Raw genomic sequence first — 142753 nt, 5'->3', positions numbered from 1 at the left:
TCATAATCACATCATCATGGTAATATCCAACAATTAACACAGAAGTCTCATTAGCATATTATCCATGTGGTGAGGTAGCCTACTGTGTGTAGTTGTCTCAGTCATTCTGCTATATAATTATGAATATAAGAACTTAAATCGTGGCTGCCATGGCCGGCTCAAACCACTTTGGTGCCCTTAGATAACAAATGATCACTCAAAATAAGTGTGCCGTATGAGTCCATCTTTTTTTTTTAATTACATGAATTATAATTTTCGACAACATGAACAAGTCAGCTTGAATGTTTAAAAATGAAATAATATGTGGCTACATAAAAATAGTGAATTGTTGGGTCCAAAAGGGGAGAGTGGGTCTTAAATTGACATCATTTAGATAAAAATGATCAAAAACAGCTTAACTCAACTTACTCGGTCTGGTCTGAAGAACAAGTCTAATGCTATGTCTAGCTCTCTGGCTGGTTTACTGAACATTGTGTCTGAAGAAGACAGATGACATAACTGACCATATTAGTAAACTCGTTCATTCTTATGGTGTGTTCAAGTCAACTCAGAAAAACAAGGTCTGTGCTCAGACGTGTTCAAAGTTAACAGATGAACGGTAAATGATAGGGGGCACCTCTGAAAAAAACCCTCCTGCGGAACCCCCCTGACATTCTGCGCCCTATCGCCTAACCCTAGAGCCGTCCCTGGTGGCTGCAGTGTCTTTATCATAGAAAAATAGTTCATTACCACGTTCTTATAAAGTAGCCATTATGAATGGTTTATATGCTGTATCAAGGAAAGCCTTAATTAAAGGTTAATGGATTACATACTCATGCTTAATCGATAATACATTGACGTGATGTGAATGTATGACGCAGCTTTGGGTTGCTGCCATTTAGACACTGAGAGGTTTGTGAGTATTTTTAAGGCTCCTGTTAAAAATAGGTCACGGTATGATAACTGCGACACACAGTCTGCTGAGAGCTGCCACAACACATTGTAAAATGAACTATACAGATTTATTGAGATATCAGATATAAGGTCATTATTAATATGATTAGTGCATCAGCAAGTTTTGGTTTGGCTGCCTTATTAGAATGGAGAAACCAATTGGCATTTATTAATAAATATTTATAATTACACGCTATGTCTTATCTTCTCAACTGATGAAAACTCATTTGGTAGGAGGGTCTTTCAAAGATGGTGTGTAATATTAAGACTGTTCTTGGGGTGACTCGCAGTATACATCACAGCTGCCAAAACATGTTAAAGGCTTATAACTGGGCTGTTAAGCTTTAGCAAGTCATTCATTAACTATGAGTTAAACAATTACATTATAATGAATAAACCCTTTATAAAATGTGCCTTGTTAGAAGCTGGTACCAAAGGTTCTTTTTAAAACTGCCCTGTGGAAATGTGAGTTTTCCTGTTTGTTATATAAATAACCAGTTATTGTGTTGTGACCTCTCGTCTCTGGGGCTTTTAATCTCCTACAGCCTGTTATCATTATTCTATTACCACAATATATAAAGATACCCTGTGGGGTTTTTGACCATAATGGTGCACTAATAGGGCTGTGGAGGAACGTCTCTACGAGTGGGTCTCCGCTGTGTTTGTGTGGTGCGCACACATACACACACACACTCGTACACACACACACACACACACACACATATATATATACACATATACACACAAGCACAGTAGCAGAACTGCACAGACAAGGATGCAAAAAAAAAACATATATTTTTTTAATTCCACATGGCACAATTAACATTCTTTTGGGAGACAAAAGGACCACTTATGTTGTAGCCCGGTTACTGTGTAGCGGCCTCTAAAAAATGTCCCCTTTAGAATCACTGCGGATCTTTCTCAACAGGGGCATCACCGCTACCATCATCATCATTAACCACCTCATTATCAACGCCCAGCCATCACCTGATTACAGGCCAACCATAACATTATGTTCATGTTAATCAGACCATATTCATCATGGTCGTGGTCCTATTTCAAAAAGCTATTACCTTTGTCCTTATCGCTTAAGAACAAATTACACCTCGCCATCTTCACACACATACCCGCACACGTGCCCCACTCAAACACACACACACACACACACACACACACAAACACACATTTCATTAGGCTGATATATACTGCTCGGTCATTACACTTGCTGTAAGTCCCCTATCTTTGGTCTACAGTGTACTAGAGTAGACTGACTCCACCAGAGGCCCCTTTGAAGAACAGAGAGTGAGAAGGGAAGAGGAAGATGTATGTGTGACTATTGGAATAGTAAAAGAGAGGGACTGCTCCTTCTCTATTATGGAAACACAGCAGAACAGGGCCAGGCAGACGACAGAGCATGAAAGGACTGATTTATCTAGCAGAGAGTCTGTAGTGTGTGTGTGTGTGTGTGTGTGTGTGTGTGTGTGTGTGTGTGTGTGTGTGTGTGTGTGTGTGTGTGTGTGGGAGAGAGAGAGAGAGAGAGTAAGAAACAATAGCGATTTTTACTTGCTTGTTTTGTTTTCTCTATTATTGAATGATAGATCCTGCGTGTAGATTATTAATCGGAACATATGCTATATATGTGTGTGTGTGTGTGTGTGTGTGTGTGTTTACTTTGTGTCTTCTTCTCCTTCTTCCTCTCTACCCGGGGCCAGGGAGCACATCTGCCTGGATGTGCCACACTTTACTGCAGCCTGGAGAATCAGTTTTTGCCATACATGTGTTTGGCAGGCAAAGTCAGTTGGCCAGGCAAGAGAACCAGCCTGGATGTATTGCACACAGCAGCACCCGGAAACACGCTTTTAGGATTTTAGGGGGCATTTTAAAGCACTGTGTAAAACACACAACTTGTGCCACAACAAGCTGGAGGGTACACTGTGTGGTTCAAATCCAGCTTGTGTGTCGGGCCAAGTCATTCTTTAGCTGTAGGCGGCCCACTGTGATCTAGTCATCCGTGTGTTATTGTAGTTAAAAGGATCATTTCAACCAAATAACCAAAAACATGTTTTGAGATACCCTTGCCTGGGATTCCACAAACACAATGGACCGGACGTAAATTGAATTTAGTTTTGCTGTGCTCACAGCCATGAAAAATTACATTTCAAAACGCAAACATCTTTTCACAGAAACAGTACATGCTCTGGATAATCCGAAGACCTCATTGTGAACGGTTATTTATAGCCACTTCAGCGGTGCGGCCCTGGGGATGGCAATGTCAGCCTACTGGTCCAACATTCTGGTCCGGATATCTCAACAACCTTTGGATGAATTTGCTTGACATTTTGAAGGAACATTCATGTTCCCCAGAGGTTGATTCCCAATTGCTTTGGTGGTCCCGTGACTTGTCCTCTAGAGCCATGATCAAGACAACGCTTACACTTTTAATACAGTGAATTAGCATTGCCTTTTAATAGATGTACTGTATTGTCAAAACATGTTGTACAGGTATTTGTGTATCCTAGTGATTTTTTTCGACCTACAACTTTCATCTAGCGGCATTATGGGGCGACTGTGGCTCAGTTGAGCGGGTCGGCCGATGATCAAAGGGTTGGAGGTTTGATCCCCGCCCTGCCACCTGTGTCATAGTTGTTGTGTCCTTGGGCAAGACACTTCACCCACCTTGCCTCGTGTGAATGTCGATAGTTAGCCTGCTATCGGTGTATGAATGTGTGTGTGAATGGTAACGTGTAAATGGGAACAGGTGTCCCTTGCAAAAGAGTCTTCGGACTCAATGGGAAATACCTGTATAAATAAAGGTTAAAAAAAAATTATCGGGGTCGAAATCTTTAAATAGTCCGATTTTTTTCATGAGCAAAAAACAAGTAATTCAAGTTCAAGTTCTCTATTGTCATATGCACAACAATAAAAGTCAAGCCGTCGATGCAAATCAATTTAGATTGTGGATAACATCTTTTTTTACGAACATTTAAGGCCTTAAAAGTGCAAAGTTCAAATATGATAATATACTATGATAATTATTATTATATAAAACATTAAAAAAATTTAATTAAATTACAATCCCACAAGTCTTTGCTGTTCTTTGTGTTTAGAGCTATAAGATAATCTTACCATGCTAACAGGCTAAACTATTGAGGTCATGGTAAACACTATACCTGCAAAACAGCTGATGTTAGCAAAGCTTTAGATCAATGCACATGAAAAACCTGCCACCGCCTCAATTAAGGTAACTGAATGTACACGATCAGTTTGGTCAAAGATATCTTTATTTTTCAAAGAAGTTTTCAGTTGCAAAGATTTCAGTGACTGTGTACATACATTTTTTTTCATCCTATCTAAAGCCACAGAGGCTGTCTCTGATCATAGTACTGTATTAATAAACTCCTCTTATGTTTATTTGAAAAAATAGTTTGCTTGAAGTTCATCACTACCTGTGTGCCAAAGCCGTTTACAACAGAAAAGCTCTACCAGCTTTCATGAACCAGGAGTGGGATGAATCATTTTATTTTGGCACGCTAATCAGTGGAGTAACCAAACTGAAATTTATATTTAAATGGCAGGACGACAGATAAATATGAAGTCACTCTGCAAAGCTATCAGAAGAAGCTGGCGTGATGCTAAAATCTCAAGTGCTCTATTTTCTTTTGTCAGTGTGCCTGCTAAGCTACTCCTTAATCCCACGGGGAGCTAAAACAACCATGAAAAAATCAAACAAACCTCCACGGACACATTCATGTTCACACACACACACATGCACACTTGATTTATCCATTGCCCTCTCGATCCCATGACTGCTTCCAGACACTTTAGTTTTGTGCGCGCCAGCCAGTGTGGACTTTGCAGTGTGTGTGTGTGTGTGTACGCGTGTGGGTGTGTGTATTTTTTCTTGAAGGCCACTGCCATGTGCCTTGAAATGGGGGAGCAGCTTTGATCCCAACATATCTTCCAGTCATCTCTGAGGATATGGGATCCACGGGGGAGCAGAGAGACAGGCCTATGCTGGCATATACACACAGCAAGGCAGCACACGCACACAAACACACACAGACACACACACACACACACACACACACACACACACACACACACACACAAACACATACCGTAAGCCAGTGACGGCATGAGGAGTGACAGGAGGGATGCATCAGATAGACAAGCAGGTGGGCAGATGGACAGAAAATATACTCGCTGCAATGGGGGACATCCAGTTCCCGCTACAGAGACGGACAGACAAGCAAGACCGACAAGCAGAGTGACGGAGAGCATGACCATAGCAGACTGCTGGACAGATGCATGATGGTAGTGCAGATCTACGGCAAGACACTGGCCAGGTATACCCTGCGTTCCAAACAGCATACTATTTCTTTGTCCTGTTCTGCATACTACAGCTGATCATAAAATGGTATTTATTTAGCATTCAGTATAGGCATACAATTACAATTGCGACATACTTTGACTCATTTATTTCATCATTTCATATATCATATATCAGTCACAGCGCTGGTTGTTCATAGACACCCCGTCGAATGTGACGTCACTGCCTGTGCGCACTGGATTGTGGGTCAGATTCGCCCAGAAAAGGGTGGTGATTTCCACACTAAAATCCTGACCAGATGTTGTTGGCCTTCTAGATACCACCATACTAAATAGCAGGAGAAGAGTTCTCACATCCAGCCTCATTCCTTTTTTTTCTTTACTGGTGGCTTTGAAACAAACAGTAGCATGCTGTACTGAACGCAGGGATAATCTGAGTGGAGCAGAGATGGGCAGATGCCTTTCTCTCAAAAAGAAAGATGTCTCCCCTCACACACACACACACACACACACACTGCTCGGCTCCACCTGTCTGCTCCTTGCTGTCAGAGAGCCAGACAGAAGGTGATGTTGGTTCCCTCAGGCACTGTCATCTTCTCTCTCTTTCTTTTCCTTTCCCCCTTTTCCCTCCATCCCTTTCATTTCCATGTTTGTGTGGCATTTACCAGTGACTGTGCTGCTGCGGCCGCCCCTCAAAATAACACCATGGACGGACAGCGGCGGGCGGATCGTAGCCCACGTTTGCTTGTCTGTTGGTGGCAGGAGTCCAGGTAGAAATATGACAAGGGCTGTGAGCCAGGGAGGGTGTCTGAGAGACTGTGTGAATGCAAATTGTTATTTAGCTTTTCATTCCGCCTCAGTTGTTTCCATCTCTCTGTCACCGAGTAACAAAGAGTCTTTGAGCAAATGATATCAGCCTTTAGACGGCTGTTGACAATCAGTGAATGAGAGAAAGATGTGGACGGAGAAAAGAGGGGGATGAGATATGGGGGTGGGGTGGGGTGCAGGGGAAAAAGGCACACTGCTATAAGATAAATCTGAACATCGTCCTTCACACGGCAGGCCTATTGGAAAATATTCAGAGAATCTCTCTCCAGTGTGACTAATATAGCCGGTTTTTACCAGTCCAGCTGGCACAAGTGTATGTACTGTATGAGTCCAGTTGGCCATTGCATTTTTTCTGAACGAAGCCAAAAAATCCCCACACCTCAATGTATTTGCCAGCCTTCTTTAAAAAAGTTAAAACTGTATAAGGGAGAGCTAATCTCTTACCAGCAACATTGTCAGTGTCATTTAAACCAGTGATAGCTACTTTCCGCACCGACAAGAAATGAGAGGCCTCGAACTTTGTATATTACTCTTTAGTTAAGAAAACGAATCAAGAAAAGATAAATGATTCAATGAAGAGTTTGTCAGCTCACGACACCAGCGCCTAAGCCCGTGCCTCTTCTAGGAAGCGAGTGAAAGAGACCACTGGATGAACGGTGATTAGGTAATGTATTTATACGTATGTCGCTATGTAAGATTAATAATGTTAACGAGGATGGTACAGCAAAGTAAACTTTGATTTAGTACTTTAGTACTGGAAACACATGATGTTCCTGTCTGCCTCCCGTAAATCGTTTTATCTAAGTTTGAAGGGATTTAGATCCGTGCAAAGGCATCAATAATAAGTGCATAAAAATGCTCATGTCAAATCTAAAGTTGCCGGCTTTAAAACCAAAACAATGAGCTGAAAGACACTAAGATTCTATGCAGAGTATACAGGGATATCAGAATCCATCGGTTTTTGATCATTGTGATGATTCCCAGTTAGGTCCCAGAGTGACCCCTTTCACGCCACGTAGTTATTTCTGCTGTTAGTCTTAAAAATACTGATTTGTGGGGCTTTCAATACTGTGGGTATTTATTATCCACCTGGAACTACATCCAAATGGGCATCCTCTGCCAAATGGAAAATATACTCTGCCAAAAAGCCAAAAGGTAACATTAGATTAGATGCCTAGTTATTGTGTTCTCTGCAGTCTGTACCCAGCCAATGATAGTTAATAGCTAGAGATAGCAGCGGCAGCATTCTGTGTCTTCTTGCAGTTCATCAAGAGTACAAAGCGGTGAGTCAGCTGCAACTATAAAGAAGACTTTCTGCCTGGTTATTTCAGGTTTCATGTGAATATTTCAAAATTTGAGTTATTTGGTGTCTTACAGAATTTAAAAAGCAAAACTTGATAGGAGATTCAGATTCAATAAGCACATTCGGGGCTAGATACGGATATTTTAAGATGCTGTTGAACCCCGACCCTATCACCCAACAATTCATGTCATCTTGTATCAGGAGATAAATCATAGAGTTGTTTTTATTCTGGGTTGCTCCTAACTACAGTATTCAGTGAGATTTGGCTCCCTTTTTCACAACATCTGAATCATCCAACGAATGCCAAGTGCAGTCATGCAAAGTGGTTCAGGGTCACCTCAGAATTATTCATATCGGCTAAATGGAAAATAACAGATTCACAGGAGCAAAATGACACAAAAATGTGTTAGATTTGCACGTTCAATTAACGTACTTAGACTTCTGACACTTATATGCTGTAATTTGAGTCAAATGAATGAATACTGTTAGGTAATTAACGTAATTACCTAATTAACGTTTAATCTTCTGTGCTGTCATTTATTTCCAGACTGTTCAAAAGGTGATCCTAATGAGTTTTGAATTTGTATTGTTTGGTATTCCTCTACTACTCATAAATAACCTTCATACCCTGACATCCAGTATCAGGAAGAACTGGGGAATTGTGCAGTGTCAATTAAATCAAGACCTTGATGGGATTTATGCTAACTCGCACCTCGTAAATTGAAGGCCTCATAAACTTCAAGTACACAGCACATTTATAAGTAGTCTAGGAATGCTTGCTCAGGATCATTTAAGTGAGATAGCGAACATCTGTTTGGACCAAACTTAAATGAGCACTTTTTTTAGTCGGAGCTGTAAGACGCACAGATGCAATTTCAGGTCTTTTTTTTAGCTCACACCCAAAAACTGCACAAAAGCACATCTCTCTGATTATCAAACAAAAAGGCCAACCCTATCCATATCTGTGTATATCATTTTACATTAGCTTTAATAACACCTTGCACCTTGCAGTAATATAGTTTGCCCAGTAGAACATTATGCCCTTCATCAAAGGACAGAACACACAAATCTGAATCAGACGGCAGAAAGTCAGCAGTGACAGGAAGTTGATGTTAAAGCAGGATAACAATCACTTATTCTGTCATAAATGACATGGATCATTACTTGATGATTATAAGCAGTGTCAGTGAGCATATTAAATTGCAGTGTGCATGCCCGTGCACCCAGATGCTTGCTGCCAACCAGCTGGATCCCAAATGCAAAACAACCAAACAAAAGTCAAACGGAGCCTACAAGCACAAGATGTTGTGAGCATCAGCAGCAGCTAGAGCTGAGCACACAAAAAGCCACGTAAAATAGCTGGGCGGACGCTGGCCAAATTGGCCTAAATTAAGCCACCACAGCAAGCTTAACATTTTCCAACACCTTGAGGGCCACAGAGAGCTCCCTTAACTCGGCCTGTAAGTTGATTTTTATGGCAGGTAAAACACCCTCTTTTCATCGATCGCGCTTGGAATTAATGTAATCCATCAAAGTTCTTTTCTTGAAGATTAATCCCGTGACTGGATTTAAATTGATTGAAGAAAAGTACCCATTCACTCCAGGGCTGATGTATCAGAGATGCTAGCTAGCTCATGTTTTGTGTTGTTTTTGTTGTTGTTTCTATTAATGTCTAATTATTCCCTCTGATACATTTCAGATGAGCCGCGCTTCAAGGTTGTTTTAATTTTCAAGTGAAACAAACTGAGTTGATGTAATTATTATGTTACGCGGTAGGTAGCGTGACACACATACAACTACTGGTGTCAAGTACGCAGCGCTCCTGAGTCCTGTGAACATCACAGCGGCATAATGCTTCATTAAGTGTCAAACTCAAACACATTTATCTAGACGTTGTTCCACTGTGAAACCTTGAGGTGTTGATAACGACTTGAATTTTCATTCAAACCTGCAGCTCGACCAAGAAGTACACATATCAGTGATTCTTGAGAAGTGGGACAAAACAGGGTGCAATGTTGAAAAAATACAAACCCTATGTTTCGGCAAATTAATTTACATGTATGTATCCAACATATACTAAGCTACTGAGCTAAGCTTTGACACAACCTCCCACCTTTTTTATTTTTTACCGTCATTGGCCTATCACCTCCATCAGATTCCCTGTCTGACGGTGTTGACATACTTAACATTTCTTAAACATAACAAATGGAATTTATCTAGTAGCCATTTGGTTTTTCTGTTGATGTCAGGTGCAGGTATGAACTGCTTCAGGAAAATAAAATTGTCAAAAAATTTCAAATGACTTCTTCAGAAATTGTAAGTCGGTGTTGACATATCATGGTTGTGACACAGGACTTTCAAGATTCGGAATGTAAAATATTCTAAAACTACAACACTTAACAGAGCCTGTCTGACTCTAATGTACTCTGCAGAGGTAGAATTTGACAAGAGGTCCTTCAAAGTGACAGCTGCCCCTTATTTTGCCTGGTTTTAATACATTTTACATAATGAATTGTCTGGCGGTGTTGACTTTCAGTAAAGTGGTCCCACCACTTAGAATCCTTAATCATTAAAGTACATTTTTAATAGGTTTAATTGCATATGAAAGATTGAAACCTTCTCTGAGGACACACTGTTTTGGACGTCGTGAGAAGATAACAAGTGTCATATATTTGACATAATAATGATAAAATTAAATTTAAAGGGATAATTGTGCTCCAGACATTCTATTCTTAATCCCTAATAACATCTACAATTTTAAATATTTTTAGTTTTAAACATAACAGCAGTTACATATGATATGGAAGACGGCCTTTTGTCCCGGTTCTCAAGAATCACTGATATACTGACAGAGCGGCTCAGTCTAAAAGGAAGCATCTTCACTCCAAGGCAACGGCTCTAAATTCATCAGTCTGAGCTCCATATCTGATACTTACTTTGCTGTTTTGTAAAGCAGCGGGTTTTACAAGGTCGTTGGGAAAAGAGCCTGGTGTTCTAAGCATACCCATTACACAATGCCTCTATTGATAAATAAGATGTTATCACAGATAGTTGGATATTCCAGAAAGCTCATATTTAAACTGACCTTGTGCATTTTCATTACAATAAAAAAAAAACACTCTTCCATACTGTGCAACAACAATCTCTGCCGTCAAATATGTGCTAAGGCCTGGCATTGCTTTTCACGTTGCCGGGCTCCTTGGAAGGCCAACCTGTCCTGCATCTTCCAGACAGCTCCAGGCCAGCAGCTGTGGTTTACTGTTGCCTTCTCTTCCCCGGGGCCAGCTCCAGAAAGCAGCTCCAGTGGGGAGGAACGCTTCACAGCCCGGACCCTCCAGGACCACTGCCCAGCAAAGCAGGAGAGCTTCCCGGTCCAATGAGCTCTGAGCCTGTGGAGAAGCAGCTGCAGATTTTGTGTTCTGGTGGAGCTGAAAGAGGGAAGATGATCAACTTTGTCCCTTGTTTCACTTCATTTAAAGGCCCAATACGTAGCCTATCGATTTTGCTTTAGAACTTTGACTAAATGACACAACCAATGTTATATGTATTGTTGAGTGTGATGTACTAAAAACAAAACAAATGTTTCCACCAATTATAAAAATAAGATAAGTTATTATTATTTTTAATAAAGTGATGCACCATTTAAATTGGTCACCGGTCAATGACGACATCGGACTTCTTCCCCCACTACTTCCTGATAATTCAGGTGAAACATGGGGAGGACTGGATATGTCAAAGGAAGTTACTCCACAACATCAGCTTTATAGCATTGTATTGTTGTATTGTATTGCTTTGTATGCGCCATCGTAATGGACCATGATTTGCCCTCCGCTGCGTATTCTCTCGCTGATGCAATTTCCCATGATCCCGTGCAACTTCATGTGGTCATCAAACTCCATCTTTTGTTTTAGTATCAATCGTGAGCCTCCTAACAGCAGAACAATACAGATTGTGTGTTTAAAGGTGAAACGTGCAACACATTTCAGACTTTAATATAGAACAATGTGTGTAATGAGGAGAAGCCTAATAAAGAAGCTTCCATCTAACTTGAAATCCTGCACAAATCAAGCCAGGCTACAAAAGTAAGATGTTATATAGAAGCCTAAACTTTTTTAAATCATCATTTTAATTGCTATTATGACATGAAGTGGAATGAGTAAATAAAATAGCTGTCGGGTCATTTGGCCTTAATGCTGGATGGATAGCATTGTTGTGTGTATTTCGCAATTCCTTGTTATCTAGAATTTACATCATCAAAAACATCTAAAACGTCGATTTAGATTAGGGAGCAGCGCATGAGGCTCTGGTAATTACATTACAAAGAAAAACAAGGACAGTGAATACCTTTAGAAAAAGACTCTTTCATCTGCCATAAATAAATGAACAGTTCCACGGAATATCAAACTGAATTTGGTAGAATTGTCTCTCTATACATTGTTAATGTGTGAAATGTCTGGGAAAATGTATCAGGGTTTTGAAAATGTGTGATTGGAATACCATTGGAATGTGTGTGTGTGTGTGTGTGTGTGTGTGTGTGTGTGTGTGTGTGTGTGTGTGTGTGTGTGTGTGTGTGTGTGTGTGGTGTCATCTTTCATCTTTAAAAAAGTACAGGCTCAGTGTCAAGCTGCCAGATGATAGAAAAGGCTTTTGGTGGCGTTTCCCTCCTTTCTAGTCATCGTTCCCCAAGTAAAGAATCGGCGTTGGTGTGTCCCTAGAGGTAAAACGGCCGCCGTGGAAAAACAAGAAAACAAAGACAAGACACCGCCGCATCAATATCACAGGAGTCATAATATGATAGAGAAAAAAGAAGAAAAAAAGCCGGAATACATCTGCACTGCATCACTCGGGGCGGGCGGGCGAGCGAGCAAAGACATGCTTGTGAACAACAAACACAAACAAGAGGCTAGTGAGTGATAATCACAGTAATGATGATAATCATCGACCATCCAAGCAGAGAGAAAATAAAGTTTGAACAAATTATATGCTGGTTAATTTTCCCCCCTTCCCGGCCCAGAATCCAGTTGGCAGTGGCTGAGCGGCTAACAATGATAAATTAGCCATACCTGCAATCATATTAACAATAATTATTGCATTAGTGTATTGCACACGGTGATAGAAGGGGACTCCGTGAGCCGGGTACAAAGTTGGTACCTCGCCGAAGGTGCAGCGCGACAGTGGGGATCTTTGTCATTCCTCCATGTAAAGTCATTTCCCATCATGTTGACTTTCTCTTTCATCAGAGGCCCGGGATCGTTTCGGCACTGCCCCGACTGACAAGAGTGTAATTTACAGGTGGAGCCAGGCTTCCTGCCATCCACAATAAATTGGTCTCCGTTTTCTGACACTGAGGCTTTTGGAAGTGTGATTTCTTTGATCTTTTCAGCCCAGCCCGATGCTTTCTAGTATTCCATTTTACATCATCACCCTCTCTCTCTGACTCCCTCTCTTTCTTCTCTCTGTCTTCTGTGTCTCATCAAGCTATATCTGCCTCCCCCTGTATCGGTTCTTCAATCCTGTCATTTATCTTCTCTTTATCGCTTGTCTTTCTTATCTCCCAGTTTCTTCTTCTTTTACTTTTTCTCTCCTGCTGTTCCGCTGTCATTAACTGTAACATATCATGTCATGGCTTTGCATCATAGCAACCAGCACACGCTTTGTGTACTTTCTTTTAACTCAATGTGTACATGTACTTCAGTGTGTGTTTCAAGGTGCAAACTACAAGGGAGCAGATGGAGGCTCCCCTTCATTAGACAAGACATATCGACACTATACTTTTTTTCCTTTTTGTTTATGTCTTTGTATCTTTATCATATATCATTTGTTCAAATCATCAATTATTCATGCACGAGGGTGATACATCACTAATTAACCTTAATGAATATAATGGCATCGGCATGGATGCAATTCTTGCTATTACCATCGAAGTATGGAGGCGCTATTACAAAGTCCACTCAGTGGAATGCAAAGATCAAAAAAAGAGAAGAAAAAAACCTTAACCTGGGGCCTCTACGAATAGTCCAATCTCCTAACCTATAAGCCTCCTTTCCTATACCTTAACCCCTAAACGTCATCGGGGTTAAGGAGAGATGAAAGGTGCTTCCTATCGAACATAGGAAAAGACAGCACTGTTTCAAATGAATTCAACTCCACTTTTCCTAACCGACGTCATTGCGCGACGGCGAGTATTGCTGACGTGAGTCACTAGCGTGAAACTGCTATTCTCCGAAAATGGACTACAACAAGCGCTCGTTTGATCCATGCGTTCTTTTCATATTGATTTTACTCAGGTTGTCGCCAACAGAGTGAGAATCACTTAGATCGGACTTGGCCAAGAATATGTAAGGCCACTTGAAGCCCAATTCACATGTGGAAAAAAAGAGGCTACACTTATGTTGTTGTTGAAATGAACTGCCCCCAGTAGCCTAGTCTTCATTAAATGTGAAGTTGGCATTTTATTTTCTTATGGTGTAAATGATGTGCTACGAAAATAACTATTATGATGTTGGTCTTTTTGAGTTCTTTATTATCTTTATGGGGGTTGGGGGGGGGTATTTTGTTTTAGCCAAGTTAAATCTTCCTCTGTTCTCTTCTCCTCTCTTCTGTTTTACCTCTCATTAATATTCGTGTAGAGTCGGTAAACTCCGTCGGTGGCCTGGGGCCTGTTTCAGGTAGCTGGTTTTACATACTCTGGGTTTAATCATACGCTCTGAGTTGGTTAACTCAGAGCGCAGGGTTGATAAGCAACTCTGGGTTTTCGGTTTCAGAACAGTGGATCAGCGTTGGGTTTATCAACTCTGAGCGTGTTCACTCTGGGTGGAGCGTGTGCATAAAAGCCATCGTCAATGGATCGCTGATAACATGATTCACCATGGAAACAGAAGAAACAAATGATTGATCCTCCCACTTCTCCACTTCTCAAAAAAGAAAAAAAGAAATCTCCGCTCCTCCCACTAGAGTTAGAAATATTAACGAATGAGCTTATGGTAGCCTATGGAGAAGAATTAACGGGATATTGTCTCATAACTCTGATCTAATCTCCTCGGCAATTCAGAAAAAAAACAGAGTAAACATTTTTTGTCAAGATAATCATTTCGCTTCCGTATGAGAAGCCATAGTCTATTTTAAAAAGTTACGCATATCAGCTGTAAAGTAATAAAGCTGGCGCGGCACAGCATTGCTTACAGTGCCTAAAGCCTACTGTGCAGTAAACAGAACAGACTGTCGCTTCTTTTAAATGGGGAGTGAAATACATTAACGTCAAGACACATTAGGTGACAGTTTCCATTGAAGAGCCTGATTGATTTATTACCAGATCCATTTTCCTCAAGTGATCACAGTTTAAATTATTATATCATTTTTATATTCATATTAGGCTATTTAACGAGGCTTGTCTGTGACTTTAGGATCGCACAAGTGAACTACAACGATCGCGTGCAGCCGCAGCGTTACATGAATCCACCTGACATAAATCTGTTCAGTGGCACAGACGTTAAAAAACATACAATAGGCTACAAATAGGTTTATTAATCTGAATGTAGAGCATGTCACGATGTGTAAGGTGGCCGCCTATGAACGGACCGAGGGCTGAGAACAAGGCTACTGATCAGATAAATGTTTTGTCAAACGTAAAATCATCAGGAAATGATAAAAACATCCCGATGGAGATTTCTATAGAGTGATTTTGCTTCAAACTGTACAGGGACGCGTGTGACAGTGACACTCTTTCTTCAGTCGGAGCTGCAGCGTAAAGTGAAAACAAACTCGGGTAGGTCTAACCACCTATCCAGCAGGTTAGACCCACGGCGTATGTTGCCGCAGTAACTGACTCTCGGTTGCATTGAACCTGCTACCTGAAACGGAAAACCCAGAGTTTCCACCAACTCAGAGCGAACAAACTCCGGGTTGCCTCAAAACCAGCTACCTGAAACAGGCCCCTGTTGCTTTAAATATTGCCGCCGTAAAGGATTATGGGATACCACTATCTCCTTTCCTTTCGCATAGGTTGGTCTGGAATAACCTATATGTCCATGGGAGTAACCTATGCTAAAGGGGGGTTAAAGGATGAATCGAGGCTCCTTTCCTATGCCTTTCCTAAGCATTTGGAGAATTCAAATCACCTATCCGCCGAGTACTTCCGGTTCATCTCGATAGGAAAGGAAATTTCCTATGCAAAAAATAGAATCCGTAGAAGCCCCAGGTCTACCATTTACTGACAAGTTTAGTTTTTTACCAAAAAAAATTATATTGTTGTAGCAATATTTTTAGGAATATGGGTGAACAGTCGATAAATTGGAGTCGTCTCCACACAAATAAAAGTATAGACACTTTAGCTTAGCATAGCATGAAGACTGAAGTATGGGGGAAATAGACTGTTCAAACCATTGAATAAATAAAACCCCTTTTCATCTAATGCTTCAAATGTTTCGCATTTGTTTACCCTGCACAAAGAAAATAAAAAATTGAAAAGAAAGAAGGTTTTTTCTTAAAACTAGCTAGCTTACTGCTTCTCTCTTCCAGCTCTGCAATGCACAGGCCTTCATGATTATGTAATCTTAATTATAATTCACATTGTTTTTCATTATTTAAATTACATTGCGGATTAATAATATTTTATTATTATTTCATTTATGCATGTTCAGGTAACATTAGTTGCTACTAGGGTTGCTGAAATTTCCCGAAATGGCCCCTTTTCAAATCCCGGGATTTCAGAGCTCCTCACGGGATTTCCCGGGATTTCCCGTTGAAACCATTATTGCCCTTTAATACTACTTTAATGGGACTAAATCAATGCCAATAGATAAATAAATGCAGCAGAACACCGCTATATTACATCACGTTTTATTTCTACTTAAATAACATGAAGAAAAGCCATTCAAATTAGGCAAAATATTTTCCAGAAGTTAAATAGGCCTATTGAAAACGGTGTTTTTATGAAGAAAATACGAAAAATGTTTCACAGAGGTTCAATATCAAAACATGGCCAAAAAACGGTGTTTGGCGAACAAATGTATTTCAAACAATCTATTTTTATTTCTATGAACGAAATCAGTTTAAATTGAATATTTTCCAAAGGATAGGCAAATAACAAAAAATGCACTACCGATTGCTCTTAACGTGTGAAATAAGACATGACAGAACTAACAGCCTATTCAAACTGACACGCTAAGCAAGATTACTTTCCAGCTTTCCTTTCTTTTACTTTCATGAAGTGTGACTTCAAGAAACACTGCTCAGCCTGTTTCTGAGCTTTGTCACGAACTGACCGCACACCGAGAACGCTCTTTCTTCCACGGACGTCGGCTGTATGGTGGAAAGTGCAAAGTAGAGCTGCTGCAGGTGTTTGGGTCGCTCTTTGGTTGCCTCGAAGAGCGCAAACTCTTTTGAAATTATTTTGTGGAGGTCATTCCCATACCCAGTGGCGGCTCCTGACAATAATCTCAGGGGGGGCAATTGTTGCCATGATGGGAAATATGACCCAAAATTAACCTAAATCAGATAGCATATGACAATGTCATATTGCATTTAACTGTTTGTTTTTCCTGTTCATCTGGCATAACCACTCTGGCAACATTAGACAAGCATTGCACTGTACAGTATTTTTGGAAATTAAGTTAGTTAATTTCTTGAATAAAATTATTTTAGCTCTAAAATGATTAATTATCCGGCTGTGGCCATCACAGATAACTTGTCATCTACCAGTGTGCTCCTCAGATAGGCTTCCTTTAAAAGTTAGGAGACAAAAATGGATGCTGGCATAGCATGTGCAACATTAACAGTGCTAATCATCACATTGGTTTGGGTTACTACTGTCTACAGCACTTGGTAGGCGGGTTTATGTCGGACGGTGAAAGCAGCTGTCAGCTAAACGACGATCAACAGCTGATCACCGTTCAATAGCCGATCAGCTGTTGAACGGCGCTGGCTCGTATATGCAGATTGATGTTTAATGTTTGTTTTACCTTTTCTGAGAGATGATGCATAGGGGTGACACCCAAAGTTATCCATGCGGTCTCTGTGCTGCCATCAGGATGGATAAAAAGCCAGTATACAGTCCATATCATCATGCAGCGGCAGCAGGACAGAGCGTTAGCGCATTAGCATCCTGCTAGCCTCGTTAGCCGTTCAAACGAGCCCCGTGAAAATCCGCGTTTATAAGATCCCCCAATCCATCTTGGTAGATACTTGCTTGATGGTTACATTTTGTCTGGGAAAGACCTAGTCCGAGTCCGATCAAGTAAGTAGCTTGCCAGCCTAGCCTGAGTTGATATAAAGTTGTGTTGGTCTTGAATATGACCGCTCTGGGCTGCATACTGGACATGTGACTGTATCAGTCACTGTAATTGGTTTATTGTTTACTGTACGTATGACGACAACACGTTAGTGCGAGCACCCCCGGAACCCATAGAGATTGCATTGCGAGGCTTGCAGTTTGAAAAAAAAAAGTTTTACATTGATGTCTATGAGAGCGCTGGGGGCGATTTTCAACCAGCCCGACATCGCCCCAGAGTGACGGTACAGAGCACAGACGCTGATTGTACAATGATATTCAGACTTAGATGCAGGTAAAAACTGTATTGAAATCATAAATTATGATTATTAATACAAAAAAAACAAAAAAAAAACATCATTATTATTCATTATTATATTTTCGTTTTTTGCTGATATGGCTCAAGGAGGGCGGCGCCCTATCGCCCTCTATGGGCGAGCCGCCACTGCCCATACCGCTGGTCTGGCTCGGGACATTGCGTGCAGTCATTAGCCTCGTTCGACTTGGAGCCGTCTTGCTCAGACCTGCGCAACTGTGAAGCCCGTCTTGCTGAGCGCACAACAAAAATGCTGTGCGCTCAGCAAGCCGAGCGTCATAATTGCGCAGGTCTGAGCAAGACGGCGACATCTCTAACGAGGCTAATGACTGCCTGCTGCAGATGTGCAGTAAGGCTCTGGGTCATCGTCTGCTCGCTTGGCTCTGGCTGATACGCATATTCTTGGGTATCATCAGACTCTTCCTCGGACACAGCACTTTCAGTATTGTAGAGGCGCTGGTATTTCGTATGCCTGCCTGTCTAAATAATATTTAAAAATATATCCCCCCTCAAAAAAAACGAAAAAAAAAAAAAACGGGAGGACGGGTCCCGCGGCCAATTTCCGGTACTCCTGGACTGACTCATTTCACGGGAATCCCGAAATCCCGGGACCCGTCCAGCAACCCTAGTTGCTACCCACCTATTGTTCAGGGGGGGGGGGACATTAACGTGTGGGATTCAGTTTATGATTGTCGAGCACATGCGAGAGTATTGTGTTGCCGTTTTGGCTGTCATTAAAGAAGATAATAACGCCGAGAGCAATTGTATCTGTTGTTTATTTGTAGCCCGAGTGTTCCCACCATTCCGAGGAGACCGGAGGACGCTGACGAGCAAAAATAAGGGTTACAATTACGTACGTGATTACTTTTTCATTGACAAGTAGTCAAGTAACATAATTCAATCCTGTAACCCAATTACAGTTACTAAACCAATAAATGCACCATAACTTTAAAATTTCGGTGGGTTAGCTTGTTAGCACCAGGAGTTGGGTGAGAGTTGATATCAGTTTTGTGTCAGTCCAGTGGAAAGACAGGTCAGCGATGCGTTAACTTGGCGCAGTATTTGGAAGTTTGACAGGTCTTGTCCAAGAGAGGAATAAATTGCCTTCAAGTAACTCGGAAGATCTTTATTTGCATGTTTTGTCTTCTCGGTTGGCTAGCTAGACTTTCGTTAGCCAGCATTCATGAATCTCTAGGGATTCACCATGAGGATCAATCTTCGATGCAGTGCTGCATGCTAAGCTAAGTTCTGATGTTGCGATAGATAGGCTACCTTCATACACACTATTTTTGAGAGATTTTCTTGAGACTACATAGGCACTAGTCTGGCACCACCCGCCTACGTACTTCAGCTCAATTGTAATTTCCCTTGAGTATCAGTCTGGGTCTGCGGTATATTTGTGGGTTTCCTCCGCCATATTTTTTGGCGGTCTAATCAGCGAACAGAGGGAGTGGCTGAGAACAATGACATTGACTTTCAGTTGTAGTCAGAAGCCGGCGCATGACATACGTCACGACCAAACGTTATGCGATTGGTTGGCAGATCCAGAGTGGCACTGGGCAGATCCAATAGTTTTAAACTTCAACAGACACCCGCCTTCAAGTGAGTTAACGTTTGTCTATTGAGCGATTCAAGATCCTCTGTACAAATGAAGTGAAGTACGATGGTCTGGTAGGACAAGGGTACATAGGCAAAGTCAAAATGTACATTGCATCTGTATTTCCCATGAAAAGCACATTTTCCTGGCAATCAAAAGGGAGTTACTGATAGAAAGCCTGAATGTTATTACACCACAAGCTGGACTTTGGCCTCTATCACTATTTTTCTCATCCTGAGAGCACCTTTGTTTTCTTCTTTGGTTAACCACAGCACTTTCCATTCAGTTTCAATTTGTAGGTGTTTTTGTCAGTGGGGGTGTGTGTATAAATGCAATATTTAATTAATTAATACAGGGGAAAATATAAAAAAAAAATTATGATCACAAAAAAGTGTCACTTCACCTGGGCACCCATGGACTCCTCACTGACAGCACTGAGCTTCTTGCTGGTTTGCCAGTCACTTGTTGTGGAGTTCTTTAACAGCAATGTTAGTAATGCCTTCAAAAAAATAGTGAGGGCATACAGGGCAATTATTCAAGTATCTCCTTATTTTGTATGCCGGCTCCTCTGTATAATCGTATTTCTGCCCTTGCTGCTTGTGGCATTTGGTCAGTGAGCCCGACATTACTCATGACTGGTGTAATGTACTAATGTACTAACTAAGACAGCTATATTAATAAATATAAAAAAGTTCTATATTTACATGTCAAGCCTTAGTTTAATATTAGAAATGCTTTGGAGAAAAATAGACTTAGGATTTTCTTTCTTACCAGGGCAAAAAAGTATAAAATTAACAAAGTTTATGAACTCATCTTTATCCATCTTGTATTATCTTTATATTATATGAGTCGCTGTCACTTATTATATTATATATTTGTGAGTATTTTGGGTCAGTTCCAGACATGGTTGTGTGATTTAGATCAAATCTGAGGGTCAAGGTTTAAGAATAATAGACACACTTTGTTAAAGGGGAAGTAAGTGATATTTTTTTGTTAAAATATGTGTTAAATCACTCTGTATTCATACAGCAATCACTTAAACAATATGCACAGTTCATATCACAGGTCTCCCAGTCATTCAGCTTTGCAGTAATTGCCACTTAAAATTTTGAGTATCCCGCTCGTTTTATCCAATCAGGAGACAGAGCACTATAAAGAGGCGGGTCTCTGTGCCCGTGAACGATGATTCGCTGCTCTCGATCAAGATACTATCTGAAGAAGACGGCTGAACATTCATGTGGTGGTGACGTAGGGACGAGGGAGGGGACTGCTAACTGCAGTCACTGACAGGAAGTTAGCTAAAAGGACCATATCACTTACTGTTCCTTTAAGGAAAGTATGTGACTTATATAATGAATAAAAATAACATTCTTATTCACAGTGCACAGTGCTACAATGTGGGTGGCTGACTACAATGTGTGGCCAAGTGTGCATTCACAATGTCTCATGAATAGAGTAAATCGTGCTTTTGTTGGGTACTCTGCCATGTATTATTACACATTGGGAGCGGTCGTGGGTATTTCTGGCAGCAGGACTGTGTATGTGGGACTGAGTCATAATCAACTACAGTCGGTGTTCATGCTAATGAAGAAACGTGTCACCCAAAGCCTCGGTGTGCTCACAGATGTGTTTTTAATTGTTTTTGGAAAACTTAGCTCTTTGGCTCAGGGAAACAATCTACAATAGGTGTACACACAGACAACAGCCGTTAGTAGGATCAATGGTTGGAAGTTGTTATTACATTCGCAAAAATGTATTGATTACTACTTTAATTTGTTATATGCATTGAAATTTGAAGGCAACAGTTCAGCATCTGTTTGTTTGTGTGTGTGTGTGTGTGTGTGTGTGTGTGTGTGTGTGTGTGTGTGTGTGTGTGTGTGTGTGTGTGTGTGTGTGTGTGTGTGTGTGTGTGTGTGTGTGTGTGTGTGTGTGTGTGTAGTGTATTCAACAGCGTGCCAGGGTAGCAGTAACAGTCCCGCGCAATCACAACACATCACTCCCACTCCATTCACAAACGCACACGCGGATATTACCCATGACCCCCCCGCCCACACACACACACACAACACACACACACACACACACACACACACACACACACACACACACACACACACACACACACACACACACACACACACCTTCTCCTCAAACACATCCAACTCTCTCTCTCTCTCCAGTGCACCCTCCCTCTTCTTTTCATCTCCCTCGCTTTTCCTCCATCCACCAGATGGCTGACCCATCTGCTCCCCCTCTTTCCCCTTGCTCTCCACCTCCGTCTCCCTCTCTCCCCAACTGCTCTGTGCTTCACGTGGTACGGATCCAAGTTCTGTGCCCACTGGACCTCCTCAGTTCCCTGCGACAATGTGCGCTTACATGGGGCGACTCGCGCCCTTCTTGAACTGAGTGTATTTCTGTGCACATCTGGTTTGTTGCCAGTTCCTGTGTTCGTATTCTTGCGTTTTGAGGCCATTTCTGGCGACAACTCCTCTTGAAACTGTGTGTGTGTGTGTGTGTGTGTGTGTGTGTGTGTGTGTGTGTGTGTGTGTGTGTGTGTGTGTGTGTGTGTGTTTGTTTACACATCTGCTTAGGTAGCCAATTATGTGTGTGTGTGTGTGTGTGTGTGTGTGTGTGTGTGTGTGTGTGTGTGTGTGTGTGTGTGTGTGTGTGTGTGTGTGTGTGTGTGTGTGCAGCACACCCGCCATCTGTTAGTGTATTTCTGCACTTGGGAGTTGTTTGTCTGATCATAGACTAGAATGTGTTTTGCTTGAGTGTAAAGTGTTCTGTGATATTTATGTCAGCTCTCCATGCAGCTTTGCCCTTTTCTTTGTTTTGCTTTTGTTCTGCTTGGCCATTTCTTAAAGGAACAGTTTGACATTTTGGAAATACCCTTAGTCCCTTCTTGCCGAATCAGAAGCTTAATATCGCTCTGATGTCTGATGTCTGTACAATGAATATGAAGCACCCACCAGCTGGTTGGCTTAAGCTAAACTAAAACTAATCCAACTCTGCCCAAAGGTAACAGGTGGAAGAGGAAGTTACTGTTTTTACTAAGGGCCTTAGTAAAATGATTTACTTTTTAACAGTAAGGATTTAATACAGATGAAACAAAGGAGATACCTTGTATTAGCTAGTTTTAGAGTTACAATCAAACTGGGATGATTGTGTGACTGCTCATGTGTTTTGCCCCATCTGATGTCCTGTTACGGATGCATCTACATTCCCAGATACAAAAAAATTAAATGTTGTTATTACCAGTTAAAGATGTAACCCGACGCATTAACAATTAGTTTATTGTCTTTTAAGTTCCTATCTATCAAATAGTGAGTTAAAACAATGGTGATTGAGCATATGACCCACTGATGAAAACGCCTGTATTTGCTGCTTTGCCCTGTTATACTACTGGAAGGAGTATGTCGCATTAACCGTGCTGCAGCGGTGCGTTCTTTTACTCAGGACATGGGAGCTTCAGACTCAGTAGTATTGAGTTCAGACCTGTTTGCATTCTAGTACATCTGTTAGTTTTTTTATTTAATTTAGATCTTTTTCTATACAGTCTATGTTTTGTATAAGACATGGTCCTGGGTCTCACATTTTCAAAATTGATGAAAAGGTCTTTCTGCACGCTGTTTGTGCTGCAGTGTCGGAAGTTCCCTATTTTCTAAATGCAATGGAAAGCAGCAGGCATGCCCGGGCAAGTGCCAACGGCTGTAGTGATGTACAGACTCTCTCTGTCTGCCCTTCTCATTAGCCTGTTTCTACCAGACCATCGTACTTCATTTCATTTGTACAGAAGGTCTGGAATCGCTCAATTGACAAACGTTAACTCACTTGAAGGCGGGTGTCTGTTGAAGTTTAAAACTATTGGATCTGCCCAGTGCCACTCTGGATCCGCCAACCAACCATGTCATGCGCCGGCTTCTGAGCCACTCCTTCTGTTCGCTGATTGGACCTGCAGAAATCTGTCCGGAGAAAACCTAAGAATATACCGCACACCCAGACTGACTACTGAAGGGACATGAAAATTGAGCAGAAGTAGTAGGTGGGCGGTGCCAGGCTACCTTCTCATAACTTCTGGGTCACAATGTTGGATCAGAACCATAGATAGTATAGGAAATGGATGTAGCATCCGGGCTGACCTCAGTTATTTCAACTGCATCCAATCGTCCTGGTCTATGCGCGTCGCCATCTTTTCAGATTTTGACTCCACCTGATTTCCTCTTAACAAAAAGTGCTTTGATGTGACGTTGGGGGGAGCGAGATACGCTCATCTAGCTGACGTAAACCTCCGAGGCAAAATGAGGGCCAGCGGCTAGCTATCACTCGAGAGGCCTCGCCCCTAATTATTCATTCATGTTAACCTCCAATAGAAACTAAAAAAACTAGCCTGGTACAAAACAATTCAGCCCCTCAGTGTTGTCATGGAGATGTGACCTAAACATACAGAATAGAATGTTTTTTTGTACCTTAAATAGATGTATCAATGCTGTGATAACGGCCTATTTAACATGGGAGTCAATGAGATATTGCTCTGTTTTGAAACCTGCCCTTGGTGGCCACTTTGTGAACTGCAGTTTTTTGTCACGCATTGGATTCTGGTAGAACTCGCTGTGGTTGGGGCTTGATCAGAATACACAGAGAAAGTACTCTGCAGGTAAGAACTGCCAATATACTGACTTCATAAAGTCAATAACGTTCAGTTTTGAAAGAAACTCTGGTCCCGAAGTGCCTGCAACTACATTTACGGCAACTAGAAACAACAGATAACGGCTTTAAGAAAAACAAAAGAAGAACCATGTTGTAATGAACACAACATTTGGTTTCAGGCTTTCTTTCTCCTTGAGCACTGTGCTGAAGCCTTTTAGACTCGGTGGTTGCTCTACCTGCATCTGCACATCTGAGTCACCGCGACCTTGCCTTCACAGATAGATAATACCCTGCCAAGAGACACTTGACTGACAGGTGGGCGCGCTGCAGCCTCTTACAAGCACCAAGATTGACGCGCAAACATGCAGGCACACATATCCTACGAAAGCCCACATGGGAATGGATAGGCACAAACACATGGAAGCACACACACAAACACACACAAACACACAACACATGAGACACATTCAGGCATGGAGGGACATAAACAACATAAGCCTTAGGTGGGGGAATGATTGCTACAGACACATGTGGCAAGAGTCAACTGGGAGAATAACAGAGGGGGACGAAATGGCAAAACAGACAGTCCGACAGGCATGTTGGACATACACACAGATTCACAGCCTGGCAAAATGACAGACAGGCACAAACAGACAGGCAGGCAGGCTGACTGATCGTTTGCTATGAGAGCCCCTGATATGAATACCTAAGCACAAGCACGGCGTAAAAATGAAATACAAACAGAATTTCTGACATTTTCAAAATCAAACCACACCTATAACCTTCACCAGCACAAGGCTGATTCCCATTCAGAGACGGTGATATTTGGTTTAGAGATCGAAGAGTAGCGCCAGAAACGTGATCGGAGTCTTCCGAGTTAGCGGGTAGGGAATAGAGTGTGCAGTGACTATCCAAAGAAGTTCAGCAAATATTCAGTAAAGGGCAGAAAACAATGAGAAGTGCGCGTGTGGGATGAGAATCCTCCACTCCTTGTTTATCTTTGCGTTGTCGTGGACGGGACAAGCACACTGAGGCTCTGTATGCATTTGTGTGTGTGTGCATGTGTGTCTCGGTTGGTATTCAGAACACAACTGGCAAATACAGTGTGCGCCTGGAGACCTCAGGTGTGGCAATACAATGCAGAGGGTGGAGAGATGGGCGGAGGGAGGAGGGAGAAACATGGAGGTCACTATGGGGTCGCTACGGGCACCAGGCCAACATGTATTCAAGTGGAAGAGCATCAGAAAGCCTGGGGTCCCCAGACGGACAAGAGGAAACCAAACGGAAAAATAGGCAAGGGCGGCCTTCATGCCCGTCCACTTCTACGCACGCAGTATGCACAGATGCTACCCCAGCACGCGCACACACTCTTCACAACACCCACCACATACAAACGGATTAGGGAAAGCACCACGGGTGAAAGACAAGTGAGGAAAAGGCATCCCACATGTTAACAAGCATCATAGTGCTCTGCAGTGTACCTCACAGTTTACCACCAACTTCTAAAGCCTTGATGTCTCGGCAGCAGAGGACACAGGAAGAAGTCGGGGAGAGAAGTGGGGTCATGCACTCAGACACACTGCCAGCCCTCTCCTGTCATATGCAGGCCCGCCCCACACAAATGGCTGAGCTCCTCAAAAGGTCCAGTTAACGGGCCCCCTTTACTCCTATCAATACTAGCATTCCTACATAACTCAAGGTCATCTGTCTGCAGAGGTCGCTGTCATAGAAAAAAGTGTTAAAACATTGTTATTGGACTCTTTTCTGGCACAGCTAATTGTGTACAGGTCCTGGCAGCGCTGACAAGTCAATTTCACGTTGCCCATGTTAGCTCGCTTATTGATACATCGCGACAGAACGCCTGTTTGGTCGACCTTTTTTCGTTGCACGCAAAGGTTACGAGGGAGAAAAAAAAAAGAAAGGACTCATACTATTTTTCTAGGTTTATAAATTACATTTTACTTAAGTCAATATAATGTTTGTTTTGTTATAATAAGTTATATTGAATAGTTAGTTTTAAAATAAATGTTGCCACTGTCTACCCCTTATTGCGCGGCCATGGTCATCTGCAGTGTTAACCCTTCATTAAACCCAAACAGTGTGTTTTAACCCCTCTTTGCACGATCCTGGCATCTCTCTCCAGATAATCCCAGCAGACGCGATCAGAACCAATTAGGCAAGATCAAAGCCTACGCCAGAGGAGAGAGGAGAGATTAGCAGGACTCAGGTGAGGGGAGAAAAAACAAGCAAACAAATTGGATTCAAGGCTGCAAATCATTGTGATATCATTTGCAGACTGAGAGCGGGGGGACAAGCAGAAGTGAGAAGTGGAGGGAGCCAGTTGTTGCTGCTGGCTGTTGTTTTCGGCTCCGTTCAACAGAGGGCTTTCATTTATTAATGGGAATGAGACAGTGTACAATAACACGCCAAAGGTTAAGATTATGAATGAGCGCATAAAAGGATTTGTATCTGTTTTGAAAAAAAGATAAATAAGGTATGGTCTATAACAAATATTTTTTATGAAAGGAAAAACAAGTATACAAAAGGAAGCGTTGCCACAGTCGTGAGGTGAGAATAACACTTGAATGTTTTATGTTCTGGGAGCGCGGCAGTGCAGCTCACCGCGCAGGAGACACTGTATAAATACACCTCAACAGTTTTACAAGGTGGTGTTGAAGAACAACAATGTGCCGCAGCAGCGAGACACTGTAGTAAATAACCACAACAAGCAGTGGTGCTGGAGGACCTTCCCAAAGCAATAAGAAACCCCACAACTGAATAGTTAGATGAAGGGTATTGTTGTTACAAGCACAAAGGGGATTACATGAGCAGAGGCTAAGCTTACTCTGATATGTTAAAAAGGGAGGAAGAACATAGCGGAGGAGGCTTTTCAGAAATAGATGAGATGTGGATGGAAACGGTGCACATACACAGCAAGAATTATTACATCTAGTGAAGACCACACTACAGTACAGTCTGAAAGGACAAATCCACCATTAGATGAAACCAAGATAAAAAGTCATACTAACAACAAGCAATGTTCAAAGTTATAATGCAACGAAGCATTGCCAGAGTGAGAGTATCTGTTTTCAAGCAACATCAACGACGTGCCCCAAAACTCAATTCACAACATGCGTACTTATTGCACTGCAGTGGAGTTATTTGTGTCCATGCGTCCTCTATGACATGTCCCTGTAAAAAAGGGTGAGTCTAGAAAAAAAGGCTCTGATTCCGAGGGGTCGAAATACACCCAAATCAGATCCATATCTGTGATGTTTCAGACAGCCGGAGAATGTTTGGTGTGTCAACAGATAACAAGAAAAATACACCGGTCGAACAAATAAATCAATGTAGGTATCAAACAACAATGCAAACAGACGTGTGTCTCCCAGCAGACGTGTTGAGACTTGTCATGGCAAGAGATGCACAGGTGAAACCAATCACATTAATGATGGCTCTCTTCCATTAAGGTGTCCTAGCAGTTGAGTGGCATGGTTATTATCAGGAGCTGTGAACGTGCACCTATTATTGATGTGATGAGTTTTACCTGGGCCTTACCTGCGCCGACATATCAGAGCATCTGCCTTCAGATTCCTCTCAGAGTGGCCATTTTAAATTGTCACACACATGCTGAATGCTGCATGCCATTCCAGTTCCAGGGCTCTGCTATTGTATAAGTTGGCCCTCTGTCATGGTATGCATGCCGGCACAGTTAAATGAATTGAAGCCATTTACCTGTGCTTCTACTGCTATGGCGATAACAACAGTGGGAAAGGTATGTATAATTGGAGACATGTTCGGGGGCAAGTCTACTTTAAAGCTGCTCTAATCAAAACGTTTACACAAGCAATCAAATGGCTTTTGCTTATGTGAAAAGGAGTCACTTGTAGTGACAATCCCACAAAGAATAATGATTCAGCAATGCAGTTCCTGTTGGAGCTTTTTAGCATCTTTTAGCTCATTGTTTTAGCTTAATGGCCGGCAACTGTTTTTTGTTCCCTCTCACCACTCTCATCAACTTCATTTCTAGCCCCAGGCAGCTATTTAACACTGAAAAGGTCTGATAAACCCACCGCACACTACTTCCCCAGCATACAATGGCTAACATAAAAGGTAAACAAGTAGCTGGCAAACATCGGAGCATTCAGCAGCTAAAGAGACAACGATTTCTCTCAGTAAGTGGAGATCAAAACTGAGCTACCAGGAGAGCGAATATTGGACATACCTGTAGGTTCATCAGGTTGCCTGACACACAACTCCAATTAAATTATAATGTTAATCCATAACTGCTTGATGTATAATAGACATGATAACATGATAGCCATAGTACCTTAGAAGGTGATTATATCAGTGCTGTGTTCAAAGCTTGTTTCTATGGCTGCCAAGTGGTCAAACATTAATGCATGATGGTTTGTCTCATGAGCTGCATCCTAATTATTTTTAATTACATTCTAACATAGTTCATTTGCATTGTGTTCACACGGAAATACATTATGACCTATAGCCTAAATTGATCAGTATGTTTAATACATTTGCTTGATCTGTGCTGTTGATGAACCCTATCGACGCATGGTAAATGATAAATAGACTCCAATTATATAGTGCTTTTCAATGATTTTCTCAAAGGCCTTATTTTTTTGCCTTATTCTCCCATACACACACTCATACACCGATGGCAGCAGCTACCATGCAGGGTGCAAGCTAAACATCAGGAGCGATTTAAGGTTCAGTATATCACCCATAGATACTTCAACATGTGGGAGGAGGTGGGGGATCGAACCACCAACCCTGCAATTCAATGGATGACCGCCCTACCTGCTTTGCCATGCACAGCTGCCACTCATAATGAAATGCACAAAGGAAAAATATCAATAGAGACTGATGCAGGGACAGTTCCAGGAGAAACCCTGTCAACCAAAGATCATTTTTAATACTTTGTTTTCTGTTTAAATTGAATTGCCATCGAATGTCTTTGAAGTTGCAGTTTGATTGACTTCAGTTGTTATTTCTGCAAAAATAGTATCCTCTTGTGCATGTGTATTAGGCAACCACATGCTGCATGTTTTATTTACAACCACAGACCCACTAATTAGCACTCTGTCAGGTGGAGTGGAGCGCAGTTCCCCGCTGAGATCTGTTGGAATGAAAACCTGCAGACTGTTGGCACTTGCGTATGGTTGGCCAACCATTCTACAGTACAAATCACTGTATGGTATCAGTCTGTAATAGGCTTTGTCCCAATGCTCTCCCTCATACCCTTGGTGGAGAAGTTTTACTTCCCTAGCAAAAGTTACTACGGATAACTATGATATACAGGCTGTATTTTCTGTCTTCCACCGTAAAATGTGTCCCACAATTCATGATGATCATTTTCTGTCTAACTATCAGACATTTTTTTTTTTTTTTTTTACACACTTCAGAATCATGCTAAATGAACCCAGGTTGCGTTCCGAATCGCATACTCTTTCTTTTTTCTATTCTACATACTACATCCGACGATAAAAATAATCTAGTTAGGATGCAGTAGGCATACTATTGGGACATACTTTTCTCTCTTATTTCATCATAACATTGCGCCTTGATCTTGCCTCTTGCTTTTATATCCGTCGCATCCCTGTTTGTTTTCATATGGAGGCTTCGTCGATGTTACGTCACTTCACATGCGCACTGGATTGTGGGTCAGAATCGCCCAAATAGGATGCACTTTTCAACACTAACAATCTTGGCCGCATGAAGTAGGACATCCGGGTACTTCTAACCATCCTAAATCTGGCCACAAGAATCGGGACATCCTAAATCTTTTTTCTACATACTATATAGTAGAAAGTATGCGATTCGGAACGCAACCCCAGTCTTTCTTTCCTAGCAAAAGTCATAAAGATATAGGCCTACACATATGCCCGGACTGTATTTTTGGTCAGCCATAAACTACTCCCCTTCCATAATGCAGAGTCTATGCCTGACCCTCAGGTGTTTGGTTTTTGAAATAGGCCTAAAGTATATCATGTCTAATGAACTTGTTGAATATGGAGAAGTTTCTACTGTCCTAGCAAAAGTAATGGGGGATACACACCATTGAATGTTTTTTTTGGGTCTGCTACAAAAATGTGAAACCGCCGCTGGCTAGATCCAATATTAATCAATTCAAATCTGGGTTACAGCCCTTGAGCTAGTCAAACGTTTTAATCTGGAAGTTAGTTGTTGGAGCTAGTCAACAATAATATGCTCTGTTAAAAATATGCCACCGGTAGAGTCAAGTCCTACTTATTGTTCATCACAAAACAAAAAACAGAATACAGACACATGGAGGTAATAACAATTCAATGCTATTTTCCTACACTTACTTTTCTTATATTTTATTTTTTATTAAAGAATGCTATTTAATAAATCTGCTGGGCAAGGTAGGAAAAACATAATAACTACTCTAACATCTAGTTAGCTAACTTGGGGAGAAATGTGCCCTATATGATAACTTGGTACTTCTTCACCATCTAAACTGTCTTGAAATTGACATTGACATCCCTAACAGAATGTCAGCCCTCTGACAAGCAACTTCAGAAAAGAAACAACTTTTTTGTAGAATTGCAGAATGGGAAACCAACATTCTGAGCTTGGTAGTTTCAGATGCACTGTGTTTTGGTCAAAGTGTCAGAAATACCAAAAGGAGCTGTGTAGAGACACAACTTTTAATATTGCAATCAAGCTGTTTTGAGTGCAACAACCTGTGTGCCATGAATCCAGAGTCATTGATATGCAAGGGAGAAGGTATATGCTATGCTATTCCTCTAACTAACAACAGTGAACAAGACAGATTTAACCATGCATCAGGGAAGCCTCAATCCTTCTTGAGAACTGATTACGATTAGGGTTGTCATTAATTACAGCATTGTAATCGTGTTGAGCAGATAATTCGATAGCAGCCTGCATTTAATCGTTGCCACTTTTTAGGCCAACATCCAGAACCATTGACGTGCAAATCTGTCATGATTAAATCAAGACAGTCATTATCGAATGAGACTTATTTGATGGGGCATCAAGGAAGGCTCCAACCTTTCCAGATAACTGCCAACCAGCCCTGAGATATGTCACTAATTGGCTTGAAGTCAATAACTGTGATAAAATGTGGTCCGAGCTACTTTAAATGTAAACATCCCTAGTAGATTGACCTGTAAAGTAAACAGTACCTGACCTATAATGTTAAAGAACAGGATGTTTTAGACAAATGTGTTTTAGAAACTATTCTGAACCTGACACACATAAAGTGCCTTCTCTCAAGTAAGTCTTGGTGCATTAAAACATGATGGTTACAGTCCCAGACCTACACTTCCCAGTCGTGGTGACATAAATTACACTAAGTCTATTCAAGTGAAATTTTGAAAGCCTAAACATGAAAAAGTATATTAAAGTGCACATTTAAAGCACTTCATTAAAGTAAGCATGATGTTCATGCATGCAAATGAAGTAACTTATATTATATTTTAAATTAAATTAATATTTTTGCAGTTCAACAAGAGCTGGAATTTTGCCTACTCTGCTGCTTTGTTGCAGGGAGTATTTCTATAAAGCCATTTCCACAAACCAAAGAGATATTTAAGATTTTAAATGATTTCTTTCAAGACAGCTTGTTCTCTCCTCTTCTGCTCATCTGCCTAACTTTCAGTCAGTAGTCAGGTCCCCATTATCTTTAGAACTGGGTTGCAATAAGAATTGTGTTTTCATGAGAACACCCTCTAGTTATAAAGAGAGAGCTTAAATGTTATAAGATGCTTAAATTATTAGTCTTTTTTTTCTCACCGTAGCAGCTCTGAATCATCGTGCTGTGCTGAACTCTTTCCCTGATATTGCACCATGCAAAGGTCTGCTGGAAGTGTAGAAGAGAGGAAATGCAATCAATGCTTTATATAGAGCATTCCTGGGATTTCAGTAGGACATCTAGTGCACTGGAGTGAAGTTTGCTTTGAAAAATAGTTCACCTAGCGAACTGAACAATGGGCCACTTTACTTACATATTTTTCACTGGGTTTCTTCAGTAGTTCGATTGGAAACCTTTCTAAGCCTCAAATAATAAAATACTGCTAACATGGACCACTTTTTATTACTTGTAAAAAATGTTATACAACTCAGTTGTATGTCCAAACTAGAAATATTGTAGCCATAACACGGAGTCTTGGGGTTTAAAGAGTTGAAACAGGCTGATGCAGAATATACATTGGTGACACATTAAAAGCAAAACCTGAATTAATAAGGGGAGAAACATAACAAATGCAAATGCACAAGCAGGTGCATTAAGCAATTATCCAACATCGCATCATTCTCTATGATATGTACGGAAATGCTGATTTGGCCCAATTGATTCTGATCTTGTAAGATGTCAAGAGGAAAAGATCTAAGGAATTTGTGAGGGTTCGTTGTTGGGGCACGAGTGGCAGAAGCTGGCTTGTGTTTATACAGGTACAGTGACTTAAGTGACAGCTGCAGTTAGATCTATATGAAAGACTTCAGTAAGAAGGAATTGTGTTCGACAGTGCACATTTGATGAGCCTGATGCTTGTACTGTACATTTGTGAAATATGTAAGAGCGACTCTTCTTTAAGGTGACAGGTAATGTCAAAGCAGGACGTGATCAGGCTGTGTCAGCAAGAACAGCCTGTCGACAATTACTGAGATAGGGGTTTTAAAGTAGGGTTGCAGTGCATAAACCCTTCATTAGAAAGATGAATGCACATTTTGGAGTTCTGAAATTCAAAAATCATAGACACTGGTCTACAGAGATGTGAAAGTCAGTGATACGTTCTGAAGACTCATTCTACACTAGATTCTTGAGATGTGGCCAAGTGTATGTGTGGCAGACACCGAGAGAACGGTACAGGCCTGAAAGTTTGACCCCTACAGCGAGGGTGTCTGGTGGCTCTGTTACGTTGACATTTTGCTGGCATGGTTTGGATTCACGTGTCCCCTTAGAGGGAAGGGTCACTGTAAATCAATACAAAGCTGTTCTGAGTAATCACCTTCATCCTATGATGAAACATTTCTGTCCTGATGGGAGTGTTCTCTTCCAGGATGGCAATTCCTCCATCGATAGAGCACAAGGTGTCATGGTCTGTCTTTGTCCTGTCTTGTTTTGGCGTTTCCTGTTTTATTTTGGTATGTCTGTCTTGTTCCTCCCCATGTCCTTTCAAGTTTCCCTCCTGTTTGATTACTGCTCTCTTCCCTAATGTGTTTCACCTGTCCCTCATTGTCTACCCTGTCTTGTGTGTGTGTGTGTATATAACTCCCAGTGTTTCTTTGTTCCCTGTCCGAGCATTGTACCTGTTGGTGAGTCTGTCCCTGTGCTCCCTGTGCCTTGCCTTTTTTGCCTTTTTGTGCCTTTTTGGACTTGCATGTTTGGACAATAAATTTCCCTCACTTGTAACTGTCTGCATCTGGGTCCTACTTGCCTGCCTGTCTGCCACTTACCGTAACACAAGGGTTCACTGAGTGGATTGATGAGTATGAAAATCATGTGAATCATATTATACAGCTCTGAAGACACCTATGGTAAATCATGGACAAATGTGTAGATCCACCACCACCACCATCATCAAAAAAAAAAAATGTGAGAATATTTTTTAGAAGAATCGTGTATAGACTGGTGTTCCCAGTAGAGTTGAGAGACTGCAAAGACACATTGAAGTTGTTCCACATGGTGGCCCAAGAACTTACTAAGACACTTTATGTTGGTTTTTCATGTAACTACTGTTGTACTGTCAGACAATGTGGAATAAAAAAGTTTTTCTTACCTTTTTAACTTAACCAAGGTTACACATTAACATCTGTTTCCAGGTGTTGGGGAGTATGATGACTGCATATGTGAAAAAAGTTGTAAAAATCCATGTGTGGAACGAAGGCTCTGCTTGGGGCCAGCGTCTCAAGATTACACTACCCACTGAATTGTGGGTAATGTAGGAAAGTTTTTACAAGGAAGAGGTATGTGTGAAGTAAAAAAAAAGACATCGGTTGCGTTCCAAATCGCAACCGATGTCTATTTTTCTATTCTACATACTACATCCGACGATAAAAAGAATCTAGTTAGGATGCAGTAGGCATACTATTGGGACATACTTTTCTCTCTTATTTCATCATAACATTGCGCCTTGATCTTGCCTCTTGCTTTTATATCCGTCGCATCCCCGTTTGTTTTCATATGGAGGCTTCGTCGATGTTACGTCACTTCACGTGCGCACTGGATTGTGGGTCAGAATCGCCCAAATAGGATGCACTTTTCAACACTAACAATCTTGGCCGCATGAAGTAGGACATCCGGGTACTTCTAACCATCCTAAATCTGGCCACAAGAATCGGGACATCCTAAATCTTTTTTCTACATACTATATAGTAGAAAGTATGCGATTCGGAACGCAACCTCAATCTCTGGTTCTCTGCTGCATCCATTTTGTCCCTTATTTTTAACAAAGCAGTCCAACAAGGTTAATGTTAAGTGCACCGCTGAATCAGTGGAGTACTCTTTTAAAAGTAATTCAAGGGGACCTTAAAGTGGGAAACAGATGTTAAGAGGTGAAACCATGCTGTGAAATAGAAACTAATTTCAAAGGATAGGAGGAGGGGTAAACAGTCACCTCGCGACACTATGTTCTGTTTTGGAACCACATTGCATTTCACATTAATACGCAGCCAGATGGGGAAGCATCGGAGGGGAGGGCTGAGGGAAGAAATGGCACACAGAGTTACTGTAGATTGAGCCTGCAACGTTTGCATTTCAGCAAGAAGTTCAGTCAGTGGTGTAGGGGCGAGGATTGCTTGGAACGAAGGCAAACCAGAGTCCGCTGCAGTGCAGGTGATTCTGAATCAGTGAAACATGCGCCTTTGGGGATGAATAATAGAAGTCGGTTGTGGTTCAGGTAGCGTGCAATGCTGGCACTCACTGGCTAGAGCCTGGATCAAAAGGGACGTCTTATCTATCTGAAAATAAACCGGTTCAGAGTGATAAATATGAACAAAAAGTCACACCCAGCTTATCAAATGCAAGGGTACAGTTACCCACTCATGCCTGTCTGCACACACATATTCTCCCCCAACAAGTACCTGACTTTATTCCTCACTGCATCTCAGTGTGTGCTCTTGTCTTCTTCCATCTAAAACATTTACACCTGGAGAGTCTCGGTTAAATACATCCCACCGTGACCTGTATGATGATACGGAAAGGTCACGGGGGCAGAGTAGCAGTTAACCGCTCCGTCAATGTGCCTAGAGAGAAAGAGCCGAGGCTGCTGTCACCACCGAATGAGCATGCTGCAGAGAAAGGCCTTGGAGAGGCGGCTCGGGAAAAGAGTACGCCATTCAACTGAATCATCAGGGCTATCAGCGTAATGAGAGCAGATCGGTCCTGAGCAAAGAAAGGCGAGGAGCGGGAAGATGGGTGGGGGCAAAGGGAGTATAATGGGGTAAGTGGAGAGATGGGATGTGTGTGGGGGGAGAGAATCAGATGTACAATTTAGCATGGGAGGATAGGGAAAAGTTGCCCAGACAGATAACAGACGGTGAGGGCTATGGCAGAAAATGGGGAATGGTGGCAAATGCTTAAAGGCCAATTCATACTCGAGCCTTGTTTTGGAGTATGAGTGAAACTGCATTATGCGGACAACTACTGTTACTTATAAGTCATTCAGAAATATGTAGGGCCCTTAAAGGGTGTTGCAGAAAATTGGGAATTGTTGGAAGTGCTTGAGGAAGGACAGTGGATTGGCAAAATAAACATTTGTTTTTGTTCCACCATAATGCTTCCACAGAGGCTGAAAAACACAAAGGAGGCCAACTGCTGGGCACTCAAGACTATTGCAATCAAGCTGTCAAGAAGACAAACCTCACACAAAAGGGCATGGGAGAAGACAGGATGAATAGTGGGGCGTTCAAAAAAGAGAGGCAGTTAGGGAAAGAAAAACACTTTGCCTTCATTTCCTCTGTACCGTTAAATAAGAACAATATTGATCGGGGAGGACGCCTCTAATTTTGAAATGTTGTTCATATAGCAGAGTCGTGTTTTTTAATTAAAATGCCATTCCCATGATTTAGTCCATTAGCTTCTCGTTCTCACAACGTCATCAACTCTGTCTATTCCACAGCGACAACAACCTGGGCTATTGTTTGCGATCAGAGGAGCTGAACTTCCAAGAGGTCATTAGTCATTTCTGGCATTCGTCTCGGCTCCGGAAGAGAGAGTCATAAATTATTTCTCTCGCACATAATTCCGCTGCCAAAGCTGCTTGTCAATCAAGTTTCGGAGTCACTCCAGGGCCCCCCCTTCCTACCTCACGTCAGTTCCGTCACGTCCGGCCCCAGCCCATCATCTATCAGTGGGCGATCGTCCGTTTGGATGCGTACCCTCTGTTATTACCCTCACGTCTTGGTCCCCCAGCTGAATTACAATTGCAGAGTCAGTGAAGAGCCAGGAAGCTGTAGGCCTGAGCCCCGGTAACGAGCTCCGGGGTGGGTAATTAATGCCTCCATTTCCCCCTCGTTGGTATTGTCGAGGGTGGGTGGGGGTTGGCATTGATCAGAGCAGATCAGGCCGTAGAGAAGTGTGCGACAGGCCAAGGGCACCACAGGGGGGATTAAGTCAAAATGCAGAGGAGGAAAAAAGAAAAAAAGAGATGGACGAATGGAGAGGTGAAAGATTGAGGCAGCAAAAGGAAGCGAAGCAGGGAGTAAAACGGTTGTTTTTCCTGAGGCAGCTCAGGAAATTCAAGCTGCCTAAATCCATGCTGGTGAACTTTTACACGGCCATCATTGAGTCCATCATCACCTCTGCCATCATCATCTGGTTCCCCGCTGCAGCAGCCAAGGATAAGGCCAAGCTGCAGCGGGTGATACGCTCGGCGGAGAAGGTGATTGGCTGCCCCTTGCCCCCCCTTGGGGCCCTGTTTAACAGCAGGGCTCTGGGGAGGGCCAGAAAGATCATGGCTGACCCCGCACACCCAGGCCACGGTCTCTTCGCCCCGCTCCCTTCAGGCAGGAGGTTGCGGTCAATAAGGACTCTCAAAACCAGACATTTGCACAGCTTCTTCCCCACGGCCATCCGACTATTAAATGCACTGCCCTCCCCCCCCCCCTCAGTAACCTAATGGTCGGTTGTACATATACTTGATCTCTTGGCACGCTGGCACTTCTTATTGATTATATGATTATATAATTTATTATTTACTCATTTTTGCACTATATATGTTGGTTTGCACTGTCTTGTCCAGTCTTGCACTTGTCCTATTGTAAACTCCACTGTACCAAATCAAATTCCATACATGTTCACATGTCATGGCAAATAAAGTCTTCTGAATCTGAATCTGAATCTGAATCTGAATCTGAATCTGAATCCGGAGTCTGACTGGCAGAGTTGTTCCTCTTGAGATTGGTCTTCCGCTGGGGGGGCCGGCTACTCTGTCAAAAAGCCTGCAGCTCTGACTGACACTTCAAACCAATAAAAAAAGCACACTGTAGTTTATCATAATTGTAAAGCAGAGACACACAGGGGGGAGGTGGTGGTGGGGGGATTAATGTGGAATCCAAAGCTGCACTTTACACAGAAGATGTTGTACTTGTCAATTATTTAAAGGTCACATGTTCAAAGTTGTAATTCGGGTTCCAACTAGAAACTGTTTTCATGTTGTAGTGTCAGAAACCCCTTAACCCATTGATGACGGCTGCTGCGCGATGCCACATAGGCTCTCCTGCCTGATGCTGCGTCGCGCAGCATTATTATTTTATCTAATTTTCATGGCATTCCCAGCATAGAATGCACTGTCATTGGTTCAAATACACATGAGGTGGGTTTTGTTGATTTTTTGAAGACCACGTGACCACCCAAAAGTTGTGTGGTTTGCCGAAAATCATGTCAATCAAAAAAATAAAAAATAAATAAATAAAGCAAAATAATAAAAAAAATACGCCAGCTATGTCGGCGACAGAACAGTTAGTGGCGTTTGGTGCGCAGAATCAAGGTCTACTATAGACTACTGACGAAAATCACACAACACATTGCATCTATTTATTAACAATATTTAATAATTTTCTAATTCATCTAATTTTGACGATTTTTAGAAATATTTGTTGGTTTGTAAGCGCTAAGGGAGCATGTTTAAATAAAACCTGTGAACCTTAACTTTTAAATGTATTTGATTTCATGTTTCTATGTGCTACACAGGCTTAGATATTAAGGTTTTGGTAGACTTGACAATTCGTACAATTTTTTCAGAAAACCCTCAGGCATTAAGGACATGCATCCTAGATTGCCATAGTCATCAATGGGTTAATATATTTCAACGTGCCATTGGTCTATCTCCTCTTTTCAGCCGCTGTCTGAAAAGCATAGTTTTAGAGCCTTTAAGCCCCACCTTCCAAAAAGCCCATTTTTCTCTGATTGGCCCTGAGTCTAACTGCCTGGTTTGAACCTGACTGCAGTTAGATTCAGGGGCATCTGATGGTTTTACTTATCACAGGTGGAGGTAGTGCTAAGATAGGTTGGTAATTGGGGGGCATGGTTTCTCAACTTATGACATCATAAAGGGGCAAAGAAATCTGAATACGGTTTTGGAATACAGGTTTTCAGAAAGGTGGAGGTGTAGAAAAAGAGGAGGGGGGGGGGGTGTTTTTCTTCATACTTTGGGAGTCACTTTACAAACCGGGGAACTTTATTAGTGTTGAAAAACCATGAAAAGGTCATATGTCGTCGTCGTAAAATCACAGCAGCAACTGTGCAAGCTCAGTCAAGAAAAAAAAAACACAACAACCTGTTACAGTGCGTCACCTAAACACATGTAATTGCTCACATAACCAGAACTGAACGGAAACTTAAAGAGCAAGAAGTCTGGAAAAAAGACAATTGATACTGGTAAGGACAAGAATACGCAATTCCCTTTTCTCTACCCAGAGGGACCTATAGTCAACACATATCAAAGGAACGCAAAGCAATATAGGAAAGAAAGAGGGAAAAGCCAGGAGCCACATGGGAGTATGTGGAGTGACCGTGGCAGCCACCATCGCTCTCACAGCCACGTCTTTAGCTGTACAGTCTCCCTGACCCCTGTCTGTGTTTGCCTGCGAGGCAAGGCCTGCCGCTTGTGACGATAAAACAAACAGACAGGCCCCATTTATACAGTCAGGTGTCAAGACAAGGGATAAACAGTAGAACGCTTGGAGCCTCTTGGGGCAAAAGTCTGCACCAATAGCAGAGGCCATCATAGCCATCATCTTCACCATCACCCTTATGATCATCATAATCAAGAGCAGCAGTAGCTGTGTTGGCAGAAGCTCCTACAAGGGGCCTGCTGGGAAGCTGACAAGGACTGTCACTGATTGGACGGAACTCAAGGGCCGCACTGTTTGCTTTGCCGAGCTGTAGGCCTATTCATTCGTGTGACTGAATTAATCAGGTTGAGAGAAAAAAAATGGAACCATTGCTAAAAACATTGCAGAGGAAGAGGGGGGTGTGAAGAAAAGAATAGAAAAAAAGAACAGTCTCGAGCAGAGTGAGGCAGCCGTGGCACGCACACGCGGCGGGAATGACAAGAGTGTGGCTGTCATCGCAGGGGATGAAAAACAGCACCTCTCAAACGAGGCGAGGCAAGCGGCTGCCTCTTGCGCCATGCGAGGAAGGAGGATGCGCAGGGACCACGAACGCAATTATCTTCACGCCAGCTTTGTTGTTTGTCAGAGCTGGCAACCGCATTTAAGGACTTCGGGTGTACTGATTATATGACACCCAGAGAGCCTTCGGGGTGGACAAGAGGCAACCGGCAGGGAGTCATTACCCAAGCCAAATAGACTTCTCATTTGTTTTTCCCGTCCCGAGTAAAAGCATCACCAGGAATAAACAATGGCTGATGGATGCCCAATCACCGAAGGCGTTGCACCCCTTTTGCAGTGGCTGTTTTTTGCCTTTTTCGAAGATCCAATTACAAAGTCCTAGCATCAAATCATGGGAAATTGCACCTGGTACGTGAGGTGCGTTTGGGCACCTCAGGGCGCCCATAGGACTGTGTTAAGATATGATCTGGAGTCCGGGAGCCAAATCACACATGACCACCCTGACAGATGGTATATTGTGTGGGCACAGGGGGTTATTTTTTGACGGTGTGAAAATCATCGTGCTGGCACCTTTCAGTATTGCCAGCTGGTCTGTTTCAAAGCATTCATAGTCTAATTTAAGCGAGAAGAAAAGGAAGCTATTTTCTTCATGCAAAGCTTTGTGGAAAATATTCTGAAAGGCCGCACTTAATAGCTGCTATTCTGAAAATGTACCTGTTGACAACCTGCAATCTCTGTGCCAGACATAGTGGACCCGTGCACTCTGGCAGCATGCAGTCTGCTGGTCCAATGCCAAGGTTGCACACACTCAGACAGACACCTAGAGTGATTCAGAACACGGATGAGAAACCATGGGCGATAAGTGCTTTCTCTATGCATGACTAGACAGGCCAAAAGGTCACACAGGAACAATCACCCCCAAGCAACCATGGTTTATAAATCTAAAGCTATTAACAAAAGCATATCCCCAAAATCAGAGCTACTATCCAGTTCAGTATTTTTCAGACCACCTTGCTCATTTGTCTTTTCTGAGCATGTGTAGAGGCAGAATATGTCAATAGATATGTTAAATGTTAATAGGCCTACTTGTTCCAGATGGCTATGCTAAAAGGCATGCTGTTGTTGAGCAGGTACGTATTAGTGCTTACTTATGATTGCCATCTTAGTTTTGCACGTTGTTGATGTGTACACCCCATGTCCAAAAAGTATGTGTAGTTCGAGAAGAACAAACAAAAGAAATCTTCGCACACCAGGACAATTGCTGCATGAATTGGGCATTCCAGTGGAAAGTTGAAATAAATGAGTGGCCAGTTGCACAATTGGAATGGGGGATTGAAATAGGTTTCAGAAACTATTTGATGCGTCAATAACTTTAGCTCGAATTACATTTTAATTTCATTTAGGTTAGTTTTTACCATTAGTTATTACCGGAGTAACAACTATTCTTCCTGGGGTCCACAGAAAAGATGGACCAAACCAGAAAGCTTTGAACCCAGTCGACAAATATAAAAACAAAACATACCAAATGTTTGAAAATCTGTGCTGTGGTGGCAAAATGTGTTTCTTCTTTTAGATGTATTGACTGTATTATATTTTGATTTGTATTATCGTACGTTCCTTAAACGCAACACACTACATACGTTTTCTATTGCTCTGAAGCCAAGTCTCCAGACCTGCAGCATACAGATACTGTAGTCCAGTCTTTTGGTCGGGCTGTCACATTAGACATACCATGTGTACCAACCCACTTCCGACTATATCAACTTTCAATTGATTAATCCGTCTTTATATGTAGCCGTTTAGTGATGCTCCCAAGTAATGTGCTGGTTGTGTTAGAAATGTGGTACAAATGGTTCACTGAGGAGAATATATATATATATACTATCTGCTCAATGTACACTATGCCTCCACTTTACTTTACTCCAATAGCATCTCTACAGGCAATTATGGACTGAAATTTTAGCCACTAAAAGGAAAGGCTTCATACACTATACTTATATGGCAATATGGTATGTTCAACATTTAATGGTGCTGAAAGCCTAGCCTTTAGCCATTATCCTAAGGATATCATTTAGTAATTAAGTATGTTTGTGAATAACCACTCCTATACCCTATTAACCCAGGAGTATGGTTAAGGGGTTAAAGGAGTCTTTTCCCCAAGTCTTAATAGGGATAGTCACTTTCTGCTTTTGTTGAAGGTGCAATTCCCATCACTTCATTTAGCAAGGGAAGCATCACAGATGAGACTTGCTAATTTCCATTTATCGAAAATCCCATTTCTGTTCCGTCTGCTAACTAGTCACCTGTGAAAATAGTTTTTTACTCATGATTTGAAAGCGCGCTGGCTTCGGATGTCTACCCCCATCCCCTTTTACTAGTGTTTATTCCCAACCATAAAACCCACTGGAGGGGCGCACACTGCCAGCGCAGGTCGTTACATTGTAAAACACCACGGCAGGGTGGCACACTACATTGCGCATCGGAGGAGCCAAGTGTGTCGGTGAGGAATTAAAGAATAAATTTCCCCTTCCAATTAAAAGACGTATTTTTGCAACTTGAGTAGAGGAATGGAACATTATCAATGAGGGGGAAGAAAACACATTGTTACAACTCAGAGGGCACAATTACTTGGGATGTTGTTATACGATTAACCAGTGTTATTTAGACAGCACTGCTCCTCCCTAATAAACACAGAACATATAGAGGGAGACCAAATGGGCTATGCATGTATGTACCTCCGATTCCCAACAGCTGGGGGAACAGATGACTGAAAAGTACACACAAACGGTGGCAAAGTGACTACAAAGGAAGAGGGATGCGATGAGACTTTACATTTACATAACGACTCAATCCTGAGGAATACTATTATTCACCATCTTGACACCTGGAGGCAAAATCAGCACTCTTGCAAAATAAGGAAAAACAACGCTTTTGGAAAAAAGAAAAAGAACATCACAGGTTTTATTGAGAAAGATATAGTTTCCCAGGGTTTGAGCCAAATGAAATGTATGTATGTAGGGCAAGCACCACACTACTCCCACACTGTATCAAAGCATATTTGAGTCATCGCCCTCCCCTCCCTCGTCCTCTCTGCAGCCCAAATCATACTCTGTGTGGGGCGAGTGGTGCTCACTGGCATTGTTCAAAATGTACAATACAAAGCTTAAAGCTAAGCAACAAGTCAAAATGGGTCACGGAAGTAATACAAGTGGAAATCAATCGGCAGACGAGTCCTTTTTATTCATGTGTCAAAAACCATTCAGAACATCCTTAACATTGGATACTATAACAAAACTGCTTACCCTCCCTAACTCTCTTGACTTTCCCCCTGACTATGCTTTATCTTTGTACTGCTGGTGAAGCATGAGCACATCTTCCTGGGAGACCCTGGTCCAGCCCTCACTGTGGACGTGGTAGAGGTTGACCTGTCCTCCACTGTAGGCGTCACGGAACGTGGCCTGGTAGATGGCACGGCGGCCCAGCTCGCACGCCTCCTCCACGCTCAGGTCTTGCCGCAGGCCGCTGTCTATCACACCGTAGGCGTACATGGAGCCCGAGCCCACCGCAAACAGGTCGCCACACACCCGGTTCCCCTCTGAATCGACATAGTACAGGCCTGAGGACAAAGGTAAAAAAGAAAAGGCAGGTCAAGAGGGTGGGATGGTAGAATGCGTAAGAAGAAACGGTGTATCGGGAGTAGTGTTTGGTGCAAAAGTATCCTCCATTCTCTCGACTCAGGTGTTCAGCTTTGTCAGGGAAAAACTGAAATAGTGTACACCTAATACAGCCACTTTTACACAAACACACACAAACTTGTCAAACGCGCACACACTCAATGTCCTCTAGAGAGAGAACATGAACAGCTGCAGCCTCTCCAAGGGAAGTAAAGGCTGGCAGATATGAACAGCTGCATCCTCTTCAAGTAAAACGAAGCCGGCCGCAGAACCTGCTGACAAGGCAACGGGGCCACGTCGCTGTCTGCCCAGGGGGGCCCTGCCACGGGCCTTATTGATCCACCACGAACACGCCAAAAATTAACTATCGACCCGCAACCTGAGCTGCTCAGGTAACGGCACCTCGAGGAAGACAAGGCGACAACAAAAATTGTGCTCCCATCCTGTGGACATCAGACGAGTGCAGCACATTAATATCCTTGCACACACAAACACACACATACACACACACACACGAACAATTGAATGACACATGGACTTGTGCGCTCTCTCCACACTGACTGAACTTGTAATCCCACGTGCACTGCGGCCCCACAATGCTCTGATGGACCTGTGAGGGACAGTTTGCTCCACACCACGCTCCGTGGACACACTCGCTAGGCCCGATCCCAGACTGACGTAGAACGGGTGACCAGCACCAGCCTGTTAGCCCGCCCACAGCCCGCACGCAGATGGTAAAAGGACTGCCAGCAAAAAGACATGTTTTTCACAGCCACTTTACAAAGCAAAACCTGTGAAAATGATACTCGCACAGAGAAACACGGGGAGGGAGGCGTGCATATAAAATTGCCTGATATCCAGAGCAATCGCTCTTCTCCCACATTAAAAAGCACTTCAAAAAATGCCATCAGATTGCACATCCGTGCTTGTAGAGTTCCTCAGCTAAACCAGTGACAGTCTATTAGGGATGGAGAGCCACTTGCTTTTCTGAAGAAAAAAAATAGGGGCTTACCATGCTTTCAACTGGCAAATTGCAGCTTCCTCAGCCTGTTGTTAGCTTGCCATGATAATCATCCAGTGCCTGCCTATGCACGGGGGGTAATTTGCCATTCTTAGACCTGCCTGTTCCTCTTGAAAGCTGCAAGGGACTCGTTAAAAACATAATAGGCAGCGAGAGAGAGAGAGAGAGATGTAAAGGCAGCCTCTTGTGTTGAGTAGCACAGTTGATGGAGGTGGGATGAGGACTCTTCAGGAGGTCCAAGTATAGAAGCGGAGTGGCACCACAAAAAAAAAACCTTCTTCCCGGTCATATCCATTATTTTACAAACACAGCTGGGTTCTTTGTAGAACTCCATGCGGTAGCACTTAAATCCTTGCACCAACACAGACAAAGAAGCACGAAGGTGGCTCGTGCCAGAAATCAAGAGTTGAGTTTTTTATAAAATATGCAGTGATGTGGTGCTAATTGTAATATTTAAGGTTTTATCCTATGTATATCAATGTATCTTTTAATCTTTTTAATGTTTGACCCTATGTATACATATAATTGTATCTTGTTAATTTGTGTACTAATATTTCATTATTCTACTTACATCTCCAGGGACTACAAGTGGAAAAGGGCAATTTGTTAAAACCTGTCCAAATAAAGTTACATTACATAAAAAGTAGGGGAGAGGGTTGAAATTGCATGAGAGCGATTTAAAGCAGAAGAGAGGGGACGCTGCCTGAATGGTGGAGCATTGAAGCAGTGGCGGCTGAGCCAGGCTCCTTCCACTCCATCGATCACCTGACAGGTGCTTAAGCAGTTCTTTCTTAAACAGCGGCCTGTGCAGCACTCACAGCTTTTAAAGGTAGGTGAGGAACACAGGGCAATGGATGGGTGGCTGGCATCTAAAGGGGTCAGTGTCCCACAGTCATCTGTCCTTCCCTCTAGATTACACCACTGAATCAGGAGTAAAAAGAGTGCAGCAGTGGAACAGAGGGGGTTGAAAAAAACAATTACATCACTCCCTTGGGAGTAGCTGTAACACTGAGTGCCACATGGGTCTCCTCTGATGAGGTCCATTATACACTATTCAGCTTCTTTTTTTCCAACCCCGTCATGTCCTTATAGGGAGCAGCAGAGGGTGCTATGCTATGCATAGTGTGTAGTGTATGTTCTCTGTTGAGTTATCAAGCATTAACTATACACCGATTACAAGTGTCATAACATTTAATGCTATTACATAGTCATATTTGACAAGCTTTCTCAACACAGCTTTTTATTTGATTTATTTTGAATGCGGCTTAAGACACTCCATCAAGTGCTCTCTTGACACGATTGTAGTCGGCTAATGAGCTTCCCCGCCTAATCGCGATTGATTTCATTTACATGACATTTACCTCTCATTCAATCACTGGCATTGTGACATTGGGCCACAGCAAAAGCTCCCACGCCTATTGAACCTATACTGGGGATCATTATTCCCCCCCCCCCCCCCCCCTCAATTGATTGCTAAGGATTTAACACGCGTCATTTACGTTTGTTGGAATACCGGCGGCCTGTCATTTGTTCACACAGCCCCTGTCTGCTGGCCAGACAAAGGCAGCATTGATCTGAGCAGGCGGACGGGCATTATGCATGCGACCCAGTTGTCCAGGGGCTGAGACCCAACGTCCATCATCCAGCAGCGCTCCTGCCTGGCCCGCAGTCCAGGCCTCATCGATTTCCCATTAACGTGTCACTGTGGCGGCCTGCTTAAGCACACCTTCTGTGATGTACGGCCTCACACTGCGCAGCGCATCCAAAAAGCCACCGCTTGCCAGTAAAGAGAGGGGCCAAGCATAGGAGAGGCTGCAGTACCATCTAGTGGGGAACCCTGGGAACTACAGGTGTGTTTACCTTGATATGAATCAGCACAAAAGAAAACTTACCAACTCACACTGTTGTGTGCACAGAAGATCATTGCATCATGGCTGAAATGATAGATCTCAGAATTTCCTTTAACATTGTTCAATAATTTAAGTGTGGATAGTAAGTTGTGGGACAGATTGCCTGCCAACCCTAGATTGAAATAAAATGCCTAAGTTTCAGACTCTGTTCAAAAGCTAAACCTAAAGTGTCAGTTAGGGAAGTTATGATTGCCATCAATTAGGGAATGAAGCATATGGAAATTATCAAAAACACTGATGTTTTTAAATGAAATTAGTAGTTTATTTTTCTAAGCATATGGCAAAATGTGACGCCCCCCACACATAATCAGAGTGGTAAGCACATGTGAGACTTTTCAATGCTGTTTGATGTTTAAAGATCAATACATTACTGGAGAAAATACCGCCCAACTATCCGTCAGTACGATCAAAACAATTTGAGCATACATAGTAAGTTATATATTCACTCAAAAATATTTACTACTTGAAATGTACATTACATACAACATTTTTTAAATAAATAAATAATTATATATTATATTCAAAGAATTTGTGTTTATGAAAGGTAAATGATTGAAGTGGCTTTTTGCCTCGGTACTAAACCATAATAATCAGCTTGGTTGGTAGCAGTAGAAGTACAAATCTAATTTTGGATCATAAAGTGCCATAAGCTAATACAGACCCCTCCATAAGTATCGGAACAGTGAGGCCAATTCCTTTAGTTTTGCTGTAGACTGGAAACATTTGGGTTTGACACCAAAATATGAATATGAGACAATAGATCAACATTTAAGCTTTAATTTCCAGGTATTTACATCTGGATCTGATACACAACTGAGAAGATAGCATTATTTGTAAAGGAACACCGCATTTGCAGGCGAGCAAAAGTATTGGAACAGATAGACTTAAAATAAATTAAAGTGAATAAGACTTAATATTTTGTTGCAAATCCTTCACTTGCAATAACTGCATCAAGCCTTTGACCCATTGACATCACCAAACTTTTGCATTCTTCTTTTGTGATGCTTTTCCAGGCCTTTACCGCAGCCTCATTCAGTTGCTGTTTGTTTTGGGGGGTTACTCTCTTCACTCTCCTCTTTAGCAGGTAAAATAAATGCTCTATAGGGTTCAAGTCTGGAGATTGACTTGGCCATTCTAAAACTTTCCATTTCTTTCCCCTGATGAACTCCTTAGTTGTTTTTGCAGTTTTTTTTATGGTCATTACCTTGCTGCATGATGAAGGATCTTCCAATCAGTTTGGTTGAATCTTTCTTTAAATTGGCAGACAGAATGTTTCTGTAGACTTCTAAGTTCATTTTGCTGCTGCCATCATGTGTTACTGTGTTGTTGTCAAGATGAACATTTACCAAAGTGATGGAAAGGCTAAAGTTTGGCAAAAGAAAGTATCTACTCATGACCCCAAGCATACAAGCTCATCTGTGAAACACGGTGGAGGCCATGTCATGGCTTGGGCTTGCATGGCTTCTTCTCGGATGGGCTCATTAATCTTCATTGATGATGTAACACATGATGGCAACAGCTAAATGAACTCAGAAGTTTAAACAAACATTTTGTCTGCCAATTTAAAGAAAGATGCAACCAAACTGATTGGAAGATCCTTCATAATGCAGCAAGATAATGACCCAAAACACACTGCAAAAACAACAAAGGAGTTAATCAGGGGCAAAAAATGGAAGGTTTTAGACTGGTCAAGTCAATCTCCAGACTTAAACCCTATAGAGCAAGCATTTTACCTGCTAAAGAGGAGACTGAAGAGAGTAAACAAACAGCAACTGAATAAGGCTGCGGTGAAAGCCTGGAAAAGCATCAAAAAGGAGGATTCAAAAGTTTTGTGATGTCAATGGGTCACAGGCTTGATGCAGTTGTTGCAAGCGAAGGCTTTGCAACAAAATATTAAGTCTTATTCACTTTAATTTATTTTAAGTCTATCTGTTCCAATACTTTTGCTCACCTAAAAATGTGGTGCTATCTTCTCAGTTGTGTATCAAATCCAGATGTGAATACCTGGAAATGAAAGCTGAAATGTTGATCTATTGTCTCATATTCATATTTTGGTGTCAAACCCAAATGTTTCCAGTCTACAGCAAAAATAAAGGAATTGGCCTCACTGTTCCGATACTTATGGAGGGGACTGTATGTGTGCATGAATTACACAGCTGCTGTGTTTACCTGGCCCTCTCTTGTCCCAGCCGCACACCATGGTCCCCATGCTGAGTCCCATGCCCTTGTACTGGTACACCATGTTAGCCAGCAGCTTGGAGGCGGCTGCCACAGAGATGCGCTCCTTGTTGCGCAGCTCGTAGATGCGACACTGGCGGGCCAGCAGGCGCTCCCAGAAGCTGCAGTCTGCAGCTCCTCCGGCCATGGTGCCCAGCAGGTAGGGGTTGATCTCAATCACCTTCTTCACTGTCTGAGAGGCGATGTAGGCGCCCGCTGTGGCCCGAGAGTCCACTGCTACGATCACGCCATGCTGGAACTGAGAGAGGAGACGCCGGGAAAATGTTATTCAACAGGTTACCCTCCATGAAATTCCCAAGTAAGACTTTTTAATGCCATTTAAATTAAATGTAATGCTCACGTCACGGCCATACTGGCAAAAGTATTAAGGATAATGGAAAATCTCTAAGCATTTTAAGGTACTTTTAACAAAAAAAACAGTATAAACTCACATTAATAACAATAGCTTTTGTTAAAGGGTACATACTCTTAATAACAAAATCAAAAAGTGCTTATTTGTCACATAACAACCCCTCTGGCCTTACCAGGAAAACATGTTTCTAACATTCAGTATTCACGTAATATTAAAAGGGCAAAAAATGTATGACATTTGTAAGGAAATTCAATATTTTAAAAGGAATATCTTGATAATATTAAATTCAATGCTCTTTTAATGCTTTTAAGACCCTGCGGTCCGGGTACCCTGTTGAAGAACATTACAGCAGAGCAGTGACTGATGAATCTGTGATCAGCATGTACAGCTTGATCAGCATTTAGCTTTCTCTTACCTCCGTCTCTAGACAGGACAAAAAAAATGTGCTGCTGCTCTACAACTGTCAGTTCAGCTTTGCCAGAAAGCTGCTGGATGAGAGGGAAGATTTCTGCTCTTCCATCTTAAACCCTCCATCACTGAACTGACAGTTGCAACAGCCGTACAGAGCTAAAGTGAAGTGAACAGATTTGGTCAGTCAGAGGGGAGAGATGTCTGCTCGGGAAGTTTCAGCAACCAGGTCCCCCCCCTGCCTCACTCAGGGATTAAGGGATAAGGATGGGAGTTATTTTATCTTTTTCTTTTTTTTATCATCAAATACCCCCAAAGGGACTAAACCCGACTGCCGGAATGTGGTTCAGTGTTAATATACTGCTCTGCTCCTTTGACACAAGAGGAAAAGGTGACACTGGCCGTTTTACTGCAATGTAAAAAGTATTTCACCTAATGCAATAGTCTGGCTCTTTTGGTGTTTCATAGTTTTTTGGACCACAATGGGGTTCTATGGCACATACAGACTCTGTGCTACATCTACCTATTAACACTTTTCTCACATTTTGCTAGTAGTATGAATTCTTAGTTGGTTGATGTGTTTTCATGGAACTTGTTGATAATGACAAAATAGCAGTATTCATCCCCCTTTTCATGAACTGGAGTGTAAACCAATGGATAAACTGCCATGCTTTTATGACCTGCTAAAATCTTAGTATCACAAACAGAACAAGCAGGCTGTGTGCCTTAAAATATTTCAGAAACTCCATTCCCTCTTTGTTGACATATTAAAAAAGTCAGCATTTGTTGTTTTTCCTTGGAAAATAAACAAGTCGTGTTATGACTCTCGTTTTTTTTTAAAGCTCACACCAATATTCATAAATATTTTTATTTATTTTATTACACGACATAAAATATGTGAATTGTTAATATAGAAAATGTCATTACAATAGATGTTGTAAAATCCTGCCAGGACAAATAGTTAAAATCTAATAAAAGGGGACCTTATTAAAAAAGGACATTTATAGTTAATTGAAGTTGAAAGAAAAGTGTCCCAAATGTACCAACTTCTGATTAACAATAATAACAACTAATATAATACACCTAACCAACTGTGTGATAGTCCCATTCCTCTGTTTATTGTTTTACTTAAAACAAGAATTTAAAAAAAAAAAAAAACACTTTGACAGCTCTTCGTTGTATATCCGTTATTCCCCAATCCAAACGTGAGCACTTGCTATGTACTAGGCTACGTACTATTAAAAGCACATTAAACTGATGTAATGTTAGAATTAATTGCCATCTTCATATTACTGTGTTGAGAAATGATTTAACAGCATAAACCTGTTTATCCAAATAGACCAGACTAAAGCCATGTGTGGATGCTGCACAGTTGCTGATGACAGAGCTGGCATGTTGTTTGTTTCCCAATCATGCACTGGCCAGGTGCAAATAAATCCACAAGACAGAACAGATTTAGCTACTGATTTATGGCACCTTTTCAGTAAGTCCAGCTATAGCTGTCTAAAAATCACACAAGTTTCTGTCTTCCACGAACCATCAGAGCTGACGGGCTAGCACCTACAATGAGAAAGCGGTTTGTAGCCATGTTAGCATGCTAACGTTTGAGGTGTAGCCTTTTGTTAGCTACAAAACATGACGTTTAAAGTCTGAATGACTTAACACATGTCTGCTATAACAACTTTAAGTGTCGTTTTGAGTTGAAATAGACCAGTAGGTACAATAGGTTTTATCTTAGACTTACTTTGAATGCTAATGTGGTGGTTCCATGCAGGAACTCTATTTTCCTTTCGACGCCGTCATCGTCCACGGCACTCAGCGGGTTTCTGATGGCGAAACTGAGCCCGTCTCCTGGCGTGGAGTCGAATCCCAGACCGCTCTGTCCGGCTCCGCATCCCAAAGAAAGAGGCTGGCAATTATTATATGAAAAATCCGCACAATCACTGCTTAACACACTAGCAAGAGCCATCTTTGAAACTGTCCGATGAGCAAGCAACTTCCGCCGTGTTAAGGGTACGAACGTTTATTGAGACCATACTTAGGGGGAATCACACAGCGCCCCCTGTGGGTGTGGCGAACTGCTGATTTAGTTCTGCGATGGATGCACAGCATAAAAAAAATAGAGATGGAAGAAAAAAACTGTAAATTGTGACCCAGTGAAGCAAATACATTTCATGGCTTGAAAAAAAGATATACTACTTTAATCCAAAAAGGTTCATTTCATCTAACAAGACAAATGAACTTGAATGTTGTTGTATACAGACTAATATTAACTTTTGGAACCTTGATGTGTTGACTGCACAACTTACTGCAGTCTTCCTCAGAAGCATCAGCTGTTGGTGTCACTGAGGAAGACTGCAGTAAATTGTTCAGTCGAAACATGTGGAAGCCTATACTATAAATTAATATTCTGTTTACAAGAACATTCAAGTTAATAGCCTACTACTTTACTAAAAAAAATCTATTTAGCTGACAGGGGGATAAACTCTTTACTTCTATATTCTACCCCCCTGAAACTCCACATTTTGCTTCATCCTGAAGTATCCAATTCCTTTGGTCTCTTTCTTTCCTCCGCCATATTCGACTTCCTCTCCATGTCTCTGTAATATTCCTCTTTCAAGTCTTCTCTCTTCCTTTGGCTCCATCCCTGGGCTGTGATGTGGAAGAGGTCCACATTGTTTCCTGAGTAGGCGTCTCTGTGTGTGGCTCTGAACACTGCTTCTCTTGCCAAGGAGACGGCCTCTTCTTTGCTCAGGCTCCACTTCAGCCCTGTGTCCAGGACTCCTAAAGCATAGGGTGAGCCTGAGCCCACGGAAAAGACATCCCCCTGCAGTCGGGCGCCATCGCTGCACACATATATCACCTTTGGGCCACTACTAGTTGATGCAGAATCTGCAATTGCTTCTTGACTACCAACAACAGCTGGAGAGCTATCATCAGAAATAACCAATGAGTCTTCTGTTGTCTTTGCACAGTCATTGTTACCTTCATCCTTATCCCAGCCACACAGTGTGAGAGCCACACACAATTCAGTCCCTTTAAAGGGATGCAGCATCAAGGAGAGGAGCTTGGCAGTGCCTTGTATGGAAAGGCGACGTCCGTGCCTCAGCTGGTAAAGTCTGATCTCTCTGGTGAGAATTCTCTCCCACAGCATGCAGTCTGCCCCGCTACCAGAAGAGGTGACCACTAGATGGGAGTGAATAGGGGTAATCTTGTGAACAGCGGGACAGGCAACAAGCCCCCCAGCACTGGCACGTGTGTCTGCAGCCGCAATGACGCCGCCTTGGAAAATAAAACCCAGGGTCGTGGTTCCATGAGCCAGAGGGAAAGGTCTGCGGGCCGTTGCAGAAGTTTTGGATCTGGCAAATGTGGGTCTATGGTTAAAAAATGTATTCTGTCTCTTCAATCCAAAATTGTAACAGTCGGTCATATGAAAAGTTGTGGCTGTATCTTTTAAATAAGAGTTGACAGTGTCTTTAGAGCCACAAATATCTTCCAAAGCCATCACGGTGAAAGTGGAGCAGATACAAATAGATATTTTTCTCAGAGATTGGAATGTAAAAAGTGCTCCTCAAGCAAAGAGTCAACCAGAGTCCATCTTTAGAAAAAAAAATCAAACAGTAGAATAAATCCCACAAAGGTTTCTATTCTTGACTGCTGCCACCTACACTCTCCCAGCAAGGCTACTGTCAAGTCTGAAAGACCAACGTTTTCATCCTTTTATAGCCTGCCCAAATATGACACATCACAAAAACACACAAGCAAGCAGTACACAGGTATCAATGTCAAAAATGATTTGAGTTTACATAAGTGATATTTTATCCTATACGCGCTGCTGTGAAAATGATATCCAGAGAAGCCACTTTCTGCAAGCCTAACATGTTCTCCTGAGTGACTGGGTCATCATTCTCGCTGTGTGCAGTTCATACATGTATCTATCACAGGAAAGCTACAAGTATCAACAGCAGAAATAATTTGCTGACAAACCTTTAAGCTATTTGTGGTGATGTGTAAAATATGGTCCAAAGAACCACAACAAAATTAGAATTTAAGTGATAATTCTAAGTATAAAGCGTCATAAATAGACAAGAATTAAGTGAATAGATGAATGAATGACTAACACTTTAAATGGTGAAGAGGCTTTTGTGTGTCCACTCTCATCCCAAAAATTTGCAAAATTGTTTAGTTTAGCCAAGCATCTCTACGCAGCTGAGTGATGCAGGAGTGCTAAAGTGCACGGCTTGTGTCTGAGAAAAAGGAAAAAGAAGCAGGCTATCAAAAGTGAAAAGAAAAAAAACAGAAAAGAAAGTGAGGGAAAGCAACAGCTGACATTTTTAAGACAAAATAAAGAAAGTTGTGTGTCATGGATCATGGAAGAAATGTATATAGGGCCCGGAGTTTTGTGCTACGCCCCTGGAAAACATCAACCCCTAGGTTCAGCTGGAAGCGATAAAAGTTTAATTTAAAAAAATATATACATATATATATTTATCCATGTAGTGAATTCTTAAAAAATGACTTGGGCGTCTGACCCTAAAAGTCTGTGTGGCAACTGAATAAACTAGTAAAATTGGGGTGCTGTCCTTATCTGCCTTTGTGCTTGTGAAAGATTCAGCACCCATCTTTTCATTGTGAGTTTAAAATGTTTATTTTTTCAGTCTTTAAAAAGGGGGGGAGGGGATAAAGTGCTTGACTGGCTTGTTGCTGTTGATTTAGGGCCTACTTCAATAATGTATTGTTTCAAGCCCCCCCCCCCCCCTTAAAGTTATTAGGCTAATTTATTTTATAGGCCTATTCTTTTCTTTTTCTTTCTTGTAGCCTATGCTGCTTGGGATAATTTGCAAAATGTTTAGTGATGTAAAAATCCCTAATCTGTATGTAACGGGTGGTACAGTTATGTAGGATGTAGTTTCATGTATCAACATGTTTTTGAAAATGTTTACACAAACAAACAAAAAACTCCTCTAGTCAAACACCATAGACGCTAAATCAGATGCGCAGTCATCGCGGTACTTCGCTGGGCATGCAACTGCAGCACTCTCGACGCCATTTTAGCTCTTTTTTGCATTGCTATGAAATGAGCACATACCTTCCTGCAGATCCAAGATGGCGCCAGTTTCCTATGAAGACTGAGCAAAGCTAGACGGTCTCTCGGGCAATCCATTCACTCTGCAACAATCATGGCGTCCGGCAGCACGGGGAGCAGGGTATCCTGCGGGAGAGATATGAATTGTGTGCCGGAGGTAGCAGACACTCTAGCCGCGGTCGCCAAACTTGGGTGAGGAGAGTGATGCACTCTGCAAGTTTCTAAAAGTAGAATTGAGCTCATGCACTAGCTTACTAGCCTAATGTTAGTGCGCGAGTCTGCTAGCATGAAGTCAGTGGGTGATGCTCGCTAAGCTAGCCGGTGAATGCACGTGCCCAATCACAACGATTGTCGACACTGGTGTGCAATGTTTATGATACTTGTTTAGGCTTTTCTGTGAAAATACTATGAGCTGGCTGCGGAATGTTTATGAAAGCAGGTTTTGCTTTATACCTTATAATGCTTTGACATTATAAATCCCATAGTTTTTAAAATGGTGTGCTTTCTTTCTCTACAGGTTTGACTTTCTATGCATGCCTCTGTTCCACTCGAGGTTCAAGAGAGAGTTTGAGTTGGAGCCCGCTAAAACCCGATCCGGTTGTCTGACCCGATCAGACCTGCTGTTGTGTGGGAGAGGTAAGTGCTTTTCACCCTCTAATCTTTACATATATTATAACTGGTCCCTCTTTTGGTGCAATAGGCCCCTGTGACATCATATATGAATGAATAAATTGATGGTTGTTTATAATGGCTCAAGTGTAAACCTGCATGTAAGGCCTTAAGTTAAATACTTGCTGGGTTGTTCTTGGATTTCAGTTATTATTTTATCAAAACAATTCTGATTAAATGTCCAAATCAGGGTCCAGGGCCGGCTCTCTTCATGGTCAGCATGTTGTATTTCAAAGTGTGTAAACACATTTTAGCACCTTTCTGAGCACTTGCATGGCTGTACAGTCAGTGTATTACTGTGCACTGTTAACGGTGTACACATTAAAGTTAGGCTATAGATAATATTGATTTGACTTTGGCTTCAGTTTCTATTCCTTCTCAAACTTGTTTTACCTATTTTGATTTACTGACAGCAAACTGTCATTTGTCCCATTTAAACAATCAGACTTTGTCGATAATGAAGGTAAAAAGTATCAATTGCAAACGTTGTAGCCAGTAAAATAGATGGCTTTTATTATTTAAAGCCTTAATGTCTCCAGGAAATGCTACTATGTCTGTAGATGCTTAACTATCCATTATGCTTTGTCTAGACTGGAATACTCTCATTGTTGGGAAGCTCTCTCCATGGATCGACGCAGATTCAGAAATCGGGCAGGAGCGCAGAAACTCAGAGGCCGTAAGTTTTCTTCTTTGAGGCCACATTGGATTAAGTTGCTGGAGAGAGTTCCGTAAAGTCACGGTTTTGTTGCATGAGTGAACTTATCTGTTCACGTCTGGCCCATTTACCCCCTCTGAATCGCTCTCTGTCTTGTGTTTCTCTCCAGGCTCTTGTACAGGAGCTCAACTTCTCAGCCTACCTGGGTCTGCCCGTCTTCATGCTCCCTATAAAGGGCCCTCATAATGCCAACCTAGCCCGCCTGCTGCTTAACCACATCCACACCGGGCACCACTCCTCAAATGTAAGACAAAACATTTAGCATTCCCAAGGCGATTGCTTTTGGATGTCAGTGAAGTAAGACACCAAGCTGAATGAATCGGCTAACTGCCATTGTCCTCTGTGTGTGTGAATAGTTCTGGCTCTGTGTCCCACTGATGGCCCCAGAGGACACGCGGGAGGATCTGATTGAAAACGAGCCCAGCGCTTGCATCGATGACTCTAGCGTTGATGAAAAGACCTGGGGCTGGTTAGTTCGCGCCAGTCCACTTTCAGAGCAGCGGAGTGCTGTCTGCATGCTAAAACAGCCGTTATTGATTTCTCCCCAGGACTGATTTTGTTTACTTGCATCTGTTCCTCTAGGTGGCACTCATTTAGAACACTTTGTGATTACAACAAGAGGATCTGTCTGGGTGAGAGAGCACACTGTGAAGCTTCAGCCCGGGGCAAAGTCGCTGCATTAAGAAATAATTATGTTTGTACACTACTGGAGATTAATTTCTTTCTTTTTTTCGAAATCCTTTAAGCTATTGAAATTGGAGCCGATGTGCCGTCCGAGGCTGTGATTGATAAGTGGCTCGGGGAACCAATCAAAGCAGCCATACTGCCCACCAGCATCTTCCTGACGAATAAGAAGGGCTTCCCTGTTTTGTCAAAAGCCCATCAGCGAATAATCTTCTCTCTTTTCAAGGTATAATTGGACAGAATTATTTGACCTTGATCACCAGCCGAACATTTTAAAGTGTTGCTCTAATAAAGACAATGTCTTTTCGTAGTTGGAGGCCCAGTTCATCTTCACAGGAACCAGTCGCCACACTGAGAAGGACTTCCGATCCTACCTGCAGTACCTGGAATACCTCAACCAGAACCGGCCTGCTCCCAATGCCTACGAGCTCTTCGCCAAGGGCTATGAAGACTACCTGCAGTCTCCCCTTCAGGTAAGCCATGGCTCATCTGTGTTCAAATATTTAAAATGTATCTGTTTATTATGTTTTCTTTAGTTTTTTTTTAACTTTTTCCTGGTGGAAAAATTAAGGCATTCCTTCCCTTCCTCCTTTCAGCCACTCATGGACAACCTGGAGTCTCAGACATATGAAGTGTTTGAGAAGGATCCTATTAAATATTCCCAGTACCAACAGGTAAGACCAGAAGACACTTAATCATTTAAACAACTTGTGTTTTAATGTTATGCTCTGCCCACTGAAATACCCATTGTTCTCTTACCCATTGAGGCAATGAGTTTTCTTTTTAAGATAATCCAGTCAATGTTTGAGTTGTAACCAAAGGCTTGTATAAGTATGACAGAGTGTTACTCATGTAGCACCTGCACACCACTTGTGTGTGTGTGTGTGTGTGTGTGTGTGTGTGTGTGTGTGTGTGTGTGTGTGTGTGTGTGTGTGTGTGTGTGTGTGTGTGTGTGTGTGTGTGTGTGTGTGTGTGTGTGTGTGTGTGTGTGTGTGTGTGTGTAGTTAGGGATACATGAGTTGTTTAGCCTGAGAGTGGAGTATGACACCGACATATCAATACTTTTTTTCTTTGTGTCTACAGGCTGTATATAAATGTCTTCTTGACAGAGTTCCAGAGGAGCAGAAAGACACAAATGTCCAGTGAGTATCTGCATCCAAATCTGTATACAAACAAGTTGGAATTAAAAATGTGCTGTTGCTCAAACATGATGTCTCTTCCTCTCAGGGTGTTGATGGTGTTGGGAGCAGGCCGCGGTCCTCTGGTCAATGCGTCCCTGCGTGCTGCCAGACAGGCTGACAGGAAGCTGAAGGTGTACGCTGTGGAGAAAAACCCCAATGCTGTGATCACGTGAGTGGAGTACTAGTCTATATGCTAATGAGCATGTCGGTGAGCATGCAAACGCTTGACTTTGAAGTTTTAACCATTAACCATCTGACCAGGATAAGCTCTATCTCATTGGATCACAGTCTTAGCAAATATTTATTTATTTGGCAAGTCAAAAGCCTTTCTGGTTAATGTATCTCTCTGTGATGAGATAATTAAAGATGTGGTGAAAAGACATTTATTTGGGGTACACTGATGGCCCTTAAGTCACCCCTAATGACCAAAAAAATCAAACATTCTTGTCGTGGACATATTTGTTGTGGTTGTAACCCAGGGTTCCTAAGGAAAAGGTTTTAAGTATATGAATTAGTTTATAAATGTAGTGAGTGGCATTTAAAAGAAAGTCTTAAAAACTCACTGTAGGAACCCTGTAACCTATATTGAGTATTTCAACACTAATTGTAAGCCATTTTGTGGAGCAGAGCCTAGTCAATGCTGGTGTTATTGATTCTATGCACAAACACTTAAACTGGTCCATGCTTGTTTCAGGTTGGAGAATTGGCGCTTTGAGGAGTGGGGTGATCAGGTGACAGTGGTGTCAACTGACATGCGGGAATGGGCAGCACCTGAGAAAGCTGACATCATCGTCAGCGAGCTGCTCGGATCGTTTGGTGACAACGAACTTTCCCCAGAGTGCTTAGATGGAGCGCAGCATTTTCTCAAAGGTACTTAATTGTTGTGGTTTAAATGAACGCTTGTGGTCTTCTTCTTCTTTTTTTTTTAAGAATGGGCTACATATGTACAGTGGCTTCAGAAAGTATTCAGACCCCTTCACTTTTTGCATACTTTGATGTAATTTCTTATGGACAAAATTGTCCTTTTTGCCCATCAAACGATGCTCAATACCCCATACTCACAAAGTGAAAATATGTTTTAAGAGATTTTTGCAGATGCATTAAAAAGCTGAAATCTCTAATGTACATGAGTACAGAGAGCCTTTGCTGTTGCACTCAAATTGTGTTCAGGTGCATACTGTTTACTTTAGCTTACCTTGGGAAGTGACTTTTGAGTGAATGATGGAGCTTAAGAGGATCAGTGAGAAGGAAAAGGATAAACAAATCCATGTGTTCAAAGCCTGTTGGATTTACCCAAGAGGACTTAAAGCTGCAATTGCTGCCAAAGTTGCCTGTATACTTTTTATATAAATGCAATCATTTGCAAATATTCTATAATGTGTTGTGGTGATGGTATTTCTTGTAGATTGCTTGGCAAAATGGACACTTTATCCATTTGAAATAACATTTTAGACACAAAGTCTGTCAAAAGTGAAAGGGTCTTAATATATTTGAAGCCGCTGTAGCTGCTGAGTCATTGAATGCAGATCATCCTCGGTTGATTGCCACATCTAAACATGCGGAGAGCATTTGTCATTCTCCATTACCTTCAACGCTTCCTTGCATCTCAATTCCCTCTCTTTCTCTTTCTCTTTCCCTCGTCTGGCCATGTCACTCTCTTAGAGGACGGAGTGAGCATCCCCTGCTCCTACACCTCCTTCCTGGCTCCTCTGTCCTCCTCCAAGCTTTACAACGAAGTGCGAGGGTGCCGCGAACGGGACAAGGACCCAGAGAGCCATTTTGAGATGCCCTATGTAGTGCGCCTCCACAACTTCCACCAGTTGGCTGAACCCAAAGCGTGCTTCACCTTCGTACACCCCACAAAAGGTAGACAAGCACAAATAACTCGTAAAGAACAAGTACTCTTTGCCACAATGCGTTTTGCTTATACTGACCACACTTTCTTTTTCCTCCTTTCAGACATGGACAATAACCGGTATCAGTGCCTCAGATTCTCAGTGGGTTGTAACACAGTGCTCCATGGTTTTGCCGGCTACTTTGAGACAACGCTGTACAAAGATGTCACACTCAGTAAGTCATCAACGGAGAGAGAAAGTCGTGTTGTGCGGAGGTTAGATCTACTTATTAATGTTAATAATGTCTGTTTGTTGCAGGTATCAAACCAGATACACATTCACCTGGAATGTTCTCCTGGTTCCCCATCCTCTTCCCTCTGAAGGTAAGCTGTACACGCAGTAAATAATATGTATCTTGGCATTCGCACATGAATTTCCTCTTTCAACCTCAAATTCTTCCTTCCAATAGCAACCCATCGCCATATCCCGGGATGAAGATGTCACAGTGCGATTCTGGCGCATCAACAACGGGAAGAAGGTGTGGTATGAATGGGCCGTGACCGAGCCCTCCTGCTCTGCCATCCACAACCCAGCAGGACGCTCCTACACCATCGGCCTGTAAAGCTGACACATCAGGCACACACAGGTTTATGTAAGACTTGGTGGCAGTCAATATGGAGGTGGCGTGGCTCTTTTTATGTACAGCTAAAACCTGGAATTGTGGTGCAAAAGCTCCAAAAATGCAGTCTTTGTGTATTTTAAAATGACTGGCGGTAAGCACTTCTGATATGGCAATAAAAGGGTTGATGAGATAAACCAGATGTTAAAATCCTGTGTCTTTGAGAGGTCTGTCTAAACAGGCATGGAATGTTACCTGTACACAAAGTGTATTGTTGCTGTGAGAGTAGCTTATGAAGATAAAGTCAAAACACCTTTGCCACTGTTTTTTTTTTACCTGTTTTCTCCCCCCCCCCCCCTACTGTTGTGAACACTCTTTGCAGACATACCCACTCTATCCAACCGAACCTTTGCCTTATCGAACACACATTCCATACTGATACATATACGAACTGATGAAATACCCACCTCCTCAACACGAGAGGTTGGGATTAAGGTTACGCAATTCAGGTCACATACCATATTGTTTGAGGGATGTCTCTTCTGTATCTTCTTGTTATTGTTTCGGTATGTTTGAACCATGTCAATAAAAACAACACTGTAATGTTCTTCATACGCTCTTGCCATTTGTTTAGTAACTCCATGCTCTCCACGTTTTTGTCAACGGAATTTAAACCTTGCATTGTGAATAATTTTAGATAAACGGCTGAAACAGTGTCTGTAGTTTGTTTTAAATGAGAAGGAAGTGACCTATACTGTAAGGATGTGAGTTGTCCAGCAGATGGCACTCACGCGTGGCTTTCTGCTTTACCACATGTTATTAATATTGGTAGTATTCTCAGCTCACCCTAACCCAATGTGTGTGAAGTTGCAGTTGTACTTATTAGATTCATTTTACTATAATTAGAAATCACTTCCTCAAATGCCTTATTACAAGGCCCATTAAAGTTGCATGTAACAAAGCTTTGCCATCAGCAGTAAGAGGCAAAATAATTAGGTGTATTAGACTGTTACTGCACCAATGCAACTGACAAACTCAGCAAAGCAAAATGGACACTTAAATGTGTTCTCCGATCACAGCTGACAGTTCATTATATGATGTAATGCCAGCATGAATGCTTTTCTGTTGCCCAGAGGCAGAGCACACCACCCCCATCTATTCTATGGCCCCCTTACTTAAACATTACCAACAGTTGACTTGAGTATGTCCAGCGTAGACCAACAAACACGCCCTGCCCGCTCTTATCATGTTGCATACACTTCTTGGCGCATATACGATAGACACTGGAGTGGGGTCAAACGTTGTACATGTTTTGCCTGTCTGCTATTCATACATGATATTGTATCGCTTAACAATGATTTTATCGTGGCTATATTTGACAATTTAAGATATAAACTTAATTCACACACTTTTATAAATATGTCCACGGTTACACAAAGGCCAAGACTCCTTGATGAAATGATGGCAAAGAGGCACGACGCTGAAGTTGGCAGCTGATTCGCAGCAGCCGATTCGGCAGTTAAGGAAAAGTTAAGGGATTCTTAAGGAGCGGCGAAGTGACTGATTCTCCGTTGTTTAACCCCCTAAATCGCCGCAGTAAAGCCACATTAATTAGTCTAGATTATCTAAGAGAGTCTAACCATTCTTTAAAAACAGTTTACAATTGATGTAACCTTTATTAAGTTTGTTTAAAAGAAAGAGGGGAGATTTCACTGCTTTTTTTGCATCTGGACCACATTAGAACTGGTCCTGATTGAAAACCACTGCACCTAGACTCTTCAATTCTGGACTAGAATATCACAGAGAGGCTATACTTTGTAGGAAACATAGTTTCTGATTTGTGAAACTTTTATTCTATTTGTGAAAATGCAATAAAGATACATTTCAAGGTTTTTTTGGGGTCCAGACCGCATTAGAACTGGTCCTGATTAAAAACCACTGCACCTAGACTCTTCAAATCTGGACTAGAATATCACAGAGAGGCTATACATTATATAAAACATAGTTTCTGATTTGTGAATCTTTTTTTCTATTTGTGAAAATGCAAAGAATGCACATTTTGATGGTTTTTAGGGGTCTAGGCCGCATTAGAACTGGTCCTGATTGAAAACCACTGCACCTAGACTCTTCAAATCTGGACTAGAATATCGCAGTGAGGCTATAGATTATAGAAAACATAGTTTCTGATTTGTGAAACCTTTTTTCTATTTGTGAAAATGCAATAAAGATACATTTCAAGGTTTTTTTGGGGTCCAGACCGCATTAGAACTGGTCCTGATTGAAAACCACTGCACCTAGACTCTTCAAATCTGGACTAGAATATCACAGAGAGGCTATACATTATGGAAAACATAGTTTCTGATTTGTGAATCTTTTTTTCTATTTGTGAAAATGCAAAGAATGCACATTTTAATGGTTTTTAGGTGTCCAGGCCGCATTAGAACTGGTCCTGATTGAAAACCACTGCACCTAGACTCTTCAAATCTGGACTAGAATATCACAGAGAGGCTATACTTTGTAGGAAACATAGTTTCTGATTTGTGAAACTTTTATTCTATTTGTGAAAATGCAATAAATGCACATGTCAACGCTTTTTTGGGGTCTAGACCACATTAGAACTGGTCCTGATTGAAAACCACTGCACCTAGACTCTTCAAATCTGGACTAGAATATCGCAGTGAGGCTATAGATTATAGAAAACATAGTTTCTGATTTGTGAAACTTTTATTCTATTTGTGAAAATGCAATAAATGCACATGTCAACGCTTTTTTGGGGTCTAGACCACATTAGAACTGGTCCTGATTGAAAACCACTGCACCTAGACTCTTCAAATCTGGACTAGAATATCGCAGTGAGGCTATAGATTATAGAAAACATAGTTTCTGATTTGTGAAACCTTTTTTCTATTTGTGAAAATGCAATAAAGATACATTTCAAGTTTTTTTTGGGGTCCAGACCGCATTAGAACTGGTCCTGATTGAAAACCACTGCACCTAGACTCTTCAAATCTGGACTAGAATATCACAGTGAGGCTATAGATTATAGAAAACATAGTTTCTGATTTGTGAAACTTTTATTCTATTTGTGAAAATGCAAAGAATACACATTTTAATGGTTTTTAGGTGTCCAGGCCGCATTAGAACTGGTCCTGATTGAAAACCACTGCACCTAGACTCTTCAAATCTGGACTAGAATATCACAGAGAGGCTATACATTATAGAAAACATAGTTTCTGATTTGTGAAACCTTTTTTCTATTTGTGAAAATGCAATAAAGATACATATCAAGGTTTTTTTGGGGTCCAGACCGCATTAGAACTGGTCCTGATTGAAAACCACTGCACCTAGACTCTTCAAATCTGGACTAGAATATCACAGTGAGGCTATAGATTATAGAAAACATAGTTTCTGATTTGTGAAAGTTTTATTCTATTTGTGAAAATGCAAAGAATGCACATTTTAATGGTTTTTAGGTGTCCAGGCCGCATTAGAACTGGTCCTGATTGAAAACCACTGCACCTAGACTCTTCAAATCTGGACTAGAATATCGCAGTGAGGCTATAGATTATAGAAAACATAGTTTCTGATTTGTGAAACCTTTTTTCTATTTGTGAAAATGCAATAAAAATACATTTCAAGTTTTTTTTGGGGTCCAGACCGCATTAGAACTGGTCCTGATTGAAAACCACTGCACCTAGACTCTTCAAATCTGGACTAGAATATCACAGTGAGGCTATAGATTATAGAAAACATAGTTTCTGATTTGTGAAACTTTTATTCTATTTGTGAAAATGCAAAGAATGCACATTTTAATGGTTTTTAGGTGTCCAGGCCGCATTAGAACTGGTCCTGATTGAAAACCACTGCACCTAGACTCTTCAAATCTGGACTAGAATATCACAGAGAGGCTATACATTATAGAAAACATAGTTTCTGATTTGTGAAACCTTTTTTCTATTTGTGAAAATGCAATAAAGATACATATCAAGGTTTTTTTTGGGGTCCAGACCGCATTAGGACTGGTCCTGATTGAAAACCACTGCACCTAGACTCTTCAAATCTGGACTAGAATATCACAGAGAGGCTATACTTTGTAGGAAACATAGTTTCTGATTTGTGAAACTTTTATTCTATTTGTGAAAATGCAATAAAGATACATTTCAAGGTTTTTTTGGGGTCCAGACCGCATTAGAACTGGTCCTGATTGAAAACCACTGCACCTAGACTCTTCAAATCTGGACTAGAATATCACAGAGAGGCTATACTTTGTAGGAAACATAGTTTCTGATTTGTGAAACTTTTATTCTATTTGTGAAAATGCAATAAATGCACATGTCAACGCTTTTTTGGGGTCTAGACCACATTAGAACTGGTCCTGATTGAAAACCACTGCACCTAGACTCTTCAAATCTGGACTAGAATATCGCAGTGAGGCTATAGATTATAGAAAACATAGTTTCTGATTTGTGAAACCTTTTTTCTATTTGTGAAAATGCAATAAAGATACATTTCAAGGTTTTTTTGGGGTCCAGACCGCATTAGAACTGGTTCTGATTGAAAACCACTGCACCTAGACTCTTCAAATCTGGACTAGAATATCACAGAGAGTGGTTTTCAATCAGGACCAGTTCTAATGCGGTCTGGACCCCAAAAAAACCTTGAAATGTATCTTTATTGCATTTTCACAAATAGAAAAAAGGTTTCACAAATCAGAAACTATGTTTTCTACAAAGTATAGCCTCTCTGTGATATTCTAGTCCAGATTTGAAGAGTCTGGGTGCAGTGGTTTTCAATCAGGACCAGATCTAATGCTGTCTGGACCCCAAAAAAGCGTTGACATGTGCCTTTATTTCATTTTCACAAATAGAAAAAAGGTTTCACAAATCAGAAACTATGTTTTCTATAATCTATAGCCTCACTGCGATATTCTAGTCCAGATTTGAAGAGTCTAGGTGCAGTGGTTTTCAATCAGGACCAGTTCTAATGCGGTCTGGACCCCTAAAAACCATTAAAATGTGCATTCTTTGCATTTTCACAAATAGAAAAAAAGTTTCACAAATCAGAAACTATGTTTTCTATAATCTATAGCCTCACTGTGATAATCTAGTCCAGATTTGTAGAGGCTAGGTGCAGTGGTTTTCAATCAGGACCAGTTCTAATGCGGTCTGTACCCAAAAAAAAACATTAAAATGTGCATTCTTTGCATTTTCACAAATAAAATAAATGTTTCATAAATCAAAAACTATGTTTTCTATAATGTGTAGCCTCTCTGTGATAATCTAGTCCAGATTTGAAAAGTCTAGGTGCAGTGGTTTTTAATCAGGACCAGTTCTAATGCAGTCCGGACCCCAAAAAAACCTTGAAATGTATCTTTATTGCATTTTCACAAATAGAATAAAAGTTTCACAAATCAGAAACTATGTTTCCTACAAAGTATAGCCTCTCTGTGATATTCTAGTCCAGATTTTAAGAGTCTAGGTGCAGTGGTTTTCAATCAGGACCAGTTCTAATGCGGTCTGGACCCCAAAAAAACCTTGAAATGTATCTTTATTGCATTTTCACAAATAGAAAAAAGGTTTCACAAATCAGAAACTATGTTTTCTATAATCTATAGCCTCACTGCGATATTCTAGTCCAGATTTGAAGAGTCTAGGTGCAGTGGTTTTCAATCAGGACCAGTTCTAATGTGGTCCAGATGCAAAAAAAGCAGTGAAATCTCCCCTCTCTTTCTTTTAAACAAACTTAATAAAGGTTAAATCAATTTTAAACAGTTTTTAAAGAATGGTTAGACTCTCTTAGATAATCTAGACTAATTAATGTGGCTTTACTGCGGCGATTTAGGGGGTTAAACAACGGAGAATCAGTCACTTCGCCGCTCCTTAAGAATCCCTTAACCTTTCCTTAACTGCCGAATCGGCTGCTGCGAATCAGCTGCCAACTTCAGCGTCGTCAAAGAGGCAGGAATGCAGTTGACATCACAATGCCTATAGGCTACTGCACACCCAAAAGGCTACATCCCTTTATCATTAATACAGTTAAATATCCCGAACTATGTATTATAGGATAGGCTAATACATCCAGCTATAGCCTAAGTCATTTTGTAATTAAAAATATTTTTTAATAAAATAAAATTTTGATAGCGCTTAGGTAGGCTATTTTGTCTATGGGGGAAAAAGAGCCCGGAGATCTCACTATACAGGGCGGGGCCTGAGACGTGTTGACAATTTGGGCTGCACCGATTGGTTGAAAATAACCAGCTTTTCTATATATCCAGGCTGTCAGCTGGAGGTCTTCTGTAACCCCGCTCATCGTGGCCAGCCTACAGGAATAATGACCAACATGAAGTCCGGCACATAACATTACTGAGAGTTTTCAGGGGATTTTATCAAGTCACTGCAGCTGCCAAGGAGGTGAGTTGTCACTTTTTGAGCAGCTTGTTTGGTCTTTTAAAGCTTAGGCCTACAGCCAATCAAAGTGCACGAGGTTAATTGCAAATTCAAAGAGCCTTGCTGGAAAGGAAACCTGTGTTTGTCCCTGCGAAACATAACCGGTGTGAATTTTGAACTTGGAACATGCTAGCCTAACATTGTTTCTTTAAGTTAACGATAGGCTACAGCCTATTTCATACTTTTCTTAACCAACTTTTATTTAAAAGGCTGTGGTCGCCCATTGTGTTGCAGTCTGAATTATTAAAGGCTGGGCGTGCTCTCTAAGTTTAGCTCTATTAGGCCTACTGTAGCCACCCCATCGGCATTTTTGACATCTTAAAGGGCCGTCGAAAAGTGTTGGAGAAATGACTCGGCAAACGTGTTGGGGACTTTTGACAATAACAAGTCTACCTTAATAGGCTCATACTTAATAATGTGTGTGTTGGTTGGCTTTGGCTTTGCTGCCCCAGGCACCTGGACCTCAAGAGAGGGGGTCACACACTGCTTCAGGATGACCGATGAGGGTGCGAGGAAGCGGAGCTGCAGTAGCAGCGGTGGGGGCGGCGGCGGTCAATCAGGGGCCCCTGACTCCCAGTCGACTGCAGGGAAAGATGCAGGAGGAGGCTCCGGGGTGGCTCTGAAGAAGGAGATCGGCCTAGTCAGCGCCTGTGCCATAATAATCGGCAAGTAGCCTATCTCAATGTGGCATGTTGTAGGCCTAATGTTGGTGTTGACTGTTTTATGTGTCATCAGAACTTCATAATGCTAGCTTTATTTGTTTTAGCATTTGTGCCGCCCTAGTTTTTCCCTAAAGATCTCTCATTACATTGGTCCATTTCATCACTCAATTTGGCCCATCTGATTGTGTTTACCTGCTCGATTTAAGCAATGCAGCTCAGGGTTCACAAACTTTTGCACATACAACAGTTGTCAAATAATTTGTTTTAACAATTGATTTCCGGAAAAGAAAAATGTTGAATTGATAAACAAACATCTGTTTCATATAAAAAATACTGGTATTGATACAAATAAATTAATAATGGTTAAAATAAATAAAATTCCAAAAGGCTCAAGGGGTTCACAAACTTTCACACAGCACTGTATTTGATCAACAAAGAAAGGGGCTGACTTTCTGACCATCAGTGGCCTTGCGGAGGCAGTATTAAAGTGCATTCTTTACGTCACCGTAACATGGTCGCTTTTATCACATGCCATCAGCACAAGAAACAAGTGACAAGTGTTGCCTGTTGTCTTGCTGCAACAAGTTGGCATTTCATTGAAACTGTGAAAAGTATCGGGGAGAGCGGTGACGCAAGTTAACTACGCTCTTCTTATCCTTTTCCCATCAACTGCAGGCTGTACTGTGCCCGTTTGTTTTTGTTCTTACAAAGACACATTGTTTGTTTTGAAACTTTGATATGTTGCTTCCTGCTGGTCCAAAGAGGTCAAGAATATGAACTCCCTTTTTATCTTCTGGCATTATAAAAGGGCAAACGTTATCTTTGAAAAACAAAGGTAATTGGGGAGGGATAAGAAGAAACATTAGCTGCATTAAAGTTGCCAATTGTCTCTGCTGCCACCACTGTAACAGACTTCCCACCTCTTGTTAAAGGTCAAAAGTCAAATAAAAAAACTTGACTGCACATGGATCCCAAGTGATCAAAATGTGAGGAAAAATGGAACTCAAACCAGCCTACATTTCCCCCCACATGGGCTGACCAGCAAAGCCACATAAATCCAAAGTTAAAGGTGGAGTCAGCGATTCTGGAGAACGCTTGTTATTAAAATCAGTGAATATATCCTCACGATCCGTTACCCGACTGGGCATGTAAACCAAGGGGGTGCACGCACCATAACAAACATCATGCTGTTAACAGAGCCTAGGCTGTGTTTTAACACAAACAGGTAGCGGATTGTGAGGAGATTTTGATAAGTGATTTTGACAACAAGCATTCTTCAGAATTGCTGACTGCACCTTTTTAATTCTGTTTTGGGAAAAACGTTTATTAGATGTGAGACATGAGCGTTGAATAAAACGAAGCACCACAGGACAGGAGATAGTTTCATTCCGTTTATAGCCCCCAGTCGGTTTCAGTGGTCTTTCATCTGCAGTGTGATGCTCGTTTATACAAAAGATGGGCGTCTTTATTTCATTTCAAAGTTCTTATTGATATGGCAGTGCATCCGACCTTCACACATTTCTTAACCTGTCCTCTATTTATTTTCTTTTTTTTCAACTCACTCAGGCAACATCATTGGATCTGGGATTTTTGTCAGTCCTAAGGGGGTCCTGGAGAATGCTAGCTCAGTGGGCGTGTCCATCATTGTGTGGGTTATCACTGGATTTATCACAGCCATGGGGGCTCTCTGCTATGCAGAGTTAGGTGTGACCATCCCCAAGTCCGGGGGAGACTACTCCTATGTCAAGGACATCTTTGGAGGACTGGCTGGGTGAGAACAAGTGCCTTTTGTCTTAAAATCAAGATAAGATTAAAGCCACTATATGTGGGATTTAAAAACGTGATTTTGTTTACCTATAGTGGATTTATCAAAAATACTACGGTAACCAATACACAGATCTAAAATGACGACACTTGACAACAAAGGGCTGAAAGCAATAGCATAGAATGTACAAATGTTTATTTGGGTTGTCTCAATTTCAAAACACTTCAGAAAAATTTTCTATAATCACACATCTTCACTTTTACATGTTTTTTTTATTTTTATAAATGAGTTGTCTTCCAAACCAGTGTAGTTCATATTATGGCACAAGAAAGCCATCTAAAAAAAATACATACCAAGGATGTGGCAAATGGATGTGAAAACTTTGCAGTGCACCCCCACCCTTATGCCGCCTCCCCCACAACAATGCCCCTATTATTAAAGCCTCTCCTAATGTACTTTTGTATGGCCAGCATCCCACACTAACAATGACCTAGTTCCAATCATTTCTCTTTTCATTAACAACTATTCTCTAGTGCATTACTATAATATATACAGTAGCTAATATGTTTCACAGGATTTTCTTTTGTTTTGCATTTCTTTAGGCTGTAACAAGGGCTAGTATAGTCTCTCACACTGTGTCACCTCGTGCCTTTGTCCTCCCCCAGCTTTCTGAGACTGTGGATTGCGGTGTTGGTTATCTACCCCACTAACCAGGCAGTGATCGCTCTCACCTTCTCCAACTACGTCCTGCAGCCCTTCTTCCCCTCCTGCCTCCCCCCAGAGACTGGCCTCCGCCTGCTGGCCGCTGTCTGCCTGTGTGAGTCAGAAAATAAAACTGAAAGCTAAATGGCTATTGGTCATTGTCAGTGAAATAACATATAAATAAAGAAACGGCGCAGTGAAGCCAACTTTGAAGGATAATTTCAGGCATGGTGATTTTAAAGCATACTTTCTCACAGAAAAAAGAGGCTTAACTCTTTCAAAGAAACTTGTAGGCAGCAGATTTAATATTTAAGTGTGTGTGTGTGTGTGTGTGTGTCGGGGGGGGGGGTGGATGTAAGGAGCAGTGAATGCAAATACTGCTTGGATTAGTGAATGTACATCAAAGGTAGTACTCACATGAGTATAACATTGTCTGTGTCTGTGGAGGAGCTTTGAAAATCAAAGAAATGAATGAATTCTGATATAAATGTACCAGGCAAAATATTACAAAATATACTGTTGAGTTGCATTTAGGCAACTTTGAGCATTTTTTCTCCTTTAGCATTATCTGGGTTGTTTTTATAAAGACAATATGGAACCATTGTTAAAATGACAAGAGATTGTGCTACTTTTGCCGACGCACTGCACCATATCTGTCAGTATCCGCTCACATGGCCTCTAGATCAAAGAGCTATCACTCCAACTTTTCCCTTGCTGTCCTGTAGTGTTGTTGACATGGGTGAACTGCCACAGCGTGCACTGGGCCACAGTTGTCCAGAATGTCTTCACCGCTGGCAAGCTTCTGGCCTTGGCCCTCATCATAATCATGGGTATCGTCCAAATATGCAAAGGTATTGTTTGCTCCATTGTTTTTCTCTCTTTCTCCCAGTGTACAATTCTTGTTGTTGTCCATTTCTTGCTCCCAAACTTTAAAGTTGTCCCATTCTGTTAAAGTAAAGGACGGTAGACTCGGGTTGTAAAAGCATGATGTTTTAATATTTCTATGTTTCTGACCCCCAATTTGGAAATCAGTTTCTTAAGGGATGTGGCCAAACTAGGGGGAAACAGTTTTTGATGCAATTGTTTAGCCATCCCTTGTGCCTCTCACGGGATGTGTGAGTCCACTGTGAAAGAGGGATTACAGGTCTTCATAGCTCTTCATCCCTCTCATAATCCACAACATAGTGTGAACAGATTCTGTCATGTGACTCAGCCCCTTCATATTTGACAGTGTGGCATACAAACTGGAGATGAAAGATAATTTTTTTCTAAGGGATCTATTGTTGGTTATTGCTGACCATCCATGAGAACATTTTAACTGTTAAACATAGTGTATGCAATAAAGCAGGTTTGATTGCAGTCACAATGTATACGATTTGTTGACATAAAGAGGACATAATGCCTCTATAATTCAACCAATGAAATACTTCACAAGGCATAATTCTGTTATTGTACAACTCTTTGTATAGAAGTATTTTATAGCCAGAGAGGTGTACTTGATAAATATATAATAGACTAACTTTACTAACAGTAAACTCTGAATCCATGGAATAATCATATCTTTAATTTCCCTGTTTAAAAAAAAAAAAAAAGGCATTGTAAGTAGAGTTTAGTGCCCTCTGCTGCTCAGACTGTTGTGGTGAAATGATCCAAGTGTGTTTCTTTTGTATATGCTCAAAAATGATAGGAGCAGTTGTTGCAAAGAGTCTGCTCCCTCTTAAACAATGCAGTCAAAAATGAATTAAAGGAAAATGCATTAAGAGAGACACACAGGTAAATAGAGCCACCTGAGACCTAAATAACATTTTAAAAAATTGCAATTAATATTTAAAGAGTGTAGGGATAAGATATAATGTAAAATGAGATTGAACAGTTTACATGGAAAAGAATACTGTGAAATAGCAATATGTATATTCGATATGTACAGACTTTATACCAGGTAAACAATATGAACAGATGTAACATGGTGTAAACACAAAAAACTATTTAAACTGATGTTAACTTGTGTAAAATGACATGGGGTTTTATACAGTCTTACGGTCTGTGTGATGAAACTGTCCCTGAGTCTACTGGTGAAAAGCAGTTAGATTTAATGTCAATGAAATCTGATATTTGTGTTTTGGATCACAGGCCACTATTACTGGTTGGAGCCAACACATGCCTTTGAGACCTTCCGAGACTACGAGGTTGGCCTGATTGCTCTGTCCTTTCTACAAGGCTCTTTTGCTTACGGAGGCTGGAACTTTCTCAATTATGTCACAGAGGAGTTGGTTGACCCACACAAGTAACACACGCTCATTTACACAAAAAAATATGATATATAATCGGAATTATATCGTTAATATACCGTGAACCGCAATCTTGTCTTTCATCCTCCCAGGAATCTACCTCGAGCAATCTTCATCTCTATCCCCATTGTCACCTTTGTTTACGTGTTTGCCAATGTGGCCTACTTCACTGCCATGAGCCCACAGGAGCTGCTGGCCTCCAATGCTGTGGCAGTGGTGAGAAAAGTGATCCACATTAAATGCAGTCAGAATATGTGTGTGTGGTTACGCATGGAGAGAATGCATGTATTTGGAAGCCTTAGCATCCATTTGACACATGCTCCCCGTAATGCTTGTAACACTGTCGCCTGTCTGCACTCCCATTTAGAAATGTCCCGATCAGTAGCTGTTTTTTTTTAGCAATGTGTTTCAACTGTGTACTTGTGTTCTCCCCCTCCACCTCCTCCTCTTCTCTCTCCCCCCTCCTAATATTTCTCCCAGACGTTTGGAGAGAAATTGCTAGGAGTGATGTCATGGATCATGCCCATCTCTGTGGCGCTGTCCACCTTCGGAGGGGTCAATGGCTCCCTCTTCACGTCATCGCGGTCAGTTTGTCTCCACTCCCCTCCCCTCCCTCCTCCCCCCATGTCCTTCCTTTACTTCTGTGGCTGCTGAAACCTTTTTAGCCTTTAGTTGACCCTCACTCCCATACTGATATTTGAGCCCTACCATTTGGAGTCATTTTCCCATCTTTATTCAAGAGTGCGGTGTTTCGATTTGAGAGCAGGATTTATTGATTCCCCTTTAAGTTTTATTAATTATTTTCAGATTTACTCTCAAACTGTATGTTTCTGCCCAATATATTGTTGCTCGCACACAGATATCGTGTTGCTTGCACAGATTTCCTGGTTCCATTTTTAGCTCTTCTCCTCAAACTCAGGCTGCTTATCTGTGTGCTCTCGGATTGTCTACTTATTGATTTCTTCTGCGTTATTAGTGATTGTTTGTGAAAACTGTTGGTTTGCTTTACGTCTTGGGGCGTCCCATACAGGTGGTTACTCTTAACACGGTGTTTCACTCCCGCTCCGGTAAAGAAAAATGGGCCGTGTAAGTCAAGGACCTATTTTAGTGGTGCTTTTACTTGAAGTGATAGTTGTATTTTGCCAAGGACTTTGACGGCCTATGTTGGCCTCCAAATCCTGAATCAAGAAGGTGACTTTGTTTTCTTCACCGTGGCAGTTGTGGACGAAACCAGTCAGTCACCAGCTGCGCATCAAGAGTGCACAGAGTCAGCTGAGTGTGAGCAGAATAGCTGAAACTGGAACCTGGAAATCTGGGCAGGAAAACAGAATATTTAAACACATGCATACAGTTTTAGCAGAAGCATAGTAAATCTGAATGCAAGAAGGAGCAATTTGAGAGCAAGGCAGAGTGTGAGGTAGCCTGGTGCTACCAGACCATCGTACTTCATTTCATTTGTACAGAAGGTCTGGAACTGCTGTAATTGGCAAACGGGTGTCTGTTGAAGTTTAAAACTATTGGATCTGCTCAGTGCCACTTTGGATTAGCCAACCGATCGCATAACGTTTGGTCGTGCCATATGTCGTGAGCCGGCTTCTGACAGTGCGTTCCAGTTGTACAGGGAACTCGGAAATTTCCGACTTCACTACATATTGTAGTCTATGGATCTACCGGTACCTGGCAACGGTAACTTGCTAGAGCCTAACGTTTAGTTTAGTTAGGATGAGAAAGGTTGTAGGCGTCAATACTTTCCCGAGCAGATGCACTGGAACACAGACGGGTCAGAACTCGGAACTACCAAGTCGGAAATTTCCGAGTTCTGAGTATAAAGGAACGCAGCATTCAACTGAAACTGGAGTGCGACATCTACGTCATCGTTCTCAGTCACTCGCTCTGTTCGCTGATTGGACTCCCACTAATACGCCCCATCCCCCGACTGACTACTGAAGGGAAAATGAAATTTGGACAGAAGTACCGTAGGTGGGCGGGCGGAGCCAGGCTAAGTGTGAGGGGAAAGAATGACAAAATCTGGACCTTTAAATCATACTCTCAAATAGAAACATAACTCCATACCAGTAGATGACCACGGAGAAACCAGGGTTAGCAGAGTGATAAGGAGTAGCTCAACAGGAATAAAATCCATGAGTAGTATATACGCTCATCTCTTGGGCCTCAAGCTGGTTGTCAGATTGTAAAAAAGGAGCTTATATAGAAAAGTGTTCCCCTGAGCATATTTAGCTCTGCCAAGATGACACCACTTGACCAATAAAACACCCCAGAATACTGATTGTAGTCCATTTTTCACCCTGCAATATTTCACTTCTGCACACTGTGTTCTCAGCTGCACACGGTAAGCTAAGCCCCAGCTGGCTGTGCTCTCTTTGCTTCTGTGACTCAGGCTGTTTTTCGCCGGAGCGAGGGAAGGCCATCTCCCCCGTTTGCTGGCGATGATTCATGTCAAACGCTGCACTCCCATCCCAGCCTTACTGTTCACTGTGAGTCCTGACAAACGACACTGCTACTTTTTGTCCTTTTGTGTCCCCTGTGTTCTCAGCCCCTGTTCTCACCTCCTCTCTTCTCACTACATCTAGTTGATCTCCACTCTGCTGATGTTGTGCACCAGTGACATTTACACCCTCATAAACTATTCGGGTTTCATCAACTACCTCTTCTATGGCATCACTGTCGCCGGGCAGGTTGTTCTACGCATCAAAGAGCCCAACTTGTATCGACCCATCAAGGTAAAGACACGGACGGAACAACTTCATGTGGACTTTGAAACGTACATGTAGGGACATTTGTTCTGCTATTTTATTTCAATGTTTTACTTTTAAAGCCATTTTACAGTGTTGAATAAATGTTTGATTTTCTTCCACAACGACCATCCCCTCCTCCTCCTCCAGGTGAACCTGGTATGGCCAGTGATCTACCTGCTGTTCTGGGCCTTCCTGCTCATATTTTCCCTCTACTCTGAGCCAGTGGTCTGTGGTATTGGTCTGGCCATCATGTTGACGGGTGTCCCTGTCTATTTCATGGGAGTCTACTGGGAAAACAAGCCACAGTGTTGTGATATCGCTATGGGTAAGGCAACACGTTGGTTTCATCCTTATCTTTAAGATAAAAGATGTAAAGAACTTGGAGTTGAAAATGTCACTTGAGCTCTGAGATGCCCGCAAACAGGAGTGTGTCCACTTAAATGCGGCTTGTTATTGAAAGCAAGGGTCAACTGGTTAAAGTCTTGCTGCATTTGTCAGCATTAGAGGGGACCCTGCTTCACTTGTAATTAGCCATTGTTCACCCAGTTTGATCCTGAACATAATGAAGAATTTCCATGTATGAACCATTCATTCTAATGGCAGAACTGGTCTCTTCCATCCCCAACTGTTTCCAGGTAAAATCACTCACCTGTGCCAAAAACTCTGTTCTGTGGTCTACCCAGTGGAGGAGAACGTGGAGCCCAGTGGGCCTCAAAAGAAGGATGGAGAGGAGAAGACTGAAAAGCCCTAAAAAAAAACGGCCGTTTGAACATGTGCATACACAAACACAGACAATTGCTCACGCTCACATGTGGTTTAAGGTGAAAATGGTGCTTGGGGAAGACTCTTGGAAGATTAGCTTACACTTTCACTTTAGTTTTCTACAACACTGGATTCTTGCTCTGTTTTGACTTTCTTAAATCCTGCCTTAATCCTATGAACAGCTGTTTTGAGATAACACATTCACTTACTTTGAATTTAGAACACTGTTACTGAAATCATGTCTTTGTTAGTTTTTCACATTATAATTTACACCTTTGCCTGTTTTCGTACAGTTTGTTTGACTCTGGGAGGTCGTGAGAATGTTTTTAATATGCAAGTGTTGTATGCATTGCTCAAGCTCTGTGTTGTTCATATGATCACCTCACTGTGGTAACACTAAAATGAAAATTTCGTGATAGTTGAATGGTTTTTATTCTCGTTGGATTCATAACATATGTGTGCTTGATTAAGTAAATATTATTCAAAATGTTCTCTTTTCTACAGAGATGGCAGATTTGGCTTTAGAAAGCAAACTTGCACAGAGATCTCCAAATTCCAGTCATCACTATGGATATCTGTTCACTACAAATTAAGTGTTGATTAAGAGTTTTTTTAATGTATATTCTTAATATTGAACAATAAAAATGTTCTTGCCAATACAAAAATCCACATGCACAATTTACGACAAAAAGAAGCTGCATTGCAAACCCTTCAAATGAACAGAAAAGCTCACCATAGGAAATCATATTTTCCCATTGCATCTTAAATGCATATTTAGAATAATATCTCATATTTAATAACGTCAGCGTGCTTTTTTCTGAATTATGTTACTGAGACTTTTGGTACCTGTCATAAATGATATTGGGATTGGGATGCCCAGTTGTCTTAACTTCTTTCAGTGTTGCATTGTGCTGCATATACTGCAGCGGTATTGCCATTGTGCTGCCTGCTGCTGCACCTCCTCATCAATGTTTCATCCACCTGTTGGAACACCTGACGTAGAAGGGGCGGAGTCTACGCGCAATGAGCGATCAAATTGCGGAAGTCATGCACGGCTCTGACAAGCATAGGTGGGTCACGATGTTACTTTACCCTAAATAAGACGGGAAACAAGATTGTTTTTAATGCAAAATAAAAGCTTTAAAATCTGCGTTTTTATAAGTGTATTATAGACTATAACATTTTAGATCGGTCATATCAAGCCTTCATTTCTCACTCATTGATCATTTAGGCTACTCATCAACTTGATAAGTTAAGCTATATTTTAAACATTAAATATCTCCTTAACTATAGCCTATTTAAAAGAACATGTAGGCCTAAGTCCTTTGTATTGTTTTGTCCAGATTAGAAGCATCACAAACAAATCATCTTTAAAATGCAGGTTAAAAATACTGACACAGTAAACCCAGGCCTACATGCTGGATTAAAGGTCACAACTTTGTGCCTCACTGAACAGAACAGAGACATTGTTAATGTTATTAATAAATCAGCTTTTCCTTCAATGGCAAATCATGTCTGCTGTTAAAAAGGCCCATCATATTCCCCACAGTGTGATGAAAACAAAGCAATTAGGCTAGACATTCAAGTAGATAAATGAATAGCCTATGAAAAAATATAGGCTATAGGTGAACAATTAATATAAATATAAATACAGCATACAAAACAATTATATATAGATTTGTATTGCTGTAACGGGCCAATCATTTCTCAAGCTGGTCTGCTATGAGAATGTAGGTTCATGACCTCAAAATGGCTGGGCCCCTGGCTCTTTTCCAATAATTGCCCAAATACCATGGTGGTGCCCAGTGAGACAACACCACCCTACACTGCCTTATAGGCATATTTAAGTAAAATCTACAATAAATGTTGATAGTTCCACCCCTGATTTTCATACTAAGTCAAACTGTCTCACATGAAAAATGCCTAATAGGTTATGCAAAATGTCTTCCTGAAACAATAGCAAAGTGTAGAGTTGAACCTAATAGTTCCATGAGTTGAGCTCATATGTCAAAAATGCACCTATTAGGCTACACCTTTTAAAGCATAGGTATATTACTGTTACAACACAATATAACATAGCTTTAACATACACAAACCAATGTTACCATTATTATACACCTGTAAAAATAATTATTTTGATAGGCCTATAGGCTAGCCTATATTATAATATGTTAACAAGCAGTATTTTATCTGGTTATTCATGCTCCCATCAAGTCAAATACTATGGAGGACATACCCATATGATATCTGTGGCCTGCATTCATTGCGTTGGAAGGCCTTCACAAAGATCTAGAATAGATCTTCATTCTCTATACTATGCGTGTGAGTTTTTTTCAGTGACCTTTCTCTGATAAGATTACAGCTGTCTGTTCGGCCAATCAGTTTGAATTGTGTGTGATTTGGACAATATTGGAATAAATAAAAGGATTTGAGATAACGTTCCAAATGCAATGTTTATCAAAGGGGTGTTTTATTTTGAAGGTTAGTGATGGGAAGTCTTGTGATTACATTTGGCTACGTTGACACTCTATGGACCCACAGTAGGATTTGGGATTCCAGCCAACTGACTGCTGCCGTGTGTTGTCGGAGGGGGTTCGGCTGACCCGTTTTTACTTTTTAAATACTGGCGTCTCTCTGTACGGTGTCGAGGTACGTTTTTATTTCGGAGGTAAAAGCGTTCACATTCATAAAGAAAGGCTGCAGTGCTAACTTAGCTTAGCCCTTTAGCTCGACTGTCAGTCTCTGGCTGGGCAGGCTTGACAGCATCTGCAAGGTTAGCGCTGTTCGGTCACTCGGCTAGCCCCTGCTTGCTTCTACTGACCTGCATCATAGGACCGAGCAGTGTTGTGCTAAATTGATAGTTGAAACGATAATTGAAATGTGTTTATTTATAATTTCAATGAGAAATATAGGCTAGATAATTGACACTAACTTTCAAATAAGCCAGCTGTAGGCTACAGTAGGAGTAAATAACGCTATGTCACCAGTAACAGCAGTCACTTTCCCAGGCTTGTAACGTAGTTGAAGTTGTTTTGAATATATGGGCTACGTGTACTTTAATTGTGTGTTTTAGTGACAGCATAGCTTTTGCTTGTTTACATGTGTATTACAGAGTAGCCCAGTGACAGCTTTGTGTAGGCTACCTCACACACACCTAGTGGCTTTTCAAATACAGGAAGTGAAACCAGGCACAGAACAACTCTGCATAGTAATGTAGTTTGTTATCTCTGGAATGCAAAAAAAATGCATGTCTGCAGTCAAAATACACAATGAGTTAAAGCATGTGACTTGCATTGTCATTACATCAATCATTTCAATGTAATAGGCTACTAATGTCTGTATTTGTTTATAGCCTATTGTTGTTTAATGAAGTTGTATTAAGAAAGGTAGTTTGCTTGCTTCTAATGCTGTATTTTAACACCACACACACACACACACACACACACACACACACACACACACACACACACACACACACACACACACACACACACACACACACACACACACACACACACACACACACACACACAGCCATGTCTCCATCAGTGCCCCTGCAGGAGATGATCCGGGCCATCAGGTCGGCGAGGACGCAGTGTGAGGAGCGGGGGGTCATCCAGAGGGAGTGTGCAGTCATCCGGGCACAGTTCAGACAGTCCGACAATGGGGGGCGGTCGCACAACCTGGCCAAGCTGCTCTACGTGCACATGCTGGGCTACCCTGCACACTTTGGTCAGGTGAGGGGATTTCTGCTAATGCCCGTCATGGGTTTGCTTTAGGTTAGCGGGGTTACTAATGAGCAGGGTGAGAAACCATCACGCAGCTGGAAGATATGGCTTTCAATACACCCGCCCCAACCGACTTGTCATTAGAACACTATGAATTGTGGTTCATTTCCCACGAGCAAAGTCAGTGGTGCTACAGGCCCGTGTCAAAAGAACTGGGTCACTCACTGAATTGTCTGTCCTCCACTTGGAGCTGGCAAAGAGCACAACATTTGTCCCTCGGGGCATCAGTAGTGTATGTGTGTGTGTGTGTGACAGTGTATTAAGTAACTTCACATTTGAAGGAGTTGTTGCTCTGTCTTTCTCCTAGATGGAGTGTGTTCGGATGATAGCCAGCCCTCGCTACAGTGAGAAGCGAGTGGGATATCTGGGAGCCATGATGCTGCTGGATGAGAAGCAGGACGCCAGCTTGCTCATCACCAACTCCATCAAGAAGTAAGGAAAGCCGTGACTGAACCAGCAACTTGAGATCTCGTTAAAAGACGAATTTTCCATTGAGTGTCTTAACAATATTCTAGAAGTGAATTGATACATTTTTGGAAAAACCAGAATTAAATGTCTTATAGAATGCATAATAGATGAAAGATTTTATATGTCAACAATTATTACTCCAGTCCTCGTATAAAGCATCTGTAGTATAAACAGTATAACATGGTGATGTATACACAAACATATGTTTCAGCTATACACCTGTCATTTGTAATTAACATAATAATTAATTATTATATATGATTACAGCTATGTTACAATGTTATCAAGCAGCATTACCTCTTTATACACTGGTTATGGATGCTTCATATAAGGATTTATATCTACAATTTAAAAAGTGCTTTTATCTTTTCACAAGTAAATTATAATGTGAAGTAGCATGTGTTGACCAAGTGGGTGCTCTGTGTTACGTTTAATTCTGGACGGCAAATGATCAATTCCCTCAAATTACAATGTACAGCTTTTTGGTGTCGAAACATTGTAATTGTTTGTTAGACATGGTAGGTGTCTGATCGACAGTCGTACCCTTTCATGTAAATAGAGTATTCACATAGATAAAATGGGAGCAAAATAGAATCTGATTAAGTCAGATACTATACAGAATGGAGGATATTCTCATATGATTCCAGTGAAAGGCTTTTGTTTTATTAATACCATTGATACACACATATCTACACTGTAATTTGTGTGTGTGTCTGTGTGTCTGTGTCTGTGTGTGTCTGTGTGTGTGTGTGTGTGTGTGTGTGTGTGTGTGTGTGTCTGTGTCTGTGTCTGTGTCCGTGTCCGTGTGTTTACTCCAGTGACCTTTCTCACAGTAACCAGTACGTGCAGTCTCTGGCCCTGTGCACACTGGCCTGTATGGGCTCAGCTGAGATGTGCAGAGACCTGGCACCAGAGATCGACAGGCTGCTCCGAGCCTCCAACTCCTACATTAAGAAGAAGGTGGGGACGGGGCCACTCTATTGTTTATATATAAACACATATATATATATATTTCTTTTTTCAGAAGCATATATCTTGTCACATCGAAACACTATTAATAATACAACCAATATGCTCACTGTATAAAGGTACTTCAAAACTAATTATACTAGATACATAAAAATATAGAGGATATATGTATTTAGTATGTGATGTCACAACGCTGAAGACTTGCTCCACTGTTCTTCCAGGCTGCTCTGTGTGCTGTTCACATTGTGAGAAAAGTCCACGAGCTGGGGGAGCTTTTCGCCCCGGCAGCTCGGTCCCTCCTTAGTGAGAAGAACCATGGTCAGTTGATTTGCCTGGATGCTACCTTGAATGGAGAAGCTTATTGAATAATGAAGTTTTACATTGCTAAGGTTGTCTCACAAAATACCCGTTTTCTAATTATTATTCATGGTTTTTCCACCGTTCATCTGTAGGTGTGTTACACGGTGCTGTGGTGCTCATCACCGAGCTGTGTGAGCGCAACCCAGAGACACTGGAGCGGTTCAGAAAGGTATCGGAGACATACACACATACAAACACACACAATCACACACAGTTATTGATCAAAATAAGTTGTGTATCTCTGCACCCTCTATATCTATATCTCTCTCTGATGTCTTTGTGTTGTGTGTGTGTCTCAGACAGTGCCAGATCTGGTTCAGATCATGAAAGGCCTTGTCATTTCGGGTTATTCTCCGGAGCACGACGTGGCAGGAATCAGTGATCCCTTCCTACAGGTCAGTCCGGAGTTCACTGCATCTCATTATTCATCTTAAATAGTCACATATAAATACATAGTTACATATGAATACATTATCTCATTGCAAAGCGTCATGCTTTCTCTCTTCATGGACGTAAACACTCCTTTCCTTAATGAAAGCACAAGCAGCCAGCACGGTCGCTTGTGTCGTAAAAACATTCCAGCTTTTTCCCATAGGTACTGCTGTAATCAATCAAACTGAAAGTTCCTTGTAGCTACTTTAAGTTTAATGACAGCTTTACTGGCTAGATTTCTACACTGCATTACTTTGACAACGGAGCAATAACACTTCAATAACATTGGGGACTAAGGAGTTTTCCAGGTTTTAAATGAGAACCAGTAAGTTTTGATCACTTGGGTGTTGATTTAAAATAAAATAAAAAGTATGTGTTGCAAAATCTCGCTCTTCCTTCTTTATGGCTCACATTCAGATATGGTGATAAAGTAATTGTTGATGTGTTTCTTTCCTTCTCGCTGCCACACATCTCATCCGTCCTCCTATTTTTGCTGCTTCGGTAAAACCACAATAACTTGATCTATCTGTTCTTTCTCCATCCTCAGGTACGCATCTTAAGGTTGCTGAGGATTCTGGGTCGCCACAACGAAACAGCCAGCGACGCCATGAACGACCTACTCGCTCAGGTTCAATGCTCACTTTCATAACCAGTTCTTTATTTCATTATCTACTTACTTAATTTCGACCAATGAAGTTTTGGTAGGCGTAGCTCCTTTCTCTGTTCCTGTGTATCACTGCTCATTCTGGCTAACCCACTCAGTCAGGCAGTATGTTTTAAGGTGAGGCACTGCAGGTGAATAGGGTAAAATTGTTAACCATTTTTTCTATTTAATTTTTTTTCAGAAATGTTTGAATCAATCTGCAAATGTGGCAATATCTAACAAATAATGCGTAGATTTGCCTCTTTAAAAAAATACCTAGTTGTTGGATAGGGCGGAGTTAAAATCTTCAGTGAACAACATTTTAACAGAACAAAATTGCATTTGAGTCATGTTTTTAAGAGACAGTATATATTATAAATCAGACAATTAACAACATATGAACAAATCCTTCTGGAATAACCGTAAGAACATTTCTAAGAAAGATTATGGAACTCAAAGTTGATTTAAGTGTTTTAGAAGTAGAGATTTTTGGCTCAGAATATGAAAACGACTAATGTTGAGATAATGGCCGTTAAATATGGTCGTATAGGAGAAATAAAACCGACGCAAACAGACCAGGTTGAGTAAAATAAACACCTTAATGTACATTTTGGACCTTGTATTTATAGTAGTATGAAAACATTGCGTGGAACCAAAAAAATAAAAAATTTACCATTGCTTGGCAAGAAACTATGTGTTTGCCTGCCGTGTGTCTCCTTAATCCAAAACAAAATATAACATCGTCCATCTGGGCGTTAATAACAGCAAATGTTAAAACTTATCGGTGTTATCAAAAATTATAATTTTTTCACGTTTTACTGATGTTCTGATGTGTGTGTTTGACTTGCTGCACAGGTGGCGACCAACACTGACAGCACTAAGACGGCTGGTAACGCTGTGCTCTATGAGACTGTTCTCACCGTGCTAGACATCAAGTCAGAGAGCGGCCTCAGGGTGAGACACCAGCAACATACAGTATCTCACTGTATTTAACCACATTGCTTCACATGGGAATAATATGACCTTATTATTTAATGAATGCCAAGTGCTTCCCTTCACTTGTGCCACAGGTTCTGGCTGTGAACATCCTGGGAAGATTCCTCCTCAACAACGACAGGAACATTCGGTTAGCGGTGTTTTCCTCTCCCCTCCTTCCTTCTCATCTTTCTGGGTCATTTTGCTAGTTTTTCCGTTCACACGAGGCCGGCGGGCAAAACTGACTGCAGCCAGAGAGAGGGGAAGCTCCCATCGGGCTGTTAGTAGTCTGAGCTTTACTAATCACTTTGCCTGGAGCAATTTCCTCTAGAGCTGCAGCAGACGGTCCCTGTCTGCCTGTTTGTTGATGCTGATCTCTCAATTTACGGCTACGCCATTTTTCATCCAGGCAATGCAGTACAAGTTTATTTATACAGCACAATTCAGACACAAGGCAAAGTGCTTTATAGGGGCTTAAAGATACTCGAAAAATTAAGACATAAGAAAATATCCAGACTGCGTTTAAGAGATAGTTACAAATAATACATTTAAATAAATCAGGCACCGTTGAGGCCTGTAACAGGTTCCCTTTGGGTTAAATTGTGTTAGTATTTTTTGGGTTTGTCACCATAGGGGCCGTGTGGCCAGGCAGGCCTGTCTGGGTTCTACCTGCAGGGCCACTGAATCTCTGTGTGTCTGTGTGACAGTAATGGGGCAGGTTTACTGTGGGCGCTGCCTGGGTAGATATCATCTCTCCTGCACTCACATAAATACTTTAACAGTTCACGAGACGTTCCAACTGGAAAGCTGAATTATTTATGTTGTTCAGTTTAGAAAGTGTGTACAGCACTGTCTATTAAATCTTTATTATATTAACATTAGGGATTTTTTTTATCATTTAAAAAAAATAACTTTCTTGATAGATACATTCTGCTACCCTACCCATAGTGCATACCTCTTTGAATTCAGCTCACTCACATAACTACATCACAAGTTCAAAGCTTAAAATGACATCTTTGTTTCTGGGCTGTTTTGTATCTGTGTCTCCAGGTACATTGCCATGATCTCTCTTCAAAAGATTGTTGGGACGGACCACAATGCAGTGCAGCGCCACCGAGGAACCATAGTGGACTGCCTCAAAGACCAGGACGCCTCTGTCAAGCGGTAACTTTCCCCTCCTCGCCGTTTGTCAGGCACAGCTGTTATTCTACAGATGTTCAGCACACCTGACACCGAGAGGCCATGCTTTGTCAATGTCATTTCCTGGTGTCTTGAGAGTCTTCTAACAGGATTTTGATTGAACTTTATTCAAATGTTGGAACCTCTCTAAAAGTGATCTACTGTATATTTTATGGCTACATTTTCTGATGCCAGAAGTAATAACTTACTGCTTTATAGATTTATGTAGATAAATGAATTATACACCACATTACACATTGTATACAGCAGGTTTCACTAACTATTATCACTAGACTTCCGGTTATGGCGGCTTGCTGAGTGGACGTGTATTCTCCTGCTCCGCTACCATAGTGTTTAAATCCTTTTCAAAACTCTATTTGAGAACTGCTGCTTGGTCACTTTAATGCATATACTCTACGGTTATGCCTCGCGCACAGAAAAAAGCAAGCCAAAAACGAAATAATCAAACGAAAATGTCGAACTTCACCTCGCCCGCTAGCTCGACGGCTACTCCTCGCGCTAAAGCTATGGAGACGGACCATGAGACGGACGAAATAGCTAGCATAGCACTAAATGAGGACACAACAACACAAGACCAGATTGCAACGGATGAGTCGGAAGCCAACACCGACACCATACTGGCAGCTATCGACAACATGAAAACTGAGTTTTCAACCAGATTCGACGGCTTATTCACTGCTATTGAGAATGTGAGGCAGGACGTCTCGGACTGTACAGAGCGAGTGACGCAGGCAGAGGCGAGGATCTCCACCACCGAAGACAGCGTTACAACGCTCCAAACTAAAGTGCAATCTCTAGAAGGTAAAAATAAGGACTTGGAAGAGAAAATACTGGACCTGGAAGCAAGATCTAGGCGCTCAAACTTGAGGCTGGTGAATTTACCGGAGGGAGCAGAGGGCGAAGATGCATGTACTTTCCTGGAGAGCTGGATTCCGGAGGTGCTGGAGCTACGTGCGAAACCAACGGTGGAGAGGGCACACAGGATCGGTCCGAGATCGGACACCAATGCGGCACCCCGAACGCTCATAATGAAGTTTTTGAGCTATAAAGATAAAGAAGCGGTGGTAAGAGCAGCCAAGTCGAAAGGACAAATCCTTTACAAGAACCACCATGTGAGGCTCTACCAAGACGTGGCAGCAGGCCTGCACAAGAAGCAAAAAGAGTTTGACGAGGCGAGGCGGCAACTCCGATCATTAGGACTCCGGTACGGTGTAATCCCACCTGCTCGACTTATTGTTACACATAAGGGACGATCTCACATCTTTAACAACCCAAGCGAGGCAGAAGGCTTTATCAGGAGGATCAAGTCAGAGGAGCACTGAAAGGACTAAACCCATACATTGCAAACGCTGACGTCAATTTGAAGGTAACATGTATCGTGGTTTAATAATGAACGATTGCAGATATTACATATGGCTTGTTTAGAACTAGCTCGGTTTGGAACTTCTTTATTTTTATTTTTTTAGAAGTGTTTGGTTTAACTTCCTTAGTTACTTTTAAACTCTTTCGTCAGTTTTGAAGGTCTGTTTGGGAAAACGGGTCATACAGAGAAACCCTTGTTTTCAATTGGACATATATTGTATGCATCTCTGCCCCTTTTTTATTTATTTTTAAAATATTTTTTATATACAGTGAGAGACAAGAGTGACAACATTATTAGACCAGCGGACACTACAGTCAAAGGAGATAGTATTTCTCCCTTTTTCCTTTTTTGATTTTTTCCTTTTTTCCTCACTCTTTTTGTATGGTGGTTTTATTTGCCGAGAAAAAGGCATAATGCATCCCTCTGTTATGTTATAGTATTCAAGTGAAAAACGGGTCATACAGAGAAAACCTTTTGTTTTCAAATGGACATACATATTGTATGTTTTTCTGACCCATTTTATTTATTTTTTAAAATATTTTTTGAGAGGCAAGAGTGACAACATTATTGGACCAGTGGGCAGTCACTACAGTCAAAGGAGATAGTTTATCTCCCTTTTTTCCTTTTTTAACTTTTCCTTTTTTCCTCACTCTTATTTTAAGGTGGTTTTATTTGCTGGAAAAAGGCATAATGCATCCCTCTGCTCTGTTATAGTATTCAAGTGAAAAGAGTTTTATTTTCAAATTGTAGCACAGGAGTTAAGGTTCAAGATACAAGGTTGATAGCACAGCTACTCTGTTCTTCTCTTTAGGGTAGAACAGTAATAAGCTTTCAGGAAGTCATACGATTTAAGGGGGGAGGGTATTCAGGTCAGGTAACCTGAAGGGGCTAAGGGGTATGTTTGCTCAATGTTCATTGGTTGTTCCATCCAAGTTTGTATTTGTCATGTTTTGTTTTTACTTTATGGTAGTTGCTTCAAACGTCGGGGAAAATAATTTTAATTCGTTTAATGTCTAGTGAGCTAAAAATTAAAATGACTTCATGGAATTGCAGAGGACTACAAAAACTCAAGAAAGTTAAACAGGTGATGAATAGAATCAAACTGATACAGTCTAATATAGTGTTCCTTCAAGAAACACATCTGATGCAAAGTGATGAGTTAAAGATAAGGCGAAGGTGGAGAGGCAGTGTGTATTCAGCCCACTTTACTTCCCAAGCAAGAGGAGTTATTATCCTGGTGCATCAGTCTATTCCTTTACAGGTAAATAAGATTATTAAAGACAAGGGGGGTCGGTATCTTATCATTCAGGGTAATATTCTTAAGGAAAAAATTATCTTGGCAAATATTTATGCCCCAAATATTGATGACCCAAATTTTTTTCAGAACTTGTTTCTTTCCTTGTCTGATCTCTCCGGCAATTATATCTTAGCAGGAGATTTCAACTGTACTCTGGATCCAGTCAGAGATAGAAGCTCAGGAAGTGACCAATCTCATCTTCGAAGTAGGGGGGTAATACACCATTTCATGAAGGATATGAATTTGATAGATATCTGGAGAGAGACAAATCCTAGCGACTTGAACTTTTCATGTTACTCCAGCACACATAAATCTTATTCGCGTATTGATTTTTTTCTGATATCAGCCAGCTTAAAATATAAAATTAAAGATTGCTCTTATGACGCTATTCTAATCTCGGACCACGCTCCAACTTCCATAGTATATCAAGATCTCCAATTGGTGAGGGATCCCCATAGATGGCGTTTCAAGCAAAAATGGTTAACTGATCCCGGCTTTGTTTCCTTCTTAGATGAACAAATAAAATTCTACTTCGAAACAAATACAACAGAAACTTCAGCCAGTATTAGGTGGGAGGCCTTTAAGGCCTTCATCAGGGGCCAAATAATCCAAATAACTAGTTCCAAAGCTAGGAAGACATACCAGGAGACAAAGACGCTGGAAACCGAAATTAAAGTACTGGAGGATGAATATTATCATTCACGCTCTGCTGAAACTCATCAAAGACTACTCCTGCTAAGAACAAAATATAACGAGATTTCTGCATCAAGAGCAGTATCCAGTCTGCTTCGCCTAAAACAAACATTCTATGATCAGGGGGAAAAATCCGGCAAGGTGCTTGCTTGGCGTATCAAACAGCTACAGAGTGAACGACTAATTTCTATACTTCAAAATGACCAGGGACACGACATAGTAGAACCAACTGAAATAAACAATTCCTTCAGGAAATACTATGAGAAACTTTATAGTTCTGAGGTTATACATGACAAACTTAAATTGGACAATTTCTTAGATGGAATTCATATTCCCAGGGCATCAGAAGATAACAGGATTGAATTAGGACAAGACATAACTTTAGAGGAAATGTCCATAGCAATTGATAATATTAAAGTAGGTAAATCACCAGGGCCAGACGGTCTACCCATTGAAATCTATAAACAATTCAAAAATAGGCTGCAAGCTCCATTATTGGCAATGTTTAAAGAATCGTTTTCAAATGGAATCCTGCCATTCTCGCTAAGAGGAGCTATGATTACCTTACTGCCAAAAGCTGGTAAACCAAATAATAAATGCGAGAATATGAGGCCAATCAGCCTTCTAAATGCAGATTTGAAAGTGCTGTGTAAAATCTTAGCTAGACGGGTTGAAGAAATAATACCGACAATAATTGGGAAAGATCAGTGTGGTTTTATTCGTGGCAGACAAGGCTTCCATAATGTCAGAAGGGTTTTGAATATTCTCCACAGCCAAAAGGGGGCGCAAGATACTGCTTTTCTGTCAATAGATGCTGAGAAAGCGTTTGACAGAGTCGAGTGGCTTTACCTTTTCGAAACTCTGGATCGCTTTGGCCTGGGAGGAAATTTTGGGAAATGGATTAAGTTGCTCTACACTGATCCATACGCAGAGGTACTGACTAATAGTAATATCTCAAAACCTTTTAAAGTACAACGAGGATGCAGACAAGGGGATCCTCTTTCCCCATTATTATTTATTATAGCAATCGAACCATTGGCTATTGCAGTGAGAACTCATAAACATATCTCTGGAATTAGAATAGGGGAGCAGGAGCACCGTCTTGCATTATATGCAGATGATATTATTGTTTTCTTAAAAAATATGGGAAAATCTATTCCGGTTCTGTTAGAATTGATCAAGACATTTGGAAACATTTCAGGCTATAAGATAAACAAATCCAAAACTTCAATTATGCCGTTAAACCACTTGGAAAGGAAATCCCCACCTCAGGAAGCTGCTCAATTTAAAGTTGTTGATTGTTTTACATACCTGGGCATTCAAATTGTACCCCATCTTGAGAATATTGTAGAAGTTAATTATAGTCCATTAATGCACGAAGTCCAGAAATCGATGGATAGATGGTCATTTATACCAATGTCGTTAATAGGGAAAATAAATGTCCTTAAAATGAATGTAATGCCAAAATTGCTGTATTTGTTTCAAAATGTACCACTGCCACCACCGAGTAATCTATTCTCTCACCTAAAGAAACTTTTCATCCGATTTATTTGGAACAATAGACGCTCCAGGTTGCGACTATCACTGCTATACTTGCCATATGATAGAGGGGGGCTTAAGTGCCCCAATCCGCTCTGGTACTATTGGGCGACACAGTTAAGAACGCTGATGTTTTACTTTTCAGAAGAGGAAGCCCCTCTCTGGAGGGAGATGGAGAGCCAACAGCTGGGCCTCCCTCTTCCCCTTTTCCTGTACTCAGATAATGTTAGAAGGCTTAAAAAAATCATAAAGAACCCCATGGTTAAAAATATGATTACTGTGTTACAACAAGTTAACAAACATCTTGGGGAGCATGTCTCTCTCTCACTCTTCAGTCCAATCTGGGGAAACAATTTTTTCCCTCCAGGTAAATCCGATGCAGGATTCAAATTCTGGGCTGACAATGGAATACAAAAAATTGGAGATTTATTTAACCCAGTCACGAAATATCTGAAATCATTTGAAGAACTAACTGCTGACTATAATATCCCCCGTAATCAATTTTTTAAATTTTTACAATTGCGGAATTTTATCCGATCACAACAGGGCCAATCATTGTCTATCCCACCCTTATCAAAAGTAGAAAAGATAATGTGTACGGACAATTTGGGGCGGGGCATAATCTCCAAATTCTATAACCTTCTAGTAGCCGAGTCCTCAGAGTCATCGGTAAAGAGGCTGGAGGCTTGGAGGGAAGACCTACATGACAACATAACCATTGTGGACTGGGAGAGAGCATGTACCAAAGCACAATCACAAACAATTAACACTCGTCTTAAATTACTGCAGTACAATTGGCTCATGAGAACTTACATCACCCCAGAAAAACTCAATAAATTCAACAGTGACGTTCCAGATATCTGTATCAAGTGTGAGAAGGAAAAGGGTACTCTTTTTCATTGTCTTTGGCACTGTGAAGAAGTTAATAAGTTTTGGGAGGCTGTGAGGAGGTGTATCCAGGATATTATTCCAATACAAATACCTTTAGATGCCAAACTTTTCTTACTCGGCCTATATCCAGAAAAATACAATATTAGTAAAGGACACCGCATATTTTTAGAAATTGGTATATTGTTGGCTAAAAGAATAATCGCTCTGTCATGGAAAAAAGTGGGCATGCCCAGTTTAAATAAATGGATTACTGAGTTATCTACAACTCTGCCCTTAGAAAAAATTACATACATTATCAAGGCCAAGGAGTCACTCTTTACTAACATATGGGGTCCGTTTATAAGTTTTCTGGAGAGGAGAGATATAGCACATATGATAGAAGAACCTGGGGATGAATAAATTGCCCTCTGCAACGCTCACGTGATTATATGATGAATACTAGATTGTAATGTGATTTTACTTGTATTCCCCGATTGCAACATTAGAAATACTACAGGACTTATTGTTTGTCTGTTATATACTTTTGGTTTTGTTTGTTAGACGCCTGAATAGAGGGGTCTCACGTTATTTTTATTTTCGTTATTTAAATCCTGTTGTACTTGTGATATATATACAGTATCTCACAAAAGTGAGTACACCCCTCACATTTCTTCAAATATTTCATTATATCTTTTCATGGGACAACACTGAATAAATGACACTTTGATACAATGTAAAGTAGCGTGTGTACAGCTTATATAACAGTGTAAATTTACTGTCCCCTCAAAATAACTCGACACAGAGTCATTAATGTCTAAACTGCCGGTTACAAAAGTGAGTACACCACTGAGTTAAAATGTCCAAATTGGGCCCAAAGTGTCAATATTTTGTGTGGCCACCATTATTTTCCAGCACTACCTTAACCCTCATGGGCATGGAGTTCACCAGAGCTTCACAGGTTGCCACTGGAATCCTCTTCCCCTCATTCATGACAACATCACGGAGCTGGTGGATACTGGAGACCTTGCGCTCCTCCATCTCCTGTTTTAAGAAGCCCCAAAGATGCTCAATAGGGTTTAGGTCTGGGGACATGCTTGGCCAGTCCATAACCTTTACCCTCAGCTTCTTTAGCAAGCCATTGGTCGTTAGGAGGTGTGTTTGGGGTCGTTATCATGTTGCAGTACTGCCCTGCGGCCCAGTTTACGAAGGGAGGGGATCATGTTCTGCTTCAGTATGGCACAGTACATGTTGGTATTCAATGAACTGTAGATCCCCAGTGCTGGCAGCACTCATGCAGCCCCAGACCATGACACTCCAACCACCATGCTTGACTATAGGCAATACACACTTGTCTTTGTACTCCTCACCTGGTTGCTACCACACACTCTTAACACCATCTGAACCAAATAAGTTTATCTTGGTCTCATCAGACCACAGGACATGGTTGCAGTGATCCATGTCCGTAGTCTGCTTGTCTTCAGCAAACTATTTGTGGGCTTTATTTTGCATCATCTTTAGAATAGGCTTCCTTCTCGGACGACAGCCATGCAGACCAGTATGATGCAGAGTGCGGCGTATGGTCTGAGCACTGACAGGTTGAACCCCCACCCCTTCAAGCCCTGCAGCAATGCTGGCAGCACTCATACGTCAATTTTCCAAAGCCAACCTCTTGGTATGACGCTGAAAACGTGCACTCAACCTTCGTAAACTGGGCTACAGGGCAGTATTGCAACATGATAACGACCCCAAACACACCTCCAAGACGACCAGTGGCTTGCTAAAGAAGCTGAGGGTAAAGGTGATGGACTGGCCAAGCATGTCCCCAGACCTAAACCCTATTGAGCATCTTTGGGGCTTCTTAAAACGGGAGATGGAGGAGCGCAAGGTCTCTAATATCGACCAGCTCTGTGATGTTGTCATGAATGAGTGGAAGAGGATTCCAGTGGGAACCTGTGAAGCTCTGGTGAACTCCATGCCCAAGAGGGTTAAGGTAGTGCTGGAAAATAATGGTGGCCACACAAAATATTGACACTTTGGGCCCAATTTGGACATTTTTTCTTAGGGGTGTACTCACTTTTGTTGCCTTCAGTTTAGACATTAATGGCTGTGTGTCGAGTTATTTTGAGGCAACAGTAAAATTACACTGTTATACAAGCTGTACACTGACTACTTTACATTGTATCAAAGTGTCATTTCTTCAGTGTTGTCCCATGGAAAGATATAATGAAATATTTGAAGAAATATGAGGGGTGTACTCACTTTTGTGAGATACTGTATATATGTTTTTTTTTTTCATATATCTTTTTTGTAATGTCCTACACCTTGGTGCTAATATAGGGTACAAACCTGCTGATTAATGTGTAAGACTTTGTATGTGCAAAATGTTAAAAATCAATAAATACAATGTTGGAAAAAAACTATTATCACTAAAGATTATTGATCTAGACCAGATAATCTTCACACTATGAAACTGAAGTAACTTCAAGACCATTTATCTTCATTGCTCTGTTTGTTCTCTGCTGGGTAAGACGTGTATGTGAAAAGCACCTTAACATAGCAAGATATATTAGTTCCTTACAACTAGTAGGAAGGGGACAAACAATATTATTATGTGAGATGCAACCTCGATACTGGTTCTGATATGTAATCAATACTTAAGTATGACATTGTTATCTGTGTTTCATCTCAGCCTTGTGATCCCTGTGGGTGCAGTAGATTAGCCACAGTGGCAGGGCGAGACCAGTGTGTTGCTAAAGGGCACTTCAGCATGGTGGATTTGGTTGAAATGTGAGCGTCTTTCTGCTCTGAATTCACTGAGGAAATTGGATGCAGAGGGATTAAGTGAGAGAACATGCATTTTCTGTACTCACTGAAATGTGGAGTCATCGATTCTTCAGAACGTAAAAAGAGCTTCTTGTCAATCAGTGGATATCTCTCTCCTACCTGTCCGTTCCGTGTGTGTGCTGAAAGAAAATAAATCCAGTGTTACACAGCCTAGGCTATGTAAACTGGTATGTTAATACAGGGTATGTAAACAAAGGGGGCCCACAGTAGCTAGCAACATGAGCATTTAGAGAGCATAGGCTATGTATTAACACTGGATTTTCTTTCAGCACATACACAATACAGACAGGTAGCAGATTGTGAGGAAGTATTCACTGATTTTGACAAAGTTATTTTGACAACAAGCTGACTGACTCTACGTTGAACTGCACCAACACATCATCTGGTCAGCTGAGGGCAAACTGACCACAACTGTATTCATACACAAGCTGTAATACAAATGAACATTCAAAATGCTGTTAATTGAAAGAAAAATGGTCATGGCACCAGGCACACATTTGTAGCAGAGTCTGAAGCAGTCAAAGGGACTGGTCTGTACACACACAATCAGCACAGATTTTATCCCCTGTGTCTTAACTCTCCAGTCGTGCGTTGGATCTGTCCCTGGCACTGGTGTCATCCTCCAACATCCGCTCCATGATGAAGGAGCTGCTCCTCTTCCTCTCATCCTGCCCGCCCGAGCTCCGGTCTCAAGCTGCCAGCGGCATATTCAACGCCGCAGAGAGGTGAGTGATGCCGCGAGGTCTGGCTTGGCTTTTTACACAAGGAGAAAATAAACATGGGTGGGCATTAAAGCTATAGTGCGTAACTTTTTCATATAAATGAAAGTCGGTTATATTCAAGCCATCGCCAAATGAGTTGATACAAAGTTGATTAAACCTATCAACTCCACAAAACTCTCTCTGTATTTCTCAGTATGGCAGTGTTTTCACACTGGTGTCACCCCACCCCCGACACTAGCGCAGAAGGTCAGAAAAATCCCAAGAGCGCCCAAGAAATGTTTCAGTTGTTGATTCTACTGCTAAGAAAAAACCTGGACGTACAGCAGAAGGAATAAAATCCATGCACGATCACCAAAGGCTTACCTCATGTAGATGCGCAGACAGTTTTGTTGTAATTACTCTGAATTCCCAGAAGTTATGCACTATAGCTCTGATGTGAGTCGGCTTTTTAAGTCTTAAGGCTGAAAGAAAAAAGTCTCTGTGTTTAATATATTTGTGGATGCACGTCACACTGTGTCCATCTCCACTGTCAGTCAGTGACACTCCTGTGTCTTTAGTGGCACTGAGACGATGAATAGCCTTTTCTGTCTCTACTGTTTATCACTCTGACCACTCGATGCACTTTGTTTGTGTGAGTCTGTAAAAAGCAGTGAGAGGATGCCAATGGATTTGTGTTTGTGTGTCTCACCCTCAAGCAGCACTGAGCGTGTGTGTCTCTGTCTTTGTCAGGTATGCGCCCTCCCAGCGCTGGCACATTGACACCATCCTGCATGTCCTCACCACGGTAAATACACACTGAGCCACTCACTCTGCTGACTCACAACATGAGTTTTCTCCCTCACAGCCCTCCCCCCATCATCAATGCACTCCGCTTCTGTGAAAAATACCAGGGGCCACGTTTATCAAAGGCTGTGTATGCATTGAGATGCTAAATGCATATACAATACATAAACAATACATTTGACAGGAGACATGCAGCCCTAGGGCCCGAAAGAGGCGTTTATCCTGGACTAACACTTTCCATTTTTCATCCTATTACATCCTAACTTTTCATTTTATGCTTCATCTAGGAAAGGAAAATATGAAAAAGCTAATTCTTACACTAGTCCTTTGCAGTGCTCATATAAAAGGATGGTGTGTATGGAAAGACTAAGGTGTGACATAAATTATATTTGTAAATGTCATGTATGTCCTGTATATGAACCGGGATAGGAACGCCCCCCCCCCCCCCCCCCATTATAAGGGCATTGTGTCTGGGAGGAAATGTAGGGTGACCCAAATACTTGGTACCAGCTGGCGTGCGTGCGTGCGTGCGTGCGTGTTCTTGTGCTTGACTCTGTTCTCCACACTGTCAGGCAGGGGGCGACGTGAGTGATGAAACGGTGCCCAACTTGATCCAGCTCATCACCAACGCCTCAGAGCTGCACTGCTACACCGTCCAAAAGCTCTACCGGGCTCTGCTCGCTGACATCTCCCAGGTTTGTGTGTGTGTGTGTGGCTCCATGCTAAATCTTTACAGTATAATAGTGATTAAATGATAAGAATAATACTTTAAGTCTTCTGTTAAATGCAAACACTAGTATTTATTTATTAGCTATTTTTTTCATTTTACATTACACGTCAATTTGCCGTGGTCAGACTATGCACGCAGTAAATATATAATTAACATGAACTTAGAGAATATAAGTAAAAGGCATCTTAAAGAATATAAGAAATAATATAAAAGATTAAAAGTGTGCAATGAAGTACAGATTGAGACATATTTGGATGTGTGTTAATGTAACACATTTATTCTCACATTGACTTTTATGAACCTAATAAAATGTACGAGAGGTTTTGGACAGAAAGCTTTTTTTTCATAAATATGTAATGTCAAGTTTCTGAGAAGAAAAATTGCAATTTTATTCAAAGAGTATAGTCTGTGTAAGTCTTGAAGCAGACATAGCTGCTCTGGTGCCATAGCAGTAAGAACAGTAAGGCTTTGTGTGTGTGTGTGTGTGTGTGTGTGTGTGTGTGTGTGTGTGTTTGTGCGCAGCTATCCCTAGTGCAGGTGGCGTGCTGGTGTATAGGAGAGTATGGAGACCTGCTGATTAGAGGAGAATGTCAGGAGACTGAGTCGGTTCAGGTATGCGGAGAGTTGCAACACACTATAATAGTTTCATGTCTGCTAGGACACATACTATTGTAAACACACTTGTAAACTGGTTTGGAAAAATCTTTAATTTAGCATTTTACACTTTTTTTAATAGCAGATTAAAATATTGTTGCAATGTCTGTGAACTTACACAATGCTAAAGCCTAAATACAGACTGACTGAATTAATTCTCCTTCCTCCACTTATAAATTGAGGATCTCTTGTCTTTATCGCAAAGCACATGCGCTGCATCCTGGGCTAAATGTATACTATGAGCTCAAATGTGCCATTTTCTATCCCTGTTCTTTAAGTATTATACAAATGCAATGCCAGATTTTAGAAACAGTAACTATCAACACGTCTCTCAATCAGGTCACCGAGGATGACGTCCTGGACGCCTTGGAAACGGTTCTGCAGTCGCACATGTCGTCCCCGGCAACCAGAGGCTTTGCTCTCACCGCCACCATGAAACTGAGCACACGCATCACGGAGAACGTGGAGTAAGAAACACGTACTGTCACTCACAGCCACGGTTAAAGCAAAGTAACAGTACATGATTAGAACGCTCTGTTGTGAGTTAATGGTTATTATGGCATCTGTTGAGAATAAAAGAAAATCCTCCAATGACATCACCCTACATTTGAGTACTACAACACTGCCACACATTATAGTGACGGCCAAATGCTCTGTTCACAACTCAGAGAAGGCTAGTGAAAAACCAAAAGAGAAATTCTCAGTACTGTCAGGCAGCTAGATGTTTTTGTGAAATCTGTTTCCTATTAAATCCCTTTGTGCTTCTCCTTCTCTTCAGTCGCATCAGAAGCATCGTCAGCATCTACGGCAGCTGTATAGACGTGGAGCTCCAGCAGAGAGCAGTTGAATACAACGCTCTGTTCAAAAAATACGACCACATGAGGTACGCAGCAGTAAGAAGTCCGTCACTTATCCTTTTCCCCTAGAAAAGACAAATGAACAGTACAAAGATTTTGCTCTGTGTCGTGATTCAAAACGATAAGGATTTTTTTTATAGTCGATAGTGAAACAAAGTGAGATGTTTCCCTCTCTGTGTGCAGGGCGGCAGTGCTGGAGAGGATGCCTGTGATCGAGAAGATCTCAATGGATCAGACTAACGGCGTGTCAACAGGGGAGCCCATCAAGAACATCCAACCAGCCAAAGTCAAGCAGGTGGAGCCACTGCTGCTCCAGCAACCTGCTAACCAGGTACACTACAGTGACATAGATGCATGATTATTTTTTTTTTACGTTGGTCACCTAACTGTCTTACAGTATCTCACAAAAGTGAGTACACCCCTCACATTTCTTCAAATATTTCATTATATCTTTTCATGAGACAACACTGAATAAATGACACTTTGATACAATGTAAAGTAGCGTGTGTACAGCTTATATAACAGTGTAAATTTACTGTCCCCTCAAAATAACTCGACACACAGCCATTAATGTCTAAACTGACGGTTACAAAAGTGAGTACACCCCTGAGTTAAAATGTCCAAATTGGGCCCAAAGTGTCAATATTTTGTGTGGCGACCATTATTTTCCAGCACTACCTTAACCCTCATGGGCATGGAGTTCACCAGAGCTTCACAGGTTGCCACTGGAATCCTCTTCCACTCATTCATGACAACATCACGGAGCTGGTGGATACTGGAGACCTTGCGCTCCTCCATCTCCTGTTTTAAGAAGCCCCAAAAATGCTCAATAGGGTTTAAGTCTGGGGACATGCTTGGCCAGTCCATAACCTTTACCCTGAGCTTCTTTAGCAAGCCACTGGTCGTTCAGAGGTGTGTTTGGGGTCATTATCATGTTGCAGTACTGCCCTGCGGCCCAGTTTATGAAGGGAGGGGATCATGTTCTGCTTCAGTATGTCACAGTACATGTTAGCATTCAATGAACTGTAGTTCCCCAGTGCTGGCAGCACTCATGCAGCCCCAGACCATGACACTCCAACCACCATGCTTGACTCTAGGCAAGACACACTTGTCTTTGTACTCCTCACCTGGTTGCCACCACACACACTTGACACCATCTGAACCAAATAAGTTTATATTGGTCTCATCAGAACACAGGACATGGTTGCAGTGATCCATGTCCGTAGTCTGCTTGTCTTCAGCAAACTGTTTGTGGGCTTTCTTTTGCATCATCTTTAGAATAGGCTTCCTTCTGGGACGACAGCCATGCAGACCAGTATGATGCAGAGTGTGGCGTATGGTCTGACCACTGACAGGCTGACCCCCCCACCCCTTCAAGACCTGCAGCAATGCTGGCAGTATTCATACGTCTATTTTCCAAAGCCAACCTCTTGGTATGACGCTGAAAACGTGCACTCAACCTTCTTAAACTGGGCCGCAGGGCAGTATTGCAACATGATAATGACCCTAAACACACCTCCAAGACGACCAATGCCTTGCTAAAGAAGCTCAGGGTAAAGGTTATGGACTGGCCAAGCATGTCTCCAGCCATAAACCCTATTGAGCATCTTTGGGGCTTCTTAAAACGGGAGATGGAGGAGCGCAAGGTCTCTAATATCGACCAACTCTGTGATGTCGTCAAGAATGGGTGGAAGAGGATTCCAGTGGGAACCTGTGAAGCTCTGGTGAACTCCATGCCCAAGAGGGTTAAGGTAGTGCTGGAAAATAATGGTGGCCACACAAAGTATTGACACTTTGGGCCCAATTTGGACATTTTTTCCTAGGGGTGTACCCACTTTTGTTGCCTTCAGTTTAGACATTAATGGCTGTGTGTCGAGTTATTTTGAGGCGACAGTAAATTTACACTGTTATACAAGCTGTACACTGACTACTTTACATTGTATCAAAGTGTAATTTCTTCAGTGTTGTCCCATGGAAAGATATGGGGTGTACTCACTTTTGTGAGATACTGTATATAGGAGAGCTGGGAAAGATAAAAAATAAAAGAAATTAGAGGAGGAAGATTATTTTTCATTATGCACTTTGAGAAAAAGTGGAAATACAATTGTGTGAATGAAGTTGGAATGTCGTGTAGTGGTCTCCCATTTAACCAGTGACAAGGTAGACGTCAGGACTTAGGTTTTCCATAGCCTAGCATTTCTCTGCATGTCCTTTTAGGCAAATCAGATTGCTAAAGAGTTTTGCAACAATGATTAAATACAGGGATGAGGATATAGCTTCTCAGTGGTACCTAACTCTTCTCTCTAGTTTTATGTTTGTTTATTATAGCCCTTCTTACAAAATAATCTCCAGTGATGTTTGTTTTCCAGTGAAGTTTGTTCAGTTCCCTTCTGATGTGGGTGCTTTCAAATAACATTCACACAGCCTCTCTGTCCTTTGGAAAAAAAAGTGCTTTGAATATGCAAAGCACTGCATTGGCTCTAACAGGTTTGTTTTCCCTTTTTAGGTGTGTGATCTCTTGGACCTGCTAGGAGGCTCTGAGGACACACTGCAGCCCGGCCCAGTAGCCAGTCTGTCCATCAACACAGTCAACACTGCTGGAGGAGACCTGCTGGATCTACTGGGAGGGCTAGAGCCTGTAGCCCTCACACCGCAAGCAGGTCTGACACTCAGATGCACGCACGCACGCACACACACGGAAGGAGGAAATTAGTTTGGACGTGAAACTACAGAATATACCATTTAGTTGACTTCTCAGTCACTTGTATACACTGCCGAATTCTCCCCCATTTTTTTTATATTTTTTGTTGTTTTTCTGCTCAATGGTGTTTTCTAAAACCGTATGTATATAAATGTGTCTTCCATAGCTCCCACAGAGACGGTGTATGAGAAAGACGGCGTGACTTTGACACTAGCTTGTGAGAAACAGTCGGATTCCGGCCTGATGGTCACACTAACAGCCTCCAACTCCTCTGAATCAGACATCAGCAGCTTCACCCTGCAGGCTGCCGTGCCCAAGGTTTGTCCTGTTAACCATCCACACACAAACTCACTAGCGAGCAAGCTTTCTGCAAGGATTTAGGATGCAAAGTTGCACTGTAAGATTCAACAGCTTATGACAGAATATACATCTTTGCGCTTACACATTTTCAGTGCGTTTGTCTTTCTCCATTTTGGTCCAGTTATTACCTGCACAAAGAGACATGAACACATCATCCCTGTACTCGGCTCCCTACACTGGCCCCCAGTTACTCTTCAAATTGATGTTAAATTGGAGATTTATTGCTTCATTTTAAGGCCTGGAAAAGCTTCGCCCCTTGTTACATTTGTGATTTGCTGTCCTGGGGCCGTATTCACAAAACATTTTAAGGCTAAGAGTAGGTCCTAAAGTGCTGATTTAGGAGTAACTCTCAAAAATAAGGGGCGTTTCACTCCTAATTTTAAGACTCCTAACTTTTTAAGATAAGTGTAATTCACAAAGCATTTTAGCGCTAAAACTAGCTCCTAAATCTATGAAAAGCTAGGAGTCCTCGAGAGGACTCCTAAGTCACTAAGAGTAGATCACAGACAACCATTTGATGGTGTTTTGGAGAGATTTAATGCTAGTGAGCTTTACAAAAGGTACCATAATAGCTGTAAGGGGTTAATGATCTTAGTAAAGCTATATTTAGAAAGTATAGACACATTTATATTTATTACATTTATATAAAAAAATATTTATTAAGTTCCTTTTCCTGCAGTTGCTTTGGGTTTACGATGCGCTGAAAGTTACTGTTGGTGTCACGTTTGGGTTTAATTTGTTACTAGAGTAGCCTATATTCCACAGGTCCGCTACTGTTAGTTGCGCGTCTCGCCTTTTTCCTTCCGCGTTTACTTTACGATTTCGCCGGCTGTTGTTTCTTAATTGTGAATTTCCTTGTTTGTCGCTCTCTGACTATTGCTGCATAGTCCGCCGTTGAGAGAAATACAGTGAGAGTGCATGGCGTGCAGCTGTTCAATGAGGATATTTTTTACGATTCAAATCATTGTAAAATTTAAAATGAATAGACCTATTTGGCGCTTTTGTAGGTTAATTTTGAACGAATGTGTGGGAAACCCTGCAGTATCTTGGTTGCATGTTAAATCAGTGTCACTTGTAATTAATTGTATATACAAACTCTTTACTTTAATACAGTGACACGATATGGATATCTCCCACAGTGGTTCTATCATAAACTCACTCTTAGCTCTCATTCCCTCTCAGCCAATCACTGTGGGCATAGAAGGTATGAACATGACATCATCCATAGCAACAGGGTCAACACCGCCCTCTAGTCTTAGCTTAGGAGTACCTCCCATTCCTTAGTAAAAGTTGGTCTTATCAGCTTTGTGAATAGGTTTAAAGAAATTACTCCTTACTAAGAACTTTTAGTGCTCCTTAGGAGTACTCTTAGCGCTAAGATAAAATGTTTTGTGAATACGGCCCCTGGTCAACACCAAATAGACATTAAGATCTACAGATGGAGCCCTGCTAGCTATCTGTAGGTCTAGGCTGGTGAAAAAGTGTCATGGTTTATTTTCAGTTATCGCTCCGACTCTGTGGAACTCTCTGCCAACTCATATCAGACACACTACATCCATAACTACTTCTTCTTCTTTTTTAAATTGTGTGTGAAAGTGTTTGGAAATATTGGACTTGATCTCAGTGGTGGGCCTGAGTGCAGTAAACAGAACCTGAATAACACTGTGTATGTTTTGGTGCTTTAAACTTCCATTTGATCTCCTCCCAGAGTGTCCAGTTACACATGAAGGCCCCCAGTGGGGACGCTCTCCCTGCACGAGGCGCAGCTAAGGTGACACAGATGGTCGTCCTCAACAACCCAAACAAGGTGGGGTTGACACACAGACACAAACTCAGGAGTGTGACCTATCCTCCCAAGTTTCTGTAGTAGTTTGAAAATAAACCATTAGAAAGAATCTTTAACATTACTCCCACAAACGTGTCGTAGTTGGCAAGAACAAATCCTCATTGCCATTTAAGGCGAGGAACAGCAGGCAAAATTATAATTTTATTTTTAAAGCATTGCTCAATTTTGACGTTTTTGGCTATTTTGTCTTCTTTCATTCTAATATAAATAAAAGGTCCAACATGTACATTTAGGTGTTTATTTGACTAAACCATGTCTGTTTGCATTCTGTACATATCTCCTATTCAACCGTCTTCAATGGCCATTATCTCATCATTAGTATTTTTCAATACTCTGAACCAGAAATCCCAAACTTCTAAAGCACTTCTACCAAATAAACATTCCATTAACATTCTTAGCACTATTCTGAAGGTTGTTAATTGTCTCATTTATGAAACATTTTGCTCTTAAAAACATGTAGACATTTTTTTTCACGCCTGTACATAATATATTTATTTTTTTATAAAATAAAAAAGGCTGAATCAAAAATCTGTTCTGTAAAAACGTTGGACACTGATATGTTGTAATAATCAAATAAATATTTCAACTCTGGCTTTATTTAACAATTAGCTTTTTTGTTTTTAAGACATTAAACGCACTGTGCCCAAGACAAATTTGCCCACAGGGGACAATAAAGTTTAACCTAACCTAACTATTCAGAATAAGTTAGATTTTGCCAAATTTGCACATTTATTCAAACATTTCAGAACTAAAATGTGATTTAAAGAAATGTTTCCCCTATTCACTTTCAGCTAGATCCCACCCTTTAAATCCCCTTCTCTCTCTCTCCTCTAGGTGAACCTGAAGATGAGGATCCGCGTATCTTACAGCAGCCAAGGATCGGCCTTTCAGGATACAGTCCAGATTGACTCCTTGCCTGGCTATTGACAGCAGCCGTTCACTCTGACAGGACTATGACAACAGCCTACTACGGATGAGTCAGCAGATATCGCCCCACACTGACGGGAGGATTCTTATTTTCTCTGCTGTCACACCTTCTCTACACTACAGTCCAGGCTGCTGTGTCTTAAATTTCCCTGATTTTGTTGGGTGTTTTTAAACAGCTGAGGAACACTGGTTCTCTCACAGGAGATCACAGCCTCGTACAGGAAAACTCAACGTTTCCTCCACCTCTGGAATCCAAATGATACTGACAGCACAAACTTTGTAAAAATGCTAACATATTAGTAGTATTTCTGGGATTTTTGCATCGGCAGCTGTCCGTAGAAAGTGTATACCATCCAGGTTTTTTTTTAACTGAGTTATTTCACTCCATAAATATTTGACTTTCATGTGGCTCCTGTCTGGCACTCATGTGTACTCCCTTTGAAGTGATTTCCTTTATGAAATACATATTTGCCTTTACCATGTTTGCTTTGTTGTAAAGCAGTCGACACTTACTAATGACCCACTACTACGATAACAAAATGCTCTAACCCAGTACACTTGATTTTATTATAAGGACATGAATATGAAATTGAAGGGTGTAGGATTTTTAACACCTTGTGTTGCATTCACTTGGCTCTGATTTTCAAATCTCCCTGTCCTCCTTCAACAACTGAGACTTCCTTGCACTGTAACAAAAAATGCAATTGTATTAAGTTTTGAAAGCCAAGCAACAGTTTTAAATCTAAGTGGTGAAGCCACATGAACATGTTTTTATCCCTCTTATTCAATAGCCTGCTTTCCCTGACCAGTATCTCCTTGCCTACGGTAAACAGAAGCTTTTGTCATTTTATTTGTGGTCTGTGATGCAAGAAGGAAAATGGCCATGATGCTGTCAGAATTGCAAGATGTGAATTTTAAGTACATGAGCACAATTCGAAGAGCTTGAAAGTCTTCAGAGAATCTCTAATACAACCCTTAGTTGTTGAAGGCCATAAAGTGGGCTGTTAAACACACGAATCAGCCTTCTTTTACAAATCTCATGGAGCTCCATTAAAAATCACTCCGGATGCTGGATGCTCTATGTGCAATCTCTACTAGACTGTTTCCCATCACTACCTTAACCTAACTGTAAAGAAAATACCAGGATGAGTATTTTGTTGCTTGCAATATGTCTTTAAATCTTCGGTTTCATGTCATTTTCTAATAAATATCAGTTTTCAGTATCCTCAGCAAGGACTCGTCTTGGTTGTCAATGTGAATGATGTGTGTGTAAGAGAACAACACTTAAAATCAACTTCAGCATTTATTCACAAGCAAAAAAAGACCACAGTGTTTTCAAACCGTCTTCTGTACTGCATGGGTGCCTGCATCTACTGGTCAAACTCAGAAAGCCAATGTGGGTTTGCAAAAAATAAAAAATAAACATTTAGAAAGGAATTAGAACGTCCTTTTTCTGATTCTTTTTTTGTTTTGTTGCTGTTGTTGGTGGTTGATTTCTTATTTTTTTTGGATGGGATTTCCGATCTCTGTGCTGTAACATGGTTAGACTGTGACAGACACCAAAAGCATTGGCACTCAGCTGGCCTCATCACATCGGTAACTCATGACGAGGAAGGGGTGAAGGGGTGTGTGCAGGGCCTGTGGAGCGTTGAGCCGCCTCTTAGCGCCAACACAAGATGGAGCACGGAGCCTCCCTGGATCTTGTAGTCTGCAGCCGTCTTCTCATCGTTCCTGAGGAGCAAAAGAGAACGCAGGAGCGATGGCGTTAGATTGGACTTAAAGGGCAGTAAAAGCACATTTCAGCACATGATGGGAGGATGGGACTCACATCTGTTTTCCACTGTAGATGAGCCTCTGTTGCTGTGGCGGGATCCCTTCCTTTTCTTCCACGCGCTCTTTAATTCGCTCCACCTTCAGTTACACAGGGACCACACATTTAGAAAAAAGGATGCAGCGTGTACTTTTGATCCAGTCAAGAGTACACAGGTTAGTAGTAGTGTCATTTCTATCTCTATAGGGAGTATTGTGTTTCACCTTATCTGTGGGCTCGATGTCGATCTCTATTTCTTTTCCGGTGAGAGTCTGAAACATAAAATGGACATGATCGCATCAACACCGGCTCTGTTTGTGAAATTACACACACACACAGTCTGCGACAAGACTCTTCCATCGCCTCAACGCTGAATTCCATCTTTTTTTCTTAGAGGAGTGTCCATGTTGCACCAAATTCTGTAACCCATCCGATTCTGTGTCCTGATCCCAAATTTCAGCAACATTGCCATGTTGAATGTTTTTAATAGAGATAGACTGATTAATCGGTTGGCTGAGTCATCAGGCCAATTAATGGCATTTATTTTCTAGATAATCAGCCGATATCTGCGCTCACAAGGCCGATTAAAAAAAACACACACACACACACACACCATCATCTCTGCAGACAGTTTTAACCAAATATTAATCTTTTAAATTTTCTGTTTTAATAACAACAGAGGGCTGGACAGAAATCCAAGGTTCACTAGTTTTTAACAATGTCAAACATTGTATTTCTAAATAATACATTTTTGTCGTGACAGTTGATAGCAAAGAGGTTGCAATCGGGGATATTTAGATAGAGCTAACCCAACTGTGATGGGTAGAGCTGCACATAATGTATATTTTATTTTAATCATTTAATTAATCAATTTAAGTGTTTTTATAAATAAATTATCGATAGAGAGTGTAAAACAAAGAAAAATGTCTGAAATTGTTTGCTACAATTTACCAGAGCCCAACATATTGTCTTTTTTTGATATATTCAACATACAAAGATACATCACACACGAACCAGTGGCTTGGTAGTGCTGTCTACTGCACAGACACGTCTTTCTGGATGTTTATCCTCTCGCGTCGCAGAATCTCAAGGGTCATAGATTTCGGTACAACACCCGCTGAGGGTTCGGCTAAGTTAGCAAGCTATTGAATAACACAGCTACTGAATGGAAATCGTATTCCCCCAAATAGCAGCGCGTTAACAACAAGCAGCTACACCAAATATTGAAGCCCAAACCCAGGCAGAAATAAAAAATGTGGTAGCACAGAATAAGACGCATGTGAGTTAGAATTCAATAAGTAACTGCCTAATTAATGGCCCTGACACAGACATTAGCGGAGCGGTGAGTGATGTTAGCGGGCTTCCCAACAGCAGCAGCAGCTATGGGCCGGCGGATGAGGAACACAGCGGTCTTACCTTTACTTTGATCAGCATGTTGAATAAAGAATATACCACAATTTTAAATGATACGGGTTGTTTACCGGACAACACACTGGATGTACTGGAGAAAGATTACAATCCAGTTGTCTGGCTGACTTGAATGTACTTCCTGTGTACGAGGTTAAACGCTCCGGACGAGCCGGCGTCAAACTAAAAGAAAACATTGGTTCCGCTCTGATTAGAAAAAAATTAAAAATTAGCTCACAGCAGCATCCATATTGACAAACAAATATTTAGATCCCTCACACAGTAAAAAATCAGCAATGGCATTCTTTATAAACAAAATTCTGCTTTTAATGTAAAAGTAAGCAATATGAATGTAGCCCATGAAAACAACAAAATAGAAGTAGGCTACACCTGAAAGTGCGTTTACATTATTGGACCAAATTTGGTTATGCAGTGACACGTAGGCTAAGCATTTTGATGTTATAGCTGGTCGAGGTAGCACTAATTGAAAGTATTAGTTTGCTGCCTAATGTGAATCATCGTATTGTTTAATGAACTGTTAATGTTTTGCATGTAAAATATTTACCTGTAAAGTAATAAGTGTCACAGACACCATGTCATATAAATGCAATAGATTTTTATTTATTTTTTATTTTGCAAAGTAAAGGTATGAAGTATTGTAAAATAGAATGTAAGCACAGACATACATATGCACATGTAATACTTTAATTTGACTTGATCAAATGTACAGTTGCTCTGGCTCTGGCATAAGAAAGTGTCAAAAGGAACCCCTTACAATATATCTGAAACCTTAGGAATGCAACAACAAAGTGACCAAATGCAAATGGTGCCCTGACACTCACACATGTGTTGATCGTTCCGCTGATTGGGCAGGAAGACTACAAATAGTGTCAGTCCCTGCTGAGAGTTGTATCATTAAGTCATGGAGACTCATCTCTACCTAGTTGTGGTCATCGTGGCTGTCTTTGTAGCAGCTGTTGCCAATGCAGGTATGCTATGTCTGTGAATGTGTTAACAATATGTATGTATTTAACATAGAAGAACTGCTCTCATGACAATTTTTATTTGCAGAAGTCAAAGTGTTCTGTGATAAAAAAGCTGTGAGAATCACATGGAGGATCAGTGCAGAGATGGTGCCATATGCAGGTCGTCTCTTCCTGGGGAAATGCATGCCGTCTCAGTTGAGCGTTCTGCCCACCGGAGAGGGGGAAGCACACTTCAACTACGAGTTCTCTAACTGCAATTTTAAACGACTGGTAATGAGGATGCTATATTTAACGTAACACTTTCCAGACTATCTTAATGTCTTTTGATAACCTGTCTTCTCTGCAGCTGAAAGGAAAAAATATCATCTTTCAAAATGAACTGGCTTACAGGCCGAATGCCAAGCCAAAGCCAGCAGTTGTTACGTATCCCATCGAGTGCGTTTTTAAAAGGTAAGGGTGTCCTTTTTTGAATGAGGATTCCAGTTTTAAAGCTGACTTGTGAGCTAAGAACCAACTCAGGGTAACTTGTTTCAGACCTGAGGGGTGGATTCCCCCTTTCCTGAACCCTGGAACAGGCTCTTCTGCAGGCCGAGGGGGGCTGGTGTTTCACCTGGCACTCCTCAATGGTGAGTTCTCACGAAAGGCATCATGGCGCTGTTTATCAAAGACCCTGTTCTGAGCCTTGTTCACTTCATCCCTACAGAGCACCTGGACGCTGTAGCAGAAACAAATGTCATCCCCATGGGCTCATTCATGCCGATATGGGCGGCAGTGGAGCAGAAGTCCCATCAACCATTGCTGCTGCTCCTGGAGGAATGTGTGGCAGCCACTACACCAGAACTGCACCCCAACAGCCCGGTTTACCCCATCATTAGCAATAAAGGGTAGGCTTCAGATGGTCATTAGTCTTGCCAGTAACTTTTCCTAAGCGGAAATCTTGATTGCTTAACTGTCAGATTGGATTCTTTTTTAAAAAAAATTTTTTTTCAGGTGTCTTTTGGAAAGTCTCAGGGGGAACTCCTTTTTCCTCCCCCGGTACCACTCATCTGCACTCATCCTTTACCTGCAAGCCTTCATGTTTGGTCATGGCGAGGTAAGATGGTAAACGATGACCGCTGTAAGGATTATTTGTTTCAAAACACATTGACTGTTGTGTTTGTTTTCCCAGGTATACATTCACTGTAAACTGGTTGCATGGGATCCCACATATCTGGACGAAACCAAGAAAGCCTGCCAATATCTACATCAACATGGAAGGTAATGATCGACGGGAACAGTTTGTATTTTGGGAATGAACTCTCTAAGAAATTGACGGCTCGGTAAATCCTTGCACAAGATTTTCAACAATGTCAAACTAATACCTATTTTACTGTACTTGTTATCATCCCATTATTATAAAAATATGACTGTTCTATCAACTTCATGCTGATATAATGACTCTCTATTTGCCCCTTTCCCAGATGGGAACTACTTGACGACCCCCATCAGAGCTCCATTTGCAGCTGCTGCGACTCAACCTGCACGTCCCGCCACAAAAGAGAAGTGGAAATGGGTAAGTGCTTTTTGCCAAGTTGGGTTTCCTTTTTCTTAGATTGTAATTTTCTCCATGTACTCATTGTTCCCCCTCTTCCCCTGTCAGAATCCCATGGCTTCAGTCACACATCTGTATTGGGACCCCTGATTATGGTGGATCCCTCTAACCAGGCCTACAACACGACAGGTAATGATAGGCCTTCATGTTTATCTCCTTGTTCTGAAACTAACATTTTTGTTAAACACTTAAAATGTAGCCTTATTTTCCCAACGTTCTCTTCACAGGAAAGCCCAGCCCATAAGCTGAAGGGAGATTCCATGATCTTACACAACAGAGGGGCCCGATGACCTAAGCCCCCTAATTGCGCAACATTGGAAAATCAGCTTTACATGATCCCAACATTGTGACATTTGATGACAACCCCATGTGAAAAATAAACAAATGTAAACTGAGATTCTGTTATGATGCATTCTTTTTATTATTGCTTTCTCCTGCTCATCATCGCAACATTGCACAAGATGGTCCATGAAAAGACCTGAAAATAAAATCCCAAGTATTCAGACTTTTATAATCTCTGTTAATTGTAACCCAAGGTATTGTCCTGGTCCATCACTTGGTATGAACACTTTATTGGCTGTTCAGTCAACACGTCACAAATTTTGGCTTTCGATATTAGAGGACCACTGACTATTTGGATTTGGGACTATACTTATCTTAACTATTATAACTTGGGACAAAGCCATTTTTAATTTCTTTTTCAAGCTTTAGCAATGAATTGACAAGTTCTTGAATTCTGATAATTACTGGCTGTACACTGGCTCAGCATGCCACAGATCATGTATTGGATTTAATAAAACATGGAATTTGTCAATGGTCAGTCCATTAAAAGATTGAATCAGATTTCACCACTCTTTCAGTTTAGTTTAGTTTACTTTATTTATTTAGCACACTAACAATTAATGGTGCAAGGAGGGAACGAAGCCCAGTGGGCTTGTACAGAGTTTCACCCCTATCAAAAATCACAATGAAATCATTTTCAGGCTAACAAATAAACTCTATAAATTAAAAGAGGTTGATTTTGTTTTTATGACCACAGATAAATCAATGGAGCCACAAAGGCAGGTGTTTACATCAAAGGGATGGCTGACAAAACGGCAACTTCATACTGACATAACTCCAATAGCTCTCTGTGTAATTCCTCTGTGATATCAGAAACTACTTAAACATAATTCATATTTAAATGCGTACATGTAGGACTACAATGTGTCACTTCACAGTGCCTGAAGTAATGGATTAAAAGAATGTCCACAAGATGTGACACCTGTTACTGTGGAGATCAAGGTACCCCATAACAAAATGGAATTGATCCCACCTGTGATGTAATTAGATGCTTTGCCTGCTCAGTGTAATCAGGCTGATGGCCGATGCACCTGTAGGCCTACTCGTTGCCACACACCAGGTGAAAGAAATGTTCTTGATTAGCGTCCTGCCATCAGAGGGAATAAAAGCACCCAGGGAGCAAGGGGCTGTATTCAGTCATGATGGCTTTCTTTTGGAGAGGTGCACTGCTTCTGAGCCTGGCAGCTGTTGCGTCAGTCTATTCAGGTACTGTTGATGCAATCGCTCATCTTTAAGATTTGAATCTTTTATTGTTATGTTTATGAGCAGAAACCACCAGCCTTTTGTGTTGTTTCCCTCACAGACATGACTCTGGAATGTAAGCCTGACTCTGTGACGCTGGTGTGGACGGAGAGAATATCCTATGCCGATACCTCCCTCTTTCGTCTGGGTAGCTGTTTTCCCAGCAGCCTCTCGGCCACGCAGGCTGTCTTCAGTGTGGATTTCAATGATTGTGACTTCAAAAGACTGGTAGTGCACTTGATGCCTGTGTGCCTTGTCTGTGAGCAAACAATTTCCTGCAGCATGTTGACATTTGTCTCCCTCGTAGGTCACTGGGGATCAGCTGATGTACACCAATGATCTGACCTACATCTCCTCTCCTGATTCTCACATTGTCCCCTTCACTCACCCAGTTGTGTGTGCATATGAGAGGTGGGTGTTCATACTGCAACATTGTAAACTAATGGTGAGCAAACTCTCAATGCCTGAGATGTGGATGTACTAAATCTGCTTTATTTTGGACAGGCCTAAGGACTGGTTCCCTCTGATTTATAGCCCAGAGTTTGCCACGTATGGTCAAGGAGATCTAGTGTTCCACATTGAACTTATGAATGGTGGGTGTAGAGCATGGCCTCACTGGAAATGGCAGACTTCTCACAGTAATTTGATCATCTCTATTTACTTCTGTAGATGACTTCTCGGGCCCTGCTGACTCTACCAGTTTTCCACTGGGCTCCTTTATCCCCATCATGGCTAGTGTGGCGCAGAAGACCCATCAGCCCTTGCTGCTGCTTCTTGAGGAATGTGTAGCGGCTACTACAGCAGTGCTGGAGCCTGAGAGCAGTTTACACCCGATAATCACCAATAAGGGGTAATCTAGTTAGGCTGGCTAACTAAGCACTGAACTATACTGTCCTGTCACTGGAATTAACAAAGAATATTCTTTGAATCTCTCAGATGTCTTGTGGACAGTAAAATATCACGCTCACACTTTGCACCAAGGCAAAAGACTTCAGAGCTCCAGCTATCCCTCCAAGCGTTCAGGTTTGCACTTGGAGAAGAGGTAAACCAACATGCTATTTTTAAATTCTATCTAAAAGTTGCTATCTTACTTTAAACATAAACTTAAACTTGTCTCCATTCAACAGGTATTTATCCATTGCCAACTTGTGGCCTGGGATCCCATTGATCTTGACCAAACCAAGAAGGCCTGCCACTATGGCAAAGAGCATGGGTAAAAATGAGATTTTTCCTTTTCTAGTTTAAATATTTAAACCATACCATTTGAACCTATTGCTACATCTTGGATTGTGGCTTTAATCAGACCAACATGTCATGGAACATTTTGAAGATGAGTCTGAGTCACTGTTAACATCAATCTTCATTTACTCAGTTGGGAGCTGCTGGACAACTCGGCACATAACGATCTTTGTGACTGCTGTGACTCTAGCTGCAATCCCAGGAGGAAGAGGAGTACAGCATCAGGTATTTGCATTGCTTCTGCTGTATTAACTTGTGTCACTGTACTCTACTAACGTTTTATTTTTTTAATGCAGGGAAGCTTGGAGTGGTACAAAAAGCAGTCCTGGGGCCGATCACCATTACTGATGTGCGTTCCTTAAGTATGCTTGGAGTAAGTTAGTTTTACATTGCAATGTATAATTACATTACCGATTTTAAAACTTATTCTTTTCTCTCCCAGCAGGAATGATCCATCATTCGGACTGATTCCTTCAATCTGAATTGAATTTTATTGTTTGCAAGCTTCCTATAGCTTAGTGCAAGTCTCTCTGCATTTCAGATTGTAAATTGGCCATTAAACATGTATCCAAACACACTTGAATGCTCTTAATTATTATGTTTGCATAAGTTATTATAACAAAGGGGTGTTTTCAAGGTTTGTCATAATGTCATCTTATTTACTTTGTTCTAAGTAATGCCAGTATAATTTAAATTCCTGGTGACAAATGATACTTGTCGCTTATAGACTCCCAACATTTGTGTGAGGGGTTATGAGGTTTCAGGGGAAATATGGATAGCATACGTTTTACCTTCCTTGATCTCTAAAGCTTCGCCGCATGTTTATATTCTACAAGTTTCTTTCAAGGCCAAACTTTGTTTTGCTAAGACATTTATGGGTCAGGTTACTGTATAAGGCCCTGTTCTCACGGCAACACGAAACGGTGCAAATGCGGAAAAATTCCCGCGGTTGCACTATATCATGTACATAAACAGCAAACACAGGCATGAAACTGCAAGTTTTTGAGATCACCTCCCAGGGAGGATTTTTTGGAAAACGCAACGGTTTTGGTTTCTTGTAAACACCATTTTCCATGGTAACGCTGATGTCACGGCTCCACTTCACGTATGCATATTCTATAACATTTGCTGTCAATACCCACACGCGAGTTATAAAGTTAGACAACATAACATGCACGGTGTCTCCGCGGCACAATCACTGTGATCAGCGGAGAGTGTCGTGCAGGGCTTAAATAGGCCTATAACACTCGCCAATTTAGTCTGGAGTCTAGTAAGTTATTGATACCATGCACCCGCCACTTTGTCTGGGGAAAGATTTGTGCTCTGCCGCTTTTTCTAGCTAAATAAACTTGTGTACACGACTCTCTCTACATTAAAAAACACTATCCATAGTTCAACACGCTCCATAGTTCAACACGCAGCGGTTAAGTTACTGTTCAACAAAAGGAGCATTAAGGCTACGGCTTCACAGTAAAAGCTCTCTGTGTAATTCCTCTATCAGAAACTACTTAAACATAATTCATATTTAAATGCGTACATGTACTACAATAGCTATGTCCCATTACAGAGACCACGCACTTGGTAGGACGCGGTCTATGAAGGCTATAGCCTATGAAGGCCGATTTTAAGGCCGATTCCAAGGCCAACGAGCCTTGTTAAATGAGACGGTCTCCGCAGATCTCCGTTTACGAGCATTTCCGGTTTACGTAACAAGCCGTTACCATGCGTGACGACTCGCCGCTCCTGTGCTGCCTAGCAACCCTGATTGCTGCCAACGGAGACAGCCCTGTCAACGGAGGAAAAAAGAAAAAGAAGTTGCCTACCAGACGAAAAGAAAAAAAAGTACAAGAAAAAAAGAAAGGAAGATAAAAGTTAAGAAGATGGAGCAACACGTTGCTGTTTTGTTATTTTTAATTTTATTTTATGCAATCTCTGAAAAAAACGCAATGAATCTTGGGATATGTTGGGCCACGAAGGATAGGCCTACATCTGATGCAGCCTTCAAAACCGTGAAACGAAGGCTGCATTTCTCGGCCGCATATGAGGAGCCTTGCAAGGAGCCTTGCAAATGGGACAGCCTTTGCGCGCCGCTATGACGCAATCGGTCTTCAAATGCAGCCTTTGTAGGCTGCAACCCCTGAATCAAGACACAGCCACAGACAGAGGCTGTGTCTTGATTCAGGGGTTGCAGCCTACGTAGGCTGCATTTGAAGACCGATTGCGTCATAGCGGCGCGCAAAGGCTGTCCCATTTGCAAGGCTCCTCATATGCGGCCGAGAAATGCAGCCTTCGTTTCACGGTTTTGAAGGCTGCATCAGATGTATCCTTCGTGGCCCAACATATCCCAAGATTCATTGCGTTTTTTTCAGAGATTGCATAAAATAAAATAAAAAATAACAAAACAGCAACGTGTTGCTCCATCTTCTTAACTTTTATCTTCCTTTCTTTTTTTCTTGTACTTTTTTTTCTTTTCGTCTGGTAGGCAACTTCTTTTTCTTTTTTCCTCCGCTGACAGGGCTGTCTCCGTTGGCAGCAATCAGGGTTGCTAGGCAGCACAGGAGCGGCGAGTCGTCACGCAAGGTAACGGCTTGTTACGTAAACCGGAAATGCTCGTAAACGGAGACCTGCGGAGACCGTCTCATTTAACAAGGCTCGTTGGCCTTGGAATCGGCCTTAAAATCGGCCTTCATAGGCTATAGCCTTCATAGACCGCGAGACTGCGTCCTACCAAGTGCGTGGTCTCTGTAATGGGACATCGCTAGAGTGTCACTTCACAGTGCCTGAAGTAATGGATTAAAAGAATGTCCACAAGATGTGACACCTGTTACTGTGGAGATCAAGGTACCCCATAACAAAATGGAATTGATCCCACCTGTGATGTAATTAGATGCTTTGCCTGCTCAGTGTAATCAGGCTGATGGCCGATGCACCTGTAGGCCTACTCGTTGCCACAAACCAGGTGAAAGAAATGTTCTTGATTAGCGTCCTGCCATCAGAGGGAATAAAAGCACCCAGGGAGCAAGGGGCTGTATTCAGTCATGATGGCTTTCTTTTGGAGAGGTGCACTGCTTCTGAGCCTGGCAGCTGTTGCGTCAGTCTATTCAGGTACTGTTGATGCAATCGCTCATCTTTAAGCTTTGAATCTTTTATTGTTATGTTTATGAGCAGAAACCACCAGCCTTTTGTGTTGTTTCCCTCACAGACATGACTCTGGAATGTAAGCCTGACTCTGTGACGCTGGTGTGGACGGAGAGAATATCCTATGCCGATACCTCCCTCTTTCGTCTGGGTAGCTGTTTTCCCAGCAGCCTCTCGGCCACGCAGGCTGTCTTCAGTGTGGATTTCAATGATTGTGACTTCAAAAGACTGGTAGTGCACTTGCTGCCTGTGTGCCTTGTCTGTGAGCAAACAATTTCCTGCAGCATGTTGACATTTGTCTCCCTCGTAGGTCACTGGGGATCAGCTGATGTACACCAATGATCTGACCTACATCTCCTCTCCTGATTCTCACATTGTCCCCTTCACTCACCCAGTTGTGTGTGCATATGAGAGGTGGGTGTTCATACTGCAACATTGTAAACTAATGGTGAGCAAACTCTCAATGCCTGAGATGTGGATGTACTAAATCTGCTTTATTTTGGACAGGCCTAAGGACTGGTTCCCTCTGATTTATAGCCCAGAGTTTGCCACGTATGGTCAAGGAGATCTAGTGTTCCACATTGAACTTATGAATGGTGGGTGTAGAGCATGGCCTCACTGGAAATGGCAGACTTCTCACAGTAATTTGATCATCTCTATTTACTTCTGTAGATGACTTCTCGGGCCCTGCTGACTCTACCAGTTTTCCACTGGGCTCCTTTATCCCCATCATGGCTAGTGTGGCGCAGAAGACCCATCAGCCCTTGCTGCTGCTTCTTGAGGAATGTGTAGCGGCTACTACAGCAGTGCTGGAGCCTGAGAGCAGTTTACACCCGATAATCACCAATAAGGGGTAATCTAGTTAGGCTGGCTAACTAAGCACTGAACTATACTGTCCTGTCACTGGAATTAACAAAGAATATTCTTTGAATCTCTCAGATGTCTTGTGGACAGTAAAATATCACGCTCACACTTTGCACCAAGGCAAAAGACTTCAGAGCTCCAGCTATCCCTCCAAGCGTTCAGGTTTGCACTTGGAGAAGAGGTAAACCAACATGCTATTTTTAAATTCTATCTAAAAGTTGCTATCTTACTGTAAACATAAACTTAAACTTGTCTCCATTCAACAGGTATTTATCCATTGCCAACTTGTGGCCTGGGATCCCATTGATCTTGACCAAACCAAGAAGGCCTGCCACTATGGCAAAGAGCATGGGTAAAAATGAGATTTTTCCTTTCCTAGTTTAAATATTTAAACCATACCATTTGAACCTATTGCTACATCTTGGATTGTGGCTTTAATCAGACCAACATGTCATGGAACATTTTGAAGATGAGTCTGAGTCACTGTTAACATCAATCTTCATTTACTCAGTTGGGAGCTGCTGGACAACTCGGCACATAACAATCTTTGTGACTGCTGTGACTCTAGCTGCAATCCCAGGAGGAAGAGGAGTACAACATCAGGTATTTGCATTGCTTCTGCTGTATTAACTTGTGTCACTGTACTCTACTAACGTTTTATTTTTTTAATGCAGGGAAGCTTGGAGTAGTACAAAAAGCAGTCCTGGGGCCGATCACCATTACTGATGTGCGTTCCTTAAGTATGCTTGGAGTAAGTTAGTTTTACATTGCAATGTATAATTACATTACCGATTTTAAAACTTATTCTTTTCTCTCCCAGCAGGAATGATCCATCATTCGGACTGATTCCTTCAATCTGAATTGAATTTTATTGTTTGCAAGCTTCCTATAGCTTAGTGCAAGTCTCTCTGCATTTCAGATTGTAAATTGGCCATTAAACATGTATCCAAACACACTTGAATGCTCTTAATTATTATGTTTGCATAAGTTATTATAACAAAGGGGTGTTTTCAAGGTTTGTCATAATGTCATCTTATTTACTTTTTTTCTAAGTAATGCCAGTATAATTTAAATTCCTGGTGACAAATGATACTTGTCGCTTATAGACTCCCAACATTTGTGTGAGGGGTTATGAGGTTTCAGTGGAAATATGGATAGCATACGTTTTACCTTCCTTGATCTCTAAAGCTTCGCCGCATGTTTATATTCTACAAGTTTCTTTCAAGGCCAAACTTTGTTTTGCTAAGACATTTATGGGTCAGGTTACTGTATAGGTCTTCCCTGCCGGGTATGATGCAGTATCTAAAAACAAACATGCATAGGCCTTTTCAATCTCTTACAAAGAGGAGTCATACGATGGTTATTGTGGGGACAGAAATGACTTTCTGTTCGGGCCCTTCACACAGGAGACTCCCACTATAAGCACACTGCTGTTTGATCAATAGGCTGCCATCTTCAACTTGTGCAACATCCTCTCTCCATAATAAACTCTGTGCTTCAGAGCAGTAACACAAATTGTATTTTGCACTCTGAAATTAAAGCTGCTTCCAATTTTATCCACAAGAATAAATGCTTTATCTGTAGTTGCCAAATATTAAGCCACTCCTAACAATTGGAGATGGCAGTGAAAGCACATGCCAATATGGTTCAACAGGTGACAGTTTCACAGGGCCGCTGCTAAGCTTTTGGGTGCCCTAAGCTTAAATTGTCAGTGGTGCCCCGCCCCCAACAAAAAAAAAACACCAAGATGCTCGCAGGCGGAAATGTTTTGCCCTTGCAAGATCTCTGCGACTACTTTTTGGCACATTTGCTGTAGTGATGAGTTTTTGCAAACAGCATTTACTAATAGAAAGAACAGCTTAACTTGTGAAAAAAGTTGCCTCGTATCCTACTAACTGCCTTTGCAAAGGGATTGAGTGATAAATTCATAGACGGATTAAGAGATAATGCGCTCCTGGGCACACACTCTTAAAGGGCCCCCCACTCGTAAATATCCAGTCAGGTACACTGATATTTCCATACAGATGCATACAATTAATGGCAAAAACATATTAAGGAAGTCAGTGTTTCCCATAGGATTTTGGGATATTGTTGGAGGGACCCTGTTGGGGGTTCGGGTGCATGCCCCCCTGGATTTTTTTTTACCTTTTTAAAGTAAAATGCATCAATCTGGTGCACTTTGAGAGGAAATTTTAGAGGCTATATCAACTCCTGAGATGCAGAAGGAACATTATTTTTCAGATTTTTCTTAACAGGCAGCACTGCTTACTCTGCAACTGTAAAAACAGTACAGTAGATTGGTCTGCAGATCCATGTTCTATGATGGTGGGGCCCATTTCAACAGATAAAGGGTGGATAGCTACTTTTTATGAACAATTTAGAATTCACACATAGAAAGCTTATTTGTGTATGTGTGAGGGGGCCTTCAAGGCCCCTCATGGAGCCCCTTACACAGAGCTAGTAATGCTGTTGTTTTTAACTTGCCTTTGTATTTCTCCCCTACTAGTTGAGGGGCCCATGATGATTTCTATCTTGTTACATTCTGATGAGTATACTTATATTTAGGCTATTCCTTTTTGGACCCTGTTATTGACCCTGTTATTGACATCAGTGACAGAGCTCTTTGACTATGCAACATGAAAAGTTACTATCAGAATCTCTGGCTAAGGGCCCCCCTGAGCCCTTGGGCCCCTGGGCCTGTGCCTGGTATGCCTGTGCAGTAATCCACCCCTGGATAGGTTGCACAATTAAGACAAAACAACAATGGGCCTGTTCACAACTAATTTATATATTTTTTGTAATGTAATGATATGATCATCATGAAGTTTTTTTAAAAAACCTCAATGTTGGGGGGCCCCCGGATCATACATTTTTCCTTTTTCATTAAAGAGGACCTATTATACTACTTTTCTGGTCTTAATTTCTTGTTTTACACTGCTATAGAGCAACCTGACACGAATCACATCACAAAAAACTATGTAGATTTTCGGGAAGCTCTTTCTCTTATTTTGGCGATCCAGCACGTCCTGTCAACACTTGAGTGTGTGTGCTTCGGCAATCTCCGCTCCCTCCGCCTGTGCATCGGCCATCTCCGCTACCCTCCCCCCCTCCTGCAAACCCCACTCCGTTGTGATTGGTTACCTTCCTTCCGGAACACTTTCAGTGGCGGGAAGCGCGAGCATGGACCTATGGGCGCGAGGCAGACGCAAACAGGGAAGTGACAGCATTACCATACATGGAAACATCCGCGTGGTCACGTCACAAATTTTTATGCGACGTCACAAATTATGAAAGGGTAGACCGCTTTGAAGACGTGACTTCTCGACTGGCTAGAATAGTGTTTAGTGCTCTGCACAGACACCCCAGACGGTCAGCAGGGAATACGTCGAAATGCATGTAAGTCATTATTTGATAATTTAGTATGGTTAAGCATGACTATGAATCATCATAACAACGTTTATAGGTCATAAAAGTCAAAAAGCATCATAGGTCCTCTTTAAAAAAAAAAAAAAAATTATAAAAAAAAAATTTGGGGGGGCCCCCAGGAACTTGGTGCCCTACGCACTCTGCGTACCCTGCGTATAGGGAGCGGCGGCCCTGCAGTTTCAGTAAGATGGTAAAAATTCAAAGAGTAGGCTACCTAAATCAAAATGTGCTATCAGTCATTTTAATAATAGGCTACAGCTTGAGGTGAAAAACACGATCCAATAAACTGGTTAAATCTTTCCAGAGGAAAAAAATCAATCCATTAATATGTAGGCCTATATCTTTTCCTCAGTTCATAGTGTAGACCTTGTTCTGTCAAACGTATAATTAAAAGTTGGCATTTATATTGTCCAGATTCTCCTGAATCATGATAGGCTAGAAGTTGCCCCGAAACCGTAGCAGCAGCAGCAGCAGACCTATGCAGCAGACCGACTGAATTATCTTACGTCACTCTGCCAATCGGAACAGAGCACGCGCAGCGGCGGGACCACTGAGTCTTTTCAATAGGCCTATCAACTCTCAGGATAAAACTTCTGAGCTCGGCGACAGGTAAATATTAGATATTATTCAAAGGAAATGGCAGATATTTTTCGACCAACGTGTAATGAAGGTTTTGAGTCTTTTTTTCTTATTGTTGGTCAGTAGTTATCCAGCCAAACAAAATCCACAATTTAAGCTAGCATTAGCTAGCAAACACTGGTGGTCACAGCCATTTACCTATCATACAGCTCAGAGAAATTAAGTTATGACTCTTATAACTACTGTTTTATATATGTGTTGCCTGTTGAGTTGGCAGTTTCCTGGTCCTGTGCCAGGTTGAGTTAAAGTTGGCTGTGTTGGTGACTGACTTTGGGGCAAATGTAAAGAATATTTATATTGTGGAATGTGCAAAAACGTCCAGAAGGCGTAGGCCTATTATGAAAATATTAAAGAGATATCTATAGCATAGTCATCAATTGATACACCACATGGCCAAAAGTATGTGGACACATGGCACTTTTGAACTTGTCACTTCCTAAACCATAATCTTTAAAAAAAATGTTTTGGACCCTGGCAGCAGAGATTTGCTCACTTTAAACTTCAATAGCTTTTCATGACATGGGGGACTGGTGTTGGGCTTGCAGAACATGCTCCAGTTCAACCCAAAAGTGTACGGGGATGAGGACCTTTAGCTTTGTCCACATACTTATGGTCATATACTTTAATATTGAAAGTTACAGTATCACATTTTTGTATTGTAATGTTGTGTTTGTTTGCAGACGAGGAAACCCACAGGACTAAAAATGGACTGGTTCCACTGTAATCAGTGCTTCACAAAGAGAGGGTCCAAGTTTTCGATGTCCAGCTGTGGCCACATCTGCTGCGAAGCATGCATTAAATCGAGTAAGACATCAGATCTTATACTATCTGCTCGGCATGCTAAGTTAATGTGCTTCTACTTCTTAATTCTAATTATCTTAATATTATAGCTCAAATAAGACTTGTGTTTACCCACAGAGCAGTGCAGTGTATGTGGGGCCATCTGCAGTTACCTGCCCATCACAGATGAGGTTGGTGAGATTGATATCTCCACTGCAGGTCACTTGTTTGATTCCACTGGTAGAAAATTACTCTGACTCTGACTTTCTTTTTCTTTTTTTTAAGATGAAGCCACAGGAAACTGTTTTTTTCAAGGACGCAGTTAAGCTCATCGATTCACGGCTGGAGCACGTTTCACAGGTCTGTCTCCTCTGTGCTGCGCTCACCCCAGCTCCTTCGCTGGAGCCCTTTTTAATTGCTTTACTAGGATGTTAAATGTCAGGGGAGTCAGTCAATTAATAACCAGTCAGTGAGTCATTCAAAAGGAGATTATTTTACTCCTGTTTCAGGTGACCAGATCAAGGATCGTTATAAAATAATTCTGGAATCCTTGTGTTATATTCCAAAAGCCCAAGTTCATCCGCATAATGTTATATTTTAATAGTGATGGCTTCATGCTCCTCAGATTGCAAAATTTCAGAGGTCACAAATGGAAAGAGTCACAGCCCACTTCAAGCACAAGTCTGTTGAACTGGAAAGGCATTTGAAGGAAGTCAGTGAGCAGGCTTACAGGTGATTTCAATATGTTCTTGTTCCTCTGTGCACATTGTAACAGTATTAGGAAAGGTGCTCTACAAATAAATAAATGTCTCTGGCTTTGTAAATTAATCCTCCCCACCCCCCCCAATCCCTGATTATGATGCTATTCTTTCCACATCTGATATCACAAGGCAACTCTCTGAGCTGAAACGAGAGAATGCGGTCTTAAAAAAGCAGCTTTCGCAGCTGCACAGAGAGACTGCTGAATTGAAAAAGCCACTTTCTCAGAGGAGGGTAAGTGTTCCAGAAGTCTTATAAAGACACGGTTCATGTTGCCAAAGATTACATGTGTAATTTCGCCTGCCGACCTTGTGTTTGCCACAGGTTTCTCCAGGACCGTTTCAAAAAGATGGGTAAAACAACTTACATTTCAGGATTATCATGTTATTTAACTAATCAAACTTGTTAACAATTGTAAAAAGTTAATAACTCATATGTTTCATATGAAGTACTCAAAGGATGTCACTCCCTGTGGCTGTCACTTCTCCAGGTAAACCCAGTAATTTAAATTAAATTGTTACAGTTAAAAGTTTTCAGTGCCTTTTCAGATTTTTGGACTCATGTTGATGGGTGTGTGCATGTTTTCTTTTACCAGTTACCCCACGATCAAGAATTACGAGGTACTTATTATTACTCTGTCATGCTCCAGTGGATTGCATTCTTTATTGATATCACTTAAATCTACACTTAATAAAACAATGGCAAAATATTTTATACTCAAACATGTTATCTTTGTCTTAGTCACTTAGGCTCGGCAGAGCTGCAGGGGTGGGCCAGAGACCGAAGTCGCAGTGTGTCCTCCCATACGGTAAGTCTCATAGTCATATTGGCTCCATGGAATGTTTTAGAGACATGATGTTAACAGGTATTATGACGTGGAAATCAAAAGCATTTTTCAGAAAAGTATTCTATTCTAAAGATTATTGAGCAATTACTTTCCACAGAAAAATAACAATACAAAAATCGCTCAATAGCTTTTACTGCAGCTTTCCCGGAGAATTCATCTCACTGTCTTGCTCAGTCGCTGGAGTGTGTTCAATTGTTAAGGAGATGCCATCTCCATGACAACTCTGTCCATTGATGAAGACTATGAAATAGGGTATAATCGAGATGTTCTTTTGCAATATTACAATTTCCATGGTCAAGCATGAATTAAACAAAATAATAATAACCCAATAATAACGCATTCATAGACCCGGCCCTCATTAGAACCTGTAAAATGTTTACCTATAAACTTTTTATGAAGCATTAAAGAGATTTTTTTAGGGGATTTTCTTTTTTTATATTAGAAGACAAAATTCATGTTTTAACTTTATTACATGAAATAAACTCTTTATGTTCTTGCCAGACTCCTGGATCAGCTACCTCCATTTCCAGCCATAGTTCTCTTCATGAACATCTACACAGTAAGCGTGGTTGCAGATTACCATACGTGCTGTGATTAATTTGTATACCCTATGCTTAACACTCATAATTAAACGCATTTTATCCTAATTCCTGTAACCTCTCTGTTTAAAAAAAGGAACACCCACATCCTTTAATACTCCTACAAGGTAAGAAAGGCTTTCCGAACTTCTTTCATTAGATAGTTTTCATATTTCTGAATTTTGTCATGTAACCAGTCCAATTATGTCATCCTCAGAGCTCAGCGTCAGACTCCTAATGTTTTCCAGTTCCAGTTTATGAGTGGATTATCAATACAGTCACCGTCTATCAGGCGTTAATGAAATGGCTCTGAACAATTGTGGGTCAATTATTTTCAGTTCATCTGGGCACTGTTGTTTTTTTGCCCTGAAACAGTTGACAGCAATGCTTGAATGGCTACTTTGTTGAGTAAAGCCATTTTATAGTTTTCTAACTAAATGGATGTTAAACTGATGTTTCCACATGGTTCCTCTGTTGAGAATTTACGCTGCCATGTTATCTTATTTGTGATGGGCTGACTCACAATATATATATATATTTTTGACAATACAGTTTTTGGGAGCAATTTATATTAAAACCTACTACTGAATCATTTCACCGCCACTTGCGTTTTGCTTACAACACATTTGATTGAAAAAAAAAAAAATCTTCTGATCAGTCAGAACTTGTGACAGTGACAAAAGACAAAAAACATTGGTCACACACATGGTTATAAAGGCAAATCCTTTACTGGTTTCCAGTGACACAATTGTGCAAATGAGAATTTTTTTCAAACAGGAAAAAACATTGACAATATCTGCAAAGGAAGACACTAAGTGTTATGGGCATTTCCCAACAACATGTTACATTAACTTTTCATGACTAATATAATGATGCAACATAGTGAAGCACACTGCTTTTATAAACATTTGGGTCATCTAACCTTTAGCAAGACATTTCTAATGAACTAAACTGACTCCATTGAAAGCCCACGTCACCCAGTGTAGGTCCACTAATAAGTACCCTAGAGTATGGATTTAGATGAAGAGATATGAATATTCCACCAGGACTGATGACCTGTATATGTTTGTACTGCAATTCATAATGAATCAACAGAATGGTCTTTTTTCTCTTTGGATTCAAACCCCTTTACTACGTGTGCATAACATGGACCCCCATCAGTTCTAATTTTTCTAGTTTGCCTACTACAAACCATCAAGTCACATCCTACGCCTATTGAGACAATAGACATGTAAAAATACTGACAATGAATGAGTGGAAAACAAAATTGAAGGGAAATTCTGACATCTTTGTGCTGATGGTGTAATTTTTGCATTTGTGTTTATTACTGTGAGGGCTTCACTGTTAAAAGGTTGCAGTTAAGCAAATGAGCTAAGTAATCTAATGTTAGATTACGTTTTTCATATACGAGAACCGGGGAATGTGGACATGAATTCAATTAAGATGAATACTGTCAAGGGATCAAGAAAGACACTGTTTAGTGAGTAATACATCATTTGTAAAATAATTTGATTTAATGAACTTAACGGCAACAGGCTCTAAAACCAAAGTGCAAGATGTCAAATTAAAGTATATATGTCCAGTGTGCTTTTCATGACAAGGAATTATTGGCTGTTAAGGAATGATTAAACAGTGATAAGTCAACAAATTCACCAACATTAACATTTTTCCGGAGCAGATACTTATCTGCTATATAGTTAGGTACCAAAGGTACAACCACTGAATCATAATGCTACGATAGCATACTAAAAAAAGTCTGTAGTAGTAGTGATATCTAAACACAAATAATTAGCTAAACAATATAGTAAACCAGTGTAAAAGTTACTGTCCTATTTACAGCAACACAATAATTCAAGTCCAAATATATTAGGATAAGCAGGCAATGCAGCATATATATATAAAAGAAAGAAAGAAAACCCTCACTTCAGGCTTGTCCTGGGAAGGCTGGATGTTACAAACCTGCCTAAAATAAAGCAATTTAAACCAAAGTAATAACCATGTTTGTTGGTGCAAAGGATGTTTAGGAGCACACCACCAACTTGTATAAATGTTTTGAAGTCTGGTTCCAGTGTCTTAATCAGTGACAACAAGTTCTTGGTCAGTCCCAGCAACAACCTGAGCTTCAAACCAATCTCGCACTTGCTGGTAGCTCATTCTCGATTTCTTGCATAGAGTGTCAAGGTCTTTTTCGTTAAGTGAGCCTGCTGAAAGGTAATATGTTATCAATGGCTGGATATCAGGGGAATCTGTACTCGCTGCATTTGCTTGAGATTTTCGTTTGCGCCCACCCCCAACCCGTGTAGATGTTCCAGAGCCATTTCCGTTAGTTAAACCGCTACCGCTTTGTTGGGCTGCAAGTTCTGCCAAGAACTGGTCACGGACGCCCTTCACCCATCGCAGCTGGCCGTTTTTGACAGCATACCTTGTGTCCCCAAACCACTGAATGACATCTGCACGGGGTAAACCTGTAAGCGTAACCAGTTCTGTGTAATCTTCACTCTTGGGCCACTGGCAGCTTAAGAAATGCTGCTTTAACACATCCAACTGCTCCTTGGTCTTTCTTGGTCGCCCAGCAGGAGTGAGGGCAGGGGATGAGGAAGCCCCTGAAACTCGCAGTGATGTTTGTGAGGGACTGGCTTTGGCTGAGTGGGCTGACTTCTTTGATGTGCTGATGATGCTCTTTGAAAGTGGTTTTATGGGCAAGGCAGCCAGTGGTGGGCTGCCAGAGGGGGAAGAGTAGGGAGAGGATTTTAATATCTCGGATGGTTCCTGTGAAACGTCTGGCTCAATCTTGCAGGTCTTGGTAAGTTGTAAAGGTTGTTCTTCACTTAGTTCCTCATCTTTAAAACTCTCTCCATCACCAGAAAACTCCTCCATGACATCATACCCTTCTACATCAACGACCCTTTCCCCATATGCTTCAAGACTGTTTGACAAAAATGTCTGAAAGAAATGTGAATTTCTTATCCCGTTGCCACGGGCTCCGTCGTGGCCCTTCACCCCATTTAAGTGACCAGTCTTTTGAGTTGTAAGTGGAAGAGGTTGAATTTGTTGATCGTTTTTAACTTCAACTACAGTGTGTTGCGAGTAGCTTTGGGCTGCCGCCAGGCTTCCTCGGCCAACCCTAAGCTGGTACCGGCTGTCACTGAACCATTTGCGAATGTCATTACGGCTCAATCCAGTTTCTTCCTGCAATCGCCTAAGCTCCGTCTCAGCAGGCCAGTTCTCTCTCAGAAAGCTCTTTCGAAGGGCAGCGAGTTGTACTTTAGACTTTTTGTAGCGCCCATGGCGGTGCTGTCGTGAAGATGACTCTGAGAGATCAAGGGAGACATCAGATGTCGTACTTGCTTGTGTGTCTGCTGGTGGATGGTAAAAGTATGAATCCTGAGGAGGGGGAAGGGTGGAACTGAAACATGGGGCAATGGGTTTGGCTGGCTTATAGGAATCTGGTGACTCACACTTTGGTTTCTTCTTTGGGGGGGTGAAGCTGGAGAGAGTACCTTCTACTTCATTGCTACCTTTATCCTCAATAACAAAATCCTCACGACTTGTGCTCTTGCTCTTCAGTTTGGCTTCCTCATTTTTTTCAACGGAGTCATCACAAAGCTCAGGCACTGCCAGCTTCCGCCGTGTCTCCTCTATCTCCTCTGAGGACCAGCTGATTCCATATTTAATTCTCTGCACCATAAACCACACCTTTACTTTGTCCAATGGCAAGGAACATACCCGGGCTAGGTTGCTAACCTCACGGGACGATGGATATGGAAATATGTTAAAGGCTTGGACCAGCTCTGGGATTGTGTCAAGTTCACGGGTTTGATCTGACTGTGTCCATACCAATTTGAGTCCCTCTGACACGAGAGGCAAGCACACAACAGAATTGTGGTTGGTGGTGAAACTAGCCACGCCGCTTGCATTGCTTTCAGCTGAGCTGGCAGAGTGGCACAAATCCTTGGAAGAGCGCTTAGCTTCAAGCTTTCCTTCACATTCTGCCTTAGTTACCGTTCCTTCAAAAGGCTCCTTCATGCTCATGAGTAGTCCATTTCTGCCATTATATTCATTGTAGGTTGCCATCTGGGATATCAAAAAATGCTCTTTCACCTAGAAAAGAAACAAAAACAAGGATTAAGTTGTTGCTGATTATGTTATTTATTTTTTGCTTGTCTCAACCGCCAAATAGATAAGATTGCTGTACGGACGAGGGACATTTTTTCGGAGGAGTACAGATTATGATGTTTTTAAGAACTTTCTGTTCACATTCATTCTCAAAGTCAATTATCTGACAGCTGTTTTCCCCTCCCCCCTACTTTGCCACCCTGATTCAGAACTACCGATGAAACTAGTCATATACTTGGTCCAGACTGTGATCCCCTCCCCCAAAGTTTGGTGACTGACTTTTGTTTTGTGTGAGTGGGGGGATCGGTCGCAAAGGGTGGGAGCATGGGGGAATGGGGATCTAAGAGGAATCCATCAAAGTCTACTTTCTCACCCTTTTCCAGTCCAGCTTTGTTCCACTCCCAAGTTCTCAGTCCCAAAAGTTAAGTGTAGCCTCTTAACAAAGGCAGAAAGAGAGAAACCTGGGAATACAAAAAAATTGTTGCATTAGTCATACTCAGGTCTAAATAAGTAAACTAAAAACTGTATTCATGTATTCAACATTCAGACATACAATAAATAAATACAAATTGTTTGACACACTAAATGTTTTAATTTGGTTTAGAAGCAACAAGTGTTAAGCCAACAATTCAATATTTCACAACGGGAATGTCATTTTGTTAGTTAGAAGTCAAATACAAGGAATTGTGATTCTGATTACTTATTGACCAGTTATTGACACTGCATTCACCACAAATTATGCCAATTGTGATTTAACAGTTTGTAATTTGCCTACATATTGGACAGTGTCTTACATGTCACGGCGTAGGCTACTCTTTATTTGGGGGGAGCTGGAGCTTTATTTGGGACAGCAGGGTTACGTTGAGCATTTTGGGTACGCCATGGCCGACGATAAGGTCGTTTGAGGCACACAAGAAATGTTCAAGTGTACCAAAAACACTAGCAAACACTTATGAAACCACTGTGTTAGTCACTCGTGACACATTAAAATCCCACTGGTATGATATCATATGGTCACCGCCCCAGTGTTCGATGTTTAACTTTAATTCGCAGTAACAGTTTATTCATCGTATCCTTGTTTTAGTGTTACAAGAAAGCTATAAAAGTTGCTCTCTGTGCCAGTTGCAGTAGCAGTCAAGCGTCTCCCCCTTTATGGCGTACTAACTAAAACGCTTCACACTGCACAGGCGCACTTCGCCGCCAGACACGCTAGAGTGAAACATAAAAATAAACTTACCAAAAATACCTAAACAGCGCTTTCTCCTCGATATCCGTGTGAGAAAAAGGAAAATAAAATTAAGTCAGAGTTTCCCCTCCGACTCTGCGCTTTTATGGTCGAAGTTTAGAGGAAGACCAGGGAAACAATACCGTCTGCCTGTTTGTTTGACCCTTGTCTTATTTATCAAGCACCTCGACGGATTACGGTTAGGGTTGAAAGATGCAAAGCGACCCAAGTTAGTCGCCTTTCGTTCGGAGTTTAGTCGTCTGCTAAATCCTGCCTTAAAGAGGCACAAAGCTCTCAATCCGTGGTATTCAGACCTGGATTCGAGTCGCCGTTGCTTCGCCCCCCTCGGTCCATCCGTTGTTGCTTTTGTTCTTAAACTGAGAAGTGTTTTCCCTGTCCGGCCAGATCGAGGCGAGGCGGAGCTGAGGACCAGGAAGCCCACAAGGCCCAACTGACTCTCCCACAGTGACGGCGGGGTGGGTGTGTCAGTCTGGGAGAGCAGGCCATCGATTGGAGGTTGGAGGCGCCTGTATAATAGATCCGTGGCAGTAGGCTAAACATTTTTTTTACGTCAACCACCCGCCAGCCCCCTCCCCCCCAAAAAAAATCATGGACGAAATTATCTGATAGCTATGTTTTACTGACGATTTTCAGAATCGGCAGATTGATGTAAACACGTGCATTCCTCCAATTTCTTCTGTCCCAACGAAACGGAATGAATAACAGGATCTAAACTAGTTGCTACTATTTGGCTACAGGACCCATCACTGTAGCATCCCACAAGAAACCTGGGACCTAGGGATGGGTTTACAACATGTAGGCTAAACCTTTTAGTTGTGAAATACAAACTTAAAGGGACACTGTGTAACATTTTAAGTAATTTATTAACTAAAATCAATATCCTCATTCATAAATATGTCCTCATTGGTGTAAAATCACCTCTGCCAATAATCTGAATTATCCTCCTGAGCGGAGAATGACAAATATTAATAGGCCTATTACATTTTGTACATTGAGAGGGTAAGTCTTATGGAGGCATCCATGTTATTGGAATGTCATCAGGTGCATTGTTTAGAATTTAGAATTGTTCTTGTCGTTGAAGGCCACTGTAGCTTCTGTTATTATTCAAAAGGGGTGGGGTTACCCAGGGAGCCTTGCATTCTAGAACTTTCTTGAAGGGGCACTGTGTAATATGACCTCATCAAAAAAGTTCTAGATTGCAACTCCCTGGGTGCAGTGTGTAATATGACATCACCAAGAAAGTTCTAGAAAGATGGGGTGCCCTTAGCTCAGTTGGTAGGGCGTCCCCCCCATGGGCCTCGGCCAGCAGCGGATCCGGGTTCGATTCCAGCCCGCGGTCGTTCTCTGCATGTCAGTCCCCTCTCTGCCCCATTTCAACTCTGTCTCTACACTATCAATAAAGCATAAAAATACCTTACATTTCTTTTGAGTGAACAAATAAATATGAAAAACACACAATTAAACTATTTCACATTAAACCTCAGTATTTCTAAAACCATTGATGGCCCTGTATCAATTCCCAAAATATTAGCAGAAATACAGACCATATTTAGATGTAGGCCTAGTATACCCAATTCCTACAAATCAGAAGTAGGCTAGTTCACTGTTAGATTTCTTTGTATTGTTAACAAAATGCCTGTGCTGAATTCATATCTTGTTACACAATGTTCCTCGACTGAAAATGAGGCAGCTGTATTCAAATAATTTATATCTACGGCAAGTAGAATTCACTTTTAATGTTAAATATTATGATCTTATAGACAAGATTTAGATATTTATCTGTCTGCAGATATTCCACACCTTTTAAAAATAAAATCAGTTGAGATGCTTTCACTTTGTTATTTCGCGAAAAGGAATGTGAAGTTTTGACACAAATTAACATTTCTTTGTTTAACCAGTAACAACTTAGCCAGTCAATTACAGTAGTAGTGAAGTGGCTATGTGTGTATACATATTTAATACAAATATGACATATAATGCAAGAATAAGTGCAAAAATACACAACCATTGATATCTTTAGAAATGTGTTTTGATTATCTTTATAGTTAATACAGTGATATTTTATAAGACGATGAAAATACATAATGATACATTTTGATATTTTTCTTTCACAAAAAGGGACATATCTGGGTTGTCATGGACAGAAACAGCTCCATCGTGACATTGTGTGGCTTCACCCACAGCAGACATTAGTGTCAAATACTGAAAATGTGTTGGAGCATCCTTCATGTTTACCTCACATTAATTAGGCAGTAATGGATGTATACAGTCAACATCAATACTTTGAAAATTATAATCAGTCTAAATTGTTTGGGTTTGTGTCACTCTTTAGCCATCAGTAATGGATTTTATTTGAAACCAATGTCAGGTCAACTATAGGTTAGGCTAAAATTTAGTCCATGTAGTTGACACATCATCACTTCAGTACGGGTACAGGAAATGCTTAGAACCGGTTATTTGCCAGGGTGAGCACAAAGCGTGGCACGCGTAAGAAGGAAGGGACAACAACTGACATCCAGGAGAGATATGGGACCTGGGTCAGGAGGAATTTAAGGGAAGTGTAATCAGCCACAACGCGTCCTGGAAATAAACACATGGAAAAATATTAGTATAACGTCAATAGTTCTTATCTTAAATCTTCAAATAAATAGATTTATTTTTATTAAGAAATGTATATGACTGTCTGATACAAACTTACCATCAATATCTTGGAACCCATAGCGCCTTGCCAGGTCACACGTCAAGAGTACTTTCCCAGTCAATGACATCAGATTTTTATCTTTTAGACCGAAAAAGAAAAAATATTATTCATAGTTTGCAAATGAACAAAACTTTGAAGGCAAGTTACCATGAACAGCCTGTGCTTATCAAATATACTGTACATCATGTGACAAAATAAAGGAAAATCCTAAATCAATAATTTGAGTACCATAACAAATGCAGATGCTTTTACACAGGTGCACTGCATGGTACATTTAAGCAATTAACATCCCATCATGCTCTGTAACCTTTATACATATGCTAATCTGGCACAGTTGATTCTGATTTTGTATCTAGATGGCAAGAGATAAGGTACTTTGAAAGGCAGGAGCTGGCTAGTGTTTCGATAGGAACATTGATGATACATATGCTGGTGTATTGGAAAGACCAGTAAAAAAGGATCAGAAATTGAGGTCGATAGCACACATTTGATGAGCGTGATGGTCAATGCAGGAAGTGATCAGATTTTCAGCAAGAACAATTCATCGACAATTACATAGACAAGTATGGTTGCAGTGCATAAGAAATATCATAGAAATATCTGTTCTGGCGGCATATGATGGCCTTACAACTTATTAAGACACATTATGTTGGAATTTCCTGTAATGTGTCAGTCATCTGCATGTGAATAGAGGCTGAAATGCTGACATTCATAAAAGCCTTACTAGCTTAATTCAATTCTCCACTTAAAGGCATACAAGGTCATCTCCGGCGAAAGCTTGGCGAACGTTGTTTTTGTTACTAACTGCGTTAATATTTGACTGAGCGTGTGCTCGTCCTGGGCCACTCCCAGAAACGTCAAACTGTGACGTTCTGGCTGTGGTTAGTATGAACATAAACAGCTGCTGGCTCTGAGCTCGGCTTTTTAGATCGCCGTTAGTGCAGCTGCTGCTATGTGCAAATACCCACCTTTTTTGACAGGTAGCAGATCGTAAGTATATTAGTTGATTTTGACAAGAAACATTCTAGATTAGATTAACTATTGTCTTAAACAGTCCGACTGCGGGGTGTATACCATCTCATACGGTAAACTCTTACCTTTTGCCAGGTTGACAATGCACTTCCCACTCGCTTCTGTGGTTTCTCCATTGGCAAATACATCCTTAAACTGAAGAAGAGAAGAGGTAAAGATTCAGGGAAACAATGGAAGTCGCTTCCACAAATAGAGGATTATCTGTTAGATAAGTCTCTACCTTGGAATCCACACCCTGTGGCGTATCTTTCTCTATTACAAGCTGAGAAACCAACTCCGTCTGCACCGCTCCCGGCCACAGGCTGACAGAAGCCACTCCTCTACTTTTCAGCTCAACAGCCATGTCTGCTGCCATCCTGTCACACTTAAATCAAACCACAGAACAAATCAGGTTTTTAGTACTATTAACTTTATATACAGTACACATCCTTATTTTAAAAGAGATTTGGATCTTGTGAACTTACTGCGGCTTTACCAACGCCATATGGTACATTGAAGAGATACCGCAGCCCCCCCATCGATGAAATCATGACTATCAAACCCCGACCTTGAGCCACCATCATCCGGGATGCATGAACCGAAAAGAAATAGTGGCCCCTGCCAGATAAATAAAAATGGAATTAAATCAAAACCTTTCCCCCTCAGTTTAAAAATATCTCAAATAACATGCAAATGAACAAAGATTGAAATAACAGTAAACATATCATGTCCCCAGGATCACACTCCCAGTTTCGTTATGTAATACTTTAGACCTACTAATGACAAAAAATTCTGCTGCACTGAAGACAAAACAAGTTTGCTAGCATTGACTCATCTCTTATCAGACTATGACGAATAAATGCATACCTGAGGCCTGTGTTGTTGATGGAGTCCCACATGGACGGATCATTTTCCCAGAACTTGGTCCCCATACTATCAAAGATAGCCTAAAAAAATAATTTGTACATTATAGGTAAAAAATGTCACACAGCTTATGGATGGTGCTCTTTCTTACCGTTCCGTTCCATTCACACGGCCTTGCTCTACAGTAAGTGTTTCATAGCTAATTCCCGCTTCCAAGTATGCAATACACCAAGTGGTGCTTCATGACAGTGTGGTTATACGCTACCTGTACTCCAGCATAGGCATTGTTAACCAGGATATCCAGCCTGCCATTTTGTTCACGTTTGAGCCGTTCAAACAGTTCTTCGATGTCTTTGTCGTTTGTAGAATCACAGATAACAGGCACACAGTTCCCTCCCCTCTCCTTCACCTGTGTTGAGAACAAACACAAAAGCTGTGAACCATAGGAACAAATCCTGACTCTAACACTAATGCCACAACACCACGCAGCAGAAAAAAACCTATGTGTGATTTTTAGAAGTCATGCTAAAAACATGGACTGGAGGGAGGAACTAGCAGTTTTGGGAAAGATTGCAATTTCAGCGAGAGAGAAGTTAATGGACATTGCCTTTGCTGCCTGGTATACAGTAGCTCTTGTAAGACTTTCAACCTAAAATATTCACCTCTGCAGCCGTTATGTTCAGAGTCTTCTCCTGGCGCCCTGTGATGTAGACGGTGGCTCCTGCCTCAGACAGCTGGAGTGCTATGCCTCTGCCAATACCCCTGGAGGCACCTGTCACTACACACACCCAGCCAGACAAGGACATTTTCTCTGAGGGAGGAAATATCACCACAAACAGTAAACAAAAGGTGCAAATCGCAAACACCAGGCAAACTAAACGTAGCCTACGTTAAGCAGATAGTTGTCTATGTTGGTTAACTGTGGTTAGACTAAAGGTCAACTGGGAGATAAGAAACTAAAAAGATGGCAACAGATTACATTGGCTATAACCACCCTGTGTCCACAGTTCAGTGGGAGTCTAGAGGGGAGTTGTCCTTTCAACTTGCACAACTATTAATGTGCTGCCAATGATTTGACACTATGATAACGAAATCTTACATTATACAGCAGTCATGTGATATTACTTAATAGTGTACACTTTCCCCAAACCTTAATTACTGCAAAAGTGTACTATTCACACTATAAAAAGACAATTGCTGCTTGTGGCAGGAGAGAAATAGAACACAATATCACATATGTTTTCTATTAACTTTTTGGAGTTATAACGCCAGAAACATCCGTCATTCTTATGCAACAAGCTCTTCTTAGCCTACTTAATAATGTTACGTAGCCTAGTCATTTTTTTTCCGTTTTTATGATGCATTGTCTAATTTATTAAAATATCATTTAAAGAGAGCATATTATGGCTTACTTGAGAGTTTCTTTTTAAGAAGAAGTGTTCTTTAAATTCGTTCGGCCAATAATAGGTAGGCCTATCCTATAAAAAAACGTTATACTGGGAAAGGTCAAGTCTAAACTTTAAGACTTTAAGAGAGAATGGCAACTGTATGCCTATATCATATAAATCGTGTGTGTCGGCTATCAGTGGCTTACGTAGCCTGAAAGACTACTATTAAACAAACTAAATGGTAAAAGTAACGGTAAAATCTAGAATTAGCATTAAAAATAACCATAAAATAACCTACCATATGATAAGGAATGCACTGGGTCTGGTTTGTCAAGTCCAAATAGTTATTCGAAGGAAACGTATCGCTATAAATGACAAGGCAGGCGTATGCAGCTGTTGTGATGGTTGTGATACACACCGTGCAGTGTCTCGTCCTACAACAATGTGCGAGCAATGCAATGGTTACAGGATTATGAAGGAGCCCTACCCACCATCGTATCGCGAGAAGACGACACACGGAGCAGAGAGTACCAAGCAAGGGCCGACGCTGAGGGTTCTCTTGTGCTTACTTCCTCATTTGCCACGCTTTTTGTGGTTTCAACCATAGATAGTATAATAAAGGTTTCAACCAGTGTGCACCCAAATAGTAGGCCTAGTTGTTTTCTTTGATCTCGTAGCAAACTATCAATTCTCCTAAAATTAACAAATAAAGAGAAAATGTCTAATGCTTGAGCCACGAGGGCACTTGCTTGTCAGGCTCATAGACATTATAATGTCTATGTCAGGCTAGCCTACTTATTTTTTTTTTTTACAAATTTTAGCATAGCCTAGGTAGCCTAGCATACTCATAGACTGTACCAGGGAACTATCTTGTTGGTGGGTGTTGGAGTTGGTGTCCCGTATTTGGTTTCAATTCCAGCAATTCACACACGATGGCGCCAACGTTTTCCTATAAAGGTGTCGGTCATGAAGCGTATGGATGATAATAATTCTACAAGAATCATGCGCGATATCGATACAATTAATGATAGCCAATTTCATTACCTTCCTACAAGCCTAGGCTACTGCAGACCCGGCATGAATTAATCTTGTTCTGTGCCTTTGACGGTTTAGCCTATTTGTCACAGCAGAAACAGCAGTAGGCCTAGGCCTAGTATAGCACCAAATAGTGTAGGCCTAGTAGCCTATTTTGGCGTGTTTTAAATAGTTTCATTTTTCGTGCGTTTGGTTGTGAAGAGAATAGTTTTGGCTCATCTGCTGCCTATAAGTTACTCTTTAATTGCTGTAATATAACAAGGGAAAGATGCACCATTTCTATTTAGCCTAATACTTTACTGATCAAACATCGTTTGCTGCACTTGCAGTGATTTCACTAGTGGTGACTTGACATGGCTGACACTTATCTAGTGAATCATTTAGTCACTGTGGTGTTAACTAGGCCTACATTACTTCACTTTTTACTGCTCTGGTTATGTTACTACAGTCTGAGTCCCCCCTGCATTCTAAAATAGTTTTTCATGGCTTCCCATCACAAATTGACGTAGACAGAACGTATTTAGTCAATCATTATCAAAAAATTAAGTTCACAGAAAGCTTGCAGCACTAGGAATAGCCTACTGGAAAAAATATTATATTTGTATTATTATTAAATAACCATTTCAAGCCAAACGAAGCAAACAGATTATAATTCCAAATCTACTGTAGATATTATGCAAATATTTTGCATCATGGTGGTCCACATAATGCCGAATATTTGCTTTATATAGAGTTATAAAACACATTCCATCCTGACTTGTCAAACTTTACTTTATTTTCTTTAATTGGTTATCTAATAAGTAACTGTAAATAAAACCCTGTGTGCATGGGCTCTCTCTTACTTATAAACCTGGGATTAGTAACATAATTTTTCAAGGGGAACCAAACATCCCAGTTATAATTTTTTTAATTTCATTACATTTTCACAAGTTGTAGTATCTAGGATATTCTGTTCCTCTCTTATTAATATATAATCGCAGGACAATTGTTGGGGTTAAACTGACTTTCATTGTTTTGGTATATGTTTTACATTGTAGCTGAAATGTAATTATGAAATGTGCCCGATTAAAGACCAGACCTTTGAACTGCAACACATTTATAATGGTTAAAAGAAGTTAAAAAGTGCTTGATATTTAATTCAAAGATCCTCTGCTGCCGAAAAGTCATTGTAATCTTTATTTCACTGTAACCTTGTTAAGAAATGTAATTTTGACGTGAGTCTAAAATTCACAACAACATATTTTCCTCTCTACACCCTAGCAGTATACAGCTAGATGTACTGTATTTGATTTTATATGCTGAGATTTTGAAGTTTCAATCTCTATGATTTCAAAGTGTCCTCCATGAATTCAATCTGTGATTTCTGGTTACTGGAATATTATGAAAGGAGCTCAGATTCAAAAAGCATTAGTCAATCATTGTAAGCACATAAACTTTTACGGGAAACGCCAGGAGATTGTAAACAGGACAGCGAGTAAAGGTGATCGCTGGCCCTTGACAGCTCAAAAGTACAGTCATATGAAAAAGTTTGGGAACCCCTCTCAGCCGGCATTATAATTGACTCTGCTTTCACAAAAAAAATATAAAAGTGGTGTGTCTTTCATTTACCAGGAACAGCTAAGTACTGGGATGTTTTCCAAACAAAGATTTTTTGAAAAGCAGTATTTAGTTTTATGAAATTAAATAAAATGTGAAAAACTGGCTGTGCAAAAATATGGGAACCCTTGTGGTCTTGCTGATTTCAATGCATGTAACAGCATGTAAAACTGAGGACTTTAAACACAAAATTGGTTGGATTATGTTGTTAAGTCTTGAACCTCATATAAAGGTCTGTTTAATCATGATAAAAGGTATTTTAGGTGCCTAAATGCAAGTTCCACTTCTCTTTGACTCTCTGCAGAAGTGAGACAGAATGCGATCATCAAAACAGCTCCCAAAAGATCTTAAAAACAAAGATTATTCATTGTCATGGTTTAGCGGAAGGCTACAAGAAGCTTTTCCAAAGGTTTCAATTGTCAATTTTTACTGTAAGGAACGTTGTCAGGGAATGGAAGGACACAGGCACAGTTGCAGTTAAACCCAGGTCTAGCAGACCAAGAAAAGTACAAGAGTGGCATATGCGGCGGATTGTGAGAATGGTTGCACACAACCCAAAGATCACCTCCAAAGACCTGCAAGAACATCTGGCTGCAGATTGTGTATCTGTACATGGTTCAACAAATCAGTGCAATTTGCACCAAAACATCTGTATGGCCGGGTGATGAGAAGGAAGCCCTTTCTGCGCCCACGCCACAGATACAGTTGCATGGAGTATGCAAAAGCTCATTTAGATAAGCCAGATTCATATTGGAAGAAAATGCTTTGGACTGATGAGACAAAAATTAAGTTATTTGGTCTTTATAAAAAGCAGATGTTTTGGTGCAAATTACGCTGAATTGTTGAACGATGTACAGATACACAATCTGCAGCCAGATGTTCTTGCAGGTCTTTGGAGGTGATCTGTGGGTTGTGTGCAACCATTCTCACAATCCTCCACCTATGCCGCTCCTGTTTTTTTCTTGGTCTGCCATGCCTGGGTTTAACTGCCACTATGCCTTTGTCCTTCCATTTCCTGGCAACGTTCCCTACAGTCGAAATTGACAATTGAAACCTTTGGGAAAGCTTCTTGTAGCCTTCCCCTAAACCATGACAATGAACAATCTTTGTTTTTCAGATCTTTTGGGAGCTGTTTTGATGATCCCATTCTGTCTCACTTCAGCAGAGAGTCAAAGAGAAGTGCAACTTGCATTTAGGCACCTAAAATACATTTTCTCATGATTAAACATACATTTCTATGAGGTTCAAGGCTTAACAACATAATCCAACCAACTTTGTGTTTAAAGTCATCAGTTTTACATGCTGTTACATGCATTGAAATCAGCAAGATCACAAGGGTTCCCATATTTTTGCACAGCCAGTTTTTAACATTTTATTTAATTTCATAAAACTAAATACTGCTTTTCAAAAAAATCTTTGTTTGGAAAACATCCCAGTACTTAGCTGTTCCTGGTAAATTAAAGACATACCACTTTTATATTTTTTTTGTGAAAGTAGAGTCAATTATAATGCCAGCTGAGAGGGGTTCCCAAACTTTTTCATATGACTGTATGTATTTGTTTTAGGGTGTGCAAATATAAGCCATGGCAAGAGTTTTCTAGAGAAAAATGTATGTGAAGCTCACAAGATCTGAACAAGGCTCAATTGTTTCCTTCCTGTGTCTCTTTCTTGCCTTTGAAAGAACGGAAAATTACAGTGTTTGAAATTATTCAAAAAACTACAATTAAGAAAAGACTGCTCAAAGTCATAGGCCTACATAATGTATCTCAGTGACCACGGACAGTAACCAGAAACACATCGGAGGCATTGTGGCTACATGTCAAGTAGTGTATACAGATTGTCAGGTCCACCACAGGAGCAAAAATAACAGATTATTCTTATTCACCCACATGTGTGTTGCCCAATATACAAACAATCCCTCAAAATCCTTACAATCATTAACAGTGTAAAAAGCTGCGTTTGTCCATTTCAACTTGTAGAATTTATCATCATAACATCAAGACTTTTCCCCAATTGATTTGGACACCCCATGCACTAACCCTAACCTTTACCTTAACCCATTTGCAGAAAATTGTTATCACTAGGGTGTTTGCAGTCTATCAGGAAATTTTACAGATTTAATTTAAATAGTCTGTTTTGATTTTGCCAGCTAATGCCAGTTATTACACAAGATTTTCAATGATTTCACCATCTTACTCTTGAATTTATTGAGGTTATCTTTTCCCCCATCATGGACAGATTAGCATCAGATGTGACTATAGATAGATAGACTGGATGGTGTAATGGCACTCATGTAGCAATTCATTCTGAATATTGTAAACCTGAACCACGACGATTAGTATTCATCAGTCTTAGGGTTGCAAAGGGGTGGAAAGTTTCCACGGGAACTTTCACTCGGGGATTTTGGGAATATTCAAAATAGAGAATTATAGAAATTAACTAAATGGCCGTAATTTAAACAATTTTTTTTTCATATCCAAACATAAATCTAAACATTTAAACACTATGTTGGGTCATAGGCAGACATCCATGCAAAATAATCCAATAAAAAAAAACATTACATTTGAACAGATTTATTTGTAAGTAGAACTTTATCAAGTTTTGATTATTTTATGAACAATCAACAATTTCACTGAAAATAAAAAGATGAATGTTGTGCTAAATATAACACATCTTTCTGACCCCACCCATTCAATAAATAAAGTAAACTGTGATGGAGGAATGCACAGTGCATGTAGGGGGCGTGGCCTCAGTACCCCTGCAGTAAGATGTGTGCTATGTGCAACTTGCCAAGTGTACTTGCATGAATTCTGATTGTTTTAGTCAAGATTATGCTCAAATATATTTTCCCCAACTATATTTATAATCACTGTTTAAGCCTCTGTAAACCTGGTCTAGTAAAAATCAACATATGATATCAAGTTGGGTGTCTCAATAAGCTTTTAAAAAAATCTGATTTGAAATTAGATGTTCATAAATATTATAAAACGTATTTGAAAACACTGCTTTTTACTGTCTAAAACGTTTGCTAGGACTGACATTACAGAGTTAGAAGGATTAGGTGCATTTGGGTTGCTTTCAATTTGGTAAATTCCCGTTTATTCCTGTTAATTCCCAAAATTCCCGTTAATTCCCATGGAAAGTTTCCAACTTTGAAAGTTCCCGGAATTTTGCCACCCTAATCAGTCTCCTGGCTGGTATGGTTTGAGCCACACATCTACATGTTGGCCTGCTGGTACTCTGACCTTGACTTCTCTTTTTGCTGAGAATAAATAAAAAAAAAGATCTGCAATAGGTCTACTACTAAAAACCAAGGCCAACAAACTTTTTTTCCTTGTAGATTTGGTACATGTGTCAAACGTAACTATTAGCTTAAGGGCAGTCATTGGTTGTTCCACCTTGTCAAACACCACCCACTGACATCGATCATTGGGAGGTGCATAAAAAGCGTTAGCACAGCTGATAGAAGTGGAAAGCGTCTAGACAGAGAGCAGCCATGGCTGGAAGTTCTCACTTCATTTGGATTCCCCTCCTTCTCTTCTGTGTCTTTCAAGCTTCAGACCACAGACATGGTAAGGGACACTTTTCCATCTGTATTACATTCAGTGGAAGTGAGCAGGAAAATAAAATAAATTAATAAATAATAATAATACATAAATAATACTAAACATCTCACATTGTTAATGTTGAATCGCCTGCTTTTCCTCAGTCGATTCAAGTCTTAGAGGAAATGCAGAATTGCAACGCGTCATTTCAAACCTCCCAGTGAGTCCCCGAAACTATGACTTATCAAGTGAGATAAACTCATTTACAGATCAATTTATTTCAGCAATCTTTATAATCTTTCTTCTACCCTCTTAACTTCAGATAACCCTCCCAGAAGGAATTGATCCCAATAATGTAAATGTAACGGTATGTAACGAATACTGTTGAATTTTTTATTTTATTTTTATCCACCTTTTTGTACGTATTTTAAACTATGCAATGTTTTTTCCCCCTCACAGACAGTTATCATCAAAACTTGTATCGGTGAGTTTTTTTTTAAAAACTTAAAACAACATGTGTTTGTTCATTAATGTTGTGAGTAATCAACAATGATATGTTACAGTAATTAGGATGTAGCTGCTGTATGTCATTGGTTTAACATCGGGTGTTGGTAACAGTAAAAATTCCCATTACAAATGCACACAATGGTGTGGGTTGCTGTAGGGGACAGACTATAACACTATATTGTTACATACCCTCTCTGTGATCCTGCTGAGATAACGTTTGACACAGCTGACGTGCCTTTTCAGGTTTTGAGGAAGGACTGACCAAGCTTCAAATGCAGCTTCGGCAGGCAACTTACCGCAACTTCCAACTAGGTGAGTGTTGGTCCTGTTAGAGAGCTGAGGTATATCACTCAACCGGACTGCTGTGGCTCTGACAGTAACCTGTTCTCTTTCTGACAGATAGTGAAGCCTTCGAGTTGAGGAGGGACTCCCGAAAACTGAAACGGCAGCTTGCCACATGCAGTTCCACAGCCTCATTCTGTAAGCTTTTGATTGAAAATGTCCAGCCACAGACAGACATGTTTAGATTGCACACTTTGAGCGACAAAAATCCATGTCTGACTCTTTTTACCTCTTGGCAGCTTATCAAATCAAGTTACGCAACGAAATGTACCGCCTCCTGGAGACATTTGATAGTGACAGCTTTCTGAGTAAGTTGAGCTGCCTGACAAAGTTAAACCTCTCATATTTTATATTTCTAATCATGTGCTTTTGGTTGATTGTAATATAAAGCAATTGTTTTATTCTAGTTCTGAAAATTATCGCACTCACCAGCGAGGTGAACACGGCACAGAAGAAGGTCTACTATGCTGCTAATTCTACCGTAACTGCTACTGAACTTTTAGGTGAGCAATGTTTTATTCCACTGCATCTGCTGGCTGAGGTGTATAGCACTGTACTCTTCTGTTACTCTCAATGCAATAGACACCAATATTATCTTTGTCTGCACATATTTAATCTTCTGTTGGGAGCAACTGTGAGAGTGACTTCATTGGCACCATGTAAAAGGTCTTTGAAATGAAAGGTTTTCATATATGAACTTTTGTCCCCCAGTGCTGCAGAGAGAGCTGCAGGAGAAGATCAATGAACTGAATCTGATGACTCAGCAGATTGAAAGAAGCCACAGAAACCCATCACTAAGTAGGTTGGCAAGTTATCAAGACATCTGTAGATCAGCTGTAAGGAGTGGGGAAGTTTCAAGGACTTCCATTGAGGATGCTGATCCGCTCTGATTTGTACAAACCTAATATTCAAGCAATACAGTAGTAGACATACTGATTTGTGTGTGTGTGTGTGTGTGTGTGTGTGTGTGTGTGTGTGTGTGTGTGTGTGTGTGTGTGTGTGTGTGTGTGTGTGTGTGTGTGTGTTTGTTCAGTTCTTCAGTTCATCTCACTGCAACATCAGATCTGGGATTTGGAGCAGGCAGACTTAAGAGGAGGAGAAAATCATCTTCAGTATAACAGGAACATTCTGGGTAAACTGCTGCCCACATGACTGAAGTACTTGATTTTACCCTATGGAGATCACCTGTCATATTATGGACATGTCCCTTTTAGACAAGAAATAATATTACATCTACTCCTAATAAACAATTGAATTCATAAATGAACTGCATCATAGCTCAATTGAACACACTGGGGGTGTTTGCTGCTACAGCCTTTCATGGTATAGCCACTAGCTTATCTGGCTAACAAACCTTAGGTAAATATTGATGTATAATGCACATTAGTCTCATTACTATTACAATATCTAATTTTAAATTTTTGAAATAATGATATAGTTTAACATTTTAGCAAATTGAGTTAGCTAAAATGTGTTGTTTATGTAGTAGACAGTTTCTAATCATTGTGCAATATCTCGCAATTGCCTTGTGGATGCCCCCCCCCCCCCCAAAAAAAAAAAGTTACGTAATCCGTCTGTTTTGTTTGGCAGGAATTCACCTTTTAGAGTTTGTTATCTGTTTTTTTCTTGCTTAACACTTTTACCAGTTCTACAAATGGAATTGGACAATACGATCAGGGAGCTGCAAAGCAGAGGAGATGCAGACTCTGAAAGTCAGTACATTTCGCCGCATCAGTCTACTATATATTTCCTTACTACTGAACAATGTTAAACAGCCGTTCTCTGTTGGTCCTCCAGTGCTGGCGCTGATTTCTGTGCACAGTAAAATAACAACGATGCAGAGGATCGTCAGTAGCCATCGTGAGAGAAACATGACTTATGCTACTGGTGAGTCCCTGCACTTTGCCACTTGTAGATCCTGTATAATCCTCTTTCTGTGTGACATTCCTTATGATACTAATGTTTCTTTTTTAGATTACCAGGGGCAATTGACAACCGATTCCCAAATTAGAGGTGAATGACCCTGCAGCTCAATGTGACAAGTTGAAAGTGTACTGAACTGAAATGATATACTGTACTATTATCAAATCTTGAAGTTACCTTGAACATTAAAGTCACAAAGGTATGAATTGTTTGTTTTTTCATCACATCCTAGAGATACAAGTCA

General features: G+C 41.2%; 12 protein-coding genes across 13 annotated transcripts; 7 read left to right on the top strand and 5 right to left on the bottom strand.

The window, feature by feature from the left end:
- Window positions 1–43008: 43008 nt before the first annotated feature.
- On the bottom strand, window positions 43009–51387 carry psmb5 (proteasome 20S subunit beta 5). The gene is made up of 3 exons (XM_080033546.1): window positions 51141–51387; window positions 48568–48874; window positions 43009–43409 (listed from the first exon to the last, which is right to left on the bottom strand). The coding sequence occupies exons 1-3, from the start codon at window positions 51363–51365 to the stop codon at window positions 43126–43128; spliced, it is 816 nt and encodes a 271-aa protein (XP_079889672.1). The 5' UTR covers window positions 51366–51387; the 3' UTR covers window positions 43009–43125.
- A 539-nt stretch (window positions 51388–51926) lies between these two features.
- On the bottom strand, window positions 51927–52901 carry psmb11a (proteasome 20S subunit beta 11a; the record flags this gene model as incomplete). Its single annotated transcript, XM_080034003.1, has 1 exon — window positions 51927–52901. One exon carries the CDS (start codon window positions 52899–52901, stop codon window positions 51927–51929), a length of 975 nt encoding a protein of 324 aa, XP_079890129.1.
- Window positions 52902–54574: 1673 nt separating this feature from the next.
- Window positions 54575–60792, top strand: prmt5 (protein arginine methyltransferase 5). Its single transcript, XM_080033784.1, has 16 exons — window positions 54575–54674; window positions 55000–55118; window positions 55742–55827; window positions 55976–56110; window positions 56223–56335; window positions 56449–56498; window positions 56613–56776; window positions 56862–57023; window positions 57147–57224; window positions 57634–57692; window positions 57778–57900; window positions 58426–58601; window positions 59394–59597; window positions 59691–59801; window positions 59885–59949; window positions 60036–60792. Exons 1-16 carry the CDS (start codon window positions 54577–54579, stop codon window positions 60186–60188), a joined length of 1896 nt encoding a protein of 631 aa, XP_079889910.1. The 5' UTR covers window positions 54575–54576; the 3' UTR covers window positions 60189–60792.
- Window positions 60793–67124: 6332 nt separating this feature from the next.
- On the top strand, window positions 67125–75555 carry slc7a8b (solute carrier family 7 member 8b; the record flags this gene model as incomplete). The annotated part of the gene is made up of 11 exons (XM_080034002.1): window positions 67125–67296; window positions 68860–69064; window positions 69724–69875; window positions 70486–70611; window positions 71891–72044; window positions 72141–72264; window positions 72529–72632; window positions 74447–74543; window positions 74640–74789; window positions 74952–75129; window positions 75440–75555. The coding sequence occupies 11 exons, from the start codon at window positions 67125–67127 to the stop codon at window positions 75553–75555; spliced, it is 1578 nt and encodes a 525-aa protein (XP_079890128.1).
- A 2528-nt stretch (window positions 75556–78083) lies between these two features.
- On the top strand, window positions 78084–103810 carry ap1g2 (adaptor related protein complex 1 subunit gamma 2). The gene is made up of 22 exons (XM_080034338.1): window positions 78084–78215; window positions 79101–79303; window positions 79662–79786; window positions 80641–80782; window positions 81013–81109; window positions 81244–81320; window positions 81451–81546; window positions 82131–82211; window positions 83082–83180; window positions 83297–83352; window positions 84252–84365; window positions 93592–93732; window positions 94459–94513; window positions 95085–95207; window positions 95765–95854; window positions 96236–96363; window positions 96675–96779; window positions 96937–97084; window positions 99260–99413; window positions 99621–99772; window positions 101523–101621; window positions 102495–103810. Exons 2-22 carry the CDS (start codon window positions 79103–79105, stop codon window positions 102585–102587), a joined length of 2376 nt encoding a protein of 791 aa, XP_079890464.1. The 5' UTR covers window positions 78084–78215; window positions 79101–79102; the 3' UTR covers window positions 102588–103810.
- A 67-nt stretch (window positions 103811–103877) lies between these two features.
- nedd8l (NEDD8 ubiquitin like modifier, like) lies at window positions 103878–105960 on the bottom strand. The gene is made up of 4 exons (XM_080034339.1): window positions 105814–105960; window positions 104622–104669; window positions 104416–104498; window positions 103878–104318 (listed from the first exon to the last, which is right to left on the bottom strand). Exons 1-4 carry the CDS (start codon window positions 105829–105831, stop codon window positions 104189–104191), a joined length of 279 nt encoding a protein of 92 aa, XP_079890465.1. The 5' UTR covers window positions 105832–105960; the 3' UTR covers window positions 103878–104188.
- Window positions 105961–106726: 766 nt separating this feature from the next.
- On the top strand, window positions 106727–108625 carry LOC307255322 (zona pellucida sperm-binding protein 3-like; the record flags this gene model as incomplete). The annotated part of the gene is made up of 10 exons (XM_080034001.1): window positions 106727–106793; window positions 106876–107060; window positions 107137–107240; window positions 107325–107416; window positions 107494–107674; window positions 107781–107883; window positions 107959–108047; window positions 108251–108342; window positions 108430–108510; window positions 108609–108625. 10 exons carry the CDS (start codon window positions 106727–106729, stop codon window positions 108623–108625), a joined length of 1011 nt encoding a protein of 336 aa, XP_079890127.1.
- A 1240-nt stretch (window positions 108626–109865) lies between these two features.
- On the top strand, window positions 109866–111672 carry LOC307255321 (zona pellucida sperm-binding protein 3-like; the record flags this gene model as incomplete). The annotated part of the gene is made up of 7 exons (XM_080034000.1): window positions 109866–109929; window positions 110027–110176; window positions 110635–110815; window positions 110902–111007; window positions 111093–111178; window positions 111338–111429; window positions 111650–111672. The coding sequence occupies 7 exons, from the start codon at window positions 109866–109868 to the stop codon at window positions 111670–111672; spliced, it is 702 nt and encodes a 233-aa protein (XP_079890126.1).
- Window positions 111673–114245: 2573 nt separating this feature from the next.
- LOC307255320 (zona pellucida sperm-binding protein 3-like) lies at window positions 114246–116052 on the top strand (the record flags this gene model as incomplete). Its single annotated transcript, XM_080033999.1, has 7 exons — window positions 114246–114309; window positions 114407–114556; window positions 115015–115195; window positions 115282–115387; window positions 115473–115558; window positions 115718–115809; window positions 116030–116052. 7 exons carry the CDS (start codon window positions 114246–114248, stop codon window positions 116050–116052), a joined length of 702 nt encoding a protein of 233 aa, XP_079890125.1.
- A 3923-nt stretch (window positions 116053–119975) lies between these two features.
- LOC307255319 (uncharacterized protein) lies at window positions 119976–122534 on the top strand (the record flags this gene model as incomplete). Its single annotated transcript, XM_080033998.1, has 12 exons — window positions 119976–120075; window positions 120190–120242; window positions 120337–120411; window positions 120677–120783; window positions 120942–121044; window positions 121135–121163; window positions 121260–121300; window positions 121406–121430; window positions 121552–121618; window positions 122159–122216; window positions 122333–122363; window positions 122453–122534. 12 exons carry the CDS (start codon window positions 119976–119978, stop codon window positions 122532–122534), a joined length of 771 nt encoding a protein of 256 aa, XP_079890124.1.
- A 423-nt stretch (window positions 122535–122957) lies between these two features.
- On the bottom strand, window positions 122958–127983 carry homeza (homeobox and leucine zipper encoding a). 2 transcript variants are annotated; one of them, XM_080033770.1, is made up of 3 exons: window positions 127589–127983; window positions 126725–126812; window positions 122958–126336 (listed from the first exon to the last, which is right to left on the bottom strand). In XM_080033770.1, exon 3 carries the CDS (start codon window positions 126307–126309, stop codon window positions 124309–124311), a length of 2001 nt encoding a protein of 666 aa, XP_079889896.1. In that variant the 5' UTR covers window positions 126310–126336; window positions 126725–126812; window positions 127589–127983; the 3' UTR covers window positions 122958–124308. The 2 variants fall into 2 exon arrangements, with proteins under 2 accessions (XP_079889896.1, XP_079889897.1); XM_080033771.1 differs by having other exon boundaries at window positions 127891–127970.
- Window positions 127984–129629: 1646 nt separating this feature from the next.
- On the bottom strand, window positions 129630–133997 carry dhrs1 (dehydrogenase/reductase (SDR family) member 1). Its single transcript, XM_080034225.1, has 9 exons — window positions 133860–133997; window positions 132836–132984; window positions 132439–132582; window positions 132177–132256; window positions 131795–131927; window positions 131551–131694; window positions 131396–131465; window positions 130296–130376; window positions 129630–130177 (listed from the first exon to the last, which is right to left on the bottom strand). Exons 2-9 carry the CDS (start codon window positions 132977–132979, stop codon window positions 130041–130043), a joined length of 933 nt encoding a protein of 310 aa, XP_079890351.1. The 5' UTR covers window positions 132980–132984; window positions 133860–133997; the 3' UTR covers window positions 129630–130040.
- Window positions 133998–142753: the final 8756 nt, after the last annotated feature.

Source organism: Ammodytes marinus, assembly GCF_949987685.1.
Source record: "Ammodytes marinus genome assembly, chromosome: 9".
NCBI lineage: Eukaryota > Metazoa > Chordata > Actinopteri > Uranoscopiformes > Ammodytidae > Ammodytes > Ammodytes marinus.
Note: the sequence above shows the minus strand (reverse complement) of the source record. Positions and strands in the feature narration are given on the sequence as shown.

Excerpts from the sequence above, each read along its gene's own strand:
- homeza (XM_080033770.1), bottom strand. The coding sequence starts at position 126,309 with ATGGCAACCTACAATGAATATAATGGCAGAAATGGACTACTCATGAGC.
- psmb5 (XM_080033546.1), bottom strand. The coding sequence starts at position 51,365 with ATGGCTCTTGCTAGTGTGTTAAGCAGTGATTGTGCGGATTTTTCATAT. Across the intron at positions 48,875-51,140 it reads CCACCACATTAGCATTCAAA|TTCCAGCATGGCGTGATCGT; the intron begins GTAAGTCTAAGA and ends CTCCTCTCTCAG. Across the intron at positions 43,410-48,567 it reads CTGGGACAAGAGAGGGCCAG|GCCTGTACTATGTCGATTCA; the intron begins GTAAACACAGCA and ends CTTTGTCCTCAG.
- prmt5 (XM_080033784.1), top strand. The coding sequence starts at position 54,577 with ATGGCGTCCGGCAGCACGGGGAGCAGGGTATCCTGCGGGAGAGATATG. Across the intron at positions 56,499-56,612 it reads CAACAAGAGGATCTGTCTGG|CTATTGAAATTGGAGCCGAT; the intron begins GTGAGAGAGCAC and ends AAATCCTTTAAG. Across the intron at positions 59,598-59,690 it reads CTTCGTACACCCCACAAAAG|ACATGGACAATAACCGGTAT; the intron begins GTAGACAAGCAC and ends TCCTCCTTTCAG.
- ap1g2 (XM_080034338.1), top strand. The coding sequence starts at position 79,103 with ATGTCTCCATCAGTGCCCCTGCAGGAGATGATCCGGGCCATCAGGTCG. Across the intron at positions 81,321-81,450 it reads CACTGGAGCGGTTCAGAAAG|ACAGTGCCAGATCTGGTTCA; the intron begins GTATCGGAGACA and ends TGTGTGTCTCAG. Across the intron at positions 93,733-94,458 it reads ATATTCAACGCCGCAGAGAG|GTATGCGCCCTCCCAGCGCT; the intron begins GTGAGTGATGCC and ends TGTCTTTGTCAG.
- dhrs1 (XM_080034225.1), bottom strand. The coding sequence starts at position 132,979 with ATGTCCTTGTCTGGCTGGGTGTGTGTAGTGACAGGTGCCTCCAGGGGT. Across the intron at positions 132,257-132,438 it reads ATGCCTATGCTGGAGTACAG|GCTATCTTTGATAGTATGGG; the intron begins GTAGCGTATAAC and ends TTATTTTTTTAG. Across the intron at positions 131,928-132,176 it reads ATCAACAACACAGGCCTCAG|GGGCCACTATTTCTTTTCGG; the intron begins GTATGCATTTAT and ends TTTATCTGGCAG.
- nedd8l (XM_080034339.1), bottom strand. Across the intron at positions 104,499-104,621 it reads ACATCGAGCCCACAGATAAG|GTGGAGCGAATTAAAGAGCG; the intron begins GTGAAACACAAT and ends GTGTAACTGAAG. Across the intron at positions 104,319-104,415 it reads ATCTACAGTGGAAAACAGAT|GAACGATGAGAAGACGGCTG; the intron begins GTGAGTCCCATC and ends TTTGCTCCTCAG.